This window comes from Salminus brasiliensis, chromosome 9, assembly GCF_030463535.1.
Source record: "Salminus brasiliensis chromosome 9, fSalBra1.hap2, whole genome shotgun sequence".
Taxonomy (NCBI): domain Eukaryota; kingdom Metazoa; phylum Chordata; class Actinopteri; order Characiformes; family Bryconidae; genus Salminus; species Salminus brasiliensis.
Window position 1 is genome coordinate 21,509,320 of NC_132886.1, and position 114,897 is coordinate 21,624,216.

The window sequence follows — 114,897 nt, forward strand, 5'->3', positions numbered from 1 at the left end:
GCAGAAAGGTGCCGCTTATTTCTGCACGTGGCTGTTTATCCTGCATAGACTTTACACCCGTTTTCCCTCTTTCCCTCTACAGTAACCCTGACTGTGTGTTCTGCACTCACTCACAGTCTCCTATAACCCATGGCTATTTCTTATGATCTGACCATTTTCGCTGCTTTCTTCAGATCTGCTGTGCTGTCCAGTGTCGACCAAATGAGGATGGCAGTACTGGTTCCTCCCAAAGTTTTTTTTTTTTTGCCACCGTCGCCACTGGCCTAAAAACCTGCTCTGACACTCCGGACACTTCTAAAACATAATTTAGGGACACTTCTAATATCTAATCTTGTTTTCCGCGATATAAAGAAAATGTGATCCCACCTGCCATGATATTAATAATGTCCTCCGAGTACCATAATTAAAATAAAATAAATACAATTGTGCAGACTTGTTTAGATTTTCCTTTTACATCAAACAAAATGGCATTAAGATGACCATTGCACATGCCCACATTATGCTGATGACGCTAAAACAATATATTGTGCAGCCCCTTTATATATATATATATATATATATATATATATATATATATATATATATATATATATATAAAGACTCAGTATAATTAATGTACATTCAATGTACTGAATGTATATTAATTATACTGAGTCTCGGATCAGTCATCAGGGAAATCACTTGCTCATATCTAACATTGTGAAAAACTGAAGGTTTTGTCGAGCAGTCTTACCACCCTATGAAGTTTAACACTGAATCAAACTTAAATGCTTGAGCTGAGGCTCGATATCTACACTGATTATACCCGTTTGTACTGTTCTTAAGAGATGGTGAGTTTGATCCTTGGGACGCCACAGCGAGCAGAGATAGGTGTTGTGCCGAATTCCGACTCCCCGCCAGAATCCGACTCCCCTTCGCGTGAGCGCCAGCAGATTTCCTCCACAGCAAACAACTGACCGGACTTGTGCTTCGTTTAACAAACTGAAGACTATCTGTGTTGACTGTTGGTGCAGCACACATGTTTTCAGTAAAGATCCAGATCTATTATTAGAGACTTTTATTATTACGAACAGCACATAGCTCTTAAACCTTAAATCTCATATCTGATACAACCTCTAATGGCCTAGCTGTCACATGTTGGTATTTTCATCATTGCTTGTAATTCTGCGATTTTTGAATTGATATAATTAAATAAATAAACTGTAAACACAATATCCTGAACAAAAACTGAATTATTAATGAATCCAGTGTGCCCACTGAGACATACCCACATTTCATTATGATGACAAAACCTGACCAGTAGAAAGCTATAACTCTGTATTATCTTTGAGGGCACTCTTGGTCAATTAGTATATTTACATTTATATTTAAAAAAAAAAAAAAAAAAGGGGGGGGGGGTCAGTGGAGATTTAAACAACAGTGTTTTTTCAATTTGTGGAAAAATACCTACAGATGTTTCATACCCTTAAGTAGGTAAAAAATACAACTGACTTATAAACTGAAAATGACTAATTACAAATACCATGTAGTCTAAATGTATACTGGAAAATATTTAAAAATATTTATTTAAGCCCAGTTGGTATGGAAGAAAATCTTAAGGGACCAAATATTAGTGTAAAGTGTAAATCAAGGCCTCAGGGTAGATGTTCATGCTAAAATGTGATTTTATTAGTCAAGCACTTAAATCAGAATTCATCAAAAAAACTTTTATTTGACTACTGACAAACAGTTTACAAATCTAATGCATTATTAGACAGACTTCCCATCTGAACAGCTGTAGTTTTACCCACAGATTTGGTAACTTCAACAACAAAAAACTCTTGATCTCAGTGATTTGCTGGAAGATGTTTTCCCCAAATTAATGCCTGGACACTGAAGTGGCATATTCACCATGTTTAATCAAGATATGAGTTGGGATTTACTATTAATATAGTTGTATAACGATGGTAAATGGCTTAGTCACTCATAGTCTCTTAGGTTCATGTTAATCCAAAAGCATTCTTAATTCTTCTACAGTAAAAGTGCAGCTACTGTACAGGAATGGCTCACAACTGTTTCATTATCAACAACAGAAAGGAGGGAAAAGTGCATATTTACGGTACGGAATGATACTGTCTAAGTGCATGTCTAAAGAGACCAATATATACAGTTTGTGGTAGGCACTTCCTTCGATCTATAACAGTTACCGATTATTTGAGTTCTTTTACAGCACACAGACTGATTCTCCCCCTCCCAAAAAAAACAAAAACAAACAAACAAACACATTTCAGTCTTATCGGTCAGTCACTGGTAAATCATCAGTAAAACACTAGTTACCACTACTTGTGTAATACTGCTTTACTAGTTTAAATCACTCAATATGAAAGTAAAGACTAAAACCAGCAGGTACCAAAACGTTATCATTTCATAGTTTCTTCTGGATGGAAAAAAGCAAACAAACATTTTCATCATGGTGAGATTTAGTCACGTTTGTTACAACATATTTAACCTTTAGTGTGGAATTTGCCATGTACAAATATAATTTATTACAGCATTCAAAATCAAAACAGAACTGAAGCTAAATTAATGCAAAAGAACAGACAAAATGAAAGGTAAATGTTTGGCAACACTGAGGTAGCGCTAAAACTACACCACTGATGGACATGAACGCGCCTTGGTCTGTAGCTCTAGTAATGAACTGATGTAAATGATTCTGTAAATACTTGTGCCCAGTGTAGTGCACTTTAAGTAACCATATTAGGTTCTTTGGATTAGGGGCCCTGCTCAATAACTCTAAAGCTACAGGCTTTAGGCCCTTTAAGTGCAGCATGGGTCTGGCATGGTTTGTTATTATAGGATTCCTGCAATGAACAGCCTCACCACCATCACCTCCACTACACCTGAATCAGAATCACATAACACACAGTATTTAGTGTATCTGTAATATGAGTTAAATAAGCATTTTGGACATCTTGATTTCCTAACATTTAGACTGAGCTCAGACTAACACAAAATTGACCAACTCAAAATTACAGGTTTAAAGGTAAATTAGGCAACAGAGCAATGTTTGCTCAACCAACTGAAAAAAAAAAAAAAAAAAAACAGTCTGTGGACGAAGGATATGCACTTTCAGAAAGGAATGAGGTGTTCTCTATTCTTCTGTCATTTTGTGAATCATGTAATTCAGGATCCCACCATGGTGAAAGTAGGTGAGCTCCACATCAGTGTCGAAACGCATCCTAGCCTGGAATGTCTTCCCTGTATCCAACTGAAAAGACAGAAAACCGAGGGAAGGTTAGAAGCTGGCAATTACCACAAATTCTAAAATCCAGTATTACAGCACCTTAAAAGGATAATGCAGAAACCGTATATTTTAAAAAGAAAAAAAAATAAGAATAAAAACCCCCACAACAACACCATTGAAAAAAAATATTTGGAACAATGATGACCTGCATAGGTGTAGCAGCAGAAAAGTTTTTAGCTTTAATCTTATATACAGAGAGCCCCTTAAAGGCACAAGTAAAAATGTGGAATATTTAGATTTAGATGTTTTGCATTAAAACTTTACACACCAGACACAACTTTTTTTTTTACAGTTTTAAAACAATCATACTAAATAACTAACTAAATAAATAAATAAATACTCGCTGTCACTCAAAACCTTCATATTCAAAATGTCTATTTTACAAAAAAAAAAATCTTTTAACAATGGAGGTCAATGTAAAAATATTTTATTTTAGTAATTTTCGAGCATTTCTACTGGTCCAGGTAACAATGTAAATATCAACATAATCACATTATGTTAAAAAAGCGAACAGCGGTGATAATGGAGAAGAGAGGGTTAATAGCAAGGATATAAATGTTCCTCAAAATGCCAGCAGATCAGCAGCCTACTTTCATTTTGGAAAAGGTAAATGTTACAATCAAATAGCTAAAAACGTTTCCCCCTGTGCCTTGATTTTGCCTGATCTGGTAGCCATGTGGATTTACATGCTAGACCACTCTGCTAGATTTAGTGAGGCCATGAGGTACCAATCAGACAAAAAGCAAAGAAAGCTGCAAGAAAGGAAGTGTCATATACACATGAGCCATGTGGTCTGATGTAGCAGAGGGAAAACAAAGTCTTGCATTTTCATTTTCAAATAGATAAACAAACAAACAAATAAATACATCAATTGTGCAAATCACCACCAGTGTTTACACTAATAAAAAAACTGATTTAAAATCTACCTTAATGTCAACAAGCATCCTGGGCGTGAGCTTTGGAGGGATGACCACGGTGTAGCGCTCTCGCCCTGTAAGCTCTAAGCTATCAGCCGTTTCTCCAGAAAGGTACTCCAGAGGGATGACTCCCATACCCACCAGGTTGCTACGATGGATGCGCTCATAACTCTCAGCCAGCACAGCTTTGATTCCCTGAGAGGAGATGGCATTAAGAAAAGTAAGAAAATTGCTTTTCCTTCTCATGACATGTGACTACAAGGTACATTAACAGGGCTGCCAAGATCCCTTAATTACTTTAAAACATTATTGTATGGAATTTATATTTTTGATGAATGGGCAGTGATTAATTTTATGATGCATAAAATTATGATGCAAAAAACATAGATATTTTAAAACTCCCTTTTATGGTCAGAAAGTTTGTTATTGTACAATTAAGCCAATTTTTATTTTCTGTATTTAAAAAATACATTAGTATACTTTAATTAGTTAGCTGAAAGTAACAGCCATATATATTTACATTTTGCATTTCAGATGAATTATCCTTTATTATATTAATTTTACATATTTGATTCTTTGATTTCTATTTAATATATTTTAACAAAACCATGATTTGTGACTTGTTTTAATGTCATTATTCTAATGTACTGAAGTTGTATTGAGTGTCTCTCACCAGTAGGAAAGGTCCTTTAGCTGCCCAGTCCCTGGAGCTGCCTGCCCCATACTCTTTACCTGCCAGCACCAGCAGGGGATGACCTGCCTGCTGGTACTTCTCTGCAGCATCATATACATCCATCTGTTGGAAAGAAACCTAATGTTTGACAGCCTTCCTCCAGTTGAAACAGTCCAGACACAAATTGTCAGAAATTTGTCATGCAAGTTTGTATTTGGGTTGCAGCTCATGGAACCGAGAGAACTAATTAAAGACACTAGTCACAGTTGTATTTTATGAACATTACGGTTTCCCTGAAGTTATGCCAGTCCTACCGTGTCTCCTGTGGGCAGATAGATAGTGGAAGGCGCCTGCTTGTTGAGGAACTTGTTCAGGAGACGGATGTTGGCGAATGTGCCCCGAGCCATGACAGCATCATTGCCTCTGCGAGAGCCATAGGAATTAAACTCTCGAGGGGTCAGTCTATAAGGAGAAGAAACAGATACAGTTATTCATTACCCTTAGTACCTAAATTGTGAAAGCTACAATTTCTATAGAACAATGAGAGAATTCTTTAATAGTATAGCACTCTGTGTCTCTGGTACTTTGTCTCACCCACGGTTGGTCAGGTAGCGAGCAGCAGGGCTGTTGCGCGCAATATTTCCAGCAGGAGAGATGTGGTCAGTGGTCACAGAATCTCCCAAATTGAGCAGCACATATGCGTCCACAATAGACTTGGGCTCCCGGAGCTCTTTGGTCTGAAGCATACAGGTTTACAAGTAAGCTATATATATATATATATATATATATATATATATATATATATATATATATATATATATACAGTGAGTCCAAGAAGTATTTGATCCCTTGCTGATTTTCTTTGTTTGCCCACTAATAAAGACACTATCCTTCTGCACTTTTAATGGTAGATATATTCTAACATGGAGAGACAGAATATCAAGACAAAAATCCAGAATATAATTTTAAAGAATATATTTTAATTAATTTGTATTTCAATGAGGAAAATAAGTATTTGATCCCTCTTGCCAAACACACTCAATACTTAGTGGCAAAGCCTTTGTTTGCAAGCACAGCGGTGAGACGTTTGTTGTAGTTAACCACAAGTTTAGCACACACACCAGGGGGAATTTTGGCCCACTCTTCTTTGCAGATCCTCTCTAAATCATGAAGGTTGGTGGGCTGTCGCTTGGCAACTCTGACCTTCAGCTCCCTCCATAGATTTTCGATCGGATTGAGGTCTGGCGACTGGCTGGGCCACTCCATGACCTTAATGTGATTTTTCTTGAGCCAATCCTTTGTTGCCTTTGCTGTATGTTTAGGGTCGTTATCATGTTGGAAGACCCAACCACGGCCCATTTTCAGATCCCTGGCAGAGGGGAGGAGGTTGTCCCTCAGGATTGTGCGGTACATGGCTCCATCCATCTTCCCAGTGATGCGGTGAAGTAGCCCTGTACCCTTGGCAGAGAAACACCCCCAAAACATTATGCTTCCACCTCCATGCTTGACGGTGGGCACAGTGTTCTTGGGGTCATAGGCAGCATTTTTCTTCCTCCACACATGGCGGGTGGAGTTGAGGCCAAAAAGTTCAATTTTGGTCTCGTCTGACCACAAAACCTTCTCCCAATAACTTGGTTCATCTTTCAAATGATCATTGGCATACTTGAGGCGCGCCTCCACATGTGCTCTCTTCAGCAGGGGTACCTTTCGGGCACTGCAGGATGTGAATCCATTGTTGCGCAAAGTGTTGCCAATTGTTTCCTTGCAAACTGTGGTCCCAGCTGCCTTCAGGTCATTTGCTAACTCCTGCCGAGTGGTTGCAGGACGATTTCTGACTGTTCTCAGCATCATTGCCACCCCACGAGGCGAAATCTTCTTTGGAGCACCGGGCCGAGGTCTGTTGATTGTCATGTTATACTCTTACTACTACTACTAATAGTTGTTACTTTCACATCCAACACCTTACTAATCTTTTTGTAGCCCATTCCAGCTTTGTGAAGGTCAACAATTCTGACTCTGAGGTCCTGTGACAGCTCTTTGGTTTTACCCATGTTGGAGACTTGAAATCTGTGTGATCTGTCTGATTCTGTGGACAGGTGTTTTTCACACAAGTGATTAGTGAGAACAGGTGGCTTCAGGTCAGGTAACAAGTTGATTGGGAGTGTCTAACTGGTCTGTAAAAGCCAGAACTGCTAATGAATACTAAGGGATCAAATACTTATTTCACTCCATGAAATACAAATCAATTAATATATATTCCTTAGATTTATTTTCTGGATTTTCTTTTTAATATTCTGTCTCTCCATGTAAGAATACATCTACCATTAAAAGTATAGAATGATCATGTCTTTATTAGTGGGCCAACGAAGAAAATCAGCAAGGGATCAAATACTTCTTGGACTCACTGTATATATATTTTTTTTTTATACATTAAATAACTTTTGTAGTTTATAAGTACCATGTCTGATTGTAATGATGCAATTATGTTTGCTGGTTTGCAATATAACACCAACTTCTTTTGATAGGAAAGTACTTATTGACACAGAAGAATCATTCAAGCATTGAATAATTCAAGCATTATAGTACCAGTCCATCGAAGAATGGTGGAGACTTGATGTAGGTGGACTTGTCATCCCAGGTATAGAGCTTGTCAGAGGGAGCATTGAGAGAGTTCCAACGCTCATTCACTTTCTACAATAAGAGTTGAAAAAAGAAAGGTTAAAAAAATACATAAAATCACCACCAAGATTTGAATCTTGTCCTGCATGACCTTATTCTGTTTCACTAACCTCCACCTTCTCATAGACCTCTTTGAACATAGCAGGGATAACAAACTCTCTTTCCACAGCTTGAATCTCTTCTCTGGTGGGCCAGATGTCCCTCAAGAAAATCTCCTTCCCCTCCGCATTCACCGCTGCACCAACACAACAAAAAGGAATCTTACTCAGCACTAGAACACAGTATCCATGCAGTCCACTGGTCAACCACTGGACCCCATTTTTTTATTATTATTATTATTATTATTATTATTAAGTTTAATTAAAACAGCAGATTGTTTATTGATTACTAATATTATCGTGACAGCCTTTCAACCTACTAGTACTTGTTAAATGTGGACAACACTGCATGTTAGATGACCCAGTAAACTCTCACTCACCTATGGGCTCCTTTTCAAAGTCGATCCTCACTGTGCCTGCAATAGCATAAGCAATGACCAGAGGTGGCGATGCCAAGTAGTTGGAGCGTGTGTTTGGGTGAACACGACCCTCAAAGTTCCTGTTGCCAGACAGAACTCCTGCTGCTACAAGATCTCCCTGAAAGAAAACAAAAATAAATGTAATAAAAAATAAATAATTATAATTGGAAAAAAAAAAAAAAAAAACACACCACACAATTTCAGCATGTATAGTATTTCATAAACCTATAAAAGTGTAGGAGTTCAATATTTACCTGAGTGATTGCCTCCACAACTGGCTCTGGAAGGGGCCCGCTGTTCCCTATGCAGGTCATGCAGCCATAACCAACCACCTCAAAACTGACAAGAGACAATCACAGAGTAGCAAAGGCAGCATGTGAGAATGCAATGAGTATGCTATGCTCTATTAGCAGTATTTCTCCTATGTCTTCTTTTCTGTCTTTCATTTAAACATAATTGAGTCTAAAGTCTAATAATTGAGTCAATAAACAAAACTGAGTCTACTGTATTAGCTATGGCTAAAAAATAAACAGTTTAAATGCTGGACACATCTCTAAACATTTCTATTTGTCACTGAGACACAGTCAAGTCATGAGCTACCAACCTGTATTATCAAATAAATGCTATAGAATCAGTACAAACCAAATCAGACATCAGTGGTTGTATACAGTCCTACCCTTACCACATTTTACATTACATAAAAAACTGAACAGACATTTATTCTCCATTTGCATTGATGATTTCGTACCCTAGATCTGCAAGGTACTGCATCACTCCACTCTCTCTCAGATAATAGGTGACCACTCCACTGCCAGGAGACAGGCTAGTCTTAATATAAGGCTTCACGCTCAAACCACATTGGATGGCCTTCTTAGCCAGCAGACCTGCACACAAAAAAAGTGCAGAGTGTACTCGTTAACATTTATTTAAGCCTAATCCTAATCACCAAAAGTCCTAATAGATATCCTTCTGGTTACACAGTCAGCACTGCCGTGCGGACTTTCGTACCTGCACCCAGCATGACCGAGGGGTTGCTGGTGTTGGTGCAGCTGGTGATGGCCGCAATGACCACAGATCCGTGAGAGAGCGAGTATTCCACCCCATTATACTGGAACGGTACACTAGCACCATGGCGCTCAGGTGGCACTTGAAACCCCTTAAAACCTTGCTAAAATATAAACAAACAAAATATTTACACATGTACAGTATTTATATAGAGAGCCAGACAGAGCAAGCAAAGCGGAAACACGTAACCACCTGGAAAATATTGTATAGGCTCCCCTCGTGCCACCATAACAGCTCTTGCATGTTGCAGCATAGACTCCATAAGAGTCACTATTTAGCTATATATAAATATAAAACTGTATATATCTAACTGTCTTCACTGGCCAGCCAAGGCCTTCCACTAGATTTTGGAGCATTACAACAAGAATGTTGGTGAAGTCAGAATTTTGGATGATCACCACCCCATCTCATCCCGAATTCATCCCAAAAGTATTGGTCATTATGTTAACCTGCTTCAAAGAGTCCTAGTCGATTGGTGATACTTCTCTACAGTGTAATTTTTTAATGAAATAATTAAATGTTATTTACTTAACATCAGTGATTTTCATTTTATAGCTGATTGGCGTGTGTATGTGTCCAACCTCCACTCAGGTTATGTATCTAATTAGCTTCTTTACATGTTCAGTTGAGTTGGTTTCATGCAGAAAACACTGCACATTTTTGTGTGTCTTCAAAGCTGGAGCTTCACAACCTTAGTGAACAGGAATGTTCTGCCCAGTGGCCTCTGTACTGTAGGTGGGTGTGATGTACCTTGGCTGCTAAGCAAGACTCAAAGTCCTGTTTCATTTCCGATACAGCCACTCTGTCCTGCGGCCTCTTCGGACCACTGCAGCAAGGGACAACTGTGCTAAGGTCAAGTTCAACAACCTAGGTGGAGAGAAAACAGAAAAAGGGCCAAGTGAGAAATGAAGAGACATGATCATGGCTAATTTAGAGTTCCACTGGCTTGTGGTTAATACAAATGCTATTGTCCAGCTGCCTAGGAGTAAGAACACACACTGCAGAAACCTACAATACAATCAAACTACTTTTCATTTATTTTTCAGTTATGGAATACAACATATTTATATCTTAAAATCACAATGACATACATAACCTGGTCCTGAAGGCATATCTACAAGGCTCTCACAGTTAAAGTCAATCTAACTAACTGCTTCCAGCGGACCACATACACACACACTTAACTACACACACATGTTCAGGGAACAGAGGTCCCTCAATGTAAAAATACTATGTGCAATAACCCCCCCCCCCACACACACACACACACACGTGCAATTAAGAGTCATTTGCAATAACCTGTAAATAATATTGCTATTGCTTTTTTAATTTTAATTTTTTTATTCTTATCTTATCTTAAGGTGTATCTTTGGCCACTATGGGCAAAATGGCTGAGTGGAAACAGGAAAGCAAGGACTGATTAGGAATTATTCATTAGAAGTTATTATTCAATGACAGTTTCAAGAGTCCATTGCAGAAGAGGAGATGGAGATACTTGTGCACAAAGCCATAGTGTAACATGAATAAATATTTGGAAATGGCTGATATGTAAACTGCAGGAAGTGGCAAAGTGAGGTCACAACAAGAAAGAAGCAAAGGCTTGCCACACTTGTAAGACATCAGGGTCACTGGCAGAGTCACACATGACCATACTTTGCCGATGCACACGTTACACCAGGTCATTTCTTATGATAGAACACAATCACCTATTTGATAACTGGTTGTCAAAGATGTTATTTTATTTAACTGTAGGTTTTGCACAATTTTGCAGTCTGCAATGTGTTTGCAAGGACTAGTGTAATCAGCAGATTATCAAATGATTGAACTGGGTGATGTAAACTTGTACAAAATGAGCAAAATGTACAAGGTCATAAAATTGAGTAAGCACTGCTGGCAACAGTCTTTGTGCACTGAGGAAGAGGAGACCCACATAATGAGTGTTCAAGACCAACAAGCATTATTACTACAAAAAGATCCAAACCAAACATAACTGCATATAAATAAGTGTTGGGAGTTGCCTGTTAATGCTTAAAATCTAATGATCAAGTCCAGGCTAATAAAATAAGATGTAAAATATAACTTCATAAACTTTTGGTTATTAAAAAATATATTTAATTTATATATATATTTAATAAGCTAATAAACAAGCTAATGAACATTTCAAATATGTAAGGCTACAAACAATTGTTTATAAAACAAAAATGTAAAAAACAAAACAAAAAACAAACAAACAAACAAAAAAAAAACTAATGCTGGTACTCAGAACTGCTTTTGGTGAGCAGGGTAATTCTGAAAAAAACCTGCTTTTATCACAATTAAATATGTAAGTAAATAAATACAACTGTAACTCAGGCAGTGGTCTCAAGACTGGTTCATATATACCGCGGACGTGGATGAACTATAGGGCACACGGCCAATGTGACATAATTGCGGACGAAATGGCTGGGCATGGAGGCCTCCGCGGGGGCATGTACCACTTGAAAAATTTAGGATGTACATGGATCACCTTCTCGGTCTGTCAGCCAATTTCAACAAAAGCTCCTCTTCTTTACTGATCAACACTAACCAGCTCCATGGGTGTGATCAGTGGGTGTTTACTTTGGGGTCGGACTTGTTTTTCTTAATAACATTAAGAAATAGTGTTATATGTCATCAAAAAAATCTAATCCACATAACTATATGCTAATATGAAATATAATGGGGAACATTTGACCTCTGTGTAACTTAACCTTCACCCAGTTATCTATGCAATCCCAAAATTCCTTCACATATTAACAATGGGGTCTGTTTCCTTTGTTCTCATTTGTACAGTGTGGGAAAGAGCAGCTCCCAGCTTCGTGTTTGAGCAACTGTTTGGAGTCAAAGTACGCGGTCAGAGGCACAAGAGACATGAACATCAAGCGACGTGGACGACCTGACGGTGCACACTAGGTATGAATCAGCTTTTAGGCAGCTTTGGAGCTGTTCTGTAACTCTTGGTGTGAGTGCACAAGAGTATAATACCTTTGTGAAATCTGGGTCCTGAGTTTCATTGCTATAGTCTCTGAACATCCCCACTGCTTTCAGATACTGAGGAATGTAATGGAGCTTCTCGGCATCTCGCCCTAAAAGAAATACGGACACACATTTTACCCCAGGTAAATATTTGGTAAGAAATTATTCTGGAAAGAAATAACTGTCTTTTAGACACAATACTACTCATTAGCCTTACTGACTGATACAAGCACGCAAGGCAATTATTTGGGTCACAGGTGATTTGAACTCCGTGACAGCTTACCTGTCTGTTCGAGATACTGGACACTGACGTGGTCTACGGGGAAGAAGGCGGCTGTGGCTCCATACTCTGGGCACATGTTGGCAATGGTAGCCCGGTCAGCAATGGAGAGCTGGGCCACGCCAGGGCCGAAAAATTCCACAAATTTCCCCACCACACCAACCTGACGCAAGTGCTACAGAGACACATTAACAGAGAAACAACCTGATCAATTTATGAAGGAAAAGGAGTTATTCTTTATAATAATAAAAGCAGTAACTCAGGGCCTGCATGTATGGCCGAGTTGAAACAAAGAGAAGACGAGTCTCTTAACCAAGTTAATGGTAAATTCTTTGATCATACCAACATTAGAGCTCTGAAGTTGTCTGAACTGATTAAGAGCCTGTTCACATCTGGTATTAACATGTGTTTAATATTCAGATAGTACCTAATACACTTTGGCCAGATTTCTTTAGCATTTTTTTACACTGTAGACACATTTTAGTCTCCTGTTCCCTTATAAATATTTTAACATGTATATTATTACCATTTTACTGCCTGTAATTGACAATTTCTCATTAAGGGGTGTGGCTTTAGGAGACTGTGAGCAGTTATGAGGAACTGTGGGCATTCCACAACACAGTGGAACACCAGACAGTTCTCACTTTCCCATAATGGCTCTTTCAGATAAAATGCTGTTAAAACAGCGAGAAATGCTGTTTAAACAGCAAGAAAACGCACTGTAATACTGTGATCTACTGGACTAAACACAAGCATGCACACAGACACAGCGAGTGAGATAGAGAGAGAGGAGAAAAACAACAACAACAACAACAACAACAACAAAATAGTACTCATGTTAACTTGTTTTTAACAGAAGTGTTTCCGCTTGCCAGACTGTATCCAGATATTGAAAACACATTCTGTTTACACGTGTAAGAATGTGGTTGAGATAGGGTCTCCGTTCACCTCTCTGGATTGAGTGATCCGAATGAGTGATACAGTCGTAACCAAATTACAATGCACATTGGGCGTGTTTACACCTGGCTTTTCCCGTCATGAAGTGAAATCCAAAAGCATCTGAAAGCGCATGTTCACACAAGGTGTAAAAAGCCCCAAAATTGTCCCTGAAGAATTTTTAAAATTAAAGAGCTACCTTGGTGACAGTGAGGACGATGTCAGTAGAAGTGATGTACTTGTTCGGTGTGCCCAGAAGTCTATAACCAATGACCTCTGGGAGCACCATGCTGATAGGCTGGCCAAGCATGACGGCCTCTGCTTCAATACCTCCCACACCTGCCAATAGAGACAGCAGACTATATCATCAAGACATCAAGTCAGTCAGAGACAGAAAAAAAGCCACACACACACACACAACAGCGTAGATGCTGGCATCTAAATGTCAATCAAGACGCTCTGGGATTACACCACAGCTGAACAGCTGTACTCTATAAAGCTGTTTTAAATAAGTGCTCTAATAACAATATTAACACACTTGAACACCAAGCTGTGCAAAGCTATGACTCTCCACGGTTAATGGAAAACCACCTTCATGTGATGTGTCTTGAAGGTGGGAGAAACATTTGAAAAACTCAGGCCATTTGAACTGTGCCTCTTAGCTCTTAAATCTATCAATCTGGCTTCCTTCTGTGATTTCCTAGTCTGACCATGGTGTTCCTCTAACAGTTAAACACTCACCCCAACCCAACACTCCCAGGCCATCGATCATGGTGGTGTGAGAATCAGTTCCCACCAGGCTGTCTGGATAGTAGTATCCGTCCTGTTGAAACACTACCCGGGCCAGATACTCTAGGTTGACTTGGTGCACTATTCCTGATCCTGGAGGAATGATGCGCATATTCTGGAATGCCTTGGACCCCCACTGAGGACAAGGAGGTGCAGATTATTACTTGTGATTAAAACGCAGAGCTAAAAATCAGTAAAGAAAAACAATGTTAGAGATTACCTTTAAAAACTCAAACCGCTCCTTATTTCTCTCAAATTCAAGATCTTGGTTTTTTTGAAGGCTGTCAGACCTGGAATGCATAAAAAATAGCTGCATGTATACTGGCCTTGTAAATGTTTTGTAAACATTAAACAAATAAATAGAACATCCTTAATAATTGAAGCATGTATAATGTGACATAGCAATGATGGTGACAATATTGTAAGTGATCATAAGAATTGTATTTACATTTATGGCATTTACAGCATTTAGTCGACAGGCTTACACAGAGCTACTTACAGAGATTCTTGGTTGTTCACTTAGGAAATTTCCGTATATATATATATATATTCCAGATACCTGCATGCTTAGGCCCTGCCAAATACAAAAGACTGATACCTAGATACAAAAGTGCACAGAATCTAACTACTAGTTACAGCTAATACAATGCCTGATTCATAGGAGAAATTGCAATGTCTGCAGAACTAGGCCATTTAAGTGCAACTACAAACATTAAATTAAAGAAAGGTTAGTGCTGAATTACGTACTCTTAAAAAAGATGGGGAAGGTGGGGAAGTTTATTCCACCATTTCGGTACGAGAAGAGAGAAAAGTCTAGATGCTTGTCTTCCATGTGTCTTGAAACAACTGCCTACCATGTTTTGCCATGTTTAACTTTGTTTAAGACATAATCATAACCTTCCTTTTTACATTTACATGAATACATGATACATTGTGATGAATCAAAAGAAATGATCCAAAATGGCTTGAAATTGATGCTTTTTCTGCACATTGACTGAAAATGCCCCTCCCCCCCTTCTCCTGCAAATTGCCATTTTGAGGATACAAGACTTGCACATAAAAGCTGTTCCAAACAACACCTAGTCAGTTGGTCAACACAGAATGAGTGCCACGGTGTTCTTGTGGTTAAAGGTAACTGTTGGGGGGGGGGACACTTTATACATTTGCAGTATAAAGTTCATCTGAGAGTAGAGTGACCTGCAGATATGACATTAGTCAGTCTTGAAAAACTGAGCTTGAAAAATAAATGCAGAACGTGATGACTGATAAATAATTTTGACATAAACACAAGCACCTCTCTCTGACGCAAAGGCTCCCATTCCAAATTTAGATGGCACATACCAATATACTTTCTTTTTCTACTAGCATACTACTCTACTGAGAGTTCATTACAATATTATTTACCCCATCCACCAGACCAATTCCTTTTAATTTTCTAGCTCAAGCATCCTCAAAAAAAATTAACTTCAGAAACCCATAAGTGTAAGATTAGTAATATTTTTTAATCTAATCTTTCAAAGTAAAATGAAGAGGACATACTTCCTGTTGAAGTCCACTTGGATGGAATGGTCGATGACGAGGTCAGCAGGGCACACAGGATTGATCTTCTCTGGATCTCCACCCAGTTTTTTTACAGCATCACGCATTGCTGCAAAATCCACGACTGCAGGGACCCCCCTGTCCATGTTAGAGATATTAAAAAAAATGCACCCTTCATCAACGCACCCACAAACACAGTATAAAAACATACAGTATCCTGTACAGTCCCAAAAGGAACATCCTAAAAAAAGCGAAAACAAAAACCCAACAGAGCCAACAATTAAGGGTAATCATAAAAGGCTAAGCAGTTATTAAACCTACGTAAAGTCCTGCAGAATGACGCGGGCTGGTCTGAAAGGCACCTCCACAGTCTGGGTCTGAGTCTGCTTCCAATTAAGGATACTCTCCACATCCTCCTTTTTCACCAGGAACTCATCGCAGTTTCGCACAGCCGACTCCAGCAACACACGGATGGAGAAAGGCAGGCGTTCTGTTGAGTAGAGAAGGTGATAATAAGGTATGCTAATGACTGACCAGGGTATGGTACAAACAAGTCAAGCAAACATGAACACATAGAAAGTCTATAACACCACATGGCTCTGCATGATTAAGAATAACATGTCAAAACACACCCAAAACATCCAGTACTATATAGAGAGGGGAGGAAAAAGAAAAATCGGCTTTGACACAGACACGGGAGGACCACAGACTAGAGTGTGACTGAAATGAATGAGTAATTTTGAAGGCACTACAATCTCTCATAAACCGCTCCTAATTTGTACTGCACACTGTATGATAGCTACTAAGCCAGATTAATGTGCATTCGAAAAGTGACTTGTTAGTATGGAACAGTAGCATAGTGTAGAGACACCAGCTGTTTAATGAAATCAATTACTGATTGTGTTTTATAGATATTTAATAAACAACGTAATTCTCCTATAGCAGCTTCACATCTTCTATCTCTCAATTTCAAAATAATGAGTCAGGGTATCTGTAGGTGTTAGCAAATTCAATGTAATGAGACATTGTTGATGCTGTTCTAAGCCACCTGATAAGGCTTAAGGCTAAAGTGGTACCCAACTGGTACCAAGATTTCTACTTTTTTTTTTTTAAGTTTAATCATGAATAAAAATATTTTAAAAGGATGCAATTTAGGTCCATAATATTCACAAAAATAATTGAGTGCTAAAAATAAAATAGCAAAAAATGACACTGTTAAGTCTGTAACATTTCCCTTACCATATCTGGGGTCTCCGAGCTTTGTGAGATTGAAGAATTTAAGTTCAGGCTTCTGGGGGTCCAGAGGCTCAATGACATGTGCATAAGGGTTAGTCATCTCTGAAGACACTCTCCAGTTATCGGAGGAATAAAAATGTAGCAGTGTCTCAGAACAGACACTCAAAAAGGGCCTTCCAACCTAAAAAGCAAGAAAAAGACAAGATCACTAAATGTTGCATTAATAAGTCAACAATAAAGCTCACATCTAAAGTTCCACTCTGGACACTGCGGTTTCCCAACCTGACACGGAGACTTGTCTCTGAAAACGATCATTTTAGCTTTTTTTGCCCCTATTTATCACCAAAGCCTTGATCCCCTGCCAAACTCCAGGGAATGGTACGTGACAACCAGGATTACACCATCTGAGATATCACAGGCCACCATCATTGAGTTAAAAAAAAAAAAAAAAAAAAAGTTCTTCCACTCCTTCCACTTCTTCCACTGAAAAATCTAAAGTTTACATCAGAGCCTTCACGTCTGGCTGATCACAAGATGTTACATTTGATCATACAGCTAAGCTCACTACGCTAAACTAAGAAGTGCAAACGTGCATCTCAGCATGGTGAAATTATTGAGAGTCTGCATGGAGGTTAGTCTGTTATGGAAGGAGTTACTGAGTGACACCTCAGCTGATGGGTCACACGATGGTGCCAGAGGCTTCATGACAACTATTACAGATAACATCAAGGTTTTTTATATGCTTATTTGTAACCCATTTCCTTGTTGAAATTAAATCAGAATTTAAGCAGCCATGTATCCAAACGTTAATGCTGAACTGTAGACCAACACTTCATGATTCAGATTCAGATTTCATGAAAGATGAAGTTTACATAAAACACGAAGGCTTAGATTTTTTCTGTATTCTGTAATTCAGAAAACACAGTTTCATCAGGGTCCAGATTGTCTGGTGCCAAATACTGAGACAAACACAGCAGTTTAGCTAATATGTATAGTGCACAAGCAATGAAGCAAAGGTTAGTGAACATTTGTCCACAGTGTTGCGCAGCAAAGTGCCATGGATTTTTCTACACAAATGGGGTTATGCTTTAAGCAGTGAAAAGTCACCAGTAAACCAGACAAGCAGGGTTATCCACTCCACCCTGCAGACCAAGCCACCAAACTCCACTAAAATGCTTCAAATCAGGAAAGGACTTTCCTGCATACAACCATGTTCAAAAAGGAGGCTAAAGTTCATTTATTTAGGAAGCCATTTTCAGAACTGAGGGTTATATGAAGACAAGGACAGGCTTTCATCTCCAAGAAAGCCTGTGCCTAAGGCACATATTATACATGGGACAACAGCAGTCTAGCTCACAGGGACAGTGTGACAAATCCTAAGCTAGACAAACAGCTGCATTTATGGTTAGACTGGTGCACAAGAGATCTACACCACCGTGCTGATGGAGAAAATGCAGATTATTGTTGCACACTACAGGATTCATTTGGAGTCTTTAATTGAAAGGCTAAGCCTAAAATGCCAACAGTGATACAAGTTGTAACTCAATTCTGACAAATCCAAGATCAGTGTAATGTCATTCTTACTAGTAGAAATCTTAATTTTAGATGAACTATGAAATTGGTACTAGGAATATCAGAGTCATAGATTATCATTGATGAACATCTCATTCTCATCACATCTTAAATTAAAATGTACCTGGAGGAAACACCATATCCAGATATCCTACAATTATTTCTTTGCTATTACAGATATCTACAGTGTAATTATGACTAGTATAAAGCCCAGAGCCACATATACATTAATGAATTCTGACCAGTACAAAAAGCCCATTCAAAATACATCTATTTTAGTGCTGATATAATATGCATTTAAGAAACCTATATAATATAATTTTAGATATACAAATTGGGTTTGACTATTATTATTATTATTATTATTAATAATCAAAATTTGCATTCTGTACTACTCATTGTATTTGGAATTACAGTTTCTATTAGTAAAAAATTAACATTCAATCTTCAATTGGAGTTTATTTGTACAAATGTAATTATAGATAAGAGATAGAAGAGGGGATTTAACGTCAATCAATGGTAGCATGTGACCAGTCAAAATTGCATTATTATTAAAGTAGTAAAACTAATAAAAAGTGCACTGCAGAGATCTTGAATTTAAGCTTTTAATAGTAATTAAGTATCGTTTGCATCACTGGTGTCATTTTAGGATGAAGCAGCTGGACATATACAAGTGTGGAGCCTTCGTGGACTCTGGACGAGCAGCACACAGCTGACAAACCGCACTCCACCCCACTCACCTGCTCAGGTTACAAACCAAGGAGGGGGAAACTCCAATCTGTGATAGAGGACAGTTTAACGTCTCTGACATTACTCTGAGAGACTCTCCTAACTGGAGAACAGCCTAAACTAAACCAGACTGGGTGTAAAAGTCAACAGCTAGGCTAACAAACTAGCTTGCCGTGTAATTTAATTCAACTAGCTCGTCCGCTGGCCTTCAGAGGTTACTTCAGTAAGTTTGCCAATCCGGGGTCAAAAAGTGAAAATCCACCCCAGGCTTTTGTTGCAACTGCCTGACCAGCCGACCCGCAGTAGAGCTGCCCTGGCAGTTGGGCCAAAGTCCTGGGGTGGATTTTCACTTTCTGGCCCCGGATTTGCCACCGTTGGTAAGTAGTTAACAGGCTAACATTAGCTCAGCCTGCGAAACTGAACATCTTGTCAGACATTTAATCACTTGCTCTATAAACAACACGCGACCTGGTGCAGTAGCTTTGCTTTGCTTTGCTTTGCTGGCAACCACATACCAGCTCGATCACCCCACCTGTCAGTGCCTCGGCTAAGGTTGATGTTGATGTTAACGACACTAGCTGCTCTATCATAGCTAACATTAGCTAGAATTTAGCCGACTATCTTACTCAAGAACCTGCGTTAAAATAAAATAGAGTATAGACACAGACAGCATGAACATCTACAACATGTTTTTTCAGTGACCAACATAATATCGCTTATTTTAGCATGACTAACTTACCTCCTACGGTCCCCAAACCCTGGACTACTGCTCTGCTACCTAAAGACCCAAGCGACCAGCCAGCAGATCCGTGTACCGTAATACACTCAATAAACCGGCATCAAAAACCTGAAATTCACAAAATCGCTTTCATTTCCATCTTTTTCGGTTTTTATTTGAAGACTGATATTACTAATACTCTGTATTAGCAGTTACATCTGTTTTGAATCTTGGTGCCAATATGAAACATGTTACTTGCTGTTAATTGAGCTTTTACACTACATTTAATACGGTAATGATTCAGCTCTTTATTAAAAACCATCAACGTATAACAGAGGTCGTAGAAATAAATGTCTGACCTAATTGACTCCGTTTTTCCTTTTTTATTATTATAAATATGCACAATAATAGTTGAAATAATATAAATATAATGATCTCAATTTATTTGAGTATTGCTCAAATAAAATTACACTCCCTGGGGTGGGTTTCAAGGAACCAATGAACAGCGGGGGCCTATTGCACAATGTGATCTCACTGGTCTGGCAGTAGTTGTAGGCACAGCCTATGTCCTCAAGCACGTACTACTAAACTATACTATAAATACTAATAATAACACAAATAATGCAAGTATGTTTTGAACCTTGTCAAAAACCATATTATTATGTCCAAAAACTCATTACACACATTTTTGCTTTATTTATTTCAACAAAAGAAAAGGGAAAAACAAAATAAAATAGTTCCATCCATCATTTAACCAACAGTGATCATGCATTAATCAGGGCTTTAAAGGTCCCATTTAATAGAAAAGCCTTTTTTCGCTTAAAAAGTATGTAAACATTGTTAAACACTGTTTTAAAGCATACGGTTAACCTTCCAGTCCATGTAGATCAGTTTCCATATAATATAAATGGAAACTAAGGTGAAATAAACAACCTATAAAATCAGTTTTTGCTAGTTAATATGCACTTACAGTTATCCAGTCAGTCCTCAGCAGTTCAGCCCACCTCATTCAAACTGATGTTACAAAACAGAGGATATTCTTGTGCTATTTCTACGCTGTCATTGAAAAAATAGGAGGAAAATGTTCTATGGTTGAATGAAACCTAATGAAAAAAGACTTTATTTAATATAATTCTGGACTATATTTTCTGATCCATTTATCAAGATATTGCATCTCATTTTTACATTGTGTACCAAAGACTTGCTTCCCGATTGCGCTGATACATTAGTCCTACATTAATGAATGGCTGTTTTTGGTGCATAAAACCACACAAACATACCAGCAGACCTTAGAGAAAAAACTAAATAAAACTGTAGGAGATGGGCCCTTAAAGTCAGTTCTAATCACCTTGTAAATGCAAACATGCACTGGTTCACATTCTTCCCATAAAGCTTATAGAGGCCTGGAATGAGTGGCTGGATTGTTCAGAGATTTGGAGAGAGTGCAGGAAGGCTGGCTTGGCACACAGCCCAGTGGGGTCTGATGAAATGATTAGCCGTTGGCCATCAGTGATGGAGCTCCTTCCTCTTCTTGCTGCCCTCCCTGATCCTCTGCATCCTGTAGGTCTTCCTGGCCAGCGCTCGCTCTTTTTCCTGCACCTCTGTGTCATCTAGGACCTCCAGGCTGGGAATCTGACTGATAACGTACTGCCTACAGAGGAGGGGAGCAGAGCCATGTCGAGTCGAACTCGGAATGAACCTACATTGCATAAACATGTTGACCAAGCTTTGAACTTTTAAAAACAGACTTGACTGAACCTAAAATCAGGGAATGACATCTCTTTCTCTTTCACACGGTTGTTTTAATCTACTTTGTGTATACACTTTGTATGTAAGCTTATTTACTGTTATCTGTAAATTCCTGCTGGAGAACAGAGCAGATCTTGCCATGTTTACTGGATGAATCCCTTTTTGTACTGGGGTGAGTTGAGGAATGTCAATAATGCAATAAGAAATAAGAATGGTATTTTTTATCCTCATATCCATGGGTCAGTATCCTTCCTCAACTTTCTTAAAGTATATGAAATTGGATTATGAAGTTGTCAAACATTGTCAAAAGCCAACAATAATTGTGAAACAAACATTTTTGCTAAAGTGAACCATACTTTGGCTTGCCACCAGTGTTTTTGTTCCATATATTTAAAAAAGAAATTGTCTTTCTAAGAAACAGTTTGATGCATTTATTGGAAACTTGTGTCTGTAACTGTTGCACTGAAGGAAAAAAAAATGTAAATGTGTAGCTTACTTCAGGGGTTCTTTAGTAATGGCAACTGAAATCTTCCCCGTTTTTCACATATTATTCCCTTTTCCTTTCAAGAGCGTCTTTGGGTTTGTGAAAGGTGCTATAACTTCATACAATTGTGAGATCATTTCATCTCAGAATGTGTTAGAAATGCTGATGTAGGTTAATGTCAGTTGTCATGAAAGCTTGTGTTGGTGTTATGTGGTTCTACGAATGGGGCCCTACAGTGAAGTGTATATCTTGTAATATCAACATGTTATGCAACCTCGTAGATACTTGTAGATGTAAGTACTGACTTCTGGCTCTGGTAGTGTGTGTGCGTTCAGGAGTATGTTATGACCCGTTTGTATTGGCTTAAGAATATTTGTACAAACTAACAACAAAGCACTTTTGAAAGTCGCTGGGTAGAAGGGTATCTGCTGAACGCTCCAAGTATGAAATGTAAATTACAAGTACTTGTCAGAGTATGGTATATGTTTTTGGATGCTGCCTGACTTAAACACCAGATGGTGCAATACACCACTGAATTTGCTTGACATTTTCATCTTTTAAATTACCAATATATAAACCAATATATCTTAAGAAATATAATCACGTTGCATTGTGAGTAAGCTTGTGGGTAATATTTGTTAAGCTCATGTTAAGGTTTTAATCATAATACACTCAGGATAAAGTGAATTTCATAAGAGCTTTGCCTTGTTTCACTTAATTTACCTGTAGTCAATGTACTGGGTCAGACTCCCCCCATTAAAATAACTGGGTGCTGCTTCATTGTTCATCATGCTTAATATCCTGTAAACAGACAACAATAGAATATATTAGGTTACTGAATAAAAACAGCCATCTGGGTTTATCAGTATGTCTCTTGTTTGCTGATGAATAAACTGATGGTAATAAAGAAAAAGAAAAAAAGGTGAAATGTGGCTTACTTAATGTTGGGGAACTTGCAGCTTATCTCCTCCACTATGATGGGCAGGTTGCTGATTTTGTTCTTGTTGATCCACAGGGTGGTGAGGCTGGGCATGTATGGGAATTTGACATGAGCACTGTAGTTGTTGCAGTCCAGAATGAGGGTGCTCAGCTTCTCCAGCTCAGCCAGAAGAGCCGGGCTCCGTTAACAGCTGAGCTAAGGACTAAGACCAGTGTTCAATTGTTTGCAAAATTGTTTGCAATCAGATAGAGTCAGAGAATCAAAGAGCTGAGTGCACTATGTGCATATAGCTTGTTTTACATTGGAAAAATGACATTGTGATGACTGTGGAATCACCTGAGCTCATACTTATAATGTGTGACTGCTCATCTCAGTATACAAAAGTGTTGTAACATGAAACAGTTAGTAAGCCTTAAATATCTTATATAATTAGCTTCATATGGTACGTTAAATTCTTATTCTGTCATTCTGTCATACCTACAATTCATAACCAACCACCTCGTATCCTAAAGTCTTCTGCAAATCTCTCTCTTTCAAACACACAAACACACAGCCATCAGCACCTCTTACCATATGGAAGCACTTCACTTCTATAATTACAGACTGTAGTCCATCTGTTTCTTTACATACTTTGTTAGCCTCATTTCACCCTGGTCATCACTGTTCCCTCTATTGGACAGTCATACCTAGTTGGTCCACCCTGTAGATGTAAAGTCAGAGACAGAAGCTAATCTTGCTGCACAGTTTGTGTTGATCATCTTCTAGTCCTTCATCAGATGTCACAGGATGATGTCCACAGGACGCTGAGGTGTTTAAGAACAGTAGCAGCACTGCTGTATCTGAACCACTCGTACCAGGAGTTTAAATATTGTGTGTTTAATTACCAGACTTTGTACCAACTCTGCTTAGGAAAGCCAAACCCTTGACATTTCCGCCCTTGTTGTGATGGCAGCAACTATCAGCACTCACACCTTCCAGCTGTTCACACAATACTTAATTATTGATATAATATATGAAATATATGAAGTGTTACAAAATGCACTCAACACATTAGTTATATCAATTAAACCTTTACAGGTATTTGTTTCCACTTGAATCAACTGACTACATAACTATAGTTTTTTTTTGTTTTTGTTTTTTTTTGCAAGTCATGCTGTACATTTTTTTTTCAGATTATCCATATGCTTTAAAGGATACTCATCTAGCAGGTTGTAGCTGAGGTCCAGAACCTCCAGGGTATCTCGCTGTTCCAAAATGGTGTCATATGGGATTTCCAGAAGGCCTTGGTAAGCAAAGGAAAGCCTCTTTAGGCCCAGTTCTGTAGTGGGGCTCCCTGGGGCTAGAGCCCCCTCCTCCACCACACTGCTCTCACACTCCATCATGTGGTCAGCTCCCCACCACCACGGCATCAGGGCACATAGTGACCACCACCTAACCAGGTTACCCTTGCACCCTATTAAAATATGCAGAAGGTGACTTTGATATAAGCAGAACCAGTTCAGGTTCCAGACCACTGTCCTGGCTTTGGACATCATATTCTTCAGTGTACCCAACTAGAAACTGGCAGCAGCACATGATGAGCTTAGTAAAGTGGACTAGAAGAGTACAGTCTGCTGCTGAGACTGTTATATTTTATAACAGCTAGAATTGACCATTGCAATACTGTGCTTCATGGACACCCTTTGAACAGGTTGCAGTAAGTGCAAAGGTCAATTGCAGGAGTTTAAACTCATACTAGGCCCTGGGAGCACATCATTCCAATTCTGTAATGTCTCCATTGGCCTCCAGCATTGTATTGTTTCCCATCTAAATTGCTTATGTTCATTTTTAATTCTTTGCATGGCCTGGCTCACTCACACCATGGTACTCTGTTGCAGTGGGTCTCTTCAGTGCACACCCTTTGCTCATCTGACCTGCTTTTGCCTCAGAGTTACTCCCTCTAAGCTGCATACTTCTGGTGACGGGGCATTTAGTGTTGCTGGCCCCAAATTATGAAACTGCCTCCCTTTTGTTTTGCATGCTTGTTCGTCTGCAGATATGTTCAAAGCAGGTCTTACAGCCCATCTTTTCCAGCTAGCTTATATGTGAGCCAGACCTTTTATGGTGGGTGTTGCATTGTGTTGCATGTTCTTTTCTATTTGTACAATGTCCTTGGGTGTCGTAAAGGGCGCTTATCAAATAAAAGCATATTTTTTATTATTATAGAAGATGCAAAGCACATAACTGTATACTAAAGACTAGAGAGTGAGCATAGTATCATTAGTCAACTCAAGCTTTTTATCTATCCTCAGCTCTTTCAAACCACACTAGCTTCAGTGGGAACATTTTTACGACCTACAGATCTGACTAAAAGTGGACATCTTGCACACACAGATGATATATTGTCCCAGACATAACTGTGCTACATGTTATTATTGTTATTTTAGGTCTAATTACACCACAATATGCAACTATACCCATTTAAATAGCAATGCCATTTTAATTTTAATTGTAATATTAAAAAATAGCCTAAATTAATAAAACATCAATAAAGAAAACCACTGTGGCAAAGTCAGCATACCTGCTTTTTTCCCATCAGTGAGCTCTATGCACAATTTTCAGGTCATGTCCATAAATTAAATTATAAATCCTTAACTTACTGTTACTGTTTTTCAATAAAGCAATAATAAAAGATGTGCACAAGACGTGTATAGAATTGTATTAGAGATATTAGCACTGTTATCAGCTCAAAAAGGAAATATGCAGTATTGGTGATAGTGAGTGTATGTTTCTTAGAAAGTCTTTTAGTCTCTTAGAAATGCTTACTGTGTTCTCACAGCATGCATGCTCAGAGAGGACAGGTCAGTCTAAAGGAGGCCAGCTGTACTTTTCATTCTGGGTTGTGTTTTTGTTTCTATAACCTTGTATTTGATGTATTTTGTGTATTTTGTACGTAAAAATCATACAAATTATTTAAAATCTGGAAAAATAAGGCTACAGAAATGTAAATAGGCTGGGCATGGGCAGCAATCAGGAGTTCATCAATAGCTGAAGTGAGCAGTTATCCCATTCCCTCCTCCCCCTTCTTGTAGAAACCTCAATAACATCAATTCATGAATTTTATAAATTATAATTGTGTGATGTCAGCAGGATGCACTCAATCAGGATAGGCCAAATTCCACTCAATCAAACATGAAATTGAAAGAATGTGGTCTCATACGTAGAGAGTGGCCTAAACCCATACCATAATAAAAGTACTGTTGTCTGGTAAACAAAAAAAAAAAAGATTATTCGACAATTAAATGTAATTGTGTCTTTTTAAAAACACAAGCATGAGTAACAGTACAAAAGTAGCAGCTGAGAAATACTGGGTTCTTTAGTAAAGCCAATAGTTTTACGTTTAAAGTTTTTTTTTCAGATTGGTGGAAAAGCTTTTGTAGATGGTTCTACATATAAAATGTTTACAATGTTATTTATATAACTATATATGGTTATATATACCTTTTTCCAAGAACCTTCTCAGTATTTTGGCTTAAAGTATACCTAAATACACTATATTTCTCATATAACTCATATACCTGCAGTGGACTGTTAAAGGACCTTCCTGATCTATCAGCATAGGCTAAAAACTGAAGCACTTTTATTCTCTTTTCGATGCTCTTTAGGTCAAAACAAGAAAAACATTAAAAGTCAGAGGTGTAAACGTTCATTCACAAAGCAATACAGGAGCTGTCACCAACACAACACACTTAAATAAAAGAAACGAAGGCGACATTATGAACGTGTAAGCCTTTTGAGCAGCTGTGAAAGTATTTTCAAATGAAAATATGTTTGAATAGGTCGGAATTACACATACCTGAGCGAGTGTAACTAGTTATTGCCCACTTCTGCATATATTAGATCAGGTTTACATTAGTTACCCTAAACTTACTGTGCCTTACAACTGCAACCAAATAAACAGATATCCCAAATAAAAAACTACCCAAAAACTAAACAACTATGCATGTCTGCACTAAACATGATAAAATGATAGAACTTACGTCCATAACAGTGTAAGACATACACCAGCATTCAGAAAGACTAGTTCACAAGAATGAAGAAGACACATCACAAATATCTCGTCAGAAATACTACAGGATACTGCACAACAACATAACACTAAAACTACAAACCCACACATAATTCTACTCACCAGTGTTAGTTGGGCTAGTAGGGTGTATGTTGAGATGTGCCTGAGTGTGTGTGCAGTGAAGGTCTGCCTCAAACTCATAAAGGCCTTCTTTCATGACTGGAGTCATGATCACAAGATCTGGATAATCACATTGCCTGTTAACCCCTTCCTGCAAGATTTTCTGCAAATGTTAATGGATAAATACTTTATATTTAATCAACTTAGACATATAAGAGCACTTGTGGGCTTAGCCTGTTGGAATGTAAATAAAAAACAGGATTTTTAAATCATTAAGTTCAAAAAGTATTTGGATAGTGACACTTTTTTTTTTGCAATTTTCCTTCGTACACCACCTCAGTGCATTTAAATCAGTCAATATGGCACTAAGCTATGCTATGACACTCGACTTGCCAGTGTAATAAAAATAAAAATATAATATAAATATAACATAATAAATATAAGAAAAATATAGCGCTAATCATTGCGATAAGACTGCCTCAAATTCATGGCATTTTGGTGCTCTTATCTAGAGTGACCCACATGTGAATCCTGTTACACAGGTAAGTGAATGTACTGATAGGAGTCTTCATCAAGGATTCTTGCTGGTGTAGTGTGGTGTTCTCACCTGGATAAGAAATGCAAGTCTGCATATGCAAGTTATTATCATCTATGTTACACAGACTGCTCTGTCATTGTCTCATGCTCAAAAGTAACTGGACAATTGCCCATGTTCCCTTTTATTATCCCATTTTATTGGCATGTTAAGGAACTGAAAGGCCTGCAGTTGATTGTGTGTTGAATTCACATTCATAGCCGTTCATTGATGCTCTTAATTTCCATACAAGTGACTTATCAGAGAGAGCAGAAATACATTCTTAAAAAGAAGCAATGCATTGGTGAGCAACACCAAAAGACAACTTCCTTGGTCATTCGGACAATTTTTGATAAAGAAAAAACACTTGGCATCTAGTCAAGTCAAGAACACACTTCTACAAGTCTACAATCAAGAGACGTCTACATGAATTTAAATACAGACGATTTAATTCAGAATGCAAAACACTTGATTAGGCCAGACTACTATAAAAGTAATGTAACATTTTAGCATGAAAATGTGTTCAGTGAATGTATTTCAACACTAAATCACTGTATCTATTGTCTGAAAGTGAGATGTTTCTGTTGCACAGATGAGGTCCATTTCTTGTAGGGTGAATTGCCCTAATGTGGGACACCTAAGCTCTATTTGGTGTTGATCATCCTCAAATAAATGACAGAAAATACAACCAGCTGTGATGGCATGTGATCAAAATCACATGATGTCTTAAATGTCCAATCTTTGATTAGGGTGGAGTGATCGTCAAACAGGAAGCACTCCATGCAAAGCCCGTCCAAAGGTCAGTGAAATAGCGTTTAGATGAAATGATAGTTAAGGGTATTGATTTCGAATGAATAATACAATGTTGCTGAATAACAATTCTGTGAAAATATAATGTATGTGTGTTATTTAAAACCCAATGTCTATTGTCCTGCGTTTTAAAGCATAATACTATGATTTGTCTAATGTGTGAACATTTTAAAAACACTTCAGTCTGGCTTAAATGTGTGAACTGGCATGGATTGTCCTGTCACAGTGGTTAGGAACCTAATATAAGATAAGATAAGATAAGATAGTCCTTTATTAGTCCCGCAGTGGGGAAATTCACAGTGTAGCAGCAGAAAGGGATAGCAGGACACTTAGTTACAAAAATTTGGATAAATAATTTACACTATATACACAATATAAATAAGAATTAAAAAAGCAATAAACAATATTATCTACAGCAAAAGACTCTTAATTGCACATGGGGGTGGGATATTGCACATATAATATCTTAGAGTTTATAACAGCAGTAAGATTGTAGGTGGTAAAAATACTGAACATTGCACATTACATGAATTAACCGATTGAACCATAGGCTTTTATTATTCAGTCATGAATCCTAGTGTAGAAAGTACATTGACTCATTTGGTAACTGTCTGGTTTAGCATATCTTGTGGCGTCCCACTGGGTTCTATTTCGGGGCCTTTAAAACTGATGTAAATTATGACAGCAGTGTGGTTGTGAAGGTGACGTTTTACATGTAGGGTCATATAAGGGGTTCATGTAATTTAGGCCTGTTACATTGACTTTTCAGTGTCCAACATTTCTGACAGACCTGGCCCACATTACAAAGATGCAGACTGACTGAGACCACTTGGCGCTAAGAATAGGGACATGCCTGATGGATCATCTGTTATGAGTGTGATATTTGCATGTTGTCCTCTGGTTTGTTATGACGCCCTGAGCATTTCAGAGGGATACGTCAGAGGGATTTCATGTTTTGGCTTCGTATGGCAGAATATTCTGGAAATTCCAAAAATCCCCACCCAAAAATATTCTTCTTCATCCTGTGAAAGTCCGTCTGTGGTATTTTTTGTCGTCGTCGTTGTTTTGGTTTCCGTGTTTTCATTTCGTGATGTGTGGTAGAGTTCATGTCCCCTGTCTTTGTGCTCGGGTTTCACTCTCCATATAAGGCAATGATGCAACTCCAGCTCAACCCGCACGCGCTGTGGGAGTTTCTCGAAACGTCACGAATTCTACGCAGGCCTGCGTGTTTTCCCGGGTTGCCATTGGAGCCGTTCAGGCAATCCCGCCCCTCTGGGCTGACGCCCTTACACAGTATATAAACAGTGGACGTCAGTCACGGAGCCACTTCTATTTACGGACAGAGATAAAGAAGAAAATGGAATAGAGACCGAGCGAGAGATGTTAATAAACAGAGAGGAGGTGGATTACCTGTTCGACATGGAGTCTCTTCATTCGCGGTTCACGACGACTGCTGTCGAGAATATCAGTGAGTTCAACTTTGCGGCCCGAAACCTTCGCTGGAGTGACTGTCAAGCGACTGGCTGATCTGAAGGACTAAAGGTAATAAGGAGTAGCTACTTTGTTCAAGCTTGTGTGGATGGTAATAATATCTTAAACTGCCCCAAATTCTCAGTAAACTGGTTTATTGCAGCTTGCTCTAGCTAAGTGAAGACCGTCCGTTTACAATACCTGAGCTATCTAGTAGCTTGCTAGCTAACTTGGCTAGCGCTGGCTAGCTAGTCTCCTATTGGATATGCTTGGCTTTTGTTTTTTTTTGTAGCTACTTATTAAACTCTATTACTCTAATTACGCTTTAATGTACTTAATAAACAAAGTTTACGAAATGTTTAAGATATTTTTAATACGTTAGTTCATCTTTCTTTTTTTGTAGCCGCGCTGTTGCCTAGGTTACCGCATACGTGACCGTAAACACGTTGTGCTAGTAACTGTGACTCATGTGACCTAAACTGGAGCTGACCGGATGTAGCTACAATTACGTACTGGTGTCTTCGGTCTGATGGTGATGATGATGGTGATGGTGATGGTGGTGATGATGGTGATGGTGATGATGATGATTTCTGTTCGTGAATCTTTTCACTGTAGTAATTTGACATGCTTGTGCTTTCTTACAGCGTGACCATGTTCACCACACATCCACGCCATCCATTATACTACTGGTGCCTACCACAGATGGCCATGTACATTCCATCTATGAAGAACCTTGTGCATCCTGCCAACATGACCAGGATGAAAGAAAATCTGTCACTCAGTCCATATGCTGTAATGTCTGTACAGTCCTTGTTTGAGAAAATTGGACTTCATCTGTGGGATGCCATGAAGAAGCTCCTCCATCAATGTGTGAACATCACGGAGCTTCTAAACTCCAAGGCTTTCTTCATGTGTGCTAGAGAAGCAGTGGCCATGGCCGGCGAGTTAAAGACTAGGACTGTGGGCTTGGAGGCCCAGGAAAGGCCTGGATTGGAGGCCAGGAAGATGGAAAGCCAACCAGCTAGCCTCAGCAGCATCACTGAACTGGATCCACAAATGAAGATCATGGAGGATCCTATGATGAAGCTTGAGATGTTTGCAGGCGATAGAGATGAAGTTGTGCTTGCAGACTGGCTGGAGTGGAAATCTGATTGTGATGATGATGATGATGATGATGAAGAAGAGGAAGAACATGATGATGATGATGATGATGACGATGACGACGAAGAGGCTAAGGAGGAACAGTCTCCTCTGGATAAAGAGGATGAAATGGAATGGAGTGATGAAGATGACTCTGACTGGTCAGATGATGAAGGGGATTCGCAAGAATCCACAGAGAGCATGGAGTTATGGGAGTCCTTTCTTAACAGCGATCCCTACAATCCACTCTATTTCTCCTGCACCACTGGAGTCAAAACAAAGTCTACAGACAGTCCACAACTACAGAACCACACCACTTCCCAAAGTTCCATGGTTGGTGAGGCTAAGATGTCCACATCTGGAGATGATGAACAAAGTCCTAAAAAGAGCACAAAAGAAGGAACAAAGAAGGTAGATAGAAAACTGAAACCTCAGTTTCCATCATGGCTAAATATGAACAACTGCAGTTCAGATATTCTGGCCTAAGAACCATATGTGCTTTTAATGTAGCTTCTAATTTAGATGACAAGACCTCTCTGACAAGACCTAAAAGTGCTGAAGACCAGGGTACCCTGGACAGGGTTCAGAGTAGGTCTCCTACATGGAGAGCTGTTTGGGAAACACTGATGTAATCACAATTTCTAAGGAAGGGTGGTCATGACTAGTAGTCATGAGGCTTGTTTTTATGACAACATCTGATTAGCTTAGACTTGTGATTACACCCTTGTTACACCCAATGACTTAGCTCGAATTACATGGGTGTATGCTTAAGCATAGTTTAGTTGCATTAAGACATACCAAACAACTAAAAGGTGTTTACTATTAACATAGATTCTTTATTATTATTATTATTATTATTATTTATTTTAATACAGCAATGCAGCCAGAATGTATGTGCCATCATTGGCTGTTGGAGTACCATAATGTAAACTCTTTAAAATGTTGCTGACCTGTAAACTTTTTCATTCTCAGGTACGTTTTAGTGACGAGGTCACAGTGCACACCCTGGTGACCTGGAGCTTTGCTAGCCGAGAAGCACGGGACGGATCATGCTGGTTACAGCTGGCCAGAGACCGAGAGCGTTTCCGAAGGAGAGTGGCAATAACCGGAGAAGTGCTCAGTCCCTGCCTAACAGCTCAGCACAGAGCCAGGATTTGGGACAAGCTTCAAAGGGAGGCTCAGCCAGAGCTCTCCTAAAACAGGTTACTGATACTATATATAAATATTTATATATATTTCTTTCTTTCTTTTTTTTTTACATAAACTGTTTTTACCTGTAGTTATTTGTATGTTCATTTGTATGGTGGTTTAGTATTTACCTCAACACATGGAAGTTACTGCACTGAAATGATCACCTTCCACTGATTGTAGCTTTTTTACATTGTACTTTAACTGACATTTTTATGTTTTTGTGACTGATGTTTTTTAAATGATGTGTTTTGTAACAATAAATGGTTTCTAGTAGAACTGAAAGTCATGGAGTTTTCTTGGGGGTGGGGGGGCTCATCAGTTCTTGGATGTGCCTATGCATAAATGTGCATTCACACATTTGTCCCTTAGGATTAGCCACTGGGAGCAGGCAAGAGAGGTCAATGTGTCCACTGAGACTTCTAGACTCCCAGGAGGTTAAGGACCGATGTCCAAGCAAGTACAGGGTTATGGGGTTATGGCTTCACTTTATATATAGGACAGTTTGTAAGATAAGAGATAAGATAGTCCTTTATTAGGACTATCTTATCTTATCTCTTATCTTACAAACTGTCCTATATATAAAGTGAAGCCATAACCCTGTACTTGCTTGGACATCGGTCCTTAACCTCCTGGGAGTCTAGAAGTCTCAGAGTCTAACCCCATCTCCTTTGCCACAAAGCTGATTTTACCTGTGCTAAATAACCTTAGAGTTGCATGGGCAAAGTTTCTGTAACATTATGTCCTTTTACAGAATCACGTCTTCAGCATCCTCTTTGGTGGGAAATAAAGAAGTAATATTGGCATTTCACCTTATGAAACAAGAGCTTGAAAACCATTGTGATGCTCTCCTGAGCTGAAATATGGAGAATAGAATAGCAGTCATTGCTGCTCTGGGCTTGCCATACTGCTAATGGCTCTATAGAAACTTTGGTAAAGCAGGCAGGACTGTGTAACCAGAGCCATATTCTTGAAAAATCCAGTAATATTACTCCACTGCACCAGTTGCTTGTTTTACCTCTAATGCTGGTCCTGTATCTCTCAGAAGTCCAGCAAAACATGTCATCATGCCTTTAAGAGGAGGCTCAAAGTGTAAATTCCACTTTCGGACTGTAGGGGGAGTGCAGGAGCAAGAAATACCAATTCACACATAATGCTGCCTTAAGGTCTATTTGTTGATTGTGCTTCTAATGCTGGGTTTAGTGAAAAGGTTTCAACCTTCGTGTTGCAGCCCCTACCTTGTGGGCATCAATTACAGTAGTTATCAAATCTTTACACCATTTCCCTGAACCTTTACTTCTCACAAAGTCATTTCACTATTTATGATTCCCATTCTGAACATTAGTTAAGTAAAGACAACTGCAGCAGTTAATACAGAATATTTTTATTACATAAAATAAAATGCAAAAATATGATCATTAAATGTTTTGACCCAATTACAAACAGTTGTTTATCAGCAATACTTACAAAAAAGATTAGTTACAAACAGGAGAAAAATAAATAGTCTCTGAATACTTGGTCCCTGTGTCACCTCTTGAGTGGCAAACAGCAAAAGATGGCAAAGCCCCTCATGGTTTGGCCGGTTTCCTTAGAATTTGTCAAAAGGACTTGCCATATTTTCTTCTTTACAAAAGTAGAGGATGCTGTTTTAGTAGTAGTGACACAAAACAGATTTCGATTCCACTGCTGAAAAGGAGCTGATTCTACTAGATGTGAAATGTCAAGATGTTGTACCAAAACCCTGCAAAGGTGAGTTGAGAGTTTGAGAGGACATCACTAACGCACAGCCATTACTTATACCACATCACGCTCATCCTTCTCAGAAGCAGACAACCTGGCCCAGTATTTTTAGAGCCCCATTCAACAACATTTTGGCAAATAACGGATCCCTCATGGAACAGCAGCGAACACATGAGGGAGAAACACAACCAGTTGGCAAAGATTAGCTAAACATTCTCAGGAGAACATTCCATTATATGCAGTTCTCCAAACAACTTCCATGCAATCATTTATAAGCAGAAGCTAAAATACAGCCTTCTATAGTGCAGCCAATACACTTCACCAGTAGCACAAAGTGTCCCACATTCGAACAATCAGGACATGTGTGTTAAGATGTGTTAATATTAAACTTAATCCTTCACAAAGTAAAATCAAACAAGGTTCACTTATCTGGTTGACTTCACACAGCCTGTGAATGATGCCACTAACCCAGATCAAACCAGTGACTTCATATTTCAAACATATTTCAATTTATAGGTGTTAGTATTTATACTGAAAATCATCGTCTTGACAAAACAAAATAAGAAAGAACATTATGGCATTATTAAAGAGGTTTGCTCTTGCTTCAGCATAAATACATTGATTGGGGTTTAAATTGGGGATATTAAACCAACCAACGATTATAAAAAAAAAAGTGCTGATTATTTTTCTTGGCATATCTCCAAAAAGGCTACAGAAGTAAACATGATATACTTCATTAAGCATCACTTAGCTAATCACTGAGCCTTTTTTGCGAACACGCAATACGGTCACTTAATCCTTTGTGCTTTTACAAAGTATGTTGCTAACGGCAACCCAGGTTCTAAAGTCCAGTGTCCCCACACCGCAGTGAAAGTTTAACTGATTGCATTGTTGGTCTGTTACAACTATACAGTTTGGGGGAACTGACCTATTAATCCCATAAACCAACAGGAGCTGTGCTCTTATAACTGTGCGTTTCTTTTGTGCTGTTAGACACAACTTGGTCCCAAGAACTCATGAAGAGTCTAACTTTTGCTGCTGAATTAAAATCAACAAAAATGGACAAAGTGCAGCATGTCACTTATGAATATTGACCAAAAATGTCCTCAATCGTGAATTGACTATGGAGCATATTAGGCAGTTTCGGGCTGATCATGTGACCTTGACTGAGGGCTTCCGGTGGACACACAGCAGGGTGACGTAGGGCACCCCAATGAAGGCCCACTTTTCGCTGGGCCAGAACTTGACCACTGGACCCTGCTCTGGGGCCTCAGACGCCACGTCAAAGTAAGCGAAGCACACACAGCCAAGGTACGAAGCCAGGCAGACCAAAATGTGCCTAAAAAGTCAAATAACAGTAAAGTAATTAATTAAACGAATGCAGTATCGAGAGGCATTGTTGCTATAGCAGAAAACATGAAGCGTATGTGGACTTGTGGCCCACTCTTAATTAAACAACTATGCAAATTCAGGTCACGTCCCAAATATCACCTTTTGAGACCCCATATCTATTTTAATAAGGCCAATCTTAAATTGCATTTTAAAAGCATTGGCTCCATAATAGCGCTAAGTGCTTGGACCCTAATGACTGCCACTTGCAATGTAATTTGACAGCTGTCATAGTGGTTACAACAGTCCTTAGACACAGAGCAACATCAATTTCAGACACAACCTAAATAGTTGCTGGATGTCTTGGTTGCTTACAATGATTTGTGTGTGTATATATATATATATATATATATATATATATATATATATATATATATATATATATATATATATGTGTGTGTGTGTGTGTGTGTGTGTGTGTGTGTGTGTGAAGAAGGCAACTTGGCATCCTGAGCCTTCATATATGAGCTGGATAACAGCCTTCTCCACTGCTGCTGAATTTTCAAGTGCCCGCCATTGAAAAATAGGCAAGTGCAGGAAGAGGAGATAGTAAAGTGTGCCACTTGTGCTCTCTACAGGTCATGTGAACATGCAATTAAATCAGGCTAAGCAGATGCAGGAGTGCACTCACCAGGCACAGTGAAGATAAGGGAAGTTGACAGACGACCACATCTCACAGAAGATGCGATCACTGATCCAGCACATCAGCGCCAGAGTCCACCACAGGCCAGCCAGCAGGCCCAGCTTAAACACACGCACGTTCTCACACCTGCACACATATGAAAATATGAAAGGCACATCAGGAACAGGACAAACACACAGTTGCTACTGTACAGTAAAACATCAGGATATTTTGCAGGACATATTGGGTCTTTGTTCCTCCAACAATATGCAATGTCTCTCACATTTCACATTAGGCAATCGTGCGTCAGTTCCGTCCCGCTTCATTTAGCGGACAGTGTTTCTTACTGAGGGCTTTTGTGTTAAAAATAAAAATGTTTCACACACAAAAAAAAAAAGGTCATCTCAACAGCACTGCATGATTTCCTCTTCCCTAAAGTACTCAAGTATGAGTGAGACACTTTACCACACGTGCAATATGAAGCACCCCACAGATAATACAAGAACAACAGACTGCACTGTGCGATAGAGAGAGTGAAAGAGAGAAAAGGATACAGAGACAGAGAAAAGGATACAGAGAGAGAGAGAGAGAGAGGCAGAGAGGGAGCAGGAGACAGTGACACATATATATATATATATATATACACAGAAAGAGAGACAGAAGACAAATGGAGAGTTAGAAAGAGGGCGAGAGAGAGAGAGAGAGAGAGAGAGAGAGAGAGCTCAAAGACACACTTGTTCTGTAGATGTGAATGTGGTGCACAGAGCCTGAGGAGGTCTAAGGAGGGGTGTGAACTGTGCTGTGGAGTCAGGTGGTGGGGGACACTGTCAGCATTGTCTTACAGCTTAGTCAGTGTGTCACACTGCATAACAGCTATGGAAACATGCTGATTCAGTGATACAATGGCAGCTGCTAAAAGCGTATGTGCAGCTTTGCACGCACATAAAATACAGTAGCTTCACACTAGTAAAGTGTGTCCCATACAAGTAACACTTCTGCCCACATGCTGTTCATTACCAGCTGCAAAGCGAACTATACCCTCTAAGCAGTTCAAATCAAATAATACAGGAATCAAAAACATGCCTCCTATACAATACAATTTAATCACACCTTTCCTTTCACCAATTTATATTAGAAACATCTTAAAAGATCAATCCAAGCATCTGACTGGATATGAAAAATGATGATGAATACATCTCATCATTCAAATCTAAAAAGTTAGCATAGTAGCATAGTGCCATCTACCTACAGCCCCACTAGCAGTTTCTGCTCCACACCTCCTTACTCTATTTTCGTATGCATGCAGTCAGCTAGAACAGATTTGATCAGGCAGAAAAAACTGTATTATACCCACAGCTGAATGATCATTTAGTGATTAGTCTTTTTGTATATAAAGAAGCAGAAAGCAGACAGTCCAAATGGCTTTACATCTCAATGGTCAAGCCAATTAATAAGGGTGTTTTGGTAGAACTTTATGTCCTTCTACATCCGGTACAACCTCTGTCAGAATTCCTTGAATTCCTTTAGGAAGACTGGTGGCGCCAGTATAGTCACCACCATCAATTGTGTGTTGACCCCAAATGACCAAGGCTAGCCCTTAAAAGGGTGCTAAAGGAACACAGACATTATGGCCTGCCAAATGCCTCAGCAGGGAGAGAGCAGGAAGATGACATAGGAAGGAACTAAGGACATGGGGGCCAATGAAAACATTAATAGCAAGGTTGTGATGCCCATGCTAAAAACTGCAATAACCTACTAAAACATGTGGCACTAGTGTCTTAATGACAAGATAAGAGAAAGAGAAGGGGTGGAAGGACAAGGAGAAGAAGGAGAAGAATAAATAGTAGAGGGAGGAGAATAAAGGAAGGTAGGTATGAGAAGAAGACGAAGAAGGCAGAGACAAAGAAGAAGAAAGAATTAACCGTGAGAATGAGAAGAAAAAGAAAGAAGATAAGAAAGAAAACAGCAGAAGGAGCAGGAGAAGAAGACGAAGAACAAGAAGAAAGAAGGAAAAAAAGAAGAACAAGGACAATGCAAAGAAGACAAATCTGAAAAAGAAGTACAATAACAAGAAGAAGGGAAAGGAGAATGACTGTAAGGAGAAGGAAGAGGGGGGTGAGGAAAACAAGAAGAAGCAACAAAAGGAAAAGGCCAAAGACAGGAGAAAAAGAAAAGATGGAATAGAAGAAGAAGAAGAACAAAGAGAATAAGAAGCAGATGAAAACAATGACAAAGAATAAGAAGAACAAAAAGAACAAGGAGAAGAAGAAGAAAGACAAAGAAGAGGAGACAAAGACATAAAAGAGAAAATAATTATTTGTGTTCCTCAAAACACACCTTTATAAATGGCTTTGTTTGAAAGGCAACACATTACACAGCAAGATATGCCTTGTATAACCCTACACACACACACACACACACACACACACACACACACACACACTTACTTTCTAAATTGTGTGGCTAAAATGTGCATGGTCTTATCACAGTCTATGTTGAGAACACACTGTCTGCGTGCTGCTAAACCGAGCTAGGAGAAGCAGAAGTTAATGGCAATACTTCCTGTTTTGATAAAAACAGCATCACACTGTGTACTGAACTGCTCCCAACAAATACAGATAGAAAGCTGTACTCAAGAACCCTGAACCCTCTGTACACATACAATACAGCACAGCACAAAGTGCTTTTTAATGAAGACGTGTGGGTCTTCAACACATTTAATCTGAATGCCAATGACTTTTCTGCATACTGCATTTACATTAGGACCGAGGCAAGCTTGATTAATCAGAAGGACGGGGAGTACTGTAAAAGCCTGATATCTTGACGCAAGAATACTTAAGCTTCAAAACAACTGACCGTTGTTGACTTAACAGTCATCATATGATTAAAAAGCATTCGATTAATATTAATTTAACAACTACTAATATCACTTATTAATGTCTGATCAAATCCCATCTTTAACATCTATGAATGAGACTCTTCAGTAGGTTTTCAAAGGGCTGGGATCGTTACAGAAGGCCATAAATGTATAACAACAGCTGCAGGATAAAAACGCAGGGGCCTGAACGTGTGCTGCAGCAGGATCACTGACCTCTTCAGCTCTGTGATGAGAAGAGCCGTGCATGGGATTCCCAAAGTCATTAATGATATTGAGTTAATGGCTGGCTTTATGAAGGCCAGACCGGTAGTGATCCCTGAGAGAATGCCGACGACCAATTTAAACCTTGACCTGGAGATAGAACACAGAAAGAAAGAGAAAGAGAGAATAAATAATGACATATTACTCTCTATTGCACCATACCTGTGTAAGAGACACATATGAAAAAATAACAAACAAGTTATACAATGTACAACATAAAACAAATAGCTTAGACTGTAAAACCCGATTTCCATAGAGATTTAGACCTCATGTTTCCTGAGATGATGTAATAAAGCCATCAAATAATTAAAATGTTATTCACCTAATATGCATTTGTACAGCTCCCATGAGGTGGAAGGCTCCCATGGTGGCGGTTTTTAATAAGGCGTGGGTACAATAATAAATTGAGGCCACAAAGAAAGTTTTTAGAGCCCTCAATTTATTATTTTGTGGCTTCAATGTATGTTTTGGATCCCAATTGATCTTTGCCTGCTACTTCACCTGGTAGGAGGCCTAACCCTGGTTTTACATCCCTGCCCTGGTTTTACTCTCTACGAGGACCCTTGTGTAATTACTGCATACTTTGCTACATTATTGATAGACTATTATCTTAGTCCGTATTAACCTGAACATGTTGACTATGGTTATTCTGCGCTGGACTGGATTAAACCTATTAAACAGGGTTTGCCTGTTTACCCTGCTCACCATTACCATTAGTCCTGCCATTAGCACTGCCTTGGCAAGTTAGCATGCTAGGCTAAATCTGGTATAAGTAGTTTAGTCTGGCACATATACACACATATATATATATACACATATATATATATATATATATATATATATATATATATATATATATATACCTGTGTTTTTTGAGGTTCATCCCAGTTTTGCAGATTAACAGATTAAAGCAAGATCAGAATGGTGTGTATGATTAGACTTAACACGAATGCCAGTGGGGCTAGGTACTCTTGTGCGCTGATGAGCGGAGATGTAGGCTTAATTCAGTGAAACCGTGATGAAGGGAGGTGACTACTTTATGACCCTTGTGTGGAGCTTGCAATAAGAAGCTGGTGAAAAATAAACACTTCTTTCTTCTTAACAAACATTTTTCTTCTTGTGTTCCCTGTACCGTTTCTAATTCTTGTTTTTAAGAATATAAAAAGCTTGGTTTTTGTTGCAGGAGGTTGGACGGAGAGTGGTCTAGTGTAGAGTCACACATATCGAATCATATTTGTGAGCATAGTTTGTTTACAGTGTCTGATGAGTGTCAAAATGTCTCTCCAGCAAAGTACAACGAGAAAGCATAGAGTCAAAGGCCCTGTTCACCCCTGGCATTAGCGTGCATCTCAAGTGATCTGATCATAAGTGGTTATCGGCAGTTACGAAGTACCGCCCATGTCCACCATGGCATTTCCTTATCGAAAACATCTGTGAAGAATGCCAGAGAAATCATCCGCTATCTTAGAGTTTAGCGAACTAGGCCAATGGGTAATGGTGATTCTTGTGGCTCCAGCAAAACAAGACACCTCATCTCATTTATGCTGAATCCAGCCATGACTGGGCTGTCGATGAGCCCATTTCACAGAAAATCTGCGAGCCATTATTTGTCAGTGAATGTCTGATGCATGACTCCTTCCCACCAATGTGCACTTCTGGTGAGCACCTTGAGTAAAGTCAAATCAAGAAGCTTCTATTTATGTCATTCTATAGGAGCACAAGTACACAGTGGAGTGAAAGTACGTTCCTCCAGGACTATGGTGCAACAAGGAGCAGAAACAATACAGTACGCGCAATACAGTACAGCAATCTGTGTGGAATTGTGGCCATCAATGCACAGACGAATGCAGATGGTTTTTGTACATTTTTTATATATATTTCCTCTCTTGCTTAGTTATAGGTTAAGCTAGAAGACCATATGCTCAAAAAGTATAAAATTACAAAAACTACATAAAAGAAAGCTGTTCACAAATGGTCACTGTTTTTGCAGTTCTCTGTGACCACTTAAGAGTCATTGGTCAGGAGTTGACCTCGATTCCCAGATGTGTGCAAAATGAATTAATCCCACTACTAGCAGTGTTTGTTCTGTACGATATGTGCTACGAGAATGTAATACGCACCGGTCTCTGCGAAACATCCTGGGCAGGTATCTTTTGGGGAACCACATGCCAATGGCACACATTAGCACCCACAGTATTGCTAGTTCATCCAACATCTGTCCCAGGAAACTCAATGTAGCATGGAAATAAGTGGAGCCAATTCCTGCACAAGAGAAACACAAGGGTAAATGTTCAGGAGGAATTACTTACACAATATGCTACCCACCTCAAACTAAATAGTGAGAGCACTGCACTGACAGCATAAAAGCTATGGCTTGGTATGTATGTTGTTTTTATTTTATTTGAGACCACGCAACAAACTCACTAAATTAAAACTGTGGAATCTGTTACACAATACTTGTATGCTTGCAGCGCATTATCCATTCATTGTTGTTCTCCAAGCACAGTGACTCATTTCATCATTCTTCATGATTTACATATCTTCTCTTTCCTTCTCATAAGAACAAACCATTAATGACCATATTTGAGAGTTGAGTTTAAGAAGCGTAACGATCTGCCAGTAAAGTATATGTATTTTATATAATTTATAGATTTATATAAATTATATATTTTCTATTAAAAAAATATCATATCATTACCATGCTGAAAATGTGTGGCTTTAAGTAACCCTTGATTTACTAGATGACAGACTGAACTGGAGAACCCAGATACACCATCATGCTAAGTATCACAAACCCGTGTTAAACATTTCCAACACATAAAAATCCACTGATTTGTAAACTGATCCAGCAACCACCAGAAAGGACAAATATTTCCCTCTATCCCTATGTGCTGCAAGTCTGAGCAAAAACATGAATAAAACAACAAAACAAACAAAAAAACACCCTACTGTTAGATTACAGAAGTGATCTTAAACCTGGCCCGGCACATTCAGTGTTTCCCTTGCCCCGTCCCACACCCACTTCAACTGAAAGAGTCAGGTCAGGTGTGCTGGGAGCAGGAAAACACTGAAATGTGCAGAACAGTGCACCTCGGTCAGGGTATGGAATCACTGGACTGAAGGATACCAGAATGCATGTTGGTGGAAGTCATGCATGTATCTTGATAAACTCAACCCAGCAAATCAATCAAACTATTTCAACTGTGGTGTCAGCAGTTACCCTCATAAACCACACATATTTAACACAGCCTTTAAATGGGTAAACTCTCATTATCCAGTGTATAATTTGCAACCTACATAGTATATTCATTTCACAAGATGTAGGAGTGTAGACCCAGTAGCCAGTGTAAAATAAAGGGCTCTATAGCTTTATATATATATATATATATATATATATATATATATATATATATATATATATATATATATATATATATATATATATATATATATAAAAACAACAACTGTGTGGTCACACACAGTAACCACAGTGCTATTCACAGTTTATAATTTAACAATAATAATAATAATAATAATAATAATAATAACAACAACAACAACAACAATAATAAAACAGAAATGGCTAGAAACATAAAAGACAGAATTGAACATATTTTAAATGAATACATATAATACAAGCCATACACTGCAACTACACTGAGAAACATTTCTATTGCTTATTACAAAGGCACAGTAGTCTGTAAGAAGGATCCAATCACAAACATGTGTACAAAATATGTACAAAAGAAATATGTACAAAATATCTACTTAATGCATACTGCTGGTCATAAGTCTGATCTGTAATCTAACATAATTAATCTGACAGAAAAAAAATCTTCATTATAATAACTGTATTTTAATAGACTGTGACCCATTAATGTTAATAGACTATTTTGAAAGAAACTCACTGTGTGCCTGACAGTGTTAAATAAATCTTCTGAATAGCATGATATTTCAGGGCAACCCCAGAGTGATAAAATAAATAAACAGACAAATGAATGAACTAAGAAGGTTAAAATCAAACACGCACAGCTGCAATTGTGTCGAGCTGGCTACTGCAGTCACTGTGCTGATGTTTTATGGACACATCTGTCGACTGCCTCGCAGCTCCAATGAGCTACAGTCAACCTTTACAAGAGACACTGTCAACCTGGTGTCAGGTCAGCGACTGCAAGCCAAACAGCTGACACTGTGCTGATAAAATGTCCCCTGAGGTCAGCTCACACACCACGACAACGGCGCACAGACAAGAGAGGGCACCTTTCGAACTGCAAATAAGACCCAGAAGACAAAGCGGCCCTTATTTCCCCCCAAAGACACTGAAGAGGTCACTGTTCTCACGTGTGGGCAGGCTGGTGTATTTCTGGTCACCTAACAAGATGAACAGGTCTTTTTTCCCAGCTGACAGAGGAAAATGGTTTCAGTGGTCTTACCAAATAAAGATCAGTGAGTGGGAGCATCAACCACCAAGAACGAGAGGAAAGTCTTTCAGTGAAGAGAAAAAGGGGCCAGTATAAGGAAGGGGAGTTACTGGACCTCAGAAAGGCGTCAAGCGTGGTTTATGGTTGATGTCTAAAATGAAATTTCCTATTTCCTCTAAAAATACCAACACTTGGGTTAACCATAGTCCATTTTCCTCTGGTCTATGTGTGCTCTGAGTGAGCCTGAGAAGACATCTGAATTGAATCGGTCAGTCCTGTGTTTAGGCGATACTGGACTAAAGTTTTGTTTTTCTGTAAAGCTGATCCAAGTGGATTTAATCCCAATTTCTACATTTTATAATCATTTAATTATCTTAATCAGCTGTTATGTGTATGTAGAATAACTGACATCGACCCAGAATTCCCATACTGGTACATCCCACCTTTTTCTACCGACAGCAGTGTTTGGGTTACATGGAATTACTAATTTTCTTACTAAAATTGAAAAACAAAAGCACTTACAAATAACCACAATAAAATATCACTAAAATTATATATCAATGTGTATATGTTGTGGTATGATAAATGCCACGAAACACTGGTGTAAAAGGATGAAATTGTTGCAGGAATATGTCCATATTCATGTCCATATAACAATTTCATCCTTTTACACCAGTGTTTTGTGGCATTTATCATACCACCACATCACAGTTTATGAATGTCTATGTATCGCCCATTTCTGGTCCCAGACACTTTTGGTCCAACTGGTTCGAACATTCAAATGCCACCTGAGGGTTTTCATTACCTGGATCAGATGTGTTAGATTAGAGGTGGACTGAACTTTGCAGATCAATGGGACCAGTACTGTACTGTAATGCATCGAGATAAGCAGAGTCATACATTAAAAATATTAAGACTTAAGAAGCCCACTATTCTCATACTAGTGCATCCATATACCCTATACTGGTCAAAAGGAGGGGGGGGGGGTATTTACTGATTTAAATATAGGCAATGGGTACTTGATGAACCATGACAACACTGCCTGGTTACAGATCTCTCTGATGGAATTCCTTTGATATATTACTCTATAGAGAGCCTTTGAAAAGGGTTCTATACAGCACCAATGAGAACACTTTTACTTTAGTTGTAGAAAAATTAGCTTCTATTTAAGCCTGAATCCAAATTAAGTATGAAATTTACATACGATCACAAATGTCAAATGAGTGCTGGTAGATGTTCATCCAAAAAAAATGCATCCTGTCATCAATCTAGACCAATGAGAAACTGTTCTGTGGCATTTTCTCCTCTCATCTCCTACAAAAATGGCATCAATTTGCTGAAGCTTCAGTCTCGTGTGCAAGTCCCATTCCCACAAATGACTCACAACCGCCCCTGTTCTGTTTGCAGGAGAGAAACATGAACTCTGTGGCTGTTGTGAGTGAACCTCCCTGTGCTGATCTCCAACTTACCGACCACCACCAGAAGAGTCCATATCAGATAAATGCCACTGTTGAAGTGAGTGGCATACTGTCGAAAAAGACACATCAGAATAGGGGGCAGAATGAAAAACAGAATGTTGCTGATCTAAAAAGAGAAAGAGAGAAAAAACACACACAAGAATAACATCAGTCAAAACCACCGAGTTTCGAAAGTTGTTTCACACGTAGTTTCTTATTTACACTGCAGCAGACTGACATGCTGACGTGCGCCACTCTGTTGAAGCCCTGAACTGAGGCAGGCACGTCGACACGACAGAAAGTTTTAGGATCACATGATCATCCTCTACATGACAGCGCATTAAAACAGGCGATATTTAATGCTGCAATGCTACTGTAACAGTACAAAAAGCACGCGTCGAAAAGCTGAGTCAATCTAAAGCCAGGTTAAATCTACAGAGAGCCGAGTCAGACAACAAAGCCTGAGCAGCAGCTGCTGCAGGAGCACGAGCGCGAGCGCGAGCGCTAAGACAACAGGCAGCTAGCAGCGGCGTACCGTGTTATAAAACTCCGCTATTTCAGGATAGATGAGGTAATTCCCTTCGCACCAGTCTACCTCCGAGCTTCCCGCTTGGAGCTGATTCCAGAAAAGTACATTCATGTTCAATCGCACCAAAAAAAAATGAATAAATAAAAGAACAGTAGTACAACAAGTACAACAACTGCACAGCCGCCTCCTCTGCCTAGATTGGTCTCGACACGAGATTAGGTTCAGTAAGTTCAGTGACTTCAGGCGAAGGCTACGAGCTCAGCACTGACAGCTCGGCCTCAAAACAACTTAAACTGCTCCCGAACTGCGCTCGTGTTTTTCTTAGTGGTCTGTGACTAGCCGTGTCCACCGGTCTTCTCATCTTGCCGTCCAGTAGAAGTGTGGTCCGGTTCTTCAGAGGAGCCGCTCTCATTCCCCCGCACAGCGCGCACAATAACAACACAGCAACATGTGATCCGCGCATGCGCACTGACACGCTGTCGACATGATCAGCTGCCGTGGAAGGACTCGCTGTACAAACTCGCGAGGACAGGATCGATGCAGCTACTGAACCGACTCTTTGGAGCCGGCTACAACATTGATTGATTGATTCTCAAGTCACGTTCAGCTGCGCTCTCAGCTCCTCCACAGTATAATGGCTTCATCGAGTGAATCGTTAATGGTGTTAGATTCGGAATACGCCGAAACAGCAGCTATTATAACAAAGAGAAACTATAAGCAACGTAATTAATGCAGACGTAATGTTAATGATTTTAGGATTGAGAACGAAAGTTTGAGGCTCTGTTAAACACGGACGGTAACACTGTGGTGTTCCGTTGATTCAGTTCATTCAATTTGTGAGTCGGTTCGAATGATTCAGAATTCGGCCACGAGTTCATCGCTCGGCTAAGCCACAGGCTGCTGTAACACCAAACTCACCAGACTCTCTAACACAGCATAAGACAACGTAAATTGGGCCCGTGGGCTGACGTACACCACATATGACTAAAACAGACAGTTTGAATATTTCAGTCAGGAGAACAATTGTGTTTGGTGTAGGTTAACTGTTAGTAAGCCCCAAACTATTTCCACGAATGCAGGTGCTTCTTCTGAGAACAATGCCTGCCGGGACACACGACAGCCCAAAACGTGCGCCTGAATTTAGCATTGTGTTTTACTGACGCACAGTACTGACACCCCTCAAGTCCAGTCCTGGTCCAGGATCTTACTTGTTGAGGACAGTTTTATTAAAAGGAAAAGTTATTCAACACCATCATACAGTCCTATACTTACATCGACCTCATGATGGGTTTCAGAACAACTGCACGATTGAGGCTTGTAGACTGAATAAGCTAGTGGCAGAAAGTGACATATGATAAATACTACACCTACTTCTGAATAATAATAATAATAATAATAATAATAATAATAAAAATAATAATAGTTTGACTTTATGTAAAAGCCACATTTATTTGCTAAAGATTTAGTCTTATGTGCAAGTCCCATTCCCACAAAACACAAAAGTAAGTAAGAGACTAAGACTCACAACCGCCCCTGTTCTTGTGTTTGCTGGAGAGACCCATGAACTCAGTGGGTCTTGTGAGTAAACTTCCTTATATGGTAAATACTAAACCTAGTTCCAAAAAAAAAAAACAAAAAAAACACCTAATAATGATACCAAGGCTATTTTATATGTATAATGCCCCTCATACCCATAATGAAAGATTCTGACACAAAGTGACTTAAAACTACTGATTTATCAAAACTGGGACACCAGCTGGAAAATATAGTCAAGCGATGTTCCAGTTTTTCTCAGTTGCTTGGCACACGGACACAATGGCACGAGTGGCACAAGTACAATCACCAGATCACTTTATACTGTAAGCAAACAAAATAATTCACTTTCACAAAGTCATAACTCACTCAAAATGTTACAGAAGTAAATGAATTAAATACAAAAATGAAATGCCTTTATTGCTTACAAGTTGTTACAGAGCAAAATGTTACAGAGCAGTATGGCAGGGTAACTTGACCATGCTCTAAGCCTCACTGTACAGTAAGGTCAAATTTGCTCTGTACTCGACTGATTATAGTTGCATCACTATCCAGTCAGATCCCGAACAAATATACTGACATTTATTCAGTTTAGTCTTTACAGAACGTCCCTTCAGATTAATGTTAAAAAAAAGGAACATGGTCAATTAAAATGCTGTGAAATGAATGTGGAAAAAAATCTATGTACATTTCCTCCTGTAAAAACTCCTCACTGCCCAGTCAACCAGTCCTTTCCACCTACACATTTATTATACTGTACATTATTTCTCATAACACAGCCGTCCCCAGTGATTTCCCCACTGTAAAAGCTGTGAAAATATATTTAAATTACATTTACACAGTGAAAATGAATGCTGCTCCACACCACTACATAACTGAAAAGTCATTCATGTCCTGCCCTTGACATTTTCAGGTAAAATAACACCACCTATGAGCTAAATCTCACAGTACTGTAAATTTAATGTTTGGTTGCTCAGAAATGTGAGAATAAACTTGTGTTTGTGATTCTCCAGTAATATACAGTACCAGTTAAAAAACAGTTTGAACACATCTGGTTGGGGCAATGGTGGCTCAGCGGTTAGAGCTCCGGGGTTGTGGGTTCAATACCCAGGTTCGGCAAGCTGCCACTGTTGGGCCCTTGAGCAGGGCCCTTCACCTTCTCTGCTCCCCTGGTGCCTGCTCCAGGCTCACTGTTCACACTCTGCGCTTCACTGGTGTGTATGTGTGTGTTCACTGCACGGATGGGATAAAAGCGGAAGCCAAATTCCATCAAATGTCACAAATGGTGTATACGGTTGTTTCGGTCTTTGACTGTATGCTGATGATCAGCTTAAAAACATTTGATCCAATTGCTGGTTGAACCTTTTTTTGTTTTCAAAAACGAGGACAGTGGGGACGCACTGGCATCCACAGTAATCAGGATGTTGTGGTGGGTGGGGTCAAGTATTTGTATTTCCACCCTCACACATACTCCCACAATCCTACAATTTAGGCCTACTTAAAAAAAAAAAAAATAAATCCCGCGATTACATCCTAAACCCCCCCCCCCCCCATGACCTCTGTTTTGAAAACAAAAATATGGTCACCCCAACATTTGGATCAAAAGACTATGATTAGCACATATTTAACCAGGCGTGTCCAAACCAATGACTGTTACTGTATATTTAGTATACTGCAAGAGAAATGCATAGTTGTCAGCCAATGAGCTGCAGATATGGAGATTTTCCACAGTGTTTCAATAACAATATCTTTAATGTGAGGTCTGACACCAATCAGTTAAGAAAAACTAATATAAGTTCATAAGCAAAAGCTAATATTACTTCAAGATAAACTGTTAATAATAACAACTGTCATTTGTAGTCTTCCGTATGTATACACATTATATGCAAATGAAGTAATGCAGCATTAAATCAGGACAAAGCATGTTTATTTCAGGACAACACTGTGAGTACAGACTCACACTCATTCCACAGGACGGCAGAGGGTAGATGAACAGGCTTACTGAACGCTCTCTAGCTCAGCAGAATCAGACCCTAGCCCTGAAGGTCCTTGTGTCATGGCTTCAAGTGCCATCCCAGATTCCCCTTGAACCCAGGACAGACACTTATCCATTAGTATTAATGTCCAGGATTTGATGCTTTTAACAGGAGAGTAGCCGTTTTGCAAAGCCTGGAGATAACCGAACACACTGTACAAGGTTAAACAAGTAGGAACAGCTGGGAGTTAAAACAAGAACTGCGGTAAATGAAGCAAGTCTATCAGCTGTGTGAAGAACAATTTCGTCAAAATAAAGTCTGTTATATAAATAGGCTGGTATTCCCATCTTCAGCAAACCATATACATTGTGATACACTGCCACTTTAAGGTTGGAATGTTATTTTCTGCGTTTAGGTTTCAGATTTGAGCCACTTTCTTCAATCCATATTAAGCCAGACCCTGGATCAGGCTCTTCCCCTTCCATTTAATCAAATTCATCAGGAGATGAAAGATTACAGTCTGTCGGAAGTGAGTGGTCAATGGAAATTCATCACATCCATTATTTCACCTTAATACTGGGATTAGTCTGTGACCAAATTATCTACAATGTTATACTGCAAATATGTAAACAATATAACGTAGAGACAATCCCCCTGATATCTTCACTACTCCGTTCCTCTACATTCAATGCAGATACAGTTCACAATTACTGCTCTTCTTCCCAGCACACAGTCAGTTCTTACATTCTTTTAGTACATAAGCCTTTAGGTTAAGCTTTGTTTCTCACGCTTTCATTTGAATACTACCAAAAACCTACCTCCCACCCCCCGAGTAATAGGTTTACTGTCCTCATAAGCAAAGAACATATTAAAGAGTTTGCAGCATTTATATTTTTGAAAAAGAATGAGGGAAAAAAAACAAAAAACACGTAGATGTACAGATTGTGGCTAGAAACAGTGGTTATTGAGTTACAAACAGTCCTGACGTTTCTACACGTCTCACTGCACAATTCGATTCCTCAACCAATCATAGTTCCACATGTTCATTTCATACTCGCTCAAAACACCAGTGGGTTATTTTACAAAGACAAGAACATGGGACAAGTCTGTATTCACATCAGATGTCCAATGACTAAGTGATAACAGATATGAAAAAAAGATAATGATAAATAAATTAAGGCAGACTGATTGCACTCTATCATGTTAATTTATTAGTAGTAAAACCTACCTTGACTAAGTAACAAGGCACAAGAACTACTGAGATTTCTTAAATGATCATCTTCCTACAGACGATTAACCAACGCCGCCCGTCTCTCGAAGTCACATAAGCAGAGTGAGAGCAAAATGGACTTTAAGACTTGAGTATGCATTTGTATGCAGCAAGAGCAAAAAAGGTGATTAAAAACACCATTAAAATATTGGTAGATATTTGTGAGACACTGTACATTCTCTCTAAGCTTCCACTGCATGTTTTTCCTTCCCTGTGAAAGCAAATTGTTTATGTACATATGGAGGGATCATGAGTGCTGTTAAAAAAAAAAAGAAAAAAAAAAAAGATCATGACTTTATTCAGGACAAGTGTGTCTGAATGAGAATTATTTAATTTCAGTAGTTAAACTGCCAACTCCCAATGCAATTCATTATTTTTCCCATACTAAAGAACGTGTCAATTTATGTAGAAGGTCCAAATGTGTTTATATGTTAAAAAAAAGAAAAGAAAAAAAAAGTAGGCTTTACTGTCAATTACAGAACCTGAACTCATTACCTTTCTACAATGGTTGAGACATTAGAGTTTATTTTAGCTTCCTGGAATAATCTGATTGTCTGCTGCCACAGTATGTCTTCCCAAGGTACACATGCACACACGCATGCACTCACACACACACACACACACACACTCACCTCCATCCTTCCTGCTGTGACGCTCAAGACCCACATTGATAACACAGGCTTGACAGTTAAGACGGACTCCACAGAAAGCTAGGTAAAGATCCCTCACACTGAAAAAGGCAGCCTAGTTCAGATATCCCATCATAGAAAAATATGTACAAACAAGAATAGAGACAGATAAAGCAATCATTTTTGAAAGTGCACATCATATAAGACCATCGCCGTTGATATCTCAAGAGAACGCATCTCCTCTGGACCTCCCACTGGACTCCTTCCACAGGTAAGGATGGATGGGAAGTTAGGACGCAAGGCAGTGTTTCAAGGAATTAGGATCGAGAATATTTCCTCCTCTACAGTTCTTTACTTCACTCCCACAGAAGGTCCATGGACATACACACACATCAAGCTTTCATCATCTGAAGACATTCATAGACTCCCGCCAATAATTTATCTATCTGCTACACATCCGGTGTTGCTAAACGCTGCGAACACAGGCGCTGAACCAATCCAAAATATGTTTTTGGAGGATGATAAAAGTACCATCTTTTGGTGACGGTGAAAACAAGAAAACTGACAGGACCTCATTCGTCTCAGTGTGGGGTGACTCGCTCTACTCGCACATCTCCAAATGGCTGAGCTTTAATCTGCTAAGGGCCACATTAGGTCAGATAAATGGAGCTCCAAAGCACTTGAGGCACCACTGCACACTGTTAGAAGGTGGCCTGTCGATAGGTGAGAGAGCCTTAAGCTGCTCAGGGCTAAGCTCGTCAAAGGCTAGTCGATACTCCCGATCAAAGGCCTCTGTAAAGAAACAGAATATTGATCGCGTGAATGCGTGGAAAGCTGGGAAGTTTCATTCACAGGCAAAGGAAGCAAATCTCTCAAACAAGATACACTACATAGACAACATTATTGGGACACCTGCTTACTCATTGCTTCTTTCAAACTTAATAGTGTGTGTGTGTGTGTGTATATATATATATATATATATATATATATATATATATATATATACACACACACACACACACACACACACACACACACACAGTTTATCCTTTTACTGTCTCTACTGTCCAGGGAAGGCTTTCTACTAGATTTACTAGCGAGGTCAGGATGTTGGATGATCACCACCCCACCTCACCACCAACTCATGCAAAAAGTACTGAATGGAGTATCATTATTCTAAGTTCCATTCTGGGGGGACTTTATACCCCTCAAACCCACACTTGGCATTAGCCATGGTGCAAATAAGTTCATGTTAATCTGCTTCAGAGAGTCCTGAGTCCTTTCTACAGCAGTCTGACATGCGCATTTGCTCTCTGTTAGCAATGGGTGCAAAGTAGCTGAATGCCTTCACTAAAAGGGGTGTCCACAAACATTTGGACATATAGTTTAACAATATTTCCTAACAATGTTCACTCACCAACATCAATGTTCTCTCTCCCCAAGGCCACAAGTGAAAGGAACAGGATCTCCCTGTATATACTCCTATAAGTAAGGAGAAAAAAAACAATTTAACAATTTTAAAAATTTAACAAAGATACAGATGCAGACATTCCCTTGAATTCACAGATTAGAGATTTAAAATTCATTATTATTTTAATAAATAATAAAAAAACTGTGCAAAATGTTACATCAACATTAAACAGCCTAAATATTAATTGACTTTTTCTGACTTGTTTGATCATTTTCAGTTTATTCATCATTCTAAGTGCTTTAATATTGTATAATTATAATTATCAATTGCATAATACTTTAAGTGGAACTTTTGTCAGGTTTGCAGTTTGCAAGAGACATGTAACATTAAAAACTCACCGCTGTCGCTTGACCTCTGGGTGTCTCTTGATTTCCCTAAGTAGCGAGTTGATAGGACCATAGACGTCATTTGTCTGGATGTTTCTAACAATGCTGTTCAATAGTGTCCGTATCTCCTGGTGATCAGTGGGAGCCAAAGACCCCTTCATTTGCACTGGAGGAGAGATAAAAGAAAAAAGATAACTCATACAGATATAATGCACTGTATTTAAATCTAGCGCCATCTACTGCATCTGCATATCAAACACGAGCTTTGCTTTTTTAGCTTGCACAGACGCAAATGTTCTTTTGTAGTTCAACCTCAGAGTACTCACAGAAGGTCCTCCAAAGCTGATAGAGTGGATCTGTGGGCTCCTGGTGCAGGTTGACGTTGTCCCATAGCAGTTGCACATACACAAGCTTACTGTCCTGAGGCAAAGACGTCTGTGGAAGCTGCAGAAGATGGAAAAAGACAAGAATCAATTGAGTACAATTTCAGGATATTTCAGAAGTAGTATTAAATATGTTAAATATATTAAATATAAATGGATTTAAAAAAGTGGCAAATAAGGCATAGTCAGCAAAATTCCTTAATGTCAATCTGACATGTTGCTAAAGAGAAAAAGACAGATGTGAGGTACCTGTACACCATTGTTGCAGTGTTCGGAGGTCAGTATGAGTCCAGGCAGAATACTGGGCAGGTCCAATCGGCGGAAATACCACACCAGGTTCCAGAAGATGATGGGGTGCTGGCTGAGGAACTTCTGAGTGTAGATGACCTGAATGGAAAAAAAAAAAAAAAAAAACAGTACATGAACAGCACGTGAAAGCACTGTCCTCAAATAAAACTACATTAACAGTCTAGATCAGTTGGTCCAGCAATAAGTACCTGATCTCCCTCATTCTCCAGTAATGACTCAAGCTCTTTTCGTAACACCAGAGGGCTGAGGTAAGGCACAGAGACCGGTTTTGGGTTGGGCCGCTTCTGACCCAGTGTATCCTGAAATATGAAAAGGAAAAGAAAATACTCAAACAACATACTCCTATAGGTCTGTAGTACTACATAGTGCAAATAAGGTTTGAACCTACAGTTGGTGTGGATAAATACAATAATAAAAAAAAAAACAAAACAAAAAAAAAAACAGAATGGTACTGTAGCAGCACTCACCACTACCTCCTGCAGGCTATTGGGCAGGCTGGTGGTGGAGATTCCGTGATTGGGCCTGATTGAGTCTAGGCTCTGCAGAGGTCCACCCACACTGTTGCTGCGGGTCAGAGATGTGCCACGCTTCTCTGCCTGTTTCTCCAGTAGACCCAAGGGGTCTGAAAGTACTGGCTCTGGCACAAGACTAAGGGAACACATTCAGTAAAAATGGGCACTCCAGATTAAGTGTAGAGTTACAAAGAGGAAAAACCTGCTCGCGTAAACATGCATGAACATGCAGTGCCCTTCTTATTTGTACAGTAGGGACAACAGGGTAGTGCAATTTATGCGCACACACACACCTTGCTGACCAACCCCCCAACACCTTTTGAAAAACAAACCTAAGGCATTCCATTCCTAATGCATGATAACACAGTTTATGATTTAATTATGTTAATGATATCTGAGTCACTATAATGCAGTGTAACAAATTTTAGTTGTCTTGGGTCTATATTAAATCACTGAAGACCCCCCCCCCTCTTTATTTATTTATTTAGTTTTTTAAAGAGTGTCTACATAAAAAAATGTACATATGACATACACTTTCTGTGCTCCACTCTGGTTGGTCAGTGTCTCGTCATGCTCCCCTTTGCTCTCAGGGGAATCAGAGAAGCTGATGAGATCAGGCGGGTCACTGGGACTGCCCACCTTAACCTCTGATGATGTGGAAGCTGTAGGCTGTGTGCTGCTACTGTGGATACTGTCTCCTGAAGTGCTAATCTTCAGGTAAAACCTGGAAAAACAAATGTAGATATTGAAGGTTAACAGTCCTGATCATCACTGTGAAAGTTCAAATGAAGGTCACAGCAGCTCAATAACTAAATGTGTCAGTTAAAGTCAGTAACCAAATCTAATTCTGAGAACAACTACATGACCGTGCCAACCTGTAGCATAAATGTTCACAAGTTTGCTCATCCAACAGTTCCTCTAAAATGAAGGGTATTCATTTTACATATGGTGTTAAAATACTGCTGTGAGGATTTGATTGCATTCAGCCATGAGAGCATTAGTAAGGTGAGGTACTAATAAATGATTAGCTCTGGATCACAAAGGCTACTCCAACTCAAAGTATTCTATGGAGTGCCATCACATAAGAGAACCAGTTCCACGGTTCCACAGCACAAAGCCGGAAGGAACTTTGTTTCATGTGCAGCTGCTACAGAGCATCTTATTCTCTTGCTGTTTAGGAGGTTATAAAACCTATGTATGCTTGACTCAATTCATACCTTTGGACTCCCATACATACATATACACACACACACACACACACACACACACACACACACACATATATATATATATATATATATATATATATATATATATATATATAGCCCTGAGCCAGATTTAGCACCTTACCCAGGTGTAGTGCGCAGGTCATTGAACTCTACATGGAGCAGGGGCAGGAAGGAGGTCTGGCAGAAAGGACAGGTGGTGTTCAGGTTGGAGTCATCTGCTGTCCAGCCTGCCATGATCTCCTCATCATACACCAACGCTTCACAGGAGCGACACTGAGAACAGCTGGACATTAGCACCTACGAAAGAACACACAAATTTGTAAGCAAAATTGATCATAGATCACAAAAACTGAAATCATGCACTGCCCCTCAAAAGTGTAGGGGAAAACCTAGTCAGTGGTTTAATCCATATAACCTGAGCTAGATGCATGTATCTAAATGTAGGTCTGTGTTAAGAATCTTTTCTCTTATTTGCAACCAGGTGAAATAAAATACATATAGACCCTGTGAAATTAATCACTGGCACTTTCAATTCACATTTGAAGCAGCATTATGTAGCAAAATAACAAATCATGTTGATGCTTCACTGACTTGTAATATAGAGAATAGAGTCACCGTCACTGCTTCTCTAAGCCCAATGGTAAAGTGGGCAGGACAATGCTTGTGAGAACTGTGTAACACTGCACAACCCAAGTCATATTTCACGCAAAATCCTGTAATATTACTCGACTGCGACAGTCCACTTTCAGTGAGTCCTGTTTCTTTCAGCTTGTCACACATTTGGTGTGAAACCAGGGGACAAATTGCTAGATAAAGAATTTATCTTTAGATAAAAATGTAATCTTTAGAGATTCAAAACAGCTTAATTATTTTAAAATTATTGTACACTAAAATCAGAATTTAGGTTTAAACTTCTGACACACTAATGGTACTAATAAACCACCCAAGGCATACTTTTTATATGTAATGTGAGTTGTTGGTTTACTCGTACACTGCCATCCAAGGAGAACACTTATTGACGAGGAGTTATATTAAGTTTGACCAGCAGAGGGCACTGCGCTCACCTCTAAAGCACAGTAAATGCTTGAACTACTGGCGTGATGAGATGAGCTCTGCTCAGACCTCTCAGAGTCTGCGCCTCTCATGAATCTGCCGGGGGTCAAATCTAAAAAAGAAATAGGGCATGTTTTACAAGTACAATAGAAATACAAACTATATAAACAGCAATGACTAAAAATGCTTCAGGTTGAGCAACTAGTGTGTTGTCTTGTTAATGATAGATAGATTATATGTGTAGTGACTCTTGTGATGAGCTGTATGCCCATGTGTGCCACTCACGTGGTCCTTGCTGTCCCCGGCCATTATCACTGCTACCGCTGCTCCCCAGGCTGGTGTTACTGTGAGTGAGGCCGTTGGTGGCAAGGCTAGACATTAGGCCTCTGGGCATGGTCCTGTCCCCTTCATCACCACAGAGCAGCTGCTCATCTAGACGAGCAGGAAAACTGTCCCTGGGCTGATTCTGGTCCTCCTGGAATCAAAAATGCTTGAATTTTACCCAGGGGACTTGTGGGTTTATTCTAAATTTGTTATCACTTTGATGGTCTAGTAGAGGCTCACCTGACATTTACACCTACCCCAAACCCTACTCTTGAATAAACCCTAAACATTTACACCTACCCCTAACCCTACTCTTGAATAAACTCTAAAACCTAATATTAACCTAAACATTAGATCCAACCTTAAACTAAACCCTAACGTTAGGATTAAGTGTAGGTTTACATACAGCAGATGGTTATTCACATTCAGCTTAGAGTTCAGTTGCAGTTAAGAGACATTTAGTTAGTTTAGAATATTAGTTAAATGTCAGGTAAGCATCTAGTTTAGTTGCCATTTAGTGTGGTACAACAGAATTCTACTAAAAAGTCTGGAGCTGGGAGGTAGGAGCTGTGTGGTGCATGACATAAGCATGCTGGACTGGACTGCTGAATGTTGATAGTTGTTTCCAACCCTGGATGGTGGGACAACCCCTAACTTTGTGCTCAGGACAAGTAGTTTTGTTCAGTATATATAGAAGGTAAGATAAGCATAAGCATAACATTTAAATTTGTTTTTTCGATTTATATAAAGATTTTTTTTTAATTTTAGGAGCTTCATAATGAAAAAAAAAACAAACAAAACAAACAAACAAAACAGCATTTTTTTTAAGTCCGTATTTTTGGAGAACTACCAGTCTGAGGAATACGTTCTGCAGTTAAAAGAAAAGTGTAGGAAATGTTCTATAATTAAAGTTCATTGTCATCATTATTATATTTGTCAGAGAGAGTGCTTTTCCAACAGTAGAACACTGACAGGTGCACATTATAAGATCAATGTAATGCCATTCAAACGGCTTCTATCTGCTTGATCAAGGCTAGAATGAATTGCTTATATAGGTCCTTGAGTGTAATGATTAGTCTTCTATTTGCACTTTGTCAAGTTCTCCTTTATTTCTTCTCGAATGAAAGGCTGCTAAATCTGCTCACCTCATCATCCGAGTAGGAATAAGCTGAGGCCACAGCTCCCCACACTTTGCTGGCCACGTTGGCTGCCTGCTTCATGCCGTGCTTCAGCATGTCCACTTTAGGTCCTGAAAGCAAGGCATCCATCTTAATGCCAGAGATGGAATTGATAACAGACCCCAGCGATCCACTCTGAGAAGACCTGACTAGTGCGGTCAACGAGGAGGACCTTTGACCTGTGGAGCCAGGTGTCTTTGGGGATTTGATGGCAAAGGTCTTGGACCGTGTGACGGCGGGGCTGCGTTTGGGTGTTGCCAGTGAATCAGGGGTCTTCACAGGGCCTGCCGGGAGGCTAGATCTTCGCTCCAAAGACTGCTTGCTAGCAGGACAGTCCACGAGGTCAGCCTTGCATAGCTCTGAGTCGTGCTCTGGCCCCTGGTGCAGCTCCATGCTGGAGGCCTTGGCCCCTAATGGGCTCTTGAGATTCATGTACATTTCAATCTCATCTGCAAGGTTCCGTGAGACGACTAGCGGAACAAGGCGAGCAGACTCTTGACTCTGGATGGAAACAGCCTCCTCGTTTTCTGAGGCCAGCAGGGACAGGGGGTCTGCCCCTATTTCTACATCCTCTCTTCCCACCGCTTTAGAAGACGAGGAGCCACTTATACTTTTCCCTGCTCCTTCATCTGAAGGTGTGACTACCTCTGCTGGCTTCTTCCCTTTGTCCTTAGGTTCCTCCCTTAAATCTATTAGTTCCATTTTCTCCAACCCTTCTTCATTATCCTCCTCCTTGAGGGCTGAGGGTGTACTAGGCCCCATCTCCAGTTCTTTAAAGACTGAGCCTGAGGCTGTAGTGGGTGGAGGAGTTTTGCCTCCTGAAAAAGCAGCTGCTAGTATTTTAGCGTCTGCACCCATGTGGTCCACGCTCAGCTCCAGACTATTCTTCTTCAAGAGCATCCCAGCTCGGCTCTCTGCACTGAAGCTACAGCTGCGTTCAGCAAAAGCTTTGGCTCGCTGCTGCTGACCAGTCTGGGCCGAGTCTGGGTTTGCAGAGCGGTCACTCTCGGGCAGGGAGATGTCTTCACTCATACTGCGAAGGGTAAAGAGTTTTCCACCACCTGCTGAACCACCACCTGAAAGAGTCACAAGGACGCATGACATTTTGGTTTTAGAATTGCTTATCAATTTATCAGGATCAAAACTCTGTACAGAGTTAAAATAAAAGTGAGAGCATGTAAAAGTCCAAAATTCCAATTTTTCCGCTTTTTTGCCTTCATGATTCATATTTGTAATATATCTGCAAAATGACCCATCACTTATTGTTCTAAACACACTTCTGAACTGAAATGAAATGCACAAGCAACCTTTCCAAACAGATGGCATATGCAGTGAAGGTAAGGACTTAAAGCTTAAAATCTGATTTATTAAATAACTAATTCACTTGGTTTTGAAGTTGTCAAATTTGTGTCATGCCAAACATGTAATGTGAACAGAGTGCATTAACTACTATTTCACAGGTAGTCTTCCAGTGCTTTACCGGAGTCTCTTCTCCCTGTGGAGTTGTCAAAGCTCCCAGTGGACAGTTTGACTATACTGGCTGAAGGAGATGTTGGCTCAGCAGGGCTGGAAGGCTCTGACACGGCCACTGCACTGTCAACAGACCCAGCAATGTCTTTACCTGGAAAAAAAAACCAAAACAAACAAACAAACAAACAAAAAAATCATTAGAACTAGAAAAAAAGCAACCTTCTCGTACAACTATTAAACTCCTAAACTCCTTCAGTTACTAAAATGGACTGCAGCAAGCAAATTCTAAACAATTAATAATAATCATCTCACATAATTAAGTCTAAGCTTCATTTACTTAATGAAAAAAATCCATTACAATCCATTTAGTCTATCCATCAGCATTGAGTGTAATACCATTTTCTTGACTCATGACCGTTTTGCTCTTGCTGGCATGTTCCCCAGTGGAGAGAGGAAAGACTGTAGCTTCCTGATGTAGCTCATCCTTAGAGCCATAACCCTGGTCAGACTGTCCTCCTTGAAAGACATACACAAACAATAATGACTTGTAATGTAATATACAACAAGAGCAGTTTAAAAAAAATAAAGACATGCAGAAAAATATAGGCAAGGTCAAACAGGAGATGAATGATTGTGTGTAAACTTTGCGTTAACCATGTCTTTTATGTGCATGTGCTTCTGTAAGTCTCTGTGTACTGGACAGTACCTGTGCTACAATGACTCCCATTGGTGTCTTCAACGATAAGGTGGCGTGAGAATAGCGTATGTTCTTCTCCATTAGCCTCACTGGAGCTATCGGCACTACAGTGGCTGAGTCGATCTCCTTCACCATCTGCTATCGCGTCCAGTGACACTACTGGAGAACAATAAGCATCCTCTAAAACACAGTAGGAAACCTCAATGGAAAATAATAAACATTCATAGGAACTAAAGACCACCCTAGAAAGCTCATTAGCACCCTAGAAAGCTCATAATCCTGACGTAACACAAGATCTGAATTTATCCTTAATAGGATAAATCCAAAATGGTCTGTCCAAAATAGACCAGCGTTTCCTAAATTAAAAAAATTAAAAGTTCAAGCATTTAACCCATGTGTCAGCCCCAGAGTTCACACAACACCCTGCACTGTTGAAAAAAACACCACTGTAATGGACAAGGAGACACAACACAACAGTTACCGTTTTAGACACGACAGACTAGTACTGCAGCACTCCACACTTTTGCTTTTTTTGAACTTGAGGTCTCTTAGTGTAGCAAGAGAATGTTGAGTAGTTTGTGTTAATGTGTACAGCATCACAAAACAATTCCTGGGCTTGTGGCGAGTTTCTCACCTGTGGTAATTGGAGGAGGTCTTTTAGACTGAGCTGAGCCTTGCAGACCCTGCTTGAACTGGGCCACGCCTCGCACCACGTTCCGCACTTTGGTCCACATGAAGCGGCCACTGCGGTTCCGGCTAGGCCAAGGGCTCTCCAGGACAGCCTGGGAACACACACACACACACACACACACACACACACACACACACACACACACACACACACACACACACACACACACACAATCAGGCACAGAGGTCAGGGTAACCATAACAACCTGCATTTTCCCATGGCAACATAACATGATTTTTAATCTTCCTCTTTGGTACAGCAAATTCATCCAGACAATTTTCCCCTCTACGCAATATATGCTGCAGGGAAATGCTAATCTTGTGAGGTGGCACTGAAACAAAGGTATTTGTCAGCTTTAGTGTCATCATGGAGTTTGTGTTTTACACAGCTGAACAGACAAATGTCATTCATAAATGTAAGAATTCCTGTGTTTAAAAATGAAAATCTGATCCACAAGAGTCATGCAGTTTTTCATTAGATTATTAGTTTTACCTCCTAGTTTATTGTTTATAATTTTTAGTCAGGTTCAGACTTAACACAGTGAAGTTCCTGTTGCAGAGTGTCGGAGTATGGTATGACTGGCTCTAGTGCCCATCAATAGGTCTGGTGTTTTTTTTTTTATGTGGTGCCACAGTAATGAATGCAGTGCACTACCTTGTTGTAGTATCCATAAGTAATGGCATTGCCCTCGACTCCAGCCTGCTTCATCTCCATTAAGACGCGCACAGCCAAGACGGGCATCCCCCACAGTCCACACAGCTGCATCACCACACGATAACACACCTGCCACAGACACATCATTCACTCACTTTTGTTTAAAATGTAAGCATTCACTGTTCAACATTTAACAACACGTTTACTGTAAAATACACCATATGGACAAAAGTATTGAACCACCTGTTCATTCATTGTTTCTTCTGAAATCAAGGGTTTTAAAAAAAATTGTCTATCATGCCTATGTCAGAGTAACTGTCTCTACTGTCCAGGAAAGGCTTTCGAACCCCTCTAGCCCACACCTGGCATTAGACAAGATGTCAATAGGTTCAATGTTTATCTGCTCCAGAAAGTCCGATTCCATTTGCAGTACTGTTCTATAGGGACTAGACAAGCTGTCTGATAAAACATTTCACACGACAAACTCGTACCTCATCGAGCACCTCCACCTCAGCGTTCCTCATCTTCACTAGGACGTTGAGTGCCTGCTGCATGGCGCGAGGTTTAGACTGGGATATACGCATGCCTGCAGGCAGACAAATGAACCACAGGCTGTAGCAGTGGCTGAACAGACACTTGGCCCAATGTGGAGGGTTTGAGTAGCAGCGCTTTGCCATCTTGTAGGCCAGCTTGACTTCCTGTGGAGTGAAAGACATAATTCAGTCATTGTTTAATGATGAGATGCAAATGCATGAAACTTAAAGCTTATTGAATGGGGATTCAGTTTATTGTTCACGTTGTCTCCATAACCTTCCAAGTAAGGCGCCATCAGTGTCTCTATAAGCAAAGGGTGGCACCTGTTTGAGTAAACCACATCCTGAACATACTGAGGCTAAACATAAACCACTTAGCAAACATGCTAAAGGGGAAGTGATAAGAGTCCATTGATGAGTTCAGTCTGATATAAAAGAGAGACATCGTCCAACATCAAGACGTGTCCAGAAGTGTGACTAAAGTAGATTTTTGTGTGCGCGAATGTCTCAACAGTGAAAAAGCCCAGCTCCTTAGCAGAGCACAACATTAATGAACTAAAAATAATATTTGAGTCTGTTCAGGAATCTTCTTCTTACTGGAACACTTATTTCTGAAGCAGCTTCAACGACTATTGGTACACCAGTATCCTGCCCCACGGCTCTACACTGTGCGTGTGTTTCTACACCGAAAAAGTAAATCATATTTTTAGCAGTTCCTGTGCAGAGTTAGAAAAGGGCTAGAAAGAGAGAGAGTGTGTCAGTAAAAGAGAAGAGAGAAACTAAGCAACCCCACACACTACTACGCTCTGCTATGTTTATGTGCTCAATCCCCATAATAATCTACAAAGACTTGAGACGTGGGCTTTCAAGTGTGGGGAGGATCAAGAGAGCAGAGGAGAAGAAAAACAAACGTCCTACAGGCATGGTCGCCGCCCAGCCATGCTCTTCCCTCCCTCTTGTCCAGCTCAGCGTGTGTGCGACACGTGTGCATTCTCTTTGAACTGCCGGCCAGTGTAGAAAGTGTGTTAAATGCATCGGTAACACTCAGGAATTCCCAAAGAGAGACAAACCACGGAGCTAAGTGAAGTGCAACTGTGTTTTCTGTTTACGTGGCAGTTGTGGTCCAAAGCCCAGCAAATGCCCCCCCCCTCCCCAGTCCCCTTTTTGGTCACAGTTACTTTCACATGAAGAAGCTCCCATTCTCTTACTGCAGAAGAGCAACACCAATATGGGAGGGTGAAGAGCATATGAAGTACTGATGGATCACTGAGTCATTCTGGTGTTCAACAACAGAAATTTAATATATAACAAATGGCACCAAAAACACGTATTTCCACTTTTGTCATAATGTGAAACTCCCTGTTGTCCTTAATATTGTATCAAAAGTTCTTGATGAACTGACCAATAGAACTGCACCAAAATCTCATTTAATAAAATAGTTTTACATTGACTTCCATTGAAGTTAAACATTTTTTGTCCTTCCCCTATAAAGTTGGCCAAGGATTTTGGAGTAAGGTGTAGTAAAGGGACTGAGAAACATCTGTGAAGTTCAGACCGTCTCATCTTTAAAGGTTCAAGAGCTCTGTTTTTGTTCCATCACTGTTCTATCACTGTAAAAAGCAGCATGCAGTTGGTTTGTTGCATGTCCAACAACAAAACATACCCACTGCATAGGAAAGGTAGAAAGATATGTAGATTTTTTTTCTACTGGGTATCAGGCAAGGCAAAGGCAGTTGAAAAAGTCTGAGTACCACATAAGTGGTCAATCAACTGATTATGTAAGAAGTACTAACTTCATTTCTTATGCTCTTTCTAATCTAGTCTGTCACTGAATTCTTTCACATCAAGCACTGATCTGAGCTGTCCATGGACACGCTGGATTGATGGGAAGAAGTGGGTTCTTCTGTCTGTATGTAAACAGGAAATGCACTGCTGTCTTGCATTTACTTAAGGAAACTGGATATAGGGCAATCATCAGAGGCTTAACATCACAAGTGTCTCATAAAGCCTCAAAATGACTGTGACAAGTAAAGGTATAAACAAAACATTGTCTGTGCTATGTCAGTGCTACTGCACTGTAGTAACAAATCCAGCTCCCAATTACAAGCTAAGCAGTCTTTTAAAGTGTTACAGGATGGTCTCAGTTAATGTGTTGCCAGGGAGTTCACTTACCATTTTAATGATGAACAAAATAATGACACTGCATTTTGCAAGTCCCGTCATGTGGCATCTTTAATGTCTCGGACAGAGTTCATTTCAAACCAGGAGTGGTCATAATATTCTGAAATGACTGTGTGACACTGGAAAGTGAGTGCCTTCAAACGGCATAACAGTGGTGCCACATGAGCCATTAATGCCAGATGGGAAACACAACTGCAGCGAGTGGCAGAGAGCAATCAACACGACAATGTGGACATTTTACTTATTTTTTTGCTTCTTAATGGTCAATGGAAGTCAATGTAAAACTATTTAATTCCAATTCTGAAATAGCCATTCATCATAACATTAGACGCAACATAAAGAAAATACCTCCAAATCAAAAAAGCTGAAAATTATTTTTTAAATATTGTTTTTCCACTTATTGACATAATGTTGTTCTTCACACTGTGCCAGTTTTCATGATGAAGGACTTAATAAAATGTATCATTATCAGTGGTAGGCACAGACTAAATGTATATAGTGTAAAAAAGAACTGAAAATATTGAAGTCACACCTGTTTAGTTCTTTTTGCCAGGAGTGCAGGGCTACTGGACAGACTGGCCCCTGCTGCTCTGGTGCTGAGCGCTGGCTTCAGCTCCTGCGGCCGATCAAACAACTCCAACCGCAAACGGGGGAAGTTCTTATAGCTGTGGGAGAGGGAGGAGCAGGATGACAAGCAATTCAATGACACCGGTAAGCTAACCAAAAAAAGTGAATGGGGTTAAGTTCAAAAGATTTTTCCATCAGAGAATACAATAACCGGTTCCGTCAAAGATGAACACAATGAAGAGGGAAGAGAAACGGAGACAGTGAATGCAAGAGTAAAAGATAGCATGAGAAAAGGAGGAGGGGGTGGATTATGACTGACTATGCCAGAAAACAACAGAGAGCCTGGCACCAGCACCTGAGGTCTTGACCACTGGGCACAGACTCAAGGCCAACATAGGAGTGATTGACTGGTGCTAAATACCAATGATGGCAAGGAAATTGTACTAATGGATAAAGACTCTTTTAAAGCTATAACTGTACTAAGATGAGTGTAGAAGATGACCAAGAGACCAACAGAAGCAGTAAAATGTTTTTATATAGTACAACTGTATAAAAATTACCAATAAATATTTTTAACATTTTTAACATAATATGCATTTTATTGGTTCATTGGTTCACTTTATTAGTTGCATTTTGAGTGAATACTGCATTAATTATGTTAGACAAAATGACAACTGGTATAGCCATTGGCACTTATGTTCATCTGTAAAGTGCATATGTAAAACTTCCAAAATGTAACAATCTGTACTGGAATACACATTTTATTTCTGTATTCTGTATGGACACAAAGTGCACTTCCTGTGGCAAGAGGTGCCAGTTGCAAATAGCAGAAAATATATTTAAACAATTTCATATAAAACGTCTGTTCTGGACATTCACCTGTATTTAGCAGGAGGTTGCAAGCCATCATCAGGTGGGGGTTCTGGGGGCATGATAAAGACAGTGTGCTCACTCTTTTGAGACTCATCCAGCTCCAGCAGCTTCGCATCCTCTGACCATTCACCTTCAACCTGTAAGGCAGTCACCATGAACACTATCAACACACCTGTCAATGTCCTGATGTGACTAGAGTTCTAGGGAACCACGTCAACAATAAAATGAGTCAAAACAAGACTTTCTAACCTAATACCGAACTACCTTATGTTTGGCTAAGTAAAGCCAAGCGCACATATTGATTTTCATAAGACAAAGGCTTTCAAATGTCTTTTTAATACCCACCCCCCCACCCCCCCCCCCACACACACACACAAAAAAAATAAAAAAAATAAAAATAAATTAATTAATTACTGGGACTTTCCACTTCTGTTATGGCTCAACGTGTTTAGATTAACAATGTGCCAATGTACCCAACAGCAGATGGCAGAGTTAATTATTTACTCCATTAAACTGATGGCACTGCATATGAACAGCAAAAGCCATCTGTGTTGGTTTTTTCCTCTCGAGTGGCTGATCTACAGCCTGTTACATTAGCACAAGTCTTAACCTTAAATGTACTGGTCGTACAGCAAAACTGCTCTCTATTCAGCTTAGAGGGCATTTTCTAGTCTCACTGCCATCTGCACTCATCAAAGTTTATGCCCCTAGTCTCACCCTAACACTTTTTCCACTGCTCAAATGTAGCATAACAGCTTGTACTGATGATAATAATGATAGAGCAGGGTTACGGTGAAAAGCGTTCCAGGGAAAATAAGGCTCACCTTTGTGCCCTTGTCTGTTCCTTTATCCGACGGGAAAAGCTGTGAGAGAGGCGAGAAAGGAACAAACTCAATCATAGGAAACTGTGTTTCCTCTGTTTCTCCCAGTGGGACTGAACTTATGTATTACAGCTTAGGAAAATAAGCAAGATTCTTTTGCTAGAGCCATAAAGACATTTTTAAACATTTAAAGGGGGGAGATGTGTAGATTAACTTTGAAAGTAAAAGTTTTTGGTTTGTTGCCAGTGGCAACAATGGAACTTTTTTCAGGAACCTTATTAAAGCAAAGCAAGTGTGCATGTGTGTGTGTACCTTTTCAATGCAATAGTCAAAAAAGGCCAGGCCTGTGTCTTTGTCACTGACAAAGGTGCATTCCTCGATGAAGCGAATAAATATCTGGGTCTTGGTGAGCTGGGAGTAGAATTTCTGGTGGGCACGGTCTCTACTCTTCAAGAACCCTTATGGAGCAGAAAGAGCAAAAGTCAACAACAGGTTTGGATGCAAGGCAAGTTTACCTGATAATCTAGCAAATCAGTGTTTATGGATGCAGCTGAATGAAACAGTGATATTAACTTTGACTGTACAAAGTTCTGGCACAAAGGTTTATTCTTGTAATCAAAGATAAGAACAAGACTGAAAGCTACCCAAATGATAAGCTTATCACTGATTAACCAAATCCCCTCTAGTCTTTTAGGGCAGTAGGACAAAAAGACAAGCAGATATGGTGTGTTATGGTAGGATTACCCTGCAGGTCGTAGAGGGAGTCAGCGGCTGTGGCCTTCTCTGAGGGTGCCTGGGTGATCGGTTTGAGGTAGCTGCGGTAGCCCTTTAGTATGGAGGCCATGAAGCGCAGGAAAGCCTCCTGGACCTCCATCTCTAGCCCGGCCATCTTATTTACCCAAGTGAAATCTGCCTCAATTGGGGTCATTTCTACTGCAGAGTTCTCTGAAGCGTTTTTCCTCACTGCAGTTGAAATGAAGAAATACATCAGTCAACACCTCAGATTTAACATGGATTTCTAACTGCTTGGTCACTTGATTACAGTAGTGATGCAAGGGCCGCAGGGGTGATCTCTAAAACTACATCTGATCCATCTGATAATAGTTTTCAGCTGGACTAGTTGTGTGAAATGAGCGTTGATTAAAATCTGCAGGAGAAAGATCTTCCACTGTGTCACACCAACTTTATCAATATAAAAAAATTTATTTTCCTCTTAAAAAAAAAAAAAAAACAGAACAAAAAACAAAATCCCACAAAGAGCTTGCAGAGTAATCGCAGATGCCTCGCAGACCCAGCAAATATCTAGCAGGCTTAATATCTGCACCTGTCGGCAACTTTAAATCTGGTAGTGTGAAAAGTGTTGTGACTGAAAGGCTGAGGGTGGGGTTATACATGCATGTCTTTGTCCATTTCCTTAACCATAATCTTTTCTTTTTTTCCTGTGTGTTATCTGCTGCAAATCATCAAACAGATAACTTGAATTGCTCATCTCTTAAGGACATTCATTTTGGAAGAAAGAATGAAAAAACAAAACAAAAACACATCTTGTGCATAGCATTGCATCAGTTCTTATGTGCTTTCATGACAAAAGTGTGTTTGGAGAACAGACAGACTTGCCACGGGTTCCTCCTAGTAAAAGATCTTTTGTAACCTTGTGTCCCTGGTCAGTCGTGTAGTGTGCAAACCACAATGACTAAAGATTCACGATGAGAAAATAAAGATGAATGTTTTATTGTATTTTTATTGTAACATGTTATTGTTAAACTGCTTTGAAATATTACTACCTACTTCTGTACTTTACTCTACACTTTCTGTGAGACACATCATAAACAATGTTAACTCAAACGTGTTCAAGGTTGTGACAGACATACACACCAATGGTAAGCTGGTGGTGAAGGTTGACAAGAGAGTTAATGAGGCTCTTGCAAGGCTTCTTCGGGAGATTTTTCGAGTTACAGTGCTTCTTTTCATCAGACCTACCAAAAAATCAAAGAAGATATGTTAATGTCCATTATTGGTCATCACAACAGATTTCATGAGCACAGCATGTTTACGAATAAAATTCTTCTTAAGGTTTTGAATGAACTCACAGGTAGATTGTGTTGGTGTCCAAGTCCACACAAACCACATCTGCTGGAGGCTCATAGAGATCAAAATATCTGGAGTCCACACCCACAATGAAAGGACACGGGGCATTCAGAACACCAGCCAGGGACAGAGGACACAGAGGGATGTAGGGACATTGCCACTGGAAAGGAAAGATCATCTGGGGGGGGGGGGGGGGGGGATTTAGGAAGAAATGTCAAATTCTCCTCAGCAGAGAGTTTGGAATGTTTTACATCACTCATACAAGTACTGTGATTATCTAAAACTAAACATTGTGACTGGGATATGGATTATAATTTAACAACAATGAAGTGGTGAATAAATATTGTGACATAGCTCATCGTGACATGATTAGCCAGCAATTATTCTTACCAAAAATTTACATTTGTAGGATTATGAGAATGCCTTTATTCATCCGAAGAGTCCATTAAAAAAAGTCATGAACTGGGATTGGTTAGAGGGCTCAAATATGCAATATTAGTATTGAACATGGGGAAAACAAAAAACCCTCACCGCCACCACAGCCTCAGCTATCCCAGTCAGTACATCTGGTCTGAGAGAGTGGAGAAGAATCTTGCTCTCCAGCAGGACAAAATGCAGCAGTGTAGCGCAGTTTTCTGGGCCCAGGTTCTTCAGCAGAGTGCTGTAGTCTGCCCCGCTGTATTGGAGAGGAGTGAAATGGGATTGAGATGAAGGGTGAGAGAGCGGGAGAGTCAGGGAGAGGGTAAAGTGCCAAGAAGCATGACATTTTTCTTTTTTAACTATCAGAGGTTATAGAGAACATGTGACATCTTAGGCAATGACCTCTTTCAGGTGATCTAAGACAAGAATACAAGACTAGCGTCGCCACAAATACAAACAGCAGTGAAGTGGAGACACTTTCCTTCAGTTTTGAGACACTGAACACACATTATAGAAGAGAGAACATCTGAAATGCTGTACTGGAAACTAGTATTTTTCACTTCAAAACGTAGATTGACCAGTACCTGACACGCTATTCACTCCCTGGCACTGATGGTAAAAACAGTTTCTAAGTGGGAGCTGCCGAGCTTGTAAAAATGCTCTTAGGCTGACAGAGGTTTGGATGTGTTTTGCATTAAGCTGAGCCAAAAATATGGAATATCTTGGACTTTGGAGTGGGCAGGGGAAATCCAGAGATATACAAGCATGCACTTCCTTTGAAAAGAAAAGGCGAGTTTATATTATCTATGAATGAATTAGCTTACCTTAGTGGTAAAGGTGTACATACGGGCTGAGACAGCATTATGCTTTCATGTGCTGAAGTCTAAAAAAGGAAAGGGGGGGAAGGCTTAAGACTTTACTCCATATTTTCATCCCCACTATGAACTTGCCATATCACTGTACTGCAAGAAGACATGCATTACCTAATATGTCTTTACACCTTTAAAAATACACACTGCCTGTTATAAATAAAATGCTATCAGTATTCATACCTGGACCATTATTCTGGGCCTCTGTGGTGATGGAAAGGGCACATTATGCATAAAGTGGGAGATGTGTCTAAAACAAAACAAACAAAAAATATATATGTAGCATCATATATCATATCATATCTCAAACATGAACTACCACAAGAAATAAAGGGGATAAAGAGGGGGCATAGAACAACTTAGTCAGTACCCACACTAAATCTAACACTGAATTCTGCAGGACAGTGTTTTTTCTCTTACTTCTCAATGGGCAGAGGGTTGACACTATTAGCTGAGAGCCTGTAGAGGAACATGAGGAAATCTTTGAAGGCCTTGAAGAAGGGCCACCGTGACAGCAGACAGATGCACTTGGTGGTGGTGACTGTGCGGTCAGGAATGGGCTTCTTGTCTACAGCAGTAAGAAGCCCAAGTTGGATCTTCTGCTTTTCACTCAGATTCTCTGTTGGGTAGAGCTCATAGAACTGGATGGCCGCACCATAAACCTAAAGAAGATATGAGGGGAGAGAGTGAATTTCTGTAAGGTTATTAAAATCATGACTGAAAAAAGACTGAATGGCTTTGTGAGGTCTTGGCAGAAGTTTAGAGTGGCTTGATGGAGAGTTAAAAGACTCTGGAAGCTTTTGATGGAGATGTAAACTGAAGAATGCCACTAAAACATCTTCCATTAAAATTATTCAGTGTCTTGGCTGTCAAAAAGCTTTAAAAGAGTTTAATTAGCTAGTAAAACAATTACTTGACCGATTAAATGCAAATTGCGCAATAAAGCATAGAAAAAAGCTCTGAAAAATGACTCAATGTTCCAGAAGGTGACTGAATACTAATGAGAAAGCTTTTAAACACTGTTTTATGACTTGCAGCTTAGCATACTCTACCTTTTCCCCAGAGGAACTGGTTAGGACGAAAGTGGAGAAGACGGGTAAGGGGTAACGTGTATTAGGTGCCCAGGACTCGATCTTGGCTCCCATCGGAAGGCAGAACAGAGGCACAGATTCTGAGAGGGGAAAGGACTCATAATCTTCCTGTGGGTAGCGGAAGATCAAACCTAGAACAGGGACAAAATGGCCTGTAAGAACGGTGCGTTTTATCAGGGGAACGCTTGCTTTTGAACTCTGCCTTGGCTTATCAAGGGCACTGGTTGAAACAAAAAGAAGAACTGAAGATGATTCATGTGTGTTTGATGTTAGGTGTCAGCAGCCTGCACATTTCACCTCATCTTTATCTGGGTTAAAAGATAAAATATAGAACAACATTTGCCCTGTATGAGCTGAACTGAGAATATAAGCCAAGTCAACTAAATATTAATTTTGGTTTGATAACCAAGGTTAAAATACTTGAAGAATACATGTTCAAGACACATTACACACACACACACACACACACACACACACACACACACACACACACACACACACACATAAAACGGGCAATCCTTCTCAAAACCTTTGTTACTGTGCATAGTTTAGTGTGCAAAAGATCAACTAAATATCCAAAAGAGAGATTTTAAGCAAGGTTAGTGTAATATTTCTGTCTTGTAAAATTTTAGAGCGGGGAAAAGAACATTTTTGCACCAGGCAAAAATCCAGACAGCAAATTAGCTCTTTTACAAAGGTCTCAGACCTGAATTAGCTTGTTCACAGTCATAATTAGAAAGAACCAGGTACTGCAAATTTCCAAGCTTTAAAAAATACTCAGAATCCTCAAACCTTTCCCAAACAATCAGCAACCATATTTAACAAATGGAAGGCCCAAAGGCCAAACCGCATATATGGAGATACAGGGTGTTTGTCCAACAGTGATGATGTGTGTTCCTATACAGCAGATGTATTTACTATACACTTGTTTATAATTGGCCTGTATGGTCTAGAACCTATTGTCTGAGCTGAGCTCCAGCCTACCTGCCCACAACAATACTTTTAACTTTTTAGAACTTTTAACAAATACAAACATGACAATTTATAAATATTCTTAAAAGCCAATCCTTCTGTATATGACTCAAGCATGACTGGGTGGCAAAGGTTAAGCATCTGACAAGTACGTGCCTAGCCAAGTACGAGAAGTAAAGTAAGGCGAGTCAGGAAGTCCAGCCCTTTGACGATTAACAAGCCCAGTCACTTAAAAGGAAATGAGGCAGTGTGGAGATAAAGGTCTCGGTCAGCTGCCCTAAGAATATTATAACTGCGGAACAGTAGATCATTACACCAAGTCTTGTACAGTAGAACACTTGTATGTTGTTTGAGGAAAATATGAAAAGAGAGTTGCATGAACTAAGCCAGCAGGAAAGGGAAACTCTGTACTCTCTGTGCTACCTGATAACATTTACCCTTCATTGGCTTGGTTGCAAGTTACACTGTAAAAGTACTTTGTGAGAGGGATGAAGGTTAAGACAGGCTATTCTCTATTGTGCAGAGTTTCACATGAATGAATGGATTTCACTGCAGCACAGTGCAAATTGAGAATAAGGCACTTTCAGAAATATAACCTATACAAAAGACTTAAAGAACATGTACTGTACAGTCTGCCCACAGCTTCCCTTGTTCTCTGCAGTGTTAAGGTCAGATGATTCTGTTGGCTACTGCCACACGTGGCCAAGCTGAAGCATAAAGGAAGTCTCCCCTTCTTAGGTATTCTGTCCTTTACAGAAGCCGTAAATTTCCCTTCATCAGTGTGATGGTGTGCCTTCCAGCTGTCTTTAGTAAACAGAAATTCACTGATCAGAGAATGAGAGCTGGAGCTTATTTTATGCTGGAACCTAGTTCTCCCTCCAGTCATCCTTAGACTTAATAAATGTCATCTTTGTTTCTGTTCAGAACCTTGATCTTAGGTTTCTATAAAAAAAAAAAAAAAAAAAAGGGTCTGACAGGGTGTCGCTTACTCATGATAACAGTTGACGTATAGGGATCTGCGTTATCTGCCGAGACAGACTGGGTTACTAGACTTCAGTGCCGATAACTAGGAAAAGAAATTAGGAGGAAACAAATGGCAATGCCAGACTCACCTGCTTTATAGGCGATAGAATTGGAGGCGGACACCGACTTTTTGTAACACAAGAACACGCTGGACCCCCACTGGAAATGGGACAAAATAAAACATTGTTTTTCAGCTTAAAAACCACCCCACCACATAATTTTCAAGATGATTATTTTCAGTGTCATAAATCATCCGTGTGTGGACTCACCATGCCACAGTTTAGGTTTTTCTCCACCTTGAGGAAGGTGTGTGGAGGTGTCTCTCCTTTGTTTGTGATTATGACGCATATATCTGTGACTGCCAGGGAGTTCTGTGGCTGCACAGGCGGCGAGCGACGAAAGTTGATGAAGATGCGCTGAGATGTGGCTGAACTGTTGTTAACGTTAGCGCAGCGGCCATATGGTGTGGCCTGAATCACCTCACAGCCCTGCATCAGGCGGTCCTTCCCTTCGTACAACACCCTTTGAGTAACACACACACACACGGCAATTAAAATTATTAATTATACCTAAACAATGTAGAAAACAAAATATCCAATCTAATTTGTACAAGTAAAAATGTTGGGTTTTTGACACAATGACCGTTTTAAAATAAATAAGTAAAATACTGGTTTTAAAATTGGGTTAGTAGAGTTGTAACTCCACAAACCTGTTTTTTTTTGTTTTTTTGTTTTTTCAAAGCAAACTGATAGGATTTGTGTACATGCAAAGGGGAAAAAAACAAAAAGGTATGAATAAAGATCAAATAAACACTTCTCTAAATCATTCACTCACTGCCCTTTTACCTGGATTGGGAAAGTCAAAGCTGTACTAACTCAGGAAGAAGCCTTACAATAAGATAATAGTCCTGTGAGAAGCGCTGGCAGGCCGTGACTCATTCTACCCAGGCCACATTACATTACTTCCACATTTTCCCCTCAGTCTGCACAGCGCTATGACATTACTGCTAAAGCCTTTCAGCTATTTAAGACACCAGACTTACTGCCTTGCTTTTTATTACAACTAGATTCTTTAAACAATATGACCAATCTATTTTTCTCAATGCCAAACAATCTTGTGAGTTTCACTCCAAGAGTTGTTGTAACTTTTACAGAGAATCTGACACTGACTATTAGAGTTTAGTTATAACCAAGCAGTAAAACAGCTTAGTAAAGGAATTAAATGTGGAAACCATAAAAAGATAGCCAGAACAATGTCAGTATTCATAGGAGTCCTCGGAGTCTCCTTCTAAATCATTCTTCTGAACTCGAGCCAGTATTGCCTAGGAGTGAAGGCCAGTCAGCGTTTTATTCCTCAGGATATCTGAACTGAGGATCAAGGGGTGAGTCAGACAAACCCAACAATTATGTGAAAGCCGCAAGAGGAAAAAAAGAAGCATTTTTTCCATTTTTCCAGCTGGAAGCACATTTCTAGCGCCTTAGTCAAACGAGGGAAGCTGGAGGAAACTTAGCCACTTATCTTCTTATTCAAAATGGATAAACAAGATTAGGTTCTCGTTCATCTTAGATTATTGTTCATTTTCATGAAAAAAAATATTCAGAAACGTCCAAGCCAAAGTGACAAAACAGAATCTTTTGAACAAAGTTCCCTTCACTTTACTATAAGGGTGTAACCATTTTACACCCTTACATGTATCAGAAAATAGAATTTGTAGTAACCAACCACAGCCACCTGGTGCATCCTCCCCTCCTCCCTGAAAATCTTACCAATTAGAAAAATGTATGCATGTAAACTGTGCTCATGGTACAAGCATAAACCAATCAGCCATAACACTGGCCCCATCTGCCTAATATTAAGTAGGTCTGCATTTGAATACTGCGCGTTCAGGCCAGGCCGTGTAACACAGGGCAGTGTTTCATATCCCTGCTTTTAATTTGCCCTGCAAAGTGCAAGCTTCAGGCAAAAAGCAAATAAGCAACGTTTTTTTTTTTTTGCCTTTATGAAAAATTCATCATCAATGCACCCTTAATCTTCTCAGAGACAGGTGACAGACAGCTTCAGTATCCTCATGTCTTCAGCAGGTCAGCGCAGTCTGCCAATGCCAGGCCAAGCCTAATAGAAATCTTGGTAGAGGTAATAGGATCAGACGCCAATCGACTGAAGGAGAAACTAAGAGCTCGGCCTGTTTTTTATGTCTGGATCCTTCCTTCATCTCTGCACATTACAAAGAAGCAGATAACACTGGCTAAAAAAAAAAAACAGGTAAAGTCCAGCCAACCCATACTGAAACCCCCCAAAAAACAATAATGAGAAGCCAGTCATGAAAGCGTGAGGCCCGAATGAGGAAATATATCCTAGTTTGCCAAGTGACACAGGCAGTAGAGCGATGAATAATTAACAGAACATGTCCTTTTTTGCGCCGACTCATAAAGCAACGTTTGATCTGATATGAACCGTTGTCAAAATAGATGAGCTAAGAACAGTCTGAAAGGGCCAAATGAACTGAAGCTTGAGTAAAACAGATACAGTTATATAACAGCAATTTACATTCAATGTTAACCTCCATTATGAAATAAAAGACAGAGTGGACACCATTAACGTTTCCCACTACTTGAATCTGACGTCTTTCAACGCATCAAGACCATCAAAACCAACAGGCTTTGACTAAATGTTTAAAAGTCTCAATGGTCTCTTCATACAAAAACATCAAAAGCATTTCTATCAGCATTTGTGGGTCAGGCAATCCGACTCCCAAAGCACTTATTTTTCACTGCTTTACAACATCTCTCCATGAACTGCACTACAACGGATTACCTTATTCTACTTTCAGGCTTTAGTAAAGTGCAATATAAAACCCACTATCAGTGTAAACAAATCCACACACCAGCAAAATACAGGTTCCCACGGGACAGGGTTAATATGTAAGCCTTCTTATATGCTTATACATCTATGTCTTCACTTTTTTAAAAAATTCTTTGAAGTCAAGAGTACAGTGTGTGCAGCACACACACACACACACACACCACAGAAAGGTCACTGAATACAGATCATATCTATAGCCTGACAGTTGAGTTTGTTTATCCCACGTTATACTAAACTTTTCTGCGGTGTTATATAGTTCACTCCCTGTTCACCATGTTAGTAGATCTTGTGCCCCAGTGTTAATAGATGAAATCAATGTGCATCATATTACAGAGGGTACGATCCAATACATTGAGATATGTTGATTTTTTTTTTATTCAAAAATTCAAAATTTAACCATCATAGTAAAAAACAACAACAAACACACCATTATATTCATAAGGTCTGATTAAAAGACGAGTGTACTACTTTATGCATCACTGCTATCTAGTGGTCCGGGTTTAAACGCCACCACTGTCTGACAATTCTCTGCATGTAAACTATTAATTTTAAAAAATCTATACTGTTTTGCAAAACATATCATAATACTTCAATATGTTTATAAAATATACTATATACATTTTTATTTTTTTTACACTCCTACTACATATAACAGAAAAAAGCGCTAGTGAGAGCAAAGAGAAAAATGAGTGGAAAGTAGTAAAAGACAGAGACAGAGAAAGATAAAAAAAAAAGAGCCTTTGAGTGCACAACATGTGTGATGACTGTTACCGACTTCTCAGAGAGTCTGTAACAAGCAAAGCATGACGCAAATAAAGATGATGCAAGCACAGTCCCAAACCAGGCTAGGCTCCTTCCACCGTCTCTCCATTGTCTATTCACAAAAAGACACTGCCAGCTAGTTTACGTTCACAATACGAATGTAAATCACTCAAATGTGACTGGCCAGTGTTCACCCTAGGAATTACTATACTGGACAAGCTACATTTCCACAAAAGTTACATTTCTACACAACTAATATTAGCTCTGCTTCAGTATTAGGATTTAGAGACAATCCACTGCCTCTGGTTAACATCTACACTGGTAGTCACAGCCATGGAAAAAATGCTAAATCATACTAAGCATCTGTCCAGACATTAAACATTAATGTTGTTAGCAGTGATAAAATGATAAATGGCCATCTGTGTATTCATATTAACAAGCTACACAATAATAGCTCCATACAACAACAAAGAAGTCTGTAACACAAAGCTACTTTCAACTAGGTTGTAGGCCTATAGCACAAAAAGACAAACACATTCTCATACGTTCTCGTGGGCACACATTTATAAGCATTTCCATTTCATTAGCAAACTCTGAATTAATCAATCATTAACATGGAAGGTACAAATTTGACTGTGTTGGAACATGTACAATATGGCTCATTAGCTGGGTATATTACTGTCATTACACAAAGTCATCAATGAGCTGAACATATATAGTTAGCAATAACCACATTAAACCTGCTATGCTAAGCAAAGTGCAATGGGGAGATCTTTGTGAATTCGGCCTACTACTCAAAACAGGCAATAAGAACACCGTTATTTCACCTGCTAATGTAAAAAAAGTGAGTATCTTGATGATCATTTACTGACCTGATTGAGAATATGATCAATAACTGCCAGACTACTCACTCTACACACCCAAAAAAGTTCTACTTACCCAATGTCGCTTAGTGGAGGCTTCCCGTGGCCCCTCTTGTAGCACAGGAAGAGTTCTGGACTCTTGAGGCTGCCATGGTTGAGGTTGGCTGGCTGGCCGGTGTAGGTGGTCTCAATGCATGTAAAGCCCTCAGGCACTGTCTCACCCGCGGACTTGTTGATCACTGCCAGATCAGTGATGGGGGCTTTGGGCCCGCTGGACTTGGTCTCCGAAAGATCCTGCTCTAGTGGTGTGGACTTGTCGGTCAGTCCGGCCACCACAAAGTAGTCGGTCACGCGATGACCCTTGTCTTCAATCATGGCTGGACGTGCCTGAAAGAGATTAGAAAGTACTTATATATAACAGAAGCTTTACAAATTAACAGTTGCACCAGCTGAATGCAACTTTAAACATAGACAGGTTTTACCATAGGAGATGAAATACTTAAGAGTTGCACTGACATGCACCGAACACTACTTTTAGGGTGAGCTGGATAAATCCAATTGAATTCTTACAGCAATTTTTTCTCAAATCTAGTGGAAAACCTAAGAGCAGAAGCAGTTACTGTAGCAAAGGGTGAAAGATCCCTTTTGATTTTGCGGGAAAACAAAACAAAACATTGAATCAGCAGATGTCCACATATTTTTGATTATTGTTAATGTAGGTTTCTATGCCTTTATTCACCTAATAAAAAGTTTAAAGTGGATATGGCTTTAAGAGGTGAGGTGCCACTTTGTAAAACTTCTGAAATGTTGAACCCTGTCATCCATCAGCACTCTCATACATTTTATTCTGAATGCAAGTGCAAACCTATTACAATGACTAACAGAAGCACCCCAGTCACTGGACCCTCTGTAGAAAGGAACCATTGTGATATGGCATCATAGCCCTGTTCCAGTCTGAGACAGACAGGAAGAAGTGACAACCACTTCAGAGAACAGAAAGCCAGAGGAATGCACAACAAGCCACCATGGACAGAAAGCAAGAGTTAAGCAACATTAGAAACGGTTCCTTAGAAAACCATAACAGAAAATGATTTCCGCTCTTTTTACACTAAAACGCAGCCTTTCTTCAGAGTAGTGCTGCACACGTACGTGCACACACACACACACACACACACACACACACACACACACACACACACACACACACACACACACACACACACACACCTAGAAAGTGGAAATGTCAAGGAAACATTAGCAACGCAATAATTAACATGGCTGGAGCTAATAAGGACAAGCCCCTTTATTAGAATAAAGGAGACAAATTACATATGCAATAAAAGCTCTGAACTTTCCAGGAGGCAACACTATCAAAACATATGAACATATGTCAAATAACATGAGTTTCAAAGGGTTGTATCATTTCAGATCTCTATGCAAATAAGTCGACAACATAATTGAATAAGGATGCGGACACATTTCATGTCAAGGACAGCTCTCATTGTTCCAAAGACAACAGCGGCCATCAGAAGAAGTCCATCAAAGAGGGTCTCCTTTGAAATACAAAGGCATAGTGAAGCATTGTAATCTCTCCACCAATCGCGGAGTATTTACTTTAAATTTATTTAGTAATAAGTTTCAATTAGCGTGTGCTGGAAAATGGAAGACTACTGCATTGGAATGCAGCTGAATGGAGCCCATTCACTTAGTCTTGCTACGCAATTCCTATATGACTAAAAAAAACAATAGCTTATTGAGAAGAAAGCAAGGCTCTGAGAAGCAAACATCTCTCCTGCCATTAGAGGACCTCAAACAGAGAAACAGGACACTAATATTTCCAGTCATTAATCAGTTGGGTAAGGTTTAAGGGGGAACACCTCCCTGAACATGCAGGATGCATGAGAATACACAAAGCAGCGCTAGAGAATTCGACAAGTACTTCTGAAGTAGTTCAGAGAAGAGTTATTGAATAATAAGACCCAACCGTAAATTATGAGACAGTAAGCCTGCAGTTTATGCGATTAAATAAGTACCTAAACACTACAATTCTGCACTGGCATTGTCAAGATGGAAAGGAAGTAATCCACAGCAGTGGAGAGAGGCTTCACAAAGCTTCTGACTGAGACTGAACACATTTAGACTAATATGGAAACAAAACTCCAGAAGTGCTGAGCTACAGCTTGTAACATGAGTAAGGCACAAATTGTTAATCCATAATGCCTCCCAAAACATCAATCTTCAAACCAATCAATTCCACTTAGGAGCGAGAGAATAGGGAACAAGAAGTGGAAGATGGACGGAATGATGGTGTGAGGTGGAAAGAGAAAAAAGTAGACTTCAGCCCTCCCATTTGTCTTCTGCATTAGTCATTCTGCCTGACACATGAGTGAGAGATTATAGGGATTTATCCACAAGTTCTTGGCTGTGGTCGGGATCGGACATAGCGAAAGATCTGGCAGTGCTTAGCACTCTATAAATCTGTTACTTTCTATGCTGGAAACCACTAAAGTCAGCTATCAAGTGTGGTAAAGAGGAGTCTTGTTTACTGCAGACTTTTTGAAGATCCACTTCTATTTGCTGAAGCCTTCATGCGGCAGGCCTAAGACCCCAAACAGGGGAAAAATGCAGTGAGACTGACTGAAGTTGACAGTTCGCTTCACCAAAAAATTCATGAATTCGTCCCTCAGGTTAAGAGTGTTTTCTTCCTTTATATATTTGGAGTGCAGGAGACGAGGCTTTTCACATGCAAATGTTGACAAATAGCCTAAAGTGTTTATCAAACCAAGTTACAACACAGGGCTGCCCCAAGACATCTCCGATTAGCTTCCTTGCATGTTTCCCATGCCTTCGCCAAGTCGCCTGGCATCTGGGATGAAAGCCTGCAGTGTGGACAGTCCTATCATTTTGCCTGCCTGAACCACTGCCCCAAAACAAGAAAAACAACAAAAATGTTGTATCCCCTCAGTTCTCTTAAGACCACAGGCGACCGGGGGGTAACCTAGGGTGACTGAAAAAGGACAGTGGTCTTCCAGAAACATCCTAAAGCAACTGTGATCAGTAGGGGGGGTGTGGGGGGGTGGTACTGTATAGCTAAGGCCAAAGCAGTTTCACTGTCGTTTAAAACACAATGGAAATAGTGTCTCAGTCTGAGCGAGGTTGCCCAGTGTTACTGAAACTAGCGGCCAAGCTTCAGAGGTTTTCTATGGTGAATCTGTGGCACAACACAACAGGGGCATAACGGCAGACATGTTTTCAAGCTCAAAATGATACACAGAACATTTGAATCAGATAAAGTATAGATAACTATCCAAATACACACTTCAGAATTTATAAGCAACTTTAGAAAACAAATCCCATTCACTTGAGCTTGGGTGCACGAAGAACATAACTCGTCCTCCACCCCACTTCACTCCACGACAATGCCTAGTATTGATCACTGATGGCAGTTTACGCAAAAGATGACAAATGAGTAGGGGTTTAACCATGCACTATAAATGTTGAAACTGCAAGGCAAAAATGTGATAACCCGCACAGTGGAGATGTGACTATGCATGGTGGAGAACAGGCATTCTGTTTATGATGATATCTGATGCACTTGAATCATATGAAAACCACAACAAACCAGCAGAACTAGCAGTCTACACTACAAATGTTCACGGCATGCACTGCTCTACTGTTGCCTCCTAGTTCTAGCAGAGGCATAGATACAGTATTCAGTTTCTGACTTTCACTTTTGTTGAAATAAGACCCTTGGAAAAGACCAAGCGGCATAAACTGTGTGGCCCAGACTACCTTTTGTGTCTTTTCTTGATTTGAATGAGAACACCCTTACAAAACAACAACTGAAGATGTATACAAATGCTGGAGTAGGAAAGTTTGTAAAAAACAATAAATATATGCTAAGTTTTTGAACAATGCAACTGAAAAAAAAAATCCCACCCCCTACTTTTTGCCCTCCTTCTAAAGCCACTCCCCAACAGCACATGAAAGCGTGAACTGACTAGTTATGACAGATACTGTTAGAGACAGCTGTGGAACTCAACGAGTAGTGGTGGTCTCAGAAAGCCATATAAGCTAGCTATGTACGTCAGATAATTTATAAAATGTTCCATTTAAAGCTGAAGACGGCCAACATAAGACACATACAATCAAACATCACTTGCTCAAAACTACAATGCAGACATCGCCAAACACAAACATACTGAAAGGACACAGGATCAAAGGATGAGTAATGTAAATCTACAACGTACAAAATAAACACAGCTAGCTTATTTACACCTACAGCTTAGCTAACATTCATGTTACAGTAATATATACTGTAGCTAGATAATTGTGCTACATGGACCCTACTGCATTTCTAAGATATGATTAGACAATGAAGCCACGGTTTCCCTGAAAGTTCACTTTGCTTTTGCTTCACTACATAATGGGAAGCCTTGTAATGGGGCTAAAATGACATCTCAATTACAGATGCAAAACGAGGATAAATTCTGGTCTGCCGCTGTGCTGCTGAGTGTGATGAGCGAGCACGACATCATTGAAGGCTTTAAATACTTGGCATGGATTACACACGGAGACATGAATAGCCTAAACCAAATCTCTTATTTGGGTGGTAGGTGGGTGTAAAGCCTCTCAGGCTTGCAGGTGTGAAGCCAGAGATCTGTCTCAGTACACTGAGTCCCGTCTGGCCCCTGTTGTGTCTCCAATCCTCCAAACGCCATCACCTCCTGTAGCCTTCATCTATGACCCTGCTTCCGTTTCACCAGGTTAAAACAAGTTGTAGTTTTACATGTCCAAGAGCGTACAAAGCCTTTAATCCTGTGTCCTTTCAGAAATGGCCTTTTGTGCTTGGTGAGGTGTCTGAATCAGAACAGAACAGAATCAAGCCATTGCAGGCTTACTCTCCTGTTTTAGCTTTGGCGCATAATGAGCCACACCATGGTAGGGGTAAAATGTACCTGCATAAGCATTGTTGGTGCAATGAAAGATGTAAGAATGTTCTAACCCCCTTTCCACATTTCTTGTTAGCTTGCCTCCTAACAGGACAAGTTGGCACGTTAACAAGTTAACATATTAGGAGTGCATCACAAAATACATGGATCACAAAATTTCTATGCACCATATTACCAATACCTACCTGTTAAATACCTATGCACATTACACTTAATACCTCTACTGTTTTCACTGTATTTATTGCATTGTCTTTCTAGTTTATTGTCGTCATCTACGTCTGCACATTGCACTTTCTGTAGTCTGTCCTGTACTGTATTGTTTTTGTTCTCATTTTGTTCCATGTTGCGCCCCTGTTCTCGAAAGAAGGTAATTTTATTTCACTGTGTACTTGCAGAATCGGCTCATTTCTAGAATGAGGAAAAAAGCAAAACACTTCAGAATGGTGTGGCCATACTCCGTGTACTGCATTGGACACATAAAAATGGGCCGGTCGCCTTTTTTGTTTTGTTAGTCATCTTTGAACAGAAAACCAGACCGAAATTTGATCACTCAAACCACTTCAGGGTAAACACATCAGTCTTTTCAAGATGCATTCAACAACTAAACCCCTCCCAGTACAAGCAAAACACCAGTAATATCTGCAATGTAACAAGCTAATTATTCATACTCCGTCCACACCGTGATCAGAGACACATTTGACTTACTAGAATACAATTCAGATACAAAGTGACCGGGTGTAAACAGGGTCATAGCCAATTTTTTCTATTCGTCATATGGCTCTCGTAACGCAATGTTTACATACCATAACAGTTTTGTCTATACGCTCTGTTCACGCAACACACAGTGGCTTTGTCTGTATATTTTCATTGCATTTCTCTGCAGAGATTTATGAAGTTATTACTCTTAAAAGTAACAGCGGCAGTAAAACCGTATTCCACACTATGAGGGTTAAACTCCGGCAAAAAATCCAAGGTTCACATGCATGCAAACCATGGGGATCCGTCCGGATCAACATCAGCCCGTTACACCTCAATCACAAGTATTGTTCTCTCTGTGACTAACAGACTAACAGCATGATTCATTGTTTAACTCTCTACTCTGCAAGTGAGATCTAGGTATGACAGACACAAAAACTATTTCTGATGCTAAGAGACAACATATGAATCACTTCACACCATCAACATATGGTTGATCAGACGCAATTACTGGAGCTACTTAACAAGCAGATAATTTTTTTCGGCATGTAGCATTTCCAGCAAAGCATCAAACAACATAACATCTATAGTTTTTGCAAAATTATATCGCAAGTTGAAAAAAGTAGCATGGACCTCCAGAACTGGAATTTGAACCAACAACACAAATGCGACGACTGAGTCATAGTGTACATATCATTACATTCGTCCATAAACACCACCAAGGCTTGGTCCTCCTGAACTAGATGATTTGCTCTGGGCTCTTGAAGGGGTAGGAAACACTGAGTCATGGGACTACATTGCCCGATTCCCAGCAGAGCGGGTACTTCCATCTGCCAAGCATGAGTTCTCTCCTGCTGAGGCACTGGCTGTGAGCGGCCTCACACAACAAACAAACACAGCAAAGAGCGCGCCAACCTACGGTACTGCCAAACATGCTAAGCTTCAACTTTAAGGAAAAAAAAGCACTGTAAGTATCACTTTGATAGAAATGTGTCTCCAGATGACTAGGGATGTAATTATTTAGCGCATCGTATTGTATTACATTGTAGTGGAATTTTATCATATTGTATCATTGTATCTTATTAGCGTGTGGTGCTACAAATGAAAGGACAGTTGCTCTGCTGTCAAGAAACCAGTATGAATGGTTCATACATTTTGTTAATTGCTACATCTTGGACTGAACTTAATCAACACTGTTGATAAAGCCACTAATAAGAAAATGATACAAAATTCTCAGCAACGAATCATGTATACGATTAGTTGGTCTGTTAACGTTACATAAAATAAAAGGGAAGAACAGAAAGCAGAGTGTGCAGAGCAGAGGTGTGCATGACCCAAACGTCAAACATGGCGAGGGAAAACACGCAGCACACACACATGCTGAGTAAAACAGAGCTAATGCTGTGGATTAAAACAGCCAAAATAGCATATCATTGTCCACTTTCAGCAACCTCTATTTTAGTTTAGTAAACAAACAGTATAAGCAGAGCTGGCGGAAAGGGATAAACTACATGGCCAAGTTACTCATTATCAGGGCATATGGTTGTTGATAGACACCAACACACACACAGACTCACTCTGATGTTTTCTTTCCTGCTGATGAACAGGTCATTTCATTGGGAGTCGCAGGTAGAAGACAACTCAACTCAATGATATTACAAAACCCACAGGAATGAATATTTCCTTCATCATTAAAAGAGAAATTATTTGAACAGCAATGTAAAGTACTTGCAAAAGCAGCCTTCCTCCGAACTTTGGTTTGTTATAAGTTATTAGTTTGAGTTAGATTTTTTTGGTAAATATGAATAACAGCCAATGAACTGACAATTTAATTTATATAAATTATCGCAGATCTAGTCGCACTCTTGATAACCGAACGATCAGCGGAAACTTTAAATAACTGCACAACTTCCTTACTTAATCGTTACCCTGAACCTGCCACATTAAAGACACTCGGAATCGGCTTGATAATCTACAGGAGATCCTCGCTGATCCAGAGTATCAGCAAAGGCGAATGAGCTCAGAGTAAATTAAACTTGAAGCTCCAGCCCAGCAGCTCTACTCACCTCACACGCTGTCGTAGTGGCTTAGCCTCGGGCTGTTACCTTGGCAACCACTTTCCAACCTGACAGCAAAGGATTGTGGAAGAGGCTACTGAACACGAACGCTCTGACATGAAAGGTTTTACAACCCCCCCCCCCTCACCTCCACCTACCCAGAACTCATCATACCTAAAGGACAGATAAACACAGCCGTTTTGAAGAGGAACCGTGAGAACAGGTTCTGTAACCAGCTCAGAGAGAAGAGACCTCTCTGTTGGGATCAACAGGATGTGAGAGAGGTGGCTGCCAAACATCTAATCCACCATGTTCAGAGCCTCATTAACTACTGTCTCACTGGCAGGGGATACAGTTCACATTCCACCAGCACAGAGGGAGGGAAGGAGAGAGAGAAACAAGGGGAGAGAGGGGAAAATTAATCAGTCATTTCTAACATTAGATCATCAGTCTTTCAGATGTTGGCATTTAAGCAGAATTAGTCGGGAATCTTGATTTTGGAATAAGCGTGCTTATGGATTCACTAATGCCAATAAGAAACTTAGTACTGAATGACAAAGAATATGTAGGAGTGCCATAAAAGTACTGAATTTCAACAAGCAGCCCTGGTGCCTACAGCTTGTTCCAAACATCAGAATGCAGCTGAAGAGCTATCCATCCTAAAATGTAATATTTACACACACTTTAAACTTTTCTTTTTAATGTTCAATGGTTCTTCAGCCTTATAAAAAAAGGTTGCAGTGTTCTCTATAAGACTCAAAAACCCTTTTTGCTAAGAGTGTAGGAGATTGTATTCTGTGGACAGAGCATCTGAGGCCAACACTAAACTCATTTAACCCTTGTTTATTTGTTAATCCCAGACATGCAGTGCTGGGAAGCGTTGTGTAAAGAGATGAACAACGACACATTTTAACATCTATAATGCCATAACAGTTTCTCTGACTTTTTTTATACAGAGAAGGGAGGAGGACTGTACTACACAAGATGCTTGGTCATATCTGGTGGCCATTTAAACATTGTTTTGGACACTTCCAGACATGGTCTCCATTTAATAAGACTAATATCTAGTTGCAGAAGCTTAGTCACGGAGTTCTTACCATCTGTTAGATCAAGCAGCAAGGGACCAAACTGCACCATGTTGTGAATATAATCACAGGTTTAAATGAGCAGTTAGGCCCAATGGGAGATAGTGTCAGTGCTGCGGGGTGAATCTGGCAGCTTTAGCTATTAAATGGACAGAAGGGAACACGAAGGAAATTTAAAACTGTTTTTGGGACATGCCTTAAGCTTTAGTGGCCAAGAGGAGTGTTGAACTAAGGTAACGTCAACATGAATTTAGCTCAGCTTTATGAACTCAAATATGCTCTGCACCATATTTGTGAATAAGCAAAATGTGCGTTACACAGCAGATATATACCGGGAATATTGGATTTACCGTTTAAAAGGAATGGAGAATGGGAGAATCGCAGCATGATGGGGCTCATGAAGAATCTGCAGCAAAAGTGTGTGACGGAGGAGGAAACCTCCAACATCTTGTCCCTTGAATCCATGCCATGAAGAACTGTGGCTGTTTTGAGGGGAAAAAGGGGTCCTACCTAGTATTGTTCCTAATAAACTGCTCAGGGAGAGTATGTGCCACCATTTGTAAATGGATCATGACTACTTTTGCACTGATACCATATCAGTATAATGGCAGATACTGGCACTGTGGAAGCATCTGTGCAGCATCATTTCACACTTGGGACAAGCAGTAACAAAAACAACCGCTGCAAACTCTAACACTGAACAAAATATCTAAAAAGTAGAACAGCACAAATATCCTGATTTTCAGATGATTTTCAAAATCAACATTGTCAGGTTAGCAAGATGAGAATTAGTACTCAGTATTGGCAGACACCTGAGGATGAGGTATTAGAATTAGTAGGGAAAGAGCAGTATTGTAGCATCTCTAATTGCGACACATTTCTACAAGAAATGCAAGCCTCAGAGCGAGAGCGCAAGAGACAGCTGCTCAGTCAAATCTGTCCTTCGAGGAGGCCAACATGAAGGAAACTCAGAAAAGGAGGTGTTTACCAAGAAAGCTAAATTTACTACTTCAGTGACAGAGCCACTGCCCGTGTGTAAATCAGACAGACACGTCACCCTCTGCATTGGCACAGCATACGCATGCTGCACACCAGTCTGCAAACGCTTGAACTGCACCGAGTGTGCGAGGGGAGGCAAAGTCCTCTTTGTCAACAGACACGGGTAAACACTGTTGCTGTCATAGCAACTGGCACCATAACAGAGTTCACTCTCCGACTGAAATTCAGGGGCATTTTATAAACCAATAAACTCACAAAAGTTTTACCTAATCGGAATATAGCAAAGAACAGTTTTAAAGGGCACAATATTTAATACATTGATACATTGCACTCATGTTTTCATGGGGAAAATGTTGCATACAGGAACCTCAGGGTATTTGTAATGCTACACACATGGCCTCAGTAGTATCTGCACAGGTTTAAAGGGCATTGATCTGTCGTGGATCTTCAAATGAAACCGTCCAGAGAGATCCTTACACACTCAGTGTACTCGGTGGCCGTGAAAGAAACCAGCGGCTTGCCAGCCTGGAGCTACAGACAATCTGTTTCCAAACACTATTGATACTGACAGGTTTGCCAGATGCAAAATAAACAAACAGGGGAGGGAATTTATAGAGGCCCTTGTGAATACGAAACTATAACCGTGAACATTAAAGACGCTGGAATGGAAAATGTGGTTGTTTGGTTGAGTGCAGATGATTCACAGTAAGCTCTGAACAGGCAAACAGTTTTAAGGAGGCAAAGCAGTTGTGTAATATTTTTATCATGATCGCGGAATGAACACATTGTTAAGGGCTGCGGTGACTTCGACGACATTACACTACACAAAAGCAGCACAAGAGGGTATTCAGACTGTCTAGAAAACACTATTAAAACTCATGACTAATATTAGGGCAACGGGAGAGCAGGTCCTTAGCCGTGCTCTCTCTAATACAGAGCAGATGACCTACCACTGTGTCACAGAGCCAGTTACAATTTGTACAGTTCACATATAGCTAATAAACTGACAGTCAGACAGAATTAGTACTGTGATATGCAAAATTTCGGGCACTGCTGTTTAACTTTTCTGTTATTGTGAATAGCTAAAATGGAAGAAGAATTGATGTCCAAAAGGCATCCAGTTAAAGATTAGGATATTATTTTGGTTTTGTGCAATTTTAGAGTAAAAAAAAAACAAGGACCACTGAGCAAAGATTGGGCACTCTAAGAGATTTGAGCTCTTAGATACCTTTCATTAAGGTCTCAAGCCTGATTAGCTTGTAAGGGCAATGGCTTGTTCACAAAGGCCAGGTGATTCATCTCAAAGCTTTAGAAACACACAGTGTTCTCAAACCTTGTTCCAACAATCAGCAGCCATGGGCTCCTCTGAGCCAATGTCCAGAACTCTTTAAAACTCTTTTTTTTTTTTATTATTTATGAAATCAAATATTTGCTGTAGCAATACACACATGATTATGATTACCTGACTGCCCAATAAAGTAATCAAGATTTCTGATACTGAGAGTGAGAATGATGGTGACAGCCCAACTATCTGCTCAATAGACATTAATACTGGGCAAAAGTCTGTAACTTTCCCCCTGGTTTACAATCTTTTGTTTCCCCTCTCTTTTCAAAAGAGGTGTAATTCAATGCTGTGTGACATTCTCTGAATGCAGCCCTTCTTAATTTCAGAACTCAGGTTTTTTAGGTACATCAGATCAAGTGTCACAATAGTCTTTGTGTAGAGTAGAGCCTGAAATGTGCAGTTGAACAGTGTTCAGCTGTGCAGATGTAAGAGGCACTGCCCATTACTCCATGACCAATCTGTACACACACAAAGAGCCTAAGCTGCCATTCACCCAAGCCAAACGATAGTATCTTGCCATTGCCCTGATTTCATTAGACTACCGTGAGACATCCATCATCAATTTCAAAGCATCAGCCTAGATGACTTAACTTTGTCTGTTTGGGTGGGGAGGTGGGGGTGGTCTTGATATGCACATGCTGAAAGAACAGCCTGTTCTGAACCCCATCCACAAAGTATCAAGCAAAAAATTAACTGTAACAAGCAACTCCTACCAACACCCTGATAGGTGTCAGCAAACTTACACATACATTAAATGCAATTATTAATAATGCACACACTACAACTGATGGAAAACCCTGCAGTGACATGTGATCCATCTACACTGAAACAGGTCATAATCCCACAATCCTAACACTTCTATTTCCAGTTCATTGTTTACTCAAATGTTTAAGACAATTTTTTCAGATGCAATCACAAGTTACTTGGCAGTTTCATTTGACCACCTTATATTTAGTGCTGCTGAGGGCAGGTGAGGAATCTAAGACTTTTTGAAGGTCACAATTGTTCTTCACTCCCATTTTTCTCCTCACAGAGCCTTCCTTTCTCACAGAGGCGTACAAGTGGACAGCCAAGCTCTTTTGTCTCTGTGAAGCTGAGGTCACATTTCTTGGCGGCAGCACCAGTCTCAAATCGAAAAAGACGAGATGGTGCAGCACAGTCCCTGCAGCCTGCAGCCAGATGACAAAGTTAAGGAATTGCCCTGCACTCTAAAAATGGAATCCTGGTCTTCCTTTTCAAGCAGTACATCTTTTATGCGTTAACCTCCAGATTTCACATACTGAACACCACTATACTGCAAAAATATGACTTAAACAATTTCCCCCTTATTCCAAATCCAAGTTGACTGCCAAGGTATGTTTTGTGTTTCTCTCGCTTTTTTAGCTTTGCACTAGAGTTACGAGGCTAATGCAGATGACAGCAGGTAACGGATCTCATCGTGTCAGTAAATCAGCCGTTTTTTGCTGGCAACCAGAGGACTATCGAGCGGGCAATGTCAAAGCTTCCACCCAATTTGGAAAGGGAAGTGAAGGGAATTACAACCCATCAAAACCTTTATTGCTAAGGATTTGCATCTGTATTCAGTCACTGAGAACCAGGTAAGTCAACGCTGTGCTGCGCTCTTCGGAACAGAGATACAGCAGCGCCTCGAAGACATTTTACTGACACCGCAACCTCCACACTCTCCAACTAGACCAAAACCAAAGTCAAGGAAACAGTGAAGAAAACTGGTAGCGTCTCATATGCTCTCAAACAAGGGCAGTGAATGAGAGCCACACAGCGGTAAATCTAGCTGAGCAGTTAAAGGATGTAGCAGAGGAACAGCAATATCACTAAGATTTCGCTTTAGTTACTGATGACGCTCCAACAGGGCTGTTTCTGCTGAACTAGGTTAATTCCTACATGTGAAATGCTATGCTCACACGCTAAACCAGGCCTCTCAACGAACGCTCAAGTTGCCCAATGTGCCCAAGGCTACTAGGGAGGGATACACGTATTACTGTGTTTTCCCACTGTAGCACCACTGCAAAACCTTCCAGTTGACTTACCAGATCACTTCTATTTATTTTATTACTTAATTTTAGGATTTAGTTCATAATTTTAATAAAAGCTATTGGAAGCATTATACATCATTATAAAACATTGCAAATACTGCTTTAAAAGCCAAGCAGAGAGATGCAAGAATCATATATATATATATATATATATATATATATATATATATATAAATAAAAGCGTGTCAAGATGCCTCAATTGTTTTATAATCTCATCAGAGCTCTCTGAATCGCAATTTAACAAAATTGTGACGTGCCTAGAGATTTCCACCCCTAGTAAACTGGGCAAAATGTATCACCACATCATCACAAAATCATCAGACTCTCAGACAACACACAATTTTAAAATAACATCAAAGTGGTTTGATTTAAAAATGCGGTTGTAGTAGCAGTACCAAGCTATCAGTGCAAACTTTAAAAACACTGTCTCTCAAATCATGAAGAAAAGACGGAAAGCTGGTGAAATGGATTCCTGGTTGACAACTTGCTTGTAAAAGTTAGAGCAGAGCGATCAGTCTAGAGATTTTTAAGCAGATCAAAACTCATCACCCAGCCAGTCCCTGTGGTCTCCCCCCACAGTGGCTGATCTCATCCAAAGCACACAAAGGCCTGAGTGCTTTGTAGCAGAGGGACGCTTCGCTGGGTTGGGGCAGGGGGGAAGGCTGGGCAGATGGCCGGTATCCCTGTGTCCCGCACTGTCTGTCTCAATTCACTCTGCTCAGCCTCTACGAGGCCCCACCACTTATTCAGGATGGCCACGCCTGAGGGGAACGGCAAACTTTGAATCTCTCTTTCTCTCGCATTTACATTTCACATAACAGCTATTCCCATTAGTGCAGACGTAACAGAGATACATCACAAGCTTTTAAAGTCCATGTCTGACGGCATACAAAAAACTTCTGGAGATGCAAAAAGAGACAATTACAGAAATCTCCAATTTTAAAACACAATTCCCCAATTCCCACACCTCCCGCTATTATATTTAAGTGAGCTGTGCCTTGTTTTCATACTACCAAGGTGTGTATTTTCCCACACCTGATCCAAATAATCAGCTAATTACGAAGCCCCCTCCGGAGTTAAGCACATGGCAGACAGACCCAACAAACAGGAGGAACGTGATCCTTCTATTGTTGAAAGTGAGCTTTAAAATGTCAGTTTTAGAATAGCAAGCAAGCCAAATGAAGCAGTGATTTGGAGAGAACAAACCAGAAAAGAATGAAGGAAAACATTCCAGGACAGTGTGAATGTGGGGCCTTCAAGACCAGTATGAATAGGATAGAACATTCCAGAAGTGTGAATAAGGGAGAACGCTGTGGAACAGCATAAACGGGGAGAACTTTTTCAGGACAACGTGATTGGGAAGAGTGTTCTAAAGCAGAATGACTGGAGGGAGAACACATTCTAGGACAGCACAAACAGGGACAACCTTAGGACAGCGTGGAGGGGGAAGAACTTTCTAAGACAATATGAATGGAGGGGGAAATTCCAGAGTATCTCAATAATCACACACAGGCATGGCAACTCAACCAAAGCTTTGGGTCTTTTGCTGTTCTTACAACACTTAACTGGCTGAAAGACATTCTGCCCATTTGGTCATATCTAATATTATACAGCAGTTGATTCCAGTAATGCAAGCCGAAGTATAGCACCGCCGTTCAGCAGCAGTGGTTAAAAAAAAAAAAAAAAAAACGTTACAATGCAACACTATCAATTCGCTATAAGTCATATAATAAACCAAGACGACCCTTTAACCCTTTAACACATCTGTGTGGTAAGCACACATACACACACACACACACACACACACACACACACACACACACATACACACTAGTAATTAAACACGCACAGTGACAGTGAGCACACATGCCTGGAGCGGTGTGCAGCCATAGCAGCGGCGCCCAGGGAGCAAAGAGGGTGAAGGGCCTTGCTCTAGGGCCCAACAGTGGCAGCTAGCCTGGGTATCGAACCCACAAACCTGACCTGATCGTTACTGCGACGTAGCAACAAGCTGCTTCTTAAGAAACTACAATTTGGCGGAAGGAAATGCTAAAACTAAAATATATGAAATGCTATGTTCACAGCTCAGTTTATTTCTTTATTTGTGATCCATTTTGAGTCAGTGTGCCACGGTATTAAGGGAAAACACTTAGATTTACAAGGCAGACTTACTACAGGACCAGGACTCATTACTTATCTACTATAGCTCGAGCAGCTTGTTTGTCAGGGTGTGTTCAAGTGATCTCTCAGCAAGTCTTCAATGGCCTTCCACTAGCAGATGAACACAGTTCACTACAAGTGACACTTGGAAAGCGTCATCAGCAGCCACCGTTGGACATGTAGCACTTGCTCTCAGCCACCTGTCAGTACAATGTGGTGTTGGCAGTGAGGATAGTGAGAACATAGGTTACACACAGTTACACCCAGAAAGCTAGGCAAGTAAATGACACAAAATTGCAAAACAAGCCACCACTGCTGGAAACACTGAGGAACCAAGATAGAGCTGCCATTCTCCCTACTGTTCAAGTCAATGTACCACAAAAAAAAGGTATTTTAAGATAAGACTGCTGCATAGCGCTGCTTTAAGCTGCTTGAAACTTGTCCTAGCATAACATATGGGGAAGCAAAGAACAACCTAATCCTTATGTTACAAAAAAAAACGTCACAGACACACAGCCAATCAGTCCTTTTTGTTGACAGAGACAACAGTGCCTGTAAATGTAAAAAATAATAATAATAATAATAACGGCCTGTAAAATCGCATTTGGTGTGCAAGACAAATCCTAATTCATCACATTCAGTCTATAAAGGCCATAAATCTGAGAACATGCAGAAATCTACAAAGAAATGACATCTGGAGTGAAATTAAGTTAGACCTGCAATGCATTAGGGTCATATGGTACAAGACCTGTGTGTGCTGAGTCAAGCTCCTGGGGGGAATGCTTAATTACAGCATCCCACATTATTCAAAGCAAATCTTGGCAAACATAAAAAACCCTTATTTTTGTGTTTGACATTTCTGGCAGCTTTGTAAGCTAAATTAAATCCAAAAAGCCGCGATAAAATGTCAGGACTGTTTAAAAAAAAAAAAATGACAAGAAAACAGAAACATGATGACTTTCAGAGCTCCACTATCTTGATGTTAATTTGACAACGGCTCAGCTGTATCTTATCTGAAATCACAGTTGCGCTAACTTTTGCAAGTCATCAAATGCAGCCACAGGAAACGGGCCTCGCCATAGCAGAACATGGAATCCACCCACACGCTCTTGCTCAGACAGGAAAAATTAGCTTGAACAGTGCAATGAGTAACAGGCTACACCTTATCCCACTCAGGTGAAGGGCTGGGATTTCTAGAGGCCATGTTCAGGACAACGACAGAAAGACATAAGCATGCTCACAGGAACGTGACTGGCATTTCTGCAAATCTTTACTATCGGTTTAACCTCAGGACCCAAGTCTAACAAGTCCAATAAGTACACAAAACACAGTATGCAGGACAGACTGGAAGACATAAGCCAACATTTATAATTCCCTAAAGAATGGGCCTGAAACCAGTGCAAGAAAAAACAGCAACATTCTGCAGGAGACACCAGGCAGTATGTGACAACATTTTCCTTCAGTTCTAAATTGGCAGGTACAGCTGTGGTAATTGCCTTCAAAAATCAACCAGAAATGAGCATGACAGCAGTCCGTAATGATCCAGAGAAGAGAGAGACACACATACATGCATGCACACCAGTCTGCTGATTGCTGATCTAGTCAGACATAGTTATGCAACTGCTTGTGGAAGCACACTCTGCATACTAATAAGTAGTTTCTAAGCTGACAAGATTTTAAAAGGGAGAAGCGGTGTGTTTCGCCTCCAGCTGATGGAAGATGTTTGCAGCCATACTGTGGTCGAGGTGATGGGTCAGGGTTTCGGCTGCCAAGAACACTGCTGTTAGGATGGCACTCAAACAGTAGAAGCAGCATTACAGTACAGCCTGTGCTATGGCAAAGATCTGACCAGAACACGGAGGCCTACGCAGCTTCATTACTAGAAGTGAAAAGGTTAACATTTGTAACATTTTAATCCATAAAACACAGAAGAGAATGAACCATCACTTAGCAGGCTGTAAAAGGCACTGCAGAGCTCTGTTCTAAACATCTGTGAAAAGTACCTGACAGTTTACAGAACTCTGAACAGCATGCTCTGGTTAGGAGCTCACATGCTGGAGGCATTAGCAGTAAAAGGTAGGTCACATGATTTTACATAAGCTACAGCTGTTCTCTATATGGCCTTCTCACAGATCTATACTATAGGAACCATATGTACTGCCTTACTCCTTCAAAGGTTCATGTGCATACTATTTTGGGTCGACACCAACAGTACATTTAAATAAGAAAGGACATATCTGTATGACATGTGCGTTACGAGAGCACAGTCGCAGTTTAAGGTCCAGTTGTTAGGCCCATGGTGTGACCAGAGTGGATCCCTATTTGAGCATAAGGCCTTACTGAGCATGTTGATCACTTTTCTCTTAGAGTCCGGACTGTAAATTGTTGAATTCAAGGGTGATTTTGAGGAAACTACAATCTGCCATAATCTGCCTCTGGAGTAACACTATAAAACAGCTCTTTATATCAGGTTGTGTTGATACTGAACACGGGCTGCTACGACAACCAGGCCTTGTGATCACAGCTGGTCCTGCATCAGTGTTTGCAGAAGGAGAGCTCAAATTTGGCATGTGACGGAGGCAAAAACAAGAAAGGGCAAATGGCAACCCACACTAGGCTAAAAGCTAATACCAGCTAATACCAACTTTTACCAGCTCTTCTGTTCAACGCCCACGCCCTCAAAACTAAACCACGTCTACCTCAGCTGACTACCAAACCAGAGCTAACCACACAACAGTACAGCTTCTGTAGGCTGACAAAACCAGAACAATAAAAGCAGAAGTCTTTTTATCCCTACAAGCCCTCCTTTAAAGAAATATCAGTGGTTTGTAATCAGATTTTCTTTACAATAAAAATGACAGGCTTGTGAAACCTTTCATGTATTATTAAGTCAACACCAGATATGGGAGGAAAAGCATAAGCCCACCCTAATGTAAAAGTATTGTTACTTTGATAAAATAATGAATCATAAAAAAGGTACATAGTTCAAAAACACAAAACATTAATTCAGTACTACATAATTTACAGAACTGCAGTGGAACTCCTTAGTACTTCTAAGCATATATTAGCATAGAAACTGAAATGTGTAAGGTGTTGCTGTTTCTGGTTATAATGCAGCTTTGGCCTAAAATAAAACAAGTTAAACCTCAAAAGCCAAAAACTGTGACCAATCATAAAGCCCACAGAAAAATCCAACACATTATGTCCTTGTTTCTCTTATTTTTGTCTCAGAGGAGAAAGTGACACAAGGCTATAGCTGCACTGACATGACTACTACTCATTTATGAGATACTAAAAGGCATCATTAAGGCAGACCAGGCCAGGCTAAGGGATTCACTTAGCAGCATACACAATCAAGCTAATCCCTCATGACTAACGATGCAAATGACGTCTGCAGGGGAAAGATCAGACTTGCAGTCATTTAAATAAGTGTTTAGTTGAATCCATAATCCATCACATATTTACATTCTTTGTTTGTATTACAAGGCTGTATACTGATTAATGTTTATGAGCCCCACAAACCTTAATCCAATTCAATGATGCATTAAATCAGAAAAATAAAAGTGGCTCGGTGGAAAATAAATAGCCAAACTATCTTGCATCTTTTTTTTTTTTAATTATTCAAATATATTTAGGACTATAGATTTAACTGATTAGCATAGCACTGTTTGATATATTTGGAGCCTTTAGGCATCCTATCACTAGCAGGAACTTGTTGCTATATCTTAGAGAGAGTTAGTGAGAGAGAGACAGACAAAATTGCAGGTAGTATCAAAGCACACCATCTCTACAGACTAATCCTGAGTATATATACAAACTAGGGTGTGCTAGGATCAGGTGCATGACATATATTGTACATTTAATGTACATTAACTAAACTAAAAGTGCAGCCATTAGGTAAAGAGATGTTAAAGAAGCACATCGCCACTGTAGTAATAAAACCTTGAATCTGCGAAATGGTATTTTCTCATGTTTACTTCATTCAACTCACATTAACAATTAGTGTTCATGAACAGTTCACACCTTAAAAAGAGGCTGGCTTTATTAAAAATATATAAAATAAACTTAAACACCAGTATGAGATCAGTGACATGCAAATAACAAAAAGAACCTTGGTGTCCTGCTCATCCTGTCGATAACACCTGGTATTTCCAGTACTTTACCCATGCCTAGCACCCTGCAGGGCAGAAGATTAGTTCAGCTGAAGTTGCAATGTCACTGTCTGCCCATACAGCATTACAGCTACACAGAAAGCCTACGTGGAAGCAAAGCTGGCTCCTCTGGCCGTCTCTGGTAAATTTTTTGCACAGCCTAGTCCTCTGATCCAAGTCACAACGGGTCCTAGAGCCAGTGGGGCAGTAAGCAGCCAAAATTAATCATCACACTAACGGATACGGATTAAGAGTACAGTGGGTTTAACAAGGTTTGACATGTCATAAGTCATCCAAACAGCACAGTTCCCTTTTAAGGAATGCTACATAATTTTGATTGTGGCTGGCCTAGGAATTCCTTCCCAGCTCTTCATTCCAAACACGTAGCACCTGCACTCATCTATCGTCCGAAGCCATTTGTGCTTGGGCTGCTCTAGTGCATGGCCTAAACACTGTTCTTTCGAGCCCATCTGAATCAACGTTGAAGTGAAACGAGTGAGCTAGAGGTGGAAAGGACACACCTACAGTATGACAGTGTCATGTTTCTCTTTTGCTGGAGAGAGGCCGGCCTTCCTGCCACATGTCCTGTCTTTTACAACACTCTCAGCGCCCTTCTTTCTACCTTTCGTAGAAAGGTCTCGTTCTCTTCCAGACTGTTTTCATTTACGTTTCCCACGCCTTTTACAAAGCCTGCCTGAAGCAATACAGGTGTGGCACACATTCACGTACACACACAAACTTTGTGATTCTGGAGCTCAGAACCGAACATACAGATCTACTAAACGCAATCACAAGGTCACGTCAGATTATTTCAAGGTCATTACATCTATTGATCAACATGTGGAATTCATCCAAACCTTAGAGCGAGCAGTTTGAAGCCTGTCGACACCTGAACAAGCACTCAATCCTCGATCTAACCACGAAGTGAGGTGGCCATGACCACCCCCCCCCCCCCCCCCCCCTTGAAGGCTTCTGCAAAGGTGACAGGAATGCAAAGGCAGCAGTCATGTAGAGCAATACTTGTGAATGTGCAAAGTCACACCTAGCCATCTTACTTCTGAATAAGTTCTTTAGATATGTAACTAATGTACTTTTAGGAAGCAGTAAGCAAGTTTCTTTTAGCTAGTGTTTGTTCAGCAATGCAAGACCCCTGCACAAATGTCATATCATTTGCGTGGGTGCACTTTAAACTAAGCCTTAAAACATAGAAATGATCTCTGTGCTTCTATGCTGTATATTAAGATGCACTGAAAGCCACATAGATAACTAACTAGCTAGCTAGCTAACTTGCCAACCAACTAGATAACTAGCTAGCTAGCTAATTTAAGCTAGCTATCTGACTAACTAGTTAGCAGCTAGCTAGCTAAGTAATATACAACTAACATTTTAACATTTTACACACATTTTAATGATCAAAACAGAAGACGTAGTGCTAAGTTTACACCTTAAACACTTAGCTACGAGCTTTACAGCACGCTAAACCCGACCGTTGGGCTAATCCAGGCTAGCCGACCAGTCAAAAGTCGACCTTAAAAGTTCAACACAAACCATCAAGAGCTCAAATTTCACAACACTCAAACGTTAGCAGGCTAGTTAGCGACAGACGTGCAAACTGGGTAGAAATAATAATACAATGTGTGCAATGTTTATCAACCTGCCAAGTGAAGCTAGCGCTACATCAGTCATCTGCTCGCTGCGTGAACAGCAGCCAACTTCCTGAAGCGGGTTCGCGGTTCAGACTCTCCGTGTTTCTGGGCAGCTGAGCGAGGTCATTGCGGAGGTAGCTAGATAGCTAGTTAGCTAGCACTAGCGAGCTAAAGTTATGGTGGACTGTATCTAGCTAGTTTACCTGTGCAGACAGACAGACAGACACACCCTGAAACACCTGCACACTTCCCTGCAGCGGTAATGGCGCCTACGAGAGTGGGTTTTATGCGCCCAACTGTTGCATCCCCCTCAAAGCCAGGAACTAGCTAGGTCAACTCCACGCACTCCTTTCCTCATACTCGAGCACTGTTGACAGCCGCCGAGTGGCTCCCGGTGACGCTCCAAACACAGACCGATAGCCACGTTAGCTGTCCGGGGCTAACTTTGTTCCACCAGCAACACCCCGAGCTAACCCACCACAGCACCCGCTTCCAGCGGCGCTTGCATAAGCGAGCTACAGCAAGTCGCAAAGTGAGGCGCGGTGGGGGAGACGCCGTCCCCCGCTTCTCTTAAAAGCGAAGCGTTTCCACACATGAAGCCGCTACTGCGGGCAACTTCGTGAAACGCAGTATTTTCGAGACGCAGGAACTTCTGCAACGAGCAGCTCATACACACCAGCTGTTCAGGCGTCTAGAAGAAAGACCGCGGACATGTAGACAACTTCCAGCTTCCACCGTGTTCGTCGCAAGACTCAACGGCCACAGGTTGTCCAGACCGAGACTGGGTGGTTCGTCCCCAGTAACTTTCCCCCACTTTGCTGTCGCTGCTCTCACCGATGCGTGGCGTCGCGAGTGGGCGCCATGTTTGTGTTTTGTTACTTTGGTGAAGCTCTTGGCTTTTCTCGGGCTGGCTGCTGGAGGCGGAATGGAGCCGCCCAGAAGAATGACTCGCTCTGCTCTACTTTTTCCGCCTTCCCCCAACTTACACAGGTTACTTGTGCCCCCTATCTTAGAAAGAGGGTTAGTCTCACGGTAACAGGTGTCTGTCTTCCCCCCCCGCCCAAGCGCTGTGCACCATGACCATGCACATCAGTGCCCACCACCTACCAGTCTCTGCAGGACCATCCAAGTCCTGGGTGAATTTACAAATTGAGGTTGTTCCAGAAATCAAGGAGCTTTTTTTAAAATTTAATAATAATAAAAAAACAAAAAAATAAAATAAAACACAAAGTAAGACAACTGCATAGAAAAAAGGGTCTTTATTTCAAGAGAAACTGCTCACATCAAGTGTGCTACATGTGTTAGCGCAATTCATATTTAATTTCTCAGCTGTACAGTCTAATCATGGCCATTTCATTGTGTAGCAAACATACAAAAATACAATTATTAGTCTTAAGACAAAGCAAGACAAGCGTTAAATGACATTGTTAAACAGCTTGAAGCAGAACAGATTAGGTGGAGGCATGTCCTCCATGCATGTTCTCTCCACCTACTCAAACCAGCTCCTAATTTTGGGGGAACACTAAGGGAATTCTGTCACTGGGGAAGAGTTAGAGCTCATCCATGGGTGAGAACGTTACTAGGTTGGGCAAAGTGAGCTCCTCTCGTAGAGGAGATGAGAACCCCTCCAACTGCTCCAAGTCCAATGAAAACACCTTCTCCTCACCACTACAGCTGCTCAACCCCAGGCTCTTTCTTCCTGCTGATGGCAGGACGTCAGACTCCATCTCCCTGCATGCCCCTATCCCTATAAAGGGGGATGCGCCCAAGGTTGAAAATCGTTTTCGAGCCATTTGGAGAGCTGGCTCTGCTTCTTCTGGAGAACGCAAGACAACTGGAGGAAGCACAAGTTCTTCTCGCTCACTTTCAACCTCCTGAAGATTTTCGTCACCACAGCTAAAAGAACCATCATCCTCCATGTCTGGAAATGTCTCTTGGGCAATACTGAGCTCAATGATATTGCTGGAGTTTTGGCCAAGAGCTTCCAGCTCTGAGGAGTCCCAGGTGATTGTGGAGTGGAGTGAGGCCCCCTGCTGGGATGGAGGAGAACTGCAGGGTACAGGGTCCACACTTTTAGAACCACTCACGAATGCTGGTTGTGTATTGGGTGCTGTGAGAACAGAGGGGCTATCCTGAATTTTCCCATGCCTTTTCTCAGCTTTTCCTTCTTCTACAGCTTTTCTCCATGAAGCTCGCACATCCATAACTGAGGAAGAGGGGAGGAGAAGACCCCAAATGAGAAAGCAGTAGACCTTAAGCTTCAAAATACCAATTTTACAACTGGTAGGAAAACTTACTCAAGCTTTCCGGAGTGCGAGGCAGCTGTTTCTTTGTTGTGAAGGGGTCTGATAAGGTGTTCAGCAACTGCTCCAGCTCCATACCACTTCTCCTACCATCCAATGGACTCATTGTTACGGCTTCAGCAAACTAAGAAACAAGAGGACATACTGTAAGAATAATTACTCGAAAACGTCCTTAACAAACTAAAGAACTGAAGGATTGTCTGCTTCGTATCTGTCCGTTGCGATTTCCCTCAATTCGCCCCGGTCATCAGAAAGCAGGTATAATCTAGGGAGAACTAGTGATGGGTAGTGCATAGTTCGGAACTACCCATGTATCAGTCTCCCACCACAAACGCACTGATTTCTGAACATCCAGTTAACAAGGACACTTCTTACCTGACTTGCTAGATTGTCATATTCCAATTCCATAATTTGAGTCCTTGGTTTCAAAGCAGAGGTCTTGATTTGTGAATTAAAGTGTTTCCCATGGCTAGCCTGTGGAGAGTGAAAAACATTAATGGAAGTAAAGGTTTACTGAATTTGGAATAAATTGATTTTTTCGTGGCAGAAAGCTGACTCCTTATGAGAAATTAAAGCCATAAATGCCACTTCAATACAAGTTTTTCTCAACCACACAACTGTAAAAGGACAGCTGAGTCATTTTGTTAAAAAAAAAAAAAAGTCAGTAACTTACCTTTAACCCTACTTGAAAAGGGCCAGGAGTAAGAGCAACTGCTGGGGTGTCCACAAGCCCAGTAGGAGTTTCAGGACGTGACATGTAAGGTGACGTACACCTTGGTGAGGCCAAGCAGCTGGAAAAAAGCAAGTCTTCTGTTTTGTCCAAAGTTGGAACAGAACTGTTGGAAACAAAGCTTATTTGTTATGAGAAAACGGTAACTAAAATGTGGATAAAAACAAAGTCTTGTTAACTTTTCAAAACAGCACCTTGAAAAATCTATTTCAGTTTTGACTGAAACCTTTGACTCCTTCAAACAAGGTTTTTCTTTCAGGGTCTGCTCTACAGATTCTGAAGGAGAGAAAAGAAAACCCAAACATTGGTCTAATTACTTTAAGAGAGACAAGGGGGGGGGGGAAATAAAGTAAATAAGTATAAGTAAATAAAAAAAAATAAATAAAAAAAAACACACACACCCCAACTTTAAAACTTACCAGGAAGTTTAGCCGGATATTGTGAAAAGATACTAGCCTTAAAGCTAGCTTCAGTGGCTGGTTCAAATGATAAAGGTGCCATTGGAGAAATGAAGTCCAAAACCTGAACAGATACAAAAGGACAAATCTGGTTTACAATTATCAGTCTATAGCAAACCTCAAAAGCTGCAATTAACAAAAGCATACCGTATTTAGTCCTAAAACTATTTACAGAAGTCAAAAATACAAAAAAAAATTACATACTATATTATTCATAAGATATACATGACATATGATTAAATAACACTTACTGGATCCTCATTAAGAAAGGAAATCAAGGGTGTGTGTCTCAAACATTCAGCCCACTTCTTTTCCCAATCCACCTCCAGCTTCTTAATGGAGTTCTTAGTCTGTGGTATATCCCCCTTAGCCAGATTTCGCCTAAATAACAAACAAATTATTCACTAAGGTGTTCATTTGTACAACAAATCATATTAACTCAGAGAGAACTAAAAAAAAAAATGCTACAAAAGTACATTACAGCTCTTTTTTTGTCCTTTTCAAGGCTTTATATTAGCGCAAGAGTGGGCAACAAGTCCAGCACAGTCTGCTGACTTCTCTCCTACAACAGATCTACCAAACTTGGCAATTAACAGGTGAGTGGAATCAGGTGTGTTTGAGCACACAAAAGCAACAACTACGCAGGAACCTGGCCCTCCAGGAACGGCACTGCCCACCACTTTTGAGTACAGCATTTAATGCTTCCTTACTTGTGGGTGTGGTCACAGATTGCCCACACCTGAATCCATTAAGTAGTTCATTAAAAGTTAGTAAAACAATTAACAAAGACAAACATCTTCCTATTTTAATTCACCTCTCCTGTTCAATTAAACACCAGTAGCACAAAGCAGTTCAGCCGTCTTGTGATTATTTTTTTTGAGATGCTGTGTGTAAATAATTTAATAATATAACAATGCATAATACCATTATTGTAAATACCTCAAGTTTTTCATTGTCTCCTTTGATCGGCTCATGAGCAAAGCTTGTTCCTGAAGAGTTTGCTGGCTGAGCCGCAATCTAGGACATGAAACCTTTGCTCTCTCCTCACTCAGGATACTCAATACCACATTCAGGAGCTCTAGCAACCGCAACAGGACAGGCTGTTCTCCCTCATACAAGCCCCCAATACTAGTCTATTAAAAGGGAAAAATGAAGGAACATGACAAATGATTATTTTATTAGATTATTCCCTCACTCTTTGGTCTTAAAAGTTGTTGTTACATTTTACATATTATAATTAATAATTAATATAAAAAAACAGCTAATACTGTCCCAGAATGACAGAGCATCCTTTTGTTTTTCAGATAATTACAGTACAATTCAAAAATGCAGATATTGCCATGTTTATTTAAGATGACATATGCAAGCCATGCTTTACCTGGTGTGATAATTTTTCCATTCGCTCCAACAAGACTGCAGGAATCTTCACACAGATGTCCTTCCCATCCAATGCATATTGATCAACTTTGCCTTGGATCACACTATCCAACATGCTTCGCTCTCCTTCCAGGCTGGACAATGACTTGTCGATCTCAGTCCATAAGATTTTAACCTAAAATTACAGAAATAATGTATTAAGGCTCGTTGGCAGATTGGTGTCGGGATGTGCTAAAGGGCTAATGACAGGATGTATGGCAAAAACAATTTAAAAATGCCAGAATATTTTTTTTCAAATGACTAATAAAGTGATCAGTTGTAATAATAAATGCACTGTAATCAGCCAAATTACTTGTGTTACAAGCAAATACATGCACATTTAATAATCCAAGTTTTGTGAAAGTACAACAAACCTTATGATGAATCTTTGCCAGAAGTTCACTTTCCAAATCCTTGTTCTCATATTTTCTATAACAAAGTGGTCATTTTATTATTAGACTAGAAAAACATGAACGGTGTAAGAATATATAATGAGTTAATACATGTGTTTTTTTTTTTATAATGTGTGAAAACATACTGAATCCTAAACTTGACAAATATGAGAAGTTAAGCTTTCCTTTTTGTATACAATACAATTTCAATATAAATACACAGCATGTCATCTCATTTTCTATAAAGGTCATTATGACAACAGAATATTTTGTGCTCTTATTTGAAAGTGGAATTCGACTGGTAGTCTGAAGTGATTTGATTCCATTGTACCTGAAACTTGAGACTTACTTCAGCAAATCAAAATAGCTCAGTTCTTCTGCCTTATGGTCCTTCAAAGATTTCTCCAAACGTCTGAAACAAAATGCTCTAATTAGTTCAAGTACAGGAAAAAAAAAAATTGGTACAAAATGTAGCAGTCATACTCATAACTAACTTTGCCCTCTTTTGATAGTCCTGAATGAGTCTATCCTGCTCCACAGACGCCCTCACAAAATGTCTCTTCACCATCTGAAAACGCTTCGTTACCAGATCCTGGGAACTTGCAGGAACAGCTGCAGCTTCTGGAACCCATGTGCCATCTAAATATTGTTCACCAAAAACAGAGAAAAAAAGGGACAGACAATTGAATGATGCATAAAACACATCTCTTACAAAAACACTGTTAAAGATCCGGCATACAGGAGGCAGATTCAGGAGTCAGGAGATTGGATATTCAGTACTGACGAATTTATTGATGCACACAGAGACGTATGAGCACAACTCTGTCGATCACGAACAGCCAAGTCCATCCTAACCCAGTACAGTCCAATCCAGTCTGGTATGGGATATTTCTGGAGGACCTTATATACATTAGTAACTGTGGGAGGGGAAAAGATGATGAAGAGGAGTTTAAGGAGGGGTATGTGGGGGATGAAGATGAGGGTACTTATGAGTGTGAACACTGGGAGGGGGGGGGTTGATGGTCATCACACAACAAAGCGTTAACTGTATTACCATATAGTTGGAATTCAAACAGATAGAGAAGGAGAGTGACCACTTGATGGTTGTCACCTTTAAGGGTTAATTGTATTACCATATAATTGGCAGTCAAACAGACAAAGAAGGAGAGAGACCACTTCAGGCAGGCAGATGAAAAGTAATCTCCATAGAGACAAAGGAGTAAAATGAACATTTGCTAAGTTAAAACCATATGAAACTACTGTTAGAAAGGGGCATATTTTGCATATTTTCTCACATAGTGGAAAAACTTGCTAAGAAATACATCAAATAATGTACCTGTAGTATAAGTCTTCATCAATTTCACCATGACATGTTTGGCCAAGTGAAGCATCAAATTGATGAATCTTGGTCCAGATGGAGAGAGTAAGTGTGAAGCAACAACCTTGGGAAAACTGCTCCCTTCTTCGTTCTTAGTTAAAAATAAATAAATAAACGAATGAATGAAAAAATATTACATCAGCCTACAGTACATCTGTCTTTACTTACTACGTAAACAACTGGTACCTACCACCGCTACCATTACTTAATATACTTAAGGATATAATATGTGATTTTTTGGCCTTTACATACCGCTATATCCTGGAGCCATCCAAAAGCCACTTTGCGAAATTCAGCATCTTGCTTGCGATTCAAAATTGGCCAGCAATTTCTGTGACAAAGGAAATTTGTACTTTTAAATAAACATCTAGTGGAGGATATAGCAGGCTACCATGATGTGAGTCTTGCCTTGATAATTATAACTTACCTAAAAACCTCTTGAGTACGTGTAGGATTCAACTTCTTAAACAAGAAATGGATGACAATGTAGAAAGCCTCCTTGTTTGGCTTATCAAACATGTTCCTTACAGACATGAAAACAGCCTTGATTAGTACAGAGGATGTACTGATCACCAGAGAAACTGTTAGAGGACTAGTGCTAGGCTGAATCACTGACATGTTCACTTCACCAAAACACAACTGACAAAAAAGATGGAAATCATTAGCTACATAGTAAATAAGTGTAAATCAAGCCCAGACGCTCTGCACAGGTCATCGAACTGCCCTGTGAGGCTTAAGTACATATTCACAAACATCAGAAAACATAATAATTACAATACTTTCATGTTAATCACTTTTAGTCACAGTTTAAAAACTGTTTAAAAGATCAGATGCCATTTCAGTAGGACAGGTCAGCGATTCAGATCATTATAAGATGAATTAATGTTTCATTGGTCAAAATGCAAACACACGGAGAATGCGGGCTTTACCAACGTAAGGCAAAATACGTCTGAAGTTTCTTACTATCCAGCTAAATAGTGAAAAACGTCTCCCTGTAGTTTGGGGTATCTTATCTAGCTACTTCACTAGTAGCTATATACTTCAAACCGGTTTATTCTAGCAGATAGTGCTATATGTTAGGGAAACTAGCACTACTCACATTCCCAGATTGAGATGCTTGGTTTTGTCCGCAGAGCCATTGGCGACATCGAGGTGAAACTCTAGACTCTGAAGAAACCACCACAGGTATTTACCGTTAGCCTCCTGAAGATGGGACATCATGCTGACCGCGGTTAAACGGGTAACACTGTCCGAGTAATCATAAGAGAGAAACGAAACTCAACAACAACAACAACAACAGAGCCGCTCCAGCTAACCGACCGACCGACCGACCCCACTGACGTTAACGTCTGCTAACGTGAGCAGCTACAGCGCTCGGCCCCACCGACAGCATTACTGAGCGGAAAGGCGCCAGTAAGAACTGCACACAACTAGGGCTCGCACTGTCCGGCACGATTAACTTAGCTAGCAAAAACTCTTCCTGAGGTGTAAAGCCTCTGCATTTGTTTAGCAGTCGCCGGACTTTGTCTCGTCCACCATTTCCCACAAACCGCCAAATAGTTTGAGAAAACTGCGCCAAACAGGAAATCGAATGAAACTACATCCGGTGAGTAAACGTGCTGCCGCTGTGGGGCGAGGCCGATCGTTGATATGTATATCATACACATTGACTGGTAATGTCGGTACATGATTTGAATATCAGAGATTGGTCGAAGAACGTTTTTTTTTTACTTATAAAAGTTTTAATAACCAACATTTATTAATATTTTATTTACGTTTTGTGAATTATTATACTTCAGTTACTTCTCTGTTTAATGTTATTCTGTTATTCTGTTTTTAACATGTAAGGCATAAACATTATTATTATTATTATTATTATTATTATTATTATTATTATTATTATTATTATCATCATCATCATCATCATCATCATCATTATATTTAGTTATTCAGTTACTTAGTCCCATGAACAATGTTTTGACCCACTACATCTTTTTTTTTTTTTTTTACAACTTTAAAAATTGTTAAAAGGGCTGGATATACGTCCTCAATGTATCCAGTAACATAGCTGTTACATTGCACCAGAATACATGTATAATATATGTTCATAGTCACATGATGAAAACGTTGCTATTGTAATTATTGCTTTGCTAAAGGATTCGCAACTGAGGCTTTCTATCCAACTCTTCTTGCACTCTTAATTCTATCATACCATTTTTCATTCTGTATAGAAGTGTATTGCCAAAGAACATAAAAATCATTGTGTTGGTATTATGAAATGTTATATCATCATTCTAAAATAAATCTCCTTATTATAAGAAAATATCGAATTACTATAATGTCTCCCTCTGCAGGCCTCTGTGGGGAGCTTCCCACCACCTGAGGCTCATCTCCAGCACACAGGTGCTGTTCATGATTGGACTGAATAGGACTTCTCCTAAGCGCCTCAGTTTGGTGAAGTTACTGTTGCACTACAAGTAGTGGCTGTGGTTGTGTTGCTTTGGTGGGTCTTCTGGTTTTGACGGTCAGCTTTGTACTGTGACCTCTGCCTGTCCCGACAACGAGTTTTGCTGTAGCCCTAATAAAAGTCCCTCTGCACATGCACAGTGCCTCAACCCATATGTCACAATGATGTGAGAATTATAACCTAGAACATCTTGTAATTACTACAAAGTATCATGTTATTAAGCGATATAATGACATAGGTTGCTGTTTTTGTGAAATAGTTCTGTGCTTATCAAGATGTTCAGTTAGAAATAAGGCAACTTTGATTGTCTGATTGTTTTTTATTTTGGAATAAATACTAAGATTTATGAATTTACAATAGATTTAAACATTCCCAATTTTATCTAGTATATTCAGTTGAAGTTGAACAGTTCCTAAGTCCTATTTTGTGAAGCAAGTGAATTTGAATACATCACTGCATTCAAATAACAGCATCTTGCATAACATTGTCACATAAAAACCTTGTATCTCCAAAACAGAGACTTTATTGGTGGTGTAAAAAAATACCTGATTTTGTTTCACGAAATTTTCTAGCATTTCTATATGTCCAGTCATTATGAACTTATGACACAAGAACAAAAATGAAGAACAACATATTTAAATTATGTTAAAATGTGAAAATGGAAAAATTGAGATACAAGGTTTTTGCTTGACTGAGCACAATATTCAAACAAAAGCAAATTATGTAAGAAAGGAATCAAATGATTTGTATTTGTTGAGTATTTATTTGTTGTTGATGTTTAATGTTTAATATTCATCGTCATCGTCCCAATCCTCAACTGCTGACATATCAGGCTCTGAGGCCAGATCCGAGAAGGTGAAGTCAGGTTCCTGTGAATGATACAGAAGAAAGTGTTCTTCCAACATAATTCAAATTAAAGTACACCATATGTCCAAATACACTATATGGACAAAAGTATTGAGACACAAGCTCACTTGCTGCTTTGAAATACTTTAACCTGCTTTTGTTGGAGTAACTGTCTTTACTGTCCAGGAAAAGCTTTCTACTAGACTTTGGAGCATGCTGGAAGATTTGACTGCATTCAGCGACAAGAGCATTAGTAATTTAGCATGTTGAATGATCACAACCCCTTCTCATCTCCAACTCATCCCAAAAGTATGAATGAAGCGCCATCATTCCAGAAGTGCATTAAAATGCACACACCATCACCACACACCATCACGCATTGGCGATAAAATGGGACAAAATGGGAGCAGCCACACATAAGGTCACAGCCTAAGGTCATGATGCCCAGTGGTAATTGTCAGTAAGAGGGTTGTAAGCCCCCACCCACACCCCAACTTTGGACTGTGGAGCAGTGAAACTGCAGTAATGAAGCACCATTCTAAACCTTTCAATTTGTGCACTTATCCAGCATCGGTACTTGTTGCTAAATGCAATCAAATCCCAAAAGCAGTGTTCCAACATCTAGTCTAAAGTGTTCAGAGAAAAGTAAGGGAGAGTATCTCTCTTAGTAGGGAATGATATATATATATATATATATGATATTATTATATATCATTTTTATTATTATGTTATTATTATTGTTTTTAGTAATTATTATATAGTTTTGTTGTTCATTTATTGCATTCTATATATTTCTTTCATATAAAGTCCACCATTTCTCCAAGTACAAAACACTGCAGGCAAAGGTCAGTTTAATGAGTTTATTAGAAATGTAGAAAGATCATAACAAGGCAATACGTTACATTAGCAAGCACTTTATGGTTAGCAACTGTGATTACGAAATCACACCTAAATAAACTGTTCTTCTGTAGCACTCAACTGAGGAGTTCATTGATGACACCACTTGAAAGTTAGTATTTATTTAAAGGATGGGAAGTAAACATTAGCAGGATGTGATGTTAAGGAATGTACTTTGTAATAATCTCCAAGATAACTCAGGGTTAGCTGAAAGTCAGAAAGCATTATGAAAGCCTCAGTGTCAGTGAACTGAAGTTCCTCATCAAGACGCTACATCTATTCAGACTTGGCACTCTTTGCTTTGCGGGACTGAGGGCTGCTGGCACTTGTAGCTGGCTCCATGCGGGGGTAAAATGGACCTACCAGCCAATTAAGGGGCGTGTTGTTTACCAAATAATCCAAGAGGGTGTCAATGGAATCTTTCATGCGGTTCAGCTGAGCTCGAGTGGTGGTGAGGACCGTATCAGGCAGGTCACCCAGAGCTGCTGCCTTGCTGAATCTCGTGTAGACCTCCATGGCCATAGAGCCGATGGAGAGAGCTTGCTCTTGGATGTTCTGTGGGAGCCCCTGGAGGCTGGACACCATTGCCAAACAAGTGGTCTGTAGCTGCTGGGTCAGGTTGCGAGCGATGGTCAAAGTACGTGATTCAATTAGCTGGAGAACAGAAAAGGCGTAAGCACCAATGATAATCAAGTAACCTAAAGTAATTTGTCTCACTGCGTCCTATTGGTAAAAAGATAAGGGAAAATGGGGTTGTCAGCTGTGTTCGTTACCTCTGCCTCACTGTCTGTTTCGCTGTCGGTCTCCATGTTGCTTTGGGATCCAGACCTCCAATCCATTAGCGTGCTCAGTTTGTCATGCACCTTCTGGTTGGCACCATCAATGTTCTTTCTTGTGAATTCAATCTGATGAAGACATTAGTTTAAACATTGAATAAAAAAAGAGGTTCTTTGGTGCTATCATACCATGATCTTGTCCAGTGGATTTGATGATAACAAAAGGCCCCACTAATGTAAAGGATTAAGCATATTAATTCATTAATGATTAGGACAGATTTGAGTTCAGATGTCCTCTAGTGAATAAGCCATTTGTTTTGCTATTGCGTCAAGGACCAAACAGTGTGAGAGCTGCCGTCAAACAGTGTGGCATAACCCACAGATATAAAAGGTGCCTTACTAGTAGAATAGCTTCCTTTAATTTCAATGCTAATTTCATTTTCATCCCTACATTATGCTAATGTTCTTCTTTATTCAGGTTTTTTTCTTCCATTCCTAGACCAACAGTATGAGATGAAGTCACTTCAGGTTACCTACCAGATCCATCGCATGGTTTATCTGGGAGATGGAGTCTTGACTGCGTTTCTTGGCATCCTGAACCTTAACGACGGCTTTCTGGTATGCCCTCTGCCGCAGCTTGGTAGACAAAGAGCCAAGTCGCATATAGTAGCTGGATTCATCTGTATCACTATCAAATTCTTTGGTTAAATTTGTCTCACATTCTGTGGGAGAATGAGAAAGAAACAGCGTTGAGGGAAATGAGGCTCAGCAGAAGCTGTTTAGGAGTCTGGTAATAGTCATTGGGGTGGTCTAAACAAAAAGATTACTGTTTACTTTTGCATTCAAGAGCCTCTTTGAAAAGAGCTTGGTCAGATGACCGCTAAGCATATCGCCTTAGAGGTTATTTTCTGAACAAACAGGATTAATTCTAAGTGCTTAGGCCACAGATAAAAAGCTTGTATAACTGATCCAATCAAAAATGAGATGTGTAATCTTCTAAAACTAAATGCTGGCACGAGGATATACAAGTTTTAAGAGCATGTGACTACAATTAAAATACGCAATAGCAAAATGGCTCTTATTAACAGTATAAGGTATTTGACTAATAATCTGTTGTGGGATTAAAGTATGCAATAACTTTCTTGGCATCGCTCACCTTGCCCCTCCTCAGGTTCAGGCAGGTAGCGCTCCACCAGGGTTTCAGATGTGTTCAATGCAGTGTCCATGCCACTGGTGACCAACTTGCCCACTCGGCTCTCCATGACCGTGTGGACACTGCCAGTGACTGCCACCTTAGTCTTCTCCACACTCTCCTGCACAGCTTCTCTAGTTCTGCCCATCACTTCACTGAGGGTATGAGACATAGTGTCCTTGGCCCCATTCACAGTTTCGGTTACTGCCCCTTTGGCACCAGTCACTACTTCTTTAGCGTTGGCGACGAGCTAAAGAAAAGGTTTAATGTACATGAGAAAGGAAACAGGAAAGTCTCATACACACATATTAGAAAACATAGCAACTGGTCTTGCTATTTAGTCTTAAAACGTAATATTTATATATTTATATAAAATGCATGCTCTATATAATGCCTGCTATGTTACAATGAGAAACTAAAGTGTGAACGCTGGTAGGAATGTAATGATACCTCTTACACTTCGACCAATCTACTAATGACACTAGAGCTGTTAGGGTGTAAGGAATTAAACTGGAAATGAGAAAGAAAAGGGCATGGAACAGATCACTGGAAACTGTCGGGAGGGGAAACCTTGTGGATGATGAGTTATTACTGGGTGATGCCAGCTCACCTGCTCAGAAGGTTGGTGAAGAATTGGCAGCGTCTTCTCTATCTTGTCGAGGCCCTTACAGGCAAGGTCATTAGCCAGAGAGACTAAAGAAGAAAAGAATAAACATGAGTAAAGCTTGTTTTGTGGCAATGATTTAATCTTTTTGATTGTTGTATGTAATCTCTGTATGTTCTACTATTAATGTTGTACGTAATCGTGAGATTGGGAAAAGCACTTATATATATATATATGTAATATTAGTATAATATCATAATAATATTAATATATAGTATGTATACTATATACTATTATATCACTATTATTATTTATAGTTATTACAGTACTTACTCTGAGGTTCCAGCTTTCCAATGATTGGTAAAGCACTGGTCAGGGCAGCTGAAGTGAGTGTTTTTACACTTAACTCCGCAGCCTCGCACACAGACTTGATGTATGGATGGTTGTCCTTGGTGTTGCAGTACACGTTTGTGACCAGGTCATAGGTGGAGCTCACCAGGGGCAGCTTGGCCACTCGAGTGACCACATTCTAAACATTAGAAAGGTTCATTATTACAATCTATATAACACAGGTCTACATCGCTGCTGTGATAGGGTTGTGCTAATTCTGTCCATGTTCCAGAACACAATCTAGGACAGCTGGCATGAGAGGATGTTGATTTATGATTGTTATATTAAAAGAACATAAACCATGCACAAGAGGAAATACACAAAGGGTCTATCAAAACCAAGGACAAGATATTCTTCAACAACAACAACAGAAAATAAATAAATGACTGAACAATTTAAAACACTTCTTCTCATTTGCTAAGCACTCTGATATGTGTAAGTAAATACCCATAGTGTACTTAACACAGGGGCATTTTACACTCATCAAATGAGACTTGATGGAATAGGAGTAAACTAGGGTTACACTATATATCGATTCAGCATCGACACTGCAATGTGCACATACGCAATAGTCCTCTTGCAGTGTGTGCAATGTCACGTAAGACAAATGAAATCCTGTCTAAGAAATTCACACTTCTTATTTTCCATGATAGATGACACAAAATGTATTATCAATATCACAACATGTTGGATCACTGACTTCTAAAAAATCTGGTATTCTAAAAATCCTGTATTTTTAAATATCGCAATATATATCACAACATAACACTGTTTTGCAATGTCAGGTTTTTTATTTCAATATCATGCAGCCTTAAAACAAACCTCTCTGAAAGTTACATACTAGCCTTCATTAAGCTTAAAATTATTATTATTATTTAAACTATTTATATATAATTAAATATAATATAATATATATAATATAATTAATATTTTTAATTATATAAACTTTTTTTTAAACTAGCTAATTATCATTAGTAATTATTTCATGTATAACCCCCAGTTAAAAGCTGTATTTTGTTGACCTGAGTAAACAGCTGTTTGGTATTTTGTAGGACAAAAAAGTTTTTAAGAAGGAACTTCTACACACCTGGTTAGTTATTTCCATTGGAGCCATGTCTCACTGAAGAAGAAAAAGGGGGAAAGATAAACAGATCAAGTTTAAAATCAATGTAATCAGTTCGGATTTTAGTCTGAAGGGACGCTTTTAGCAGGAAGAGCGCTTATATAAAAAAGGAGACGATCAGGAAACGAAAGCTTAAACTCACCTCTAGTTCTGGGTTTAGTCTACTGGCCAAAAGCAGTCTCAGTTGTCCTCTGAGGAGTATCTCGCTCTTTCTGAATGAAGGAGACCTCTTGCTTTTATATCCTCCCACAAGATGTTGTGGCACCTGACCAGCCACGACTGAAGTAGTACAAAGGTCGCGCGCACGTCAGCGGGGCTTTTTCTCAGGGCAACGAACCAGCGCGCGCGGCCGTTGCGACGGTGTGACGTCAAGCTTAGAAACGTAGCCTTTCAAAAATTCGTTGAGCGCGGGAGTTCAGTCTGTGTGGATTTCCAACTCCCACAAATCTCTCAAATCTCTCACATCTCTCAAACATCACATCTACAAGCAGTCAAGACTCGCGAGAGCGGCAGCAACACATCCCGACAGGAACACTCCATCTAGTGGAGGGGGAAAGACCAAGTGTACTACAAGTGTACAAGTGATGTTAGTAAGTTTACAAGTGGATAAACAAAGACACAGGGATTCATGGAGATATCTGAGATATGCTAAGAGTCGATGAGAAAACGTTCACAGTATGAGTATATCAGGCTTGAATCACATGAATAAGTATCTGTCTGTATAACTTGACTTGAGTTCAAGGCTGTGTGTAAGCAGTGTGTAAGTTTCTGTAACCCGTCTGACTCACTGTTGAGCAATTTCCCTTATGAGTGACCCACAATCGGATGTAGGTAAAGGTTCAGACAGGACAGTAACACTTGTAAACAGTGGTGAGAAGTAAGGGAGTACTGTATGTCTGCTTTACTGTAGCTTACTTATTTTTCCCTCCTTCCCCAAGTTTTCTCCTAATAAATGTCGGCCTTGGACAGTTACCACACACTACCACACAATGCTTCGACACAGTGCTGGGAGGATGAAGGCCAACATGTGCTTCCTCTAAGTCTACTGAAGTCATTCAAATCTTTTCAGTCTGCCACTAACGTGCCTCCCACTCTGAGGTATGGGGGAGATAAAAGGCCATCCTGCCCGTCCAGAGAGAGCAAGCCTGATTATGATCTCTGGGACTTTTGCCCCCGATAGCGATGGCATCACACAGGATTGAATCTGTGATCTGCTGATGATAGAGCCAATCTTTAGGCAACTGGGCAACTCAGGAGTCCTACGGTGTGTATAAGACAGTATATACTGGATATCATTTAACTATGATTACCTATGAAACAGTGGCACATACTTTCACCACTGACTGAAAATCAGCCCACCCATTTTAGAATACTTTGGGCTCATGTTGAAAAAATGCCAGTCA

The 114,897-nt window shown here is 40.0% G+C and overlaps 7 protein-coding genes and 1 non-coding gene across 9 annotated transcripts; 1 reads left to right on the forward strand and 7 right to left on the reverse strand.

Moving 5' to 3' along the window:
• Positions 1–1,691: 1,691 nt before the first annotated feature.
• Positions 1,692–20,019, reverse strand: aco1 (aconitase 1, soluble). Its single transcript, XM_072687814.1, has 21 exons — positions 19,949–20,019; positions 16,912–17,089; positions 15,994–16,162; positions 15,673–15,810; positions 14,354–14,423; positions 14,086–14,269; positions 13,544–13,683; positions 12,412–12,583; positions 12,138–12,238; positions 9,885–10,001; positions 9,078–9,237; positions 8,818–8,953; positions 8,324–8,408; positions 8,031–8,187; positions 7,663–7,787; positions 7,460–7,564; positions 5,468–5,610; positions 5,188–5,335; positions 4,874–4,996; positions 4,210–4,395; positions 1,692–3,247 (listed from the first exon to the last, which is right to left on the reverse strand). Exons 2-21 carry the CDS (start codon positions 17,006–17,008, stop codon positions 3,131–3,133), a joined length of 2,673 nt encoding a protein of 890 aa, XP_072543915.1. The 5' UTR covers positions 17,009–17,089; positions 19,949–20,019; the 3' UTR covers positions 1,692–3,130.
• A 653-nt stretch (positions 20,020–20,672) lies between these two features.
• LOC140561618 (leucine-rich melanocyte differentiation-associated protein) lies at positions 20,673–27,305 on the reverse strand. Its single transcript, XM_072686845.1, has 5 exons — positions 27,272–27,305; positions 24,298–24,553; positions 23,099–23,278; positions 22,884–22,961; positions 20,673–21,578 (listed from the first exon to the last, which is right to left on the reverse strand). The coding sequence occupies exons 2-5, from the start codon at positions 24,507–24,509 to the stop codon at positions 21,434–21,436; spliced, it is 615 nt and encodes a 204-aa protein (XP_072542946.1). The 5' UTR covers positions 24,510–24,553; positions 27,272–27,305; the 3' UTR covers positions 20,673–21,433.
• A 2,654-nt stretch (positions 27,306–29,959) lies between these two features.
• Positions 29,960–32,729, forward strand: ppp1r15a (protein phosphatase 1, regulatory subunit 15A). The gene is made up of 3 exons (XM_072687815.1): positions 29,960–30,194; positions 30,767–31,673; positions 32,235–32,729. Exons 2-3 carry the CDS (start codon positions 30,774–30,776, stop codon positions 32,457–32,459), a joined length of 1,125 nt encoding a protein of 374 aa, XP_072543916.1. The 5' UTR covers positions 29,960–30,194; positions 30,767–30,773; the 3' UTR covers positions 32,460–32,729.
• A 1,089-nt stretch (positions 32,730–33,818) lies between these two features.
• On the reverse strand, positions 33,819–46,173 carry acer2 (alkaline ceramidase 2). The gene is made up of 6 exons (XM_072687816.1): positions 45,754–46,173; positions 45,231–45,345; positions 41,461–41,602; positions 39,293–39,430; positions 36,211–36,348; positions 33,819–35,529 (listed from the first exon to the last, which is right to left on the reverse strand). The coding sequence occupies exons 1-6, from the start codon at positions 45,856–45,858 to the stop codon at positions 35,343–35,345; spliced, it is 825 nt and encodes a 274-aa protein (XP_072543917.1). The 5' UTR covers positions 45,859–46,173; the 3' UTR covers positions 33,819–35,342.
• A 3,012-nt stretch (positions 46,174–49,185) lies between these two features.
• dennd4c (DENN/MADD domain containing 4C) lies at positions 49,186–99,410 on the reverse strand. 2 transcript variants are annotated; one of them, XM_072687821.1, is made up of 34 exons: positions 99,199–99,410; positions 77,454–77,764; positions 73,160–73,412; positions 72,980–73,049; positions 70,857–71,026; positions 70,225–70,466; positions 69,988–70,054; positions 69,760–69,818; positions 69,047–69,191; positions 68,518–68,693; positions 68,303–68,403; positions 67,172–67,390; positions 66,740–66,885; positions 66,431–66,469; positions 65,613–65,743; positions 64,699–64,831; positions 61,944–62,150; positions 61,453–61,581; positions 60,742–60,889; positions 60,117–60,263; positions 59,807–59,926; positions 59,421–59,561; positions 57,908–59,016; positions 56,724–56,913; positions 56,450–56,550; positions 55,507–55,682; positions 54,689–54,880; positions 54,112–54,292; positions 53,833–53,943; positions 53,585–53,722; positions 53,279–53,396; positions 52,965–53,118; positions 52,573–52,637; positions 49,186–51,947 (listed from the first exon to the last, which is right to left on the reverse strand). In XM_072687821.1, the coding sequence occupies exons 2-34, from the start codon at positions 77,750–77,752 to the stop codon at positions 51,811–51,813; spliced, it is 5,814 nt and encodes a 1,937-aa protein (XP_072543922.1). In that variant the 5' UTR covers positions 77,753–77,764; positions 99,199–99,410; the 3' UTR covers positions 49,186–51,810. The 2 variants fall into 2 exon arrangements, with proteins under 2 accessions (XP_072543922.1, XP_072543921.1); XM_072687820.1 differs by having other exon boundaries at positions 60,117–60,266.
• A 356-nt stretch (positions 99,411–99,766) lies between these two features.
• Positions 99,767–106,738, reverse strand: haus6 (HAUS augmin-like complex, subunit 6). The gene is made up of 16 exons (XM_072686846.1): positions 106,299–106,738; positions 105,627–105,722; positions 105,452–105,530; positions 105,158–105,290; positions 104,316–104,460; positions 104,171–104,233; positions 103,804–103,858; positions 103,392–103,565; positions 102,953–103,146; positions 102,265–102,394; positions 101,975–102,077; positions 101,750–101,831; positions 101,499–101,661; positions 101,201–101,299; positions 100,820–100,949; positions 99,767–100,728 (listed from the first exon to the last, which is right to left on the reverse strand). Exons 1-16 carry the CDS (start codon positions 106,418–106,420, stop codon positions 100,073–100,075), a joined length of 2,424 nt encoding a protein of 807 aa, XP_072542947.1. The 5' UTR covers positions 106,421–106,738; the 3' UTR covers positions 99,767–100,072.
• On the reverse strand, positions 101,020–101,150 carry LOC140563259 (small Cajal body-specific RNA 8). Its single transcript, XR_011980478.1, has one exon.
• Positions 106,739–109,358: 2,620 nt separating the features above from the next.
• On the reverse strand, positions 109,359–113,786 carry plin2 (perilipin 2). The gene is made up of 8 exons (XM_072687822.1): positions 113,637–113,786; positions 113,459–113,491; positions 112,315–112,510; positions 111,988–112,070; positions 111,342–111,627; positions 110,723–110,907; positions 110,183–110,314; positions 109,359–110,063 (listed from the first exon to the last, which is right to left on the reverse strand). Exons 2-8 carry the CDS (start codon positions 113,483–113,485, stop codon positions 109,686–109,688), a joined length of 1,287 nt encoding a protein of 428 aa, XP_072543923.1. The 5' UTR covers positions 113,486–113,491; positions 113,637–113,786; the 3' UTR covers positions 109,359–109,685.
• Positions 113,787–114,897: the final 1,111 nt, after the last annotated feature.

Excerpts from the sequence above, each read along its gene's own strand:
- plin2 (XM_072687822.1), bottom strand. The coding sequence starts at position 113,485 with ATGGCTCCAATGGAAATAACTAACCAG. Across the intron at positions 111,628-111,987 it reads TTCACCAACCTTCTGAGCAG|CTCGTCGCCAACGCTAAAGA; the intron begins GTGAGCTGGCAT and ends CCTTTTCTTTAG. Across the intron at positions 110,064-110,182 it reads AAACAGACAGTGAGGCAGAG|CTAATTGAATCACGTACTTT; the intron begins GTAACGAACACA and ends TCTGTTCTCCAG.
- ppp1r15a (XM_072687815.1), top strand. The coding sequence starts at position 30,774 with ATGTTCACCACACATCCACGCCATCCATTATACTACTGGTGCCTACCA. Across the intron at positions 31,674-32,234 it reads CAAAAGAAGGAACAAAGAAG|GTACGTTTTAGTGACGAGGT; the intron begins GTAGATAGAAAA and ends TTTCATTCTCAG.
- aco1 (XM_072687814.1), bottom strand. The coding sequence starts at position 17,008 with ATGACTAACCCTTATGCACATGTCATTGAGCCTCTGGACCCCCAGAAG. Across the intron at positions 14,270-14,353 it reads AGCGGTTTGAGTTTTTAAAG|TGGGGGTCCAAGGCATTCCA; the intron begins GTAATCTCTAAC and ends CCTTGTCCTCAG. Across the intron at positions 7,788-8,030 it reads CTTTGAAAAGGAGCCCATAG|CGGTGAATGCGGAGGGGAAG; the intron begins GTGAGTGAGAGT and ends GTGTTGGTGCAG.
- dennd4c (XM_072687820.1), bottom strand. The coding sequence starts at position 77,752 with ATGATTGAAGACAAGGGTCATCGCGTGACCGACTACTTTGTGGTGGCC. Across the intron at positions 66,886-67,171 it reads CTCCCTCTACGACCTGCAGG|GGTTCTTGAAGAGTAGAGAC; the intron begins GTAATCCTACCA and ends CTGCTCCATAAG. Across the intron at positions 56,914-57,907 it reads ATTCCTACTCGGATGATGAG|GAGGACCAGAATCAGCCCAG; the intron begins GTGAGCAGATTT and ends TTTTGATTCCAG.
- LOC140561618 (XM_072686845.1), bottom strand. The coding sequence starts at position 24,509 with ATGCCGTGGTGGTGGGGAGCTGACCACATGATGGAGTGTGAGAGCAGT. Across the intron at positions 23,279-24,297 it reads AGCTACAACCTGCTAGATGA|CCCGGCTCTTCTGGCTGAGC; the intron begins GTATCCTTTAAA and ends CTGTTAACGGAG. Across the intron at positions 21,579-22,883 it reads ACCCAGTACATTGACTACAG|GCAGTACGTTATCAGTCAGA; the intron begins GTAAATTAAGTG and ends CCTCCTCTGTAG.
- acer2 (XM_072687816.1), bottom strand. The coding sequence starts at position 45,858 with ATGAATGTACTTTTCTGGAATCAGCTCCAAGCGGGAAGCTCGGAGGTA. Across the intron at positions 39,431-41,460 it reads AGGATGTTTCGCAGAGACCG|GTCAAGGTTTAAATTGGTCG; the intron begins GTGCGTATTACA and ends TTCTATCTCCAG. Across the intron at positions 35,530-36,210 it reads CCTTATCTTCACTGTGCCTG|GCACATTTTGGTCTGCCTGG; the intron begins GTGAGTGCACTC and ends TTGACTTTTTAG.
- haus6 (XM_072686846.1), bottom strand. The coding sequence starts at position 106,420 with ATGATGTCCCATCTTCAGGAGGCTAACGGTAAATACCTGTGGTGGTTT. Across the intron at positions 105,291-105,451 it reads GATGGCTCCAGGATATAGCG|AACGAAGAAGGGAGCAGTTT; the intron begins GTATGTAAAGGC and ends TTTTTAACTAAG. Across the intron at positions 101,832-101,974 it reads ATATCCGGCTAAACTTCCTG|AATCTGTAGAGCAGACCCTG; the intron begins GTAAGTTTTAAA and ends TCTCTCCTTCAG.